A 125,000-nucleotide genomic window follows, 5' to 3' on the forward strand; every position below is an offset into this window, starting at 1 on the left:
ACAGCGAACGCTTTACAGTAAAGTTTCATTAGTAAACATTAGCTAATGCGTTAAAAACAACAGTTAGAGATATTTATACTTTAATGCTGAAGTTAATAAAAAAACTACAGAATTTTATTACGTCATTAACTAAATTTAATTAAAAGATTATGACTTTTGATTTTAATGAGTTATTAGGCATTAATTAAGAAATTAACTTCACCTAAGATTAATAAATGCTTTTGAAGTTTTCATTACATTGACTTTAGTTAAATTAACTGATGTTAACAAATGGAGCCTTACTGTACAGAGTTAATGAACAAAATGCCTATAAAAAGTCAGAATTTTTTATATTATGGGCCAGATTAATGTGAAAATATTCATATTTGAAAATAAATCACCTATTAATTCTAAAGATGATCAACAGCTAATACAGCAATATAAATATTCTTTAAAAAATAGTAAATAATTATTCACAGTAATTTTAGGTGGCCACAATATCAATATTGTGTATGTTCATTATTACTATTTTGAATTATTGAATGTTGCCATATGTCTATAGACATCCAATACTCAAAGTCACAAATACTTCATTCCCTACAGAGGGATCTTCACAGGTCAAGCTTAAACTAATGCCCGTTAGTTTTATAATAGGACAGAAATGTGCTGAGTAATATATCCTGGGAATATTACATGACTAATCCCATTTTGACACTTCAATAGGACTCAACTTACTTTCATCTAGGCGTTTTAGACATTTAGACTAGTCAGGGGAAAAGAGGAAGCTTGCAAAAATGATGAATGCAGCGGTACACGACTAGAGCCTTGCTAGCACTTTTTGGTTTGTTGTTAGGATGTTGCTAGGCAGACAGAAAAACTATTCCAGGTGGTTCTTAGGATATGCTAGGGTTTTCCAGCTGGTTGTTATGATGTTATTAGACAAATAAAGCTTTCAAAGTAGTTGCTAGGATATTCTGTCTGAATGGAAGAGCATTGCTAGGGTATTTTGGCTGGTTGTTAGGGCGTTGCTGGGCAGATGGTTAGAGGATTTCATTCCAGGTGGTTGCCTTTTCTGCCTGGATGCTAGAGCATTGCTAGTGGGGTTTGTCTGGTTGTTAGGGTGTTACTAGGCAGATGGTAAAATTTTTCTGATTGGTTGCTAGAATTTTCTGCCTGTATGCTACTGTAGTGTTTTGGCTGGTTAGAGCATAGTGTGTTGCTATTGCTAGACAAATGGCTAGAGTACTCGAGTGGTTGCTAGGTTGCGTCAAAGGGGATGAACTGCAAAAAATGCTTTTATAACTTCAAGTTTTTGATTCTAGTCCAAATATTAAACATTACTTAAATTAAGAAGCATTTGCAAGACAAGTAAAAATACTTTTTGTCTTTAGAAAAAAGTCAAAATTAAGTGAGTTTTTTTTTAAGTGCACGTATTTTACTCCTTTTTCAAGATATAAGATAAGCCTTTTGTGTCTCCAGAATGTGTCTGTAAGGTTTCAGCTCAAAATACCCATCAGATTATTTATTCTACTTTTTTAAATCTGGGAAATTTGAGCTGTTATCACATTGTGGCTGTTTTTGTCGCCTGTGCCTTTAATGCAAATGAGCTGGTTCTCCCCGCCCACCATTCTCACGTGCGTTTCAGAGCCGTAGCTTTCACATAGATAACAGCACAGTGACAGACAAGATTAAAGCAGATCTCCCTTACTACAGCAAGAACCCTTCCAAATGTAATATTTGATATATTTTGTTGTGGAGTTAATTCAAGCCTTTCTGCAAAGATGAGTCACACACAATGTTGTTATAAAGTTTGTGCACGCACACACACATGTTTTTGCATGACAAATGTGACAGGATACACGTTTATATCCACTGCTGTATAGATATCCGTTATGTTAATGTACAAAAAAAAAACAGATTTAATGTCCACAAACCGGGATTGAAGTGTCTTCTTTTATAATTGTACTGACACTATGCGGCTGTGGTGTTGAATTACGTAGAGATTGTACTGTATTTATTACGAACATGCACCGTTTTAAAAACATTTCAAACTTGTAAAACTCCTTCTTGATCACATTTAATGGTGATTGATGATCACAATGAGCTGAGCAGATCTTTTAATCCCAGTTGCTTTGCTCAAGTCCTGTCTTGTTGATATGATTATACGCGTTACTACGGAGACATGTTAATTTGTGATTGTCAATCAATTCAATAGGCAGGGAAACCGCACTCCTACGTCACATTGCAGTGGGCCTCAAAATGGGAGGGATTTGGATACTATTTATTGTCGGGAAATAAAAAAAAAAGAGACTTTTTGTATTTCTATCACTCCAATATGACTGTGGACACGCTATACCTACTGTACACACATTTCTGTCCAAACAGCTTACAAAAGATGAAAAGGTGCCCTTTAAAACAAGATAAATTATCTGCCCATGGGGTAAGTAAAATATACATATTTTAAACCAAAATCAACATTATTTTACTTACCCCACTGGCAGATTACTTTGCTTGTTTAAAGAAAAATCAGGGTTTATACCGATTTTTACTACTAAAATTGCATGACCTTTAAATTTTTATGTATTGTCTACGTATACATGGTAAATAATCTGAAAAACAACGCACATTCAAATTTAGTAAGTTAAAACTTAAAAAGTAATGATGACTCAAAACTTAGGGCTTCTGGTAGTACCTAGAATAGCAAAGTCGAGTAAAGGAGGTCGAGCCTTCTCATATATGGCTCCAAAACTCTGGAATAGCCTTCCTGATAACGTCCGAGGCTCAGACACACTCTCCCAATTCAAAACTAGATTAAAGACCTATCTGTTCAGTAAAGCATACACTTAGTGCTCCACTTAGGGGGCTCCCACACAGGTTATGCATCTTGTTGATATACACTGTGAACATCAGCTACGCTAATTATTTTCTTTATTCTCCATTTCCACCTGGGGATACTCTTCCCGAGGCCCTCAGACTATGCAGAGCCACTGATTCGATCCAAGACCAACGACGAGATGAACAAAGGTTTCCATATCCTGGACCAGGCCGAATCCCGAGCAGCTACTGTGATGGTCATGGAAGAGTGAAGAACATGAGACTGATTCCTGTGACGCTCCAGGGACAGACGAGTCTTCGCTGAGGCCAGCTTCCAGCCTCCGCCACTGAGACTGCAGCTCTGCACAAGACGTTTGGCCAGCGGAGTAATTAAAATGATCGTGCCCAACTGAGCCTGGTTTCTCTCAAGGTTTTTTTTCTTCACTTCCGCCATTAGTGAAGTTTTTTTCCCTCTCCGCTGTCGCCACTGGCTTGCATGGTTCGGGATCTGTAGAGCTGCGCATCGTTGGATTTGCCCTTCAATATTTAGACTCTCAGTAGTGATTATTAAACCACACTGAACTGAGCTCAACTGAACTGAACTTAAACACTACAAACTGAACTACACTGTTCCTATTTACTGTGACCTTTTATGTGAAGCTGCTTTGACACAATCTACATTGTATAAGCGCTATACAAATAAAGGTGAATTGAATTGAATTGACTAACCTATATTCAAGTATAAAAATATTTGTTAAACTAATTCCCATGGTGGCTCAGTGGGTCGCCTCACAGCAAGAAGGTCACTGGTTTGAGTCCCGGCTGGGTCAGTTGGCATTTCTGTGTGGAGTTTGCATGTTCTCCCAGTGTTGACGTGCATTTCCTCCGGGTGTTCCGGTTTTCTCTACAGTCCAAAGATATGCGCTATAGATGAATTGCGTAAACAAAATTGGCCCTAGTGTATGAGTGTACATGAATGCGGAAGTGTATGGTTGTTTCCCAGTACTGGGTTGCGGCTGGAAGGGCATCCGCTGTATAAAACATATACATATGTAAAACAGAATAGTTGCCGGTTCATTCCGCTGTGGCGACTCCTGATGAATAAGGGACTAAGCCGAAGGAAAATGAATGAATGAATAATTTCCATGACTTTTCCAAAAATTCCATGAGTTTTCCAGGTTTTCCATGACCGTATGAACATTGTAAAATGCTCAGTTAATTTTGACTTATTATTTTTTAAACAAAACAATATCTTTACTTGTCCAGAATTTTATTTTAATATCTGTACCAGAAACAAGGCTAAAACATTTAGTGCAGTGGGATATAAGGTTTTGAGAGTTTACTAGGCAGGTTGCTAAAGTGTTCTAATTGTCAGTACAACACTTCTGGCCAGTTAATATGTACAGAGACAAACAGCATGATTACCAACAGAAGCCAAAACTGTACAGTAACCCTTTCCTTGCTTTGTAGTGCATACAATCATTTTCCATGACACAAGATGTGAGGACAGACTTTACTGACTGATGAATTTGTAATGGTCTTGATACAGATGCACTTTGCACATGAAATGACATGTGGACGAGTGTGTTGGCAGGAGGTTGACTGATGCCCAGGCTGTCTGAGGGGAACAGAGGATCAGGTGCCAACAGGACGGGTGGCCCAGGCTCGTGCAAACCAACCGCAAATGGAGGAGGAAAATTCCCCTACTCGAAAAATAACAGCATGGGATGCAGACAGGGAGCACATGTCATCTCACAAATAGCCCCAGCTCAGCCTTTCTGCGTCAAATGGGCTATCAGCAAGTCAGTCCGAGGGAGGGCTCAGAGGTGTGAAGTCATTTCCAGGAAGGTGCTGTAACTTCAGCGTTAACACAATTTGAATAGACAGGGGATGGGTACAGGGAAGGTAGATTATGTGTCAGTGCGTAAAAGATGGTGAAATGATTTGCTGATACATGCAACCAGACAACGGTTGGCATCAAGATGGGATGTACACTATTTAAAGAAAGTTCTAGAGTTTGAATTGATGCAGAGATTGAATTGCAATATGATTTTTAATGCAAAGAAAGCTGTATAGGGAAAACAATAACAACTATAGGGATAGTGGACAGGGATAATCCAGCATATGCTGAAATTTTCAGCCAAAAATAGGAATTTGCTGTTAAACTTGGCTTGAAATCTAAATTTACCATTTTTATTTTGCTATCTTATTATTTTTTTTGTTTTTCTTAAGGTGAATAATTAATCTGTGCAAATAAATGCACTGAAAAAATTGGTTTGTTTCGGTAATCTTTAATTAATTAGTCATTCGCATTTGTGGCGGCCCTTCTGTTGACGTCAAGCTGAGGGCTTCCATGGCAACTGCATATTAATACCGATTTGTTTGCTACAAAGTCCTTTTAAGGCAAGTCATTTCACTCGGTGGCCATCTTTAAAACGCCTTTCGGGCATTGTGTTTGAGTGGGGAAACCTCAAATTCTCCATATTTTAGCCAAGCTTACGATTACATTAAATATTTGCAATCACCAGTAAAATTAAACAACAAGTCTCATGTTTTGTTTCTAAATGTTCAAATCAAACAAAATCTGCATTTTTCAATGGCTGACCGAGCTATTGCGCATGCGCACTTGAAAAGAACGAGATCACAACACCAACCTTATTTATGGCCGTTCTACACATTATCATCCTCTTAAATGCTTCATCAGAACGTGCTGCTTTTTAGAAGTAATTCACTACTTGGTCTAGATAACGAATCTCCTCCAGAAATGACAGCGACTCTTTGTTTACAAGTTTGTGGGCATTTGAGTAGTTGCTATAATGTGATGTGCATTTGACAGGATGGACTGTATACCGTGTTAGTTTCACACAGATTAAAAAAACAAAAAACTAGTGCAGTTGGTTCATTTAAAAGTAGAAATTTTAAGCTTTACAGTATGTGGACAGATTTCTTATGTCTGTGGAGCAAGTATTTGTTGAGATTCCAGTGTGTTTGTTGACCACAAAAACTGTCGTAAAAACACACGACTGGTCCAAGCCATTTAAAACTATGCGAGTGACATGTCATGTAATCCATAGTCTTTGTTTGCTGTGAGGGGAAGCCCCGCCTCCTACTCAATATTCCGTTTCAGTTGGAAGTATATCAACATACTGAAATAAGTCTCTGCAATTTCCGGTTCATGCAGATTTTACTATGTAAGGTGTAGGTGACTTTTCTTCCACCCCAAAACACTGAAGAAAGTTTTAGCTAAAACTGTGGTCCTTGGCTTGAAAAAAAGTTTGCTAGCTCATTCTTTTGTTATTCTTAAGGTGAATAATTAATCCATGCAAGTTAATCCACTGAAAAAAAATAATTTGTTTGTTCTTGTAATCTCCAATAAAAGTCTGACCATTTGCTTCTGCATCTGGTGTGGCGGTCCTTCTGTTGACGTCAACCTGAGGGCTTCCATGGCAACTGCATATTAATACCCGTTTGTTTGCTATCATAGATCTATACACTAGATATCACATAGGGATCACGAGCATGCGTCAATAGCGCCGCCACATTTGTACAGTGTTTCCAGGACAAGTGTCATTCAACCGCAGTCAAGACAGTGTGACATTGTGAAGATGCTGGACTTTAGGGCTGTGTACGGGTGTAGTAATGAGCAAACAAAGAAAACAAAGCACAAAGTCATCACATTTCATAGGTAAGATTTAGTTTATGTTTTTATATGTTATAAACTTTTATGCAAAACAAGTAGCATTATTGATGATAATAAAGTCACTGCATTCACCATACGACAAAGTAGCTCTAATTTGCACTAAATACTAAGCTTATGGTAGTTTTGTTGAATAAAATAAGCAAACAATGTAAATGTAAATGAAATATGACAACGAGATGCTGCGGTGCCAGAAACCTGTATTATTGTCGGCTCAGTGAACGAGTCGTTCATTATGGAGATTCATTCACAAACGAATCGCTCCCTCAGTCAGAATGAGAAGTGAAGGCAGGAGGGTGGATAGTACATTTCCATGCGCACAAACACTCGTTCTTTGTCAGCAATGCCAGTGCAATCACTTATCCATCAATATAGAAAAGTGATGGAAAATTATAATTTTCGTAATTTAAAAAAATATTTGCATAATGACCACCGGGAAAACTCCCGATCATAGATATATGCATATTTGTGTATTTCTCGGGCTCTGGATGGCCACAGTCCTTCACTGCAGCTTGGTCTCGCATTCATGTCAATGGAGCGCTACCCTGTACGAAAATGGCAGCTCTATTGATGCATTACTTCCAACAAACAACAACAGGGTAGGCGACATCTAATGTAAATATCTATGGTTTGCTATGAGGGAAAGCCCCGCCTCCTACTCAATATTCAGTCTCAGTTGAAAGCAATCAACATAATGAAATAAAAGTCTCAGCAACTTCCGGTTCACGCAGACTTTAAATTACTAACCCTTTGGCTATGTAGGGTGTAGGTGACTTTTCTTCTACATCAAAACACTGAAGAACATGTTTAGCTAAAACTGTGGTTCTTGGCTTGAAAAAAGTTTCAAGAAATCGAAATATTTCCAGGCATTATGGACAGAGGAAAAAGATGTGTGTTATTACCAGCTGCTGTTGTCCAGCTGTGTGTCGTTCTCTCAGGATCTCTTCAGTTCTCTGTAGCACACCATACTCTGCCTTCAGCTCAGCTATCTCCTGACGCTTTTTCTTATACGTGCTGCTCTTGCCACGCATCTTGGCCACATATCTTTTAAACTGAAACAAACAAAAAGAAAATCCAAACTTTAATTAAGACATGAAATGACAGAAAGGGGGGAGAGTGAGTGGAGACACTGGTGGCTGGTCAGTAGCCCAATCAGAAATAAATAATAACAACTGCTTTCTCTAGTGATTGGGCCAGAGAGACGCCTTCTTAAGGGAGCGAGAGACCAGTCGGGAGAGAGAGCTGAGCTACAACCAGCGCCTTTGAGCCTTGTGTTGAACCAGAAAAAAGAAATAACAATAATAAAATTGTCATTTACCTTATCGCCGACCCTGTCTTCTTCTCTCCACACAAAGAACCCTTCTACAGTGCTGTATGTAAGTTTTTGACTGTTCTAAAGCATAAAAATTTTGCTTTTAAAAATGGGATTTCCATGCCGGAACGTCTGTCTTTTTGTTTTAGTCCCTTTAACCTGCACAATGCCACTTTAGCCAAGTTTCCTGGAAAAAAGCGCATCTTATTCATTCAGTCAGAAAGACTCTCAAAGTATGAACGAAATGTGATGTTCGGTGGACAGTAGCAGCCTCAGAAATGAGATGCAGATTTAGAGTTCTGCATGAGGTAGTTATTAATTAGCAAAAAATATAAATATTAAACCTTAAATAACCGCAGGTTACATTGTAACCTCGTGCTCTAACAACATGCTACATGACAAGATTTGCAGTGATAAGCAATTTGGCTGTTTGCACCAGACGAAACACAATTGAAATTTAAATACAGCCATTCAGAAGCACAGAATAGTGCACTCACTTCACTCCAATAAAATGGTAAGGTTTATAATCTAATTAATACATACTAAACATCTTTAACATTATTAAATGTAGATGCTGAATCACTGATCTGAGTCACAGTTCAATTTAAAACTGCTTTTTATTTTCAAGATCTGAGGTGAACTACCTGCTGCTGCTTTCAGTGTTATGGCAATAAATGTCATGTAAAAAGGCACTAAAACTCACATTATCAGCATTTAACACTAAATAAAGCACATGAGGGGTACCTGAGGTCATAATTGTCATAGTTTTCTGTTGTTCAGCTGTGAAGAAATGGAAGCAGTTTCTAAAATATAAATTTCAGGTGTTGGTTAGAACAAAAACTGCTTTTAATATGGAGAACATTCCTTCTATCACATACCGTTGCTTTTTATTCAGAACACAACTTAAAGCAGCCTTTAGGCTTGATAGTCAGACACATTCCAGTTGGTCCTCAACCTGCACTTGCCTGTGTTTTGAAACAGGAGTGCAATATCTAGTTCAACCAGTAAATCTTAAGTCATGTATTGCCAATATCTCATTATAATCACATTATGAGGGTGCTGTTAAATATTTTAAAAGGACCCAAAGAAAAATAAATAAATAAACAAATAAATAATATTTTTTTATTGTCAAAAATTGAAGTAAAAATCTAAATGAATGAATACAGTATCATTCACCACTTTTCTCCATTATTTTAATCTGTTTTACTATTGTTTAATCTCTATTTTTAAATAGTCCAGTGGTGTGACCGTAGATTGATCGTAGATTCATTCTAAGTAATCAAATCTGCATAACAAGAAAACACAAAGTCTGGCTTATTACCTGCCTATTATTAAGATAATACCACGGATCTGTAATAGATCAGTGGACACTACCTGTTTATTTTACATCCCTAATCCTACCCAATACCTAAACCCAACTACTACCTTACTAACTGTTAATAAACAGCTAATTAGTAGTTTATTGAGCTCAATGTCTAAATTAATAGTCTGTTAATAGCATGAACTTTACATTAAAATAAAGTGTGACCAAAGTTCCATTTAAAATATAATTTTTCACATCACATAAACATGTCACAAAGCAGGATAGTCTCAGAAACAGGTCTACTTCATGTCAACAACTTATTAAATAATCAAAAAATACCCTTAAAAACCTTACCCAAAAATATCCTTCAAAAATTATAAAAATGAAAGACAGTAAATGATTGCATGTATACAATACAATATCAAAGTAACTCCAACATCATATAAAAGGGTGCGAAAAAAAATCTGCTGTGCAATGAGAAAATGACGGGATTCAGACGGGATAAACACAGATCCCAAACACAATGAGTCCTGGTTGAGTGACCATGTCTCACTAATGACCGCAAACAGAGCAAAGCCACCCGTCTCGCATGGGAAAACGATATTGATGTCCGCGCACCATCTCATATGATGGGTTAAAAGATGCAAAAGGACAAAGTCAGGAGAACATTGTGGCCTCGGCTCATCTTTGGTAAGGTGAGACCAAGGTGAGAATCAGTTCAGAGGAATGAATGGGGTGTGAAGAAGGGGCAAACCAGGGTGCCGCTGGGACATCTCGGTGGTTCGCAACAAAAGAAACCTGAGCCCGGAGGCATGCAGCCAGAGGGACAAAAAACATCTTCATCTGGCAGCGCGCTCAGGCTATTCTTCTGTCAGTACTGCCAATGGCTATAAATGTTGAGAGAGCAAACTCAGAAATCACACAATGTGCCGTATGTCACTTGGGGCACGCAGAGATTGTGTGTGAGAGTTTATTCTTTGTGTATTTTGGGACAGCAAGGGCAGACAAGGTTGGTGCGGGTTGGGAGGGGAGCTGCAATAATGCTGTGCTGTGTTCTCGTGTTCTAATTGCAAATGATCCAAGCACCAATACTATTAAAATGTGTTATTGCAGATTTTCAAACAAGCTAAGTTCAACCGACAACATTAGTTGCAGAATGTCAATTGCCAAAAGAATAATTTTATGTTGTCCCATGTTTTACTTATTTAAAAAAAGGATTTAAGCAAAAAAGTAATCACACTTGAATTATACTGGTTAAACTTTAAAGAGTAATTAAAATTTTTTACATACAACATGGTAATACTTTATAATAACTACACACTATGAATCATTTATTAAGCATTAGCAAATAGTGAATTCATTGTGTTAACTATTAACTCTACATTAATAAACATTAGTAAGCATTTTATAACTGCAGCTACAAATGCTCTTTTCTTGACTTATAAGCACATGTACATTATACCTAATGATTGTGTTTTCATACTTTGTTAATAATTCATTTTTCATCACTAAATTAAATATTGCATTATTTACAAATCAGAATCACTTTTTAAGAATAGTTGGTGGTTAAAGATCATTCAGAATGAGTTTGTAAATTATTGATAAATGTAATTTTTTCAAATTAACATGTATAACTCTTATTATTCAGGCATATACTAATAGTTAATTTGCATGTTAATAAATGCTTTATTAACTCAACTTCATCCAGTTTTGTGACCTAATCTAGTGAGGACTATCCATGCTTTATAAATCCCTTATAGATGACAATTAAAGGCTTAGTTATATTCTAAACAGGAAAAAAGAACATAAACGACTTTATTCATTTCATTTGAAGATACACAAATGAAACTGTATCAAATGAAAAATAAATCTTTGCAACCTTAACTAAAATAAAATTACTGTGCAGTTTAAACATCGCTAAATAACATTGAAATATTATATTGCATTATAATTATGAAGTTATAAAGTTATTATATGATGAAATCATATTATATTGTTAAATTATTATATTGTTTTTTTAATCCAATTTTTACAGTAATTAAATTTTTTAGATAGGAATGCAAAGATTATTGTTCATATGATACTAAGTCTTTAATTGTTATTTCATGAGTTCATACTTAACGGATGATTGATTATAAAGCTTGTTTGGCATGTTGTCCCGGGAGAGAGCCCTGAGCTCAAAAGATCCTCGAGCACGGGGCTCCCTCCCGTTGAAAGGCAAGAGGGGAGTTTGAGCTCAGGTAGAACTCGAGAACTTCCTGCTGTAGTAGCTAATGAACAAATAGCGATTGCTCTTAAGAGATAACTACTTACTAAGTGCATGTCTATGGTGCTGATTTGGACTTGTCAATTAACTTAGGCCCCGTTGAAACTAATACGTTCTAGTTTTAAAACGCATAAGTTTTGATACAGTTACGCCATCTGTCCACACTACGCCGGAGTTTTCGAGCATCGAAAACGAAGCACTTTGAAAACGCTGGAGAGGCCATTTTCATTCTAAAACTCTGCTGCTCAGTCTCACTGTGGATGGGGGAAGATGGAGACATCTGAAAACAGAGTTGGGGCTGCAGACATTCGCCTGATTGGGGCTTTTCCCTCAATATTAAGTAGCCTACACACAGTTCAGTCCTGCATCCTCTCCTTGTAAGTTTAGACTTCGCAAGTTTGATATGGTAAACAAACTCCGTAGGACACGTTGGGTAAATCTTCAAAAGGAACAGTGTACTTTATAACCTTATTCACATCACCCTGGCTACGTTGTTTCACTTTCTTAACAATAAAATTGAAACATGATTTAAGAAACTGCTATTTTCATTTTGATATTAGAAACTTAACAGACAACAGAAACCCACGCGAGCACGGGGAGAATGTGCAAACTCCGCACAGAAACTTCGGCTGGTTTAGTAATGACCAGAACCAAAGACGCTCTTGCTGTGAGGCAACAGTGTTAACCACTGGGCCACCGTGCTACCCATCTAGGAAAGGAGGAGAAGTAAGGGTGGAAGGGGGATTCTTCAAAACGAAGATGAATGTGATATGAAACCTAGGGCATTTATAGTGGCTTAGGAGTGGTCTGATTGGTGAATGATAAATTGGATAATGCGGGGCCAGCCGCAAGCAATCATAAGCACGTGATCCTCTCAAAATGAGTTCATGAGTAAACTTAACTAATAAGAAATTTACGAAGCATAAATTATCCGCACTTTAGATTAGCTCACAAAACTGCATGAAGTTGTGTTAATAAAGCATTTGTTAACATACATATTAACCATTAATATATGCCTGAATAATAAGACATCCAAGCGTTGGTTTCAATAGTTTATTAAACATTTACTTACGCATTTTGAATGATCTTAAAAACCATTGACTATTCTTAAATACAAATGATTTGTAAATAATGCGATACTTAATTTAGTAATGAAAAATTAATCACTCAGAAATTTTGAAAGTACAATTATTAAGCACATTATAAATGTGCTTATAAGTCAAGACTAGAGCATTTGTACCTGTAGTTGTAAACCGCTTACTAGCCTACAAAAAATTATCTTAAATAAAGGGTAGTGGGTTAAATCAAGTTACCAGACATAAATGAACAATATTAAAGGTGCACTTTGTAAGTTTGACACCCAGTGGTTGAACTAGGTATTGCTTTCCTGGACCAAAACAAATGCAAATCGCAGGTTGCCAGATTGACGACACCAATTTGTGTTCTAAATAAAAGCAATGGCACACGATATAAGGAATATTTTTCGCATTAAAAGGAGTTTTTATTCTTACCAACACCTTCAACTGATATATTAGAAATGGCATATTCTGTGCTTCTGAATGGCTGTATTTAAATTTTTGTCGAGTTTCGTCTGGTGCAAACAGCCAAATTGCTTATCACTGCAAACATCCTCATGTCGCCTGTTGTTAGGACACACGGTTATGATGTAACCTGCTTACCTAATGATTACGTTCATAATATTTTTTGCTAATTAATAACCTCAGGTGAAACTCTATCTGCGTTTCACTTCGGAGTCTGCTACTGTCCACTGGAGGTTGTATTTCGGTCACGGATGCATGCTTTGAGAGTTTTCCTGAGTGAATGAATGAAATATGCGGTTTTCCAACGAGGCAACACGGAGTGCTGAATTTATAATTGGCTGAACTGGCATAGAGCAGGTTAAAAAAAAACATAAACAAGACGGCGTTCTGGCACAGAAAACACATTTTCTAAGCAGAATATCTGACTTCAGCATTGTTTTTCAGATAAACAACACTGTAAAAAAATGGCCGTGATTTCAATGGTAAAAAAACTGTAAAAATGCTACTGTAAAAATCCATAACCTGGTTAAAGGTATGTTTCCTTCATATATACAGCGAATAACCGTAAATTGACTTTCCCAGAATTCCCTACATGGCACATCACTTTTTATGCTTTTTGTTGACATTACTATGGATCTTTTTAGTTGTTTCCCCATCAGTTATGTACATTAGAGATTTATGTTACATCTAATGTTTATAAACAATGTTTATTTCATGACTTAATTTTATGCGTGTTACCATACTGGTATTTAGTAGCTGCGTGAATGACACTGAGTACCTTATACTGATGCACTTTTCTGCTTGTGGGAAAAGTTGCTTGTGATGAGCATTGGTTCATTATGTAACTTACTCATCATCACCAGCATATGGCTGTGCTAACGTGTCTGTGTAACAAAAGATGTATAGATGTTGGCAATTCAAAATACAGACATATTACCTTTATAAATTAATAAATTACGGTAGTTTACCGTAAAAATGAGAAATTACTTTTACGGTTTGTACCGTATTTTTAACGGTAAAGTACTGGCAACCACAGCTGCTGGTTTCTTACCATAAATTTTACGGATTTATTATTTACAGTGAAATATATTCACTTAGCATGTTTCTTAAATATCTGCAAACATATTATGGTATTTTTATGCTTTAGAAGAGTCAAAAACTTACATACAGCACCTTTAAGATTTACCTTCTCACTAATTTAATTCATTTTGAATAACTCCAAATATCAAAATCAAAAGGCCTCATCCTATATAAAACGGTCATTTAGATGAGTTTTCCTAATTCTTACAAAAAGTTTTAGGTAAACTCAAGAATGCAAAATCCTTTTTCCTTTCCGTATCCTTGAACATGTTGACCATACATGGATTTTGTCTATTTCAGTGGCTCAGACTTTGACATCCTCATCACATCTACTTAGTTTCAGCTATCCATCACTCTGCTTCTACTGTTCACAGTTGGATGAGCCACAGACAGACGAAAGCATTATCATGGGGAAGCTGATAAAACTGAAGAAAGTCCAGGATTGGAGGAGGGATGGTGGCTATTTTAGCAAGGGTGCCGCTCTATCTGCTCGGCTGGCCAATATCTCTGCTGCAGAGCAGGCAGAGGATGGGAAAAAAATGCAGACGGACAGCAAAAAGCGAGGACAGGATAGTTCACAGGTCTCAGAAACAGACACCGGCCTGTTCATCACTGACAGGGACTGTGGGAAACATCCTGGAAAAAACCATCACAGCTTTGACTGTGACAAAGTTTTTTGAGCCAGTTGATGTAACAGTCACCTGCCCTATGCTCTTTACCTCTATTACTCTATATGAACATGTCTGTGCAGAACAAAAAGGAAAAGTTAGGAAAAGTGTTTGAAATTGGTGCTACATGACCAGTCAAAATTCAGCTATTTTATTATTATTAATAAGCTAATCACATGGGATCAAAGAATTTAGGCATGTATTTGTCTACAGGGCATGGTTTTTGGTACCAGATAAGATGGTCTGAGTATTTCAGAAAACGGTAGAATGACGGTAGAGTCAGAATTTATCATACACTCTAAAAATTGCTGGGTTCCACACAATTCCTTCTTGTTGTCCCAACACAAATCAATTAAGTAACTTAATCGTTTTTACAAATTGAAGTGGATTCAACATAAATTAATTAGGTTGCCCCAAAAACAACTTAAGAATTGTGTTGTTTCAACTCATTTTAAATAAGTAGGTTTAAAGGTGCAGTAGGTGAACTGCCAAAATGCTAACTGGTTAGCATATTATCTTTGGACGGCAGGGGAGGAACTGTGTTTCAAAGCCTTGCCTCCTGAAATCACGAACACGCGCACTGCGACATGACAGCAGACAACCACTAGTTCATGTCATTCGCCAGTCAGAAATGTAGTTAGTGGTTGGCTGGCGGCGTGCAGAAATTACCAAGCCACACTTACATGCTATTTCAGAGCGAATATTCTGAGTAGCATGGTAAACAGTAAAGGGGGGCTGTCATTGTTAAAAAATGAACCAATGTGAATAAATGCAACTTCAGCTGCAGTAAAGCAGGTTAGGCGGAAACGCGCTATTTAGTAGTAGTAGTAGTAGTAGTAAAACTTTATTGTCCTTGACAGGAAATATGTTATGGGCATCGCCATATTGCTGCAGACATTCACTAAAAACAAGCAATAAAAACAATACAAAATACAACAGTTACAAAATTTATAATGGTAATTAAGATAGACTCTTATTAAATAAACCCACTGATACAGGTACAAAGGATTTCTTAGTTTCTTAGTTTCTTAGTCGGTTTAACCTACACTTTGGGACTCTATATTTCTACCAGAGGGAAGCAGTTCGTAATGTGGAAACAAAAAATGAGTTGGATCCTTTCCACCTTTCCACCTGATTGAGGACACAATTCTCATATAAAACTTTTTTTATTTTTTAACTTTTTTTTTTTTTATTTACTTGAGTTTTGTTGTTAAACTAAATAAAAATCTACAATATCAATGTTGTAAAAGGTCCCTTATGAAACTGAAAATAGTCAGTTTCTTTATAATCTTTATAAAATAAAGATTTCAGTAGTTGAACAATACTTCTGTGCATATAACCCATTCATAACACAACACAATCTACATCAGCTTTGGGGGACTAAAATAATTTTAAAACAGAACATTACCTGTCTAAAAGAAATACTTCAGCCATGGTGTCGTCCTTCCTGCAGTGTGCAAGAGTAACTCCAATACTGATTCAGGATTTTAAAAAGTTTCAATTCAGCATTTGATTTTACCGTGACTGTTATTGTCTCGTGTGCACGTGAACGAGCGGTGCGTATGCAGGCATGCACACGCTAATGACACTAATGGTTGGACAAATCTGCATTTGCTGACAGACAGTTTGGGCTACTTAACAGAATTATGGGAATTGTCGGCCCGACAATATTTAATTGGATGAACATTTTTTAGTTTTTTGCCTTACCCATAATATAAAAATACATAAAAACACATTGAGATAATTTACTTTAATCATTACTATTGGAATGTGAAGAGACCAGCACAACAAAAAACGTTTCTGAAGACAATCACCTACTGCAGTGTTTCCCAACCCTGTTCCTGGAGGCACACCAACAGTACATATTTTGGATGTCTACATTATCTGACCCATTCATTTCAGGTTTTGGAGTCTCTTCTGATGTTATGATAAGATGATTCAGGTGTGTTTGATTAGGGAGAGGTTGAAAATGTGGACTGTTGGTGTGCCTTCAGGAACAGGGTTGGGAAACACTGACCTACTGCACCTCTAACAAAATTTTTTGTGTGTTTATAAACAGGAGCGTTATGGATCACTCCTGATTTGTATCATGGATTCAGGCTATTGGTGGTGGAATGTTTTCTTAGCACACTTTTGGCCTCTTAGTGCAAGTTAAGCATAGTTTAAACACCACAGCCTGCTTGAGAATTCTTGTTCATACCTTAGTAACCACAGCGCAATTGTTTTCTGACGGCTACTTCAAGTGTGGTCACACAAATCATCTTAAACTGGTTTTCTGAACATGACAGGGAGTTCTAAATGTGCTTCAGAGTCACCAGATGTAAATCTTTTAGTATGTGCTGGAACAACAAATCTGCAGTAACTGGGCGAATCGCTCATGGCAATATGGGCCAAGAAATGTTTCCAGCACCTTGTTGAATTTAGCCTTGAAGAGTTAAAGAGGGCCTATAATGCAAATATCACTATAATAAGAGGTATAAACAGGTGTGTGGGAACAGTAGGTTAATATAACCAGCTTCTAATAGTAGAAATGTACTAATTTTGCTTTTTTAAAATAACACTTCATAAGAACAGTCTGCAGAAACAGTTTGATTGACATTCTCCTGTTGTACATGTCATCAGAGGGGGAAAGCCCCGCCCATTGGTGATGAGCTCTCCCTCATTAGCATAGGACGTTAGCCTTGTTTTTGAATCTGCCACTATGCTGACGCATTTGTAGCTCAGCCCTCTTTTGAAAAGAGCACAACCTCATTTGAATTTAAAGCGGCAGTCACCAAAACAGCACAATTTGTCTCAAAGCCTAAAAGGAGCAGTTATAAAACATTATTTGTAGGGTATTTTGAGCTGAAACTTCACATACACAGCTTAGGGACATCAGAGACTTATTTCACCTCTAGTAAAAAGGGTATAAATAGGTCACCTTCAAGACAGTTCTATAAACAATATGGGGTCCAACGCAGTACTAGTTAGGTGTACCCAATAAATTGGCTGGCAAGTGTAAACAAGTCTGTCTGGAATGCAGTTTACTTGAAGAAAGAGTACACACTTCTGACACTGTAACAAAAAAAGATTGAAAACCAGGAAATATATTAAATCTGTGTGCATACTGTGCATTGTGTTTATCTCTTACAAACCTGTTTAGTTTTTTATTGTCAAATTCTTTTTATTTTATTGCAACTTTGCATTTAGTGCAGGAGTTTGTTAGTAAGTGCTGAAGCACATGCAGCAGTGTTTCTGCGTTACAGATGGGGACTGTGTGTTTATTACCTCATCTCCACGGATCAGCTCTCCTCCTCGCTCTTGTGCTTGACTGCTCTTCATGTTCAACTCTCTTTCTACTGCCGCCAGCTCCTCACGGGCCTCCTGCAACTCCTCCACCTTTGTTTCCTTCTTACGGACTATAATAGCGGCCTAAAGGAACAAATTCATTGCATTTTAAATGTATTCTTTTTCACAACTTTTTTGTTAGTTGTATATTTCATTCCATAACAAATTATGAATTTTAGTTTATGCTTTTTATATATATTACAACTATACAAATATATATTTGCACTGCTTTTACATTGCTTTTCTACATAAAATAAACATCCAACCTGCTATTCTAAAAATGTGATGCTCAAGTTAAAAGATGTTCAACCTTTAAAAAGCCCATCTCTATCTAATAAAGCTGTCAAAGTCTCAATCAAAATCAGTCATAATTGCTACCCAATAAATATCAAACTAGCTAAATTTAATAACACAATTTCCCACAAATGCTCATTTTGTACTCAATATGAAGAAACACTAAATTATTTATTTTGGGAATTTACTTACTGTAAAGTGTTTTGGTGGACTTTTCCAATTTTATTAATAAATTCTTATTTCCAAACTTTTGTTTATCCCAAAAATTGTATTCTTCAATTACTCTCTGAACCTAGACCTCTCTAACTGTAAATTTGTTATTACTTTATTGCTTTTTCTGGTTAAAATTTACATCCATAATTGTAAATTTTCAAGGAAACACGCTTACTTTATATTTTCAGAATAGATTTAGACTTATATGTGAACTCCATAACAGATTCTAATGATTATATTGCATATAAAACTTTTTCTTGGTGTTTAAACTTGTATACTACCTCACAAAATTCTTGTTGTTGATCCCAGTTGTAAGAGCAACAAATAACTTGACTTCTAGTTGATCATATGGAAAAGTGGCAGAACTTTTTTCAATGAATCATCTGTTGAACTGCATCCCAATCTTCACAAATACTGCAAAAGACCTATTGTAACCCACATGGACCCAAGATTCTCACAGAAATCAGTCAAGTTTGGTGAAGGAAAAATCATGGTTTGGGGTTACATTCAGTATGAGGGCGTTCTTTCTCATACTTCAGCCTCCACATCAAAGTTCCTAAAAGCAAAGAAGGTCAAGGTGCTCCAGGATTGGCCAGCCCAGTCACCAGATATGAACATTATTGAGCTTGTCTGGGGTAAAATGAAGGAGGCATTGAAGATGAATCCAAAGAATCTTGATGAACTCTGGGAGTCCTGCAAGAACGCTTTCTTTGCCATTCCAGATGACTTTATTAATAAGATCATTTTAAGATTATTTGAGTCATTGCAGAGATGTATGGATGCAGTTCTCCAAGCTCATGGGAGTCATACACAATATTAATACTTTTTCCACTGCACTATGACTTTATATACTATACTGTACATTATTTCGGCTAAGTGACAAGACTTTTGTCTAAGCAAAGTCAGACCTTACTGTCCTATTAAAATAATTAAAAATCAACGCATGATCATATTTTATTTTGGTAAAATAAGCGTAATCTAGAGGCCTTTGCCTTTCATATAAACCACTTCTGATACCAAATGATGAACTAGAAGTCAAGTTATTATTTGTTGTTCTTAAAACATGGAAAGGCAACAAGACTTTTGTCAGATAGCGTAAACATTGCTGGGATTTATTTATGTAACCCTTTTTCTCTTAGTTCTTGTTGTGTCTTTGTCTTGAGTAAAAAAAAAATCTAGAAAAAAACCTATATCACTCTCTATATCACCACCTAAATACAAAAGAATGTTCTGTGCAAATTGCTGCATAGACCTTTGGAAACAGCTATGTAGGAAGATCAGTTGCCTCGGACAAAGGTCAATTATACAGCCTAAATGTTACACAAAAGCATCTGCCATCAGAAGGACAAATCCGATTTTGAGAGAGTATTGTAATACGATATGATAATAGACATCTGGCACACTGTTATATTAGCAAATCAGAGAACATCAAACATTCTTTTTAGTTCAAAGACACGCAGGACAAGTGCATCATCTCTCCATACGGGTATGAAGGCCAGAAGTCACGTGGTCATCTATACTCTGTGTTCTCATTCTGAAAATGCTAAGGGACAAAAACTAAATCACACATCACTCAACCCTGCATAAAGATAGATAGACAGGGTGATCTCCTTGCCCAAAATAAATATGACTCATTAGGTAAATTGTGAAGAACAACACCTGTTCAAGCTTTCAAAGTCAAGTAGGTGATAAAAGCGAAAAAGAGAGATGACGCCTCACCTGCTGCCTGAATAGAGAGAGTTTATCATCCATCGGGTCATTCCGCATCATCCTCTTCTCGATCAAATGGTTGATCTCAGTGTTGGTTTCTCTGATCTAATGAACAAAAGACATATTTCAGTGCTGTATTTATTAATGTTCAAACACTTATCAAAAGTGACTAAGGCATTTGTAATGTGATAAAAGATTTCCATTTCAATCAAACACTGATCTTTTGATCTTGCTGTTTATAAAAAAAAAATCATGTTATTGTCAAAAAAAAAAACCCTGAGCATTTTAGAATGATGTGTGAAGAACCATGTGACACTGGAGACCAAAAAAAAATTATGGTAATTTTTAGTTTGCATGACAAGAATAAATTAAATTTGTAATCTATAAAAGGGGCAGCACAGTGGGTAGCACAATCGCCTCACAGCAAGAAGGTCGCTGGTTCAAGCCCCGGCTTGGTCAGTAGGCATTTTTGTGTGGAGTTTGCATGTTCTCCCTGTGTTCGCGTGGGTTTCCTCCGGGTGCTCTGGTTTCCCCCACAAGTCCAAAAACATGTGGTATAGGTGAATTGAGTAAGTTAGAAAGGCAACAAGGTATGAAAGGTGGAAAGGTATGTTTGTGAATGAGCATGTATGGATGTTTCCCAGTATTAGGTTGCAGCTGGAAGGGCATCCCCAACGTAAAACATATGCTGGATAAGTTGGCGGTTTATTCTGCTGTGGAGACCCCAGATTAATAAAGAGACTAAGCCAAAATGAAAATGATTGAATGAATGAAGTTTTTTTCACAATATTACTGATTTTACAGACCTTTCATGGTAAAAAATCTTACCAATCTCAAACTTTGACTGGAAGAGTATTCAAGTTCAAACTTCCGTCTTAAAGGGACAGTTCACCCAAAACTGAATATTCTGTCATAATTTACTTACCCATATTGTTCCAAACCTTTTTGAGATTATTTCTTCTGTTAAACACTAAAGAAGAAATTCTGAAGAAAGCTGGAATCCTGTAAGCACTGACTTCAATAGTATTTCCTACTATTTAAATTTTTTGGGTCAACAATCCCTTTAATAGAATATGTCTTCTTGACTAAAACCAGTCTGTTGATGCTTACTTTGTTACATTTAGTTGATTATACAATATGTAAGTGGGTGTATAAACAGAACCAGTTGGAACAGTTTGAGTATCTCCTGTAAAATAGAAACTATCCCTTTAAAGGCTCACCTTGTCCTCCAGCTCCCTCAATTCTGCCTGGCCCATAGCAGGCTCAGATGCCACCTTCTGTAGGTACTGCACCACCTTTCTCATATTCTCCAACTCTCTGGGGAGCTTCTCAGACACCATGTAGGAGTTAAACTTAATGTCCTCCTCAAGTCTCTTCATAAGGCCTGCAGTTTAAAAACACATGCATGTTACCTTTCAAAAAAGTAAAATACTAAAGAAATATTCCTTTATAAACCAATGAGTCAAGAGTCATTCTGGAAACGGTTTCCTTGAGTGAATTAACTTACTCTCTGGCTTTTCGTCTGCTGCTGCCTGCTGTAAGTCTTTGAGCTGGATCTGACATCTCTGCAGTCTCTGCTCTGCCTGGAAAAGCTATAGGAGAGACGAAGCACAGTCTATGTTATCAGTAAGTCTAGCAGACAGTAACTTCCTGGAAATAGAACTCACATATTTTCTGTAAATATAAACATACAAACTCTAGTATTGGTGCAAGTATTGATGGTCTCTACCTGGTTTTTCTGCTCCTGTTTCTGATGAGCGAGTGATTCCTCTCTTTCTTTTTCCACTCTTAACTGTCTGGCCAGGTCCAGCATGCGCTGGTGGTTTGACACTGCCTCCACCTAGTGGAACAGAACAGCATTACAAATTCCAGCAAATCAGAATCTGCAGACTTATGTTATTATTTTGTAGGATATGGCTTATTACACAATATACACATTTATTACTAGCTGAAAGAATGATCACATTAGCCAAAGCATGAATAAATGTTTATGAAAACAGATTCATCTTGCTTATTGTAGACGTCTTGCTAACAGGCATTATATTGGGCTTTCTGTCCCGTTAAGCTGTCTTTTCACCAATTCCACAAACAAATTAATTTCTACAAAACAATATTGTTGTGTATTTTTTTATTTATTAAAACAATAATACAAAAAATATATTTTATTTGAAGTTTTTCTTTGTGTTGTATATGTTTCTTTTTGTTGTGGTTCTTTTTGTTTTATTAGGTTTTGTTATGTTTTGTGGTTAGTAGGGAGGTAAGTGAATGTTATTTAATTTGTTTTATTTTGCATGTAATTTGCAGGTTTTAAAACTTAAGTTAGATGTTGAGTTTTTTGTTTGCTATTTTGGCTTTCCCTCCGCAAGATTTTTATATCTTATTAAATTTGACTTTACGTTATTTCTTTGGTCAATCGTCTTTGTTGTTGTTTTTCCTTTTGAACAGGAGAGGAGACTCCAGGCTCCTCATTAATTTGAAGGTGTCCTATTTATTTTTATATAATTTATTGTTATGGGTCTGGCTTGCTTTGAGGAGCCATGCAGAGTTTGATAACGTAACAAATATAAAACAATTTAGATCAAAATGACTAGTGAACAAAACAGTATAATTTTTTTCAATAAAATTCTATTCTATAAGGATTATTTTTGCAAAATGGGCAGTTATAAATGACTAATTCCTAATTAATCATTTTCTAATTTTATAAAATAAATGCATTGGTTGTAGGGCTGCATGATATTGGAAAAATTTACATGGCAATATTTACATTTTTCTGCAGTTCAAGAGTATAATTTCACCAGATAAAATAAATAGCTCTGTTTGGAAAGACTTCATCAGTTTAGATTGATTGGGACTACTTTATAGGGGAGTGTCTCTGCATGAAATATAACAAACCACTCACAAGCATTAAAAAATACAGCGGAATTTATAGCAGTGTTCACTAAAAATCAAATGTAAAATAAACAAAACCCTGTATAGTCTTCATTTTTATATATACAACAATACAATTAATCTTTCTTAAAGTTACAAATATTATAATTTTCTGTGCCTGAATGCTTTAAACTAGCTTGAAATGCTTACACAGTCACAGGCCTTAAAAACACATGCAAATTATAAACCTTTTGGTAACTTCATGGTTAAACTTTGCAATTTACTGTAGCTCCTGGTCAAATACAAACTCGACTCGATGTCTCAGATCTTGCGATCTGAGTATTGAGGACGTGTACATTGCGATAACAATGCTAAAACAATATATTGTGCAGCCCTAATTGGTTGTCAATTACTATTAATCATCACGGTTGATAAAGCGAAAAAAGCAGCTGTTTTACTTCAAGGTTTCTGCCATTAGAGGGCATAAAATATGGAAGCCCGTTCCCACCACTGAATAAATAAAAAATAAATAAATAAATAAAATTAAAATAATAAAGTCAGAATTCTAAGTTATATATAACTCAGAGAGTGATAATTCTTACACTTTATATCTCAGAATTCTGACTTTATATTTCTGAATTCTGACTTTATAACTCGGAATTACGACTTTATAACTCAGAATTGAGACTTTATAACTCAGAATTGAGACTTTATAACTCAGAATTGAGACTTTATATCTCAGAATTTTGACTTTAAATTTTTTTTTATTTTATTTATTTTTAATTAGTGGCGGGAATGGGCTTTCATAATAATAAGACAGTTGTACACAAATAATTGTGGAAAGGTGGCTTAACTTTTGTTTTTAAGCATTTTAAAGAGTAAACATTTTGCAGATATATTTCCATAACACATTTTTTACATACACCATTTAAGCTCCATACCCTCTTTCTAAGACGTTCCACTCTTTTGATGAGCTGATCCTTCTCCTCCTCCATTGCAACAATGTCCTGCAGCAACAAATTATTGTGTAAATAACACAGAAGACTATACAAACAGTCGGCACTTTGGCAACACTGACTTTCTTACCCGTCGAATCTCAGCAGTGGAGAAACCAGAGCTCTTCAACTGTTCACACTCTTTGTGGATGTTCTTGAAGCCCTCCACCAGCTCCTCATACTATGAAAACAATAGAATGAAAATGTCTCTTAATCACAAATCGTGCAAAAATATATACAGAATCTATAGAAGGTACACAAACAAAATATTTGATAATTTTTGCAATCTTATGACAACATTTTAGGATACTTATATCCTATACTTATATTATTTAATTATGGCCTGCAGTTAAATTTTAAATGTTATTAATATGAATTGATATTAAACTATTTTTAAGAAATTAAAGAAGCAATTATACAATATATCTTTATTAAGACTCAAATTGAGCGACAGTGGCTCAGTGGTTAGCACTGTCGCCTCACAGCAAGAAGCTCGCTGGTTTGAGTCCCAGTTGGGTCAGTTGGCATTTCTGTGTGGAGTTTGCATGTTCTGCCCGTGTTCCTGCCCATGACTAGTAAAAATCTGCCCTATTAGCACAGATAAATAAGAACTGCTACTAATGTTATTCAGTCAAGTGCAGTGAGTGGTTTTCTTTAGTCGTTCTATTCATAGTAACAGCACAGATGTACAGCAATATACATTGTCTAGTATACTGTTTTCGTTTTAATAAAGAGATCTAACATAAACACAATCAAACCCACATCACTAAAACAAGTAACATCTGGACAAATAACAGCACAAATCAACAACATTGCTGAAATTACTTTCAAAGCAATTCATTCATAAAATATTTAGAAATAAATGAACTACATAATGATCTGAAAATCAGTTATTGCTATAGAATACACACTATTATAAGACTGAAGAAAATTTAAGAGACAAGGCAACAACAAAAGAAATCTTGCTGAGCAAAAATTAATCGCAATTAATCACATAAAAAATATATATATATATTTGAGAACATGTTTATTTACATTTGGATTTAAAATATATATGATACAAATTATATATAAATTTAACTATGTAACAACATTATTTAGTATAGTTTTGTTTCTATGTATGTGTGTGTATCATATATGGATAACAAATACATTTTGATTATGATTAATCGCTTGACTGCACTAATTATATTATATTATATTATATTATATTATATTATATTATATTATATTATATTATATGCAATTTCACCAGTTGATGCATCACATATACATAATAAATAAATTTTGGATGTGATTGATCATGATTAATCGTTTGACTGCACTAATTCTATAATATAATATAATATAATATAATATAATATAATATAATATAATATAATATAATATAATATAATATAATATAATATTTTAGCAGTGGATGAATGAAAAAAACATTTTGACATTTCAATAACTCTAAAGAGCTCAAGGAAGTAGACGACTAAAGTGCAATGTGCATTTACAACAAGAGTGTTATTGCGCATTGGTGTGGATTATATATTTCTATATGGCATCAAACTGTGAGAGAACAGAATCTAAAAACAAATATTTTAAAACCATGTCATAACTTCAGCAGGCATACCTGGTGGTAGGTCTCAGCAATGACATCATCTTGCAGAAACTCAGCAGGAACCTCTAGTTTGACGAGGAATCTGGCCAGATAGGCTCTCTTCTTCAGCTCTGGAATCCTCTGTAACAGCCAGTGCAAGATGGGGTGCACCACAGGCTTACTGCCCGACACCAAACCCTGACGAAAACTGCTTCTGTTGAATCGACATTTCAAAGCTGATTAGATTGCATTTATTTTGTTTTTGCCGGATAGTAGAAAACAACAGTTTTTCTGTATTTTTGTCTTACACTTCAGACATTCCTCCAGAAGGTTTGTATTTCAGCATCCCCAAAAGGGTGAACATTCTCTTGGTTGTCTGCTCAGGCAATTCCTCGCGTATATCAATGGCTTGCTGAATTCAGAATTAAAAAAGGGTCAAAAACAATCAGTGTGATCACATTACATAAATAAAGATCTTTACAGCACTCTCTAAATATAAAATGTGGTTTCAAGGGAAACTGTCAAATAATATTAAAAGGATAATTCACCAAAAATGAAAATTTACTCACTATTTACTCGCATTTGAGTGGTTTTAAGCCTTTAGTAAATTCTTTTTTTGTTAAACATTAAAGAAGATATTTGGCAGAAAGCTAAAAAACTATAATTATTGACTTCTAAAGTTTGAATAAACAAATACTATGCAAGTCAGTGGTTCAACAGAAGAAAGTTCAACAGAAAAAGGTCAAACTGGTTTGGAACAAATAAAATAAAAGATGACAGTTTTCAGTTTGGTGTGAACTATCCTTTGCATCATGGCTGCACAATATATAGTTTCAGCATCGATATCGCAATGTATGTATTCGCAATAGTCGCATCACAGGATATTCAATGTTGAGTCTAAATTATAGTTAACCAGAAGTTAAAGAATTGTATTTAAACACTGTATTTATATGGAATGTATATGATTTACTCAAAAAAAAAAAAAAAAAAAAAAAATTCTTACTTAGAATTTTTGTCTTGTTTCTAGTCCAAATATCTACATTTCAAAATGAAAACAAGATTATTTCACTTAAAAGAAAAAAAATTCTACATTTATAAAAGCAAAAAAACTAAATTTTTTACTTATTTCTCCTGACGATGAAAACTAAACAGCATTTTTACTTGGTCTAAGAAATTATTTTGATTTGTACAAGAAACGAGACAAAAAGTAAGAAAGGCATTTTTTTGCATTGTGATTATTAAATTTCTGTACCCGAATACTGTTTGTATTGAAACAGTCTTCTGAAACTGTATTCATATCGCAATATTTATTGAAGAAAAATAAAATATTGCGCAGCCCTACTTTTCATGGTAAAACAAAACGCCTTTTATATACCGCTATGGTACTATGTACTATTATAGATATGTATTGCTACAGGTTGTGTTTTTATTTTTCATCAGTATTAATACATTTGATCTTCAGCTCACCTTTGGATCAATTTCAGCCAGAACATCACTTAAAGTCTGCAGTAGCTGCACTGGCTCCAGAGAGTCGAATGTAATGAGATTGAAGTTTTTCTTGAAAGGCTCCTTGTTCAGCTGCTCGACGATAAATTTGAGCTGTTCGCTCATCTTGAAGCGTTTGTGGGTTTTTACCGCTAACAAAAATATTCTCAGTACGTTAACGTTAACTTACGTTAGCTTGTGATGTGTTCAAAATAACTTTTTTTAATTAACGTTAGCAGCTAAGCCGAGTTTTTTTTTTACCGTAACGTTACTATAGTTTTTGTAGCGCTAACACAGAACGTCGTTTATTATTTGGTTTAGCTAAATGAAAACTATAATAAATATGTGTATTATAGTGTCGTATAACGTTCCCTCTAACGTCAACAAATCCTGCCTAGGAACCGTTGTCACACAAGGCCCGGTTGCTAGCAGGAAGTTGGGCATCTAAAGAGATTTCCTACTTTTTAAAGTAAAAGTCCCGGTAAAAGACTTTTAACTCTTTCTGAAACTAAACAATATTTAGGACGTGTTTAGAAAATGAATGCTTTATTATAACATAGTGCAAAATCTATATACTATATAATAAATGAGATAAAAATGTTATTCTACTTAGTCACCATTGTACCTACGGAGGACAAAACCTGCAAAAACAATAAATAAATACGCAAATATAGAAATAAATGATTAAATAAATCCGTAAAGTCTTGCACAGATAAAATAATAAATAAAGATGCAAATAAATAAATAAATAAATATAAAAATCCACAAATTCCTGTATAAATAAATATATAAATAATTAATAGTGCGGGCAGGTAAATGATTAAATAAATTACATGAGGGGGATAAGAATATGCTAAACTGAAAGTTTATTTTAATAAACGTTTAGCATTTTCTTATTCTCCCAACATTCCTGTAATTTATTTACTTATTTATCAGCCCACACTATTAATTATTTAAATATTTATTTATGCAGGAACTTGTGGATTTTTTCTATAAATTTATTTATTTGCATTTTTATGTCTTTAATGTTTTATTTATGCAAGAATTTGTGAATTTATTTACTCATTTATTTATATTTGTGTATTTATTTATTTATTTATTTATTTATTTATTTATTATTTTTGCAGGTTTTGTCCTCCATATGTAACCACTGATTCAACTACTACTACTTTTATTAATGATAATAATAACAAGAACAATGATGTATTACTTATTAACCAGATGTGCACAAAAGAACATTCTGCAAAGATAATGTATATAAATATCTTATTTTAATAAGTTTTTTTTAAATAAAACCATTTTTAGTTTAAATATGTCATATTCTAAACTTGTTAAATCATATTTAGTTTAAACTTGTTGAACAAAAATCTAAACTATAACTAGGTAGGCTATCTAAAAAAGATGCTATATTTTTCGTTTTAAACCAGGATTTATGACATGATGTGCATAAAAGTATGCCTTCTACAAAGACATATGGGCCAAAATACACTACATTTAATTAGAAAATATTCTTTTTATATATCCTATTGAATGTCAGTCAGTGATTTAATGATGAGGTTTTGTTTACATTGATTACATTTAAAAAATATTGATACATTTATTGATTACATTTTTGATTCAATTCAGTACAATTAATTAAAATTTTCAATATATTTATAAAGACTTATCTATGTGGAATGAAGTACATGAAGGTTTAGTATTTTCATACTACATTTACTGGATAAAGTAAAGAATTTTTTGTTTATGCTTTGTGCATTTGATTTTTTTTCTAGTGCATTTATTATATAGGCCTTGTATATAATATAATATAATATAATATAATATAATATAATATAATATAATATAATATAATATAATATAATATAATATAATATAATATAATATAATATAATATAATATAATATAATATAGCAAATGTATACACTGTATATATGCAGTAACTAGATTCTTTTTTTTTACTTGAATGTGAAAAATAAAGACGTTTAAAAACATTCCTTCCCTGCTAATTTACCTTTTATTTTTGTCGTCTGAATCCGGCAAGAAGACTCATCTTCGCAGTTTATCTGTGAGTAACTGGTGTTGTGAGGTGGATTTGGCGCTGCGTGCTGCTCTGCGCGTGGCCGTCTAGTTCTGAGGCGCGTGAATGCACGAGTACACAGGCATTATCTACATTTCCAGTTTCATCGTCAATTTACAGAATGCGGAGGTGAAAACGGACGGTCTCGCCGATCGAGGGACACATCCTTGACGGTATACACTGGTATTATACCAGTTAGTATTGCTTTTTTATCATCTGAAAGCTGTTCCTGGGCGAGAATCACGCATGCATTCAAACAGAGGATTATCGCGGAGGAGCTGCCTCGAAACCATGAGCTGCAGTTGGGGGACGGAGCTGTGGGTGAGTACATGGAGGCGAATGCATCTGCACGATATTAACCGATTTAGTGCACAAAACGAGTAGAATCTCCATTATTAACATGCACATTTCCGTTAGTGATGGATAAATATCCCACCCCACCGCCCATTTTACAGTGTTTCAGACCGCAAATTCTAGCCAGTTACAAAAATCTTTCATTTCACGATTTTAGCGCTCAATCTAATATTCATGCACGTACAGATATTTTAATATAAGCAAGTGCACTCTCTCTAAAGCTCGTTTAAGGCAGTTATTAGCAATCAGGGCTGACTAAATACCCTGGATAGCAATAATCCTGGGCTAATACTTGTCCCTAACCACATGCAAGTGAATGGAGCAGGTGCACAGGTTATTTCTCATGAACGTCTTTTCTTCAATGTGCTTGTTATTACAAAGTAACATTGTTATAAGACCATAATAGAAGATGTAACATGTAGTATAACAAAAATATATATATTTCATATTTCCTAAAAATGTCTGTGTCCTTGTTGGCATTAAGATCATGCATCCTTTACCTAGTAACAACACCATAATCTAGGATAAAATATACAGAGTTGTGTAGCCTAGCCGTTAAACATCTGGGCTAGTAACCAAAAAGTTCAGAATCTGGGATTCAGTCCAGGACCCATTTAATCTCAAGTTGTTCTACACGGAGAAAAAAAAAGAGAGTTTTCACTCAGAATGTGCTAAGCAAATTTCACAAAGAACACTCAAAAAAATGACTTTTCCTGCTTGTTCAAACTACTTATTTAACATGAATTAAATCAACACATTTCTTATTTTTTTTAAGGGGGGACAACTTAATTGTTTTATGTTCAATCCACTCAAATTTCTAAAAACCATTAAGCTAACTTCATAGATTTGTGTTGGGACAACATGAGGGAATTGTGTGGAACCCAGCATTTTTTTTTTACAGTGAAAACAATTGGGACGACACAGTGGATCAGTGGTTAGCACTCACAGCGAGAAGGTCGCTGGTTCAAGTCCCAGCTGGGTCAGTTGGCATTTCTGTATGGAGTTTGCATGTTCTCCCCGTTTGCGTGGGCTTCCTCCGGGTGCTCTGTTTTCCCTCACAAGTCCAAAGACATACGCTATAGGTGAATTGAATAGACTAAATTAGCCGTAGTTTATGAGTGTGCATGTGAGAGTGTATGGGTGTTTCCCAGTACTGGGTTGCAGCTGGAAGGGCATCCACAGTGTAAAACATATGCTGGATAAGTTGGCGGGTCATTCCGTTGTGACGACCCCTAATAAATAAAGGGACTAAGCCGAAAGTAAATGAATGAATGAATACTGTTGAATTAAACATTGACATTTTCAAATATATAATTTTCTTACTACTTGAATAGTATCTTAGTTTTGAGGTGTAATATGTTTAGGAAAGATGTGGTGACACTGAAAAAAATGGACAAGTTATGGAATAAAATCTTCCCCCTCAAGTCCAAAGACATGCGGTACAGGTGAATTGATAAAGCTAAATTGTCCGTAGTGTATGAGTGTGAGTGAGAGTGTATGGATGTTTCCCAGTGATGGGTTGCAGCTGGAAGGGTATCCTCTGCGTAAAAACATATGCTGGATAAGTTTGCGGTTCATTCCGCTGTGGTGACCCCAGATTAATAAAGGGACTAAGCCGAAAAGAAAATGAATGAATGAATGGAGTGAAATCATTGTACATGGCCACCACCCTCCTCAAAAGACCTAAACCTTTATAGAGCATTACAGGGGTAATATTTTAAAAGGATTTATAGGGCTGAAAGCAAGTTTATAATGTAATTTATGACCATGCTAATGGATGTTAAATGACAGTAGTATCATCTGAATCAGCAAGCTCGCATTTAATTTAATTAAAAGCATTCCATCATCACGTTTAAATTAAAATACGTATCAGATCTGGTAGTGGATGGTATAAAAGTATTTTCTTAAATGAATGCATTAATCCATTAGTAGGCTATGACAACAGTGCTTCTTTATTGACAATTAAAGTTTAGAGACAAGTTATTGATTTCAAAACGGCTTTATTTTGTAGCAGATCAGTATGGAAATAGTGTGTAAGACTAATTACGCATAAAACAGACATTGATGCTGTACATAAAAACATCAGTTTAATGAGTTATATTCAAATATATATATGGACAAACTCTGATCAATATATTTTTGTAACCGTAACCTTGTGGTTCATTTGTTTCAAAACAAGTTAAATGCTGTGTGATGGATGAAGTTTGTACTGTGTATATAGTGATAAGCGTTAGGCATGTTACGGCTGGCGAGCCTAGCAACACTGCTGAATAATGGATCTGACACATTGCCAATGTCAGGGAATACTGCAAACTCATGAAATTATATGGGATGACTTTCATTGGGAGGGTATTCTGATATCTCTTCTCTGGGCCCTCTCTCTCTCTCTCTCTCCCTCTCTCACCGTTATATCAAATCCATCAAAGCAAAATCTATACTTTTTATCTCCTAAAGTGTTTTGTTGGCAGTGTACCTGCAATTTCATATTGTGTCCATTCTACATTAGACAATATGAACGTGACACATTCGAATCAATAATCAAGTCTGATGTTTTTCTGGTTTTCGCAGGATCAGTTTGATAATCTGGAGAAACACACTCAATGGGGCATTGAGTTTTTGGAGCGATACACCAAGTTTGTGAAGGAACGGTCTGAGATCGAACTGAGCTATGCTAAACAGATCCGGTAAGATAAAGCGGGTCGTATTTGTAGATCTTGTAATATTTTTTAGTGCTTTATACTGTACAGATGACTTCAATCATAGATTACAGAGAGAAAAAACTTTTCTCTGTACAAAAGTGAAGCCAAAATATCACAAAATGTTATGTGTTGGATTTAAAGCCTCATTTAATTAATTTACCATTAATTATATTTTGAGCATAATAACTCCAAATGACAAAAAGCAAATTGGCGAAGTGTTATTTTTATTTTTTGGTTTGACGCACATTCTATTTATTTACATGGAGAGGGCGGGGTTTATAACCTATACTGCAGCCAGCCACCAGGGGGTGCTCAAAATGTTTGGCTTCACTTTTCAAGATGTGTAAAGGCTGATTTATACTTTTGCGTCGAGTGATCGGCGTGACCCACGGCGCCTGCCTTGTGCGTAGTTGTGCATTTATACTTCTACGTGCTGTTTGTGTTGCTCTGCAATAACACTTCCTAAACACTAGCTGGCAGTAGGATTTTATGTTTCTCTGTGTCGAATTTCTTTACGAGTGTTTTGTTTTTTCTGAACGCTACTCTTATGTACAAGTAGCTAAAACTCGCTCATTCAGAGGCGGGAACTGGCGGACGTGCAACAACTTTAAGCATAAGGTAAATAGAAAACAACAGTTTCCATCCAGAGCTACTTCATGCGACTCGACACTTGTAAACACTCGCTACAACAGGTTTGCGTGAAACTCGCTCCTGCCCACACTGGTCACAGCTACCAAGCTGGCCAGTCACGTAGCTTGCGCTATGTGTCATTGAGATGTGTAGTTTTACTTTTTGAGACGTGCGTGTCAGCCACGGTGAGGGCTATGCGAGCGCGCAGAGGCAGCGCTGTAGCACACGTGTGCACTCGATGTAGAAGTATAAATCAACCTTACGGCACATGTTTTTAATCAAAATTTGCTTTTATAAACAAGAAAATGGTGCTGTTAATGCTTCACAATTGCAATAAAATAGTTATTAAACTGAAATGAATCAGCACTGAATCTGAATTGAGCTGAATAATGACTCCAATTAGATCATTCAATGCTGATTCAGTTCAGTATAATAATTGTGTCATTGTTACAAAGTGACAATTATCCAGCTCAATTCAGGTCATGTTTTTGAGTGTGTGTGTGTGTGTGTGTGTGCGTGTGTGCGTGCGTGCGTGCGTGTGTGTGTCATAATATAATGTATGCCAATTTCTGAGTGTGAGTCTGAAAAACATTTTCTTTATTGGTGAGCAGTGTACATACAATGCTGTATCATTATATATATAGTATATATTATAAGAATCTTAGTTGGCAGTTCAATTAAAACAAATATTTTAAACCACGGAGCAATCCCCAATTTGGAGAAAGCAGTGAATACTATATTTGTATATCTTCATATAGATCAGTCTGATAGATAGAAATAGAAATAGATAGATGGATGGATGGATGGACAGATGGATGGATGAATGGAGGATAGATAGGTGGATAGATGAATAGATAGGTGGATGGTTGGATGGATGGATAGATCGGTGGATAGATAGATGGATGGATGGATGGATGGATGGATGCATGGATGGATGAATGGATGGATGGATGGATAGATGAATAGATAGGTGGATAGATGGATGGATGGATACATTCATACATACATACATACATACATACATACATACATACATACATACATACATACATACAGTCTGAATACACTACATATCTGAATCATACTGAACAACAATTTAAAGACAGTGTTTTATGAGGACAAGGTATTATGTCAGTGGGAACCAACATTAAACAGGTCACATGTCCGACATGTATTACCATGGATACTAGGTTTCCACAGCTCTGACCCACATTTTTATCATCCACTGCTGAAGCTGTAATATTTCTTTGCCGGCTGTATTTCGGAAGTTTATTAAGCACTGGAGAGACACTGACCCTGAGGAACCATATGACTTCCCAGCATCATCTGTGCTCCTGCTCAAAGACATACGCAGAGAAACCTCAGCGTTTAATAAAGCCCACAGCTGGAGCTCACAGACGTGCAACAAACAGCCCCTTTCTGCTCGCATGTTAAGAGAAAATCCTCTTTCTGCAGCAAGCCGGGCATTGTTGTTCGTTTTAAGAACTGTGCCAGACTCTATTTTGTTTTCAAGAAAGAGTCTTTAAAGCACAACATCTCCCAGAGGCTTTTTTCTGTTCAGTTCACAAAGATTTATTAAGCGCTAAGCACATGTTAGCCAATAAAGGGCATTGACATGGATCTGTCTGGCTGAAGAATAATAGTCCTGGGTTGGGTTATTCTAATGAGGGTTTATTTATGGCTTTGTCAACCTTTTTCCCATTTGCCCGCACGTATTGACGCATAGGGCGGACCATTTAGGCCAATCGTAGGGGAAACTAGCAGACAATAAAGCAACTGCATTGGTGTGGTCTTGTCAAGAAACTGCAAGATGGTGATCTGCCTAGCAACACGTCAGACTCCTGGGAGGAACCGTTTGGTGTGTGCGGAGAGAGAGCGAGAGACGGAGTGAAGGAAAGCTGCAGGAAAACGCATCGAGGGGGCGGCACCGTCAGCATGCGCGCTCACCATCCTAATTGATTTTAAGCCATTTATAGGCCCTCTTGAGTTTAATCATGTAATATCCATGCATGAAGCAAAGATTTTCTCTCTCCTCTTTTACACTGTGTCATTTGACGTCGTTCTCTACTCATTTCTCTAGTCTGATTGACAGAGGTCAGCCTTATGAATTGGCCGCCTTGTTCGTGATTATTCTGACGGTGACAGTATTAGCTTTTGTTTGTGCCGGCAGCCTCGCATTGCACCATGAGCACCATTAGATCTGATTTGTCATTGACGTGCACGGTTTCATTCATTCAAATGACTGAGACACAAAGACACCTTTGAAACACAGTAAAATGTCCTAGTTTCCTTCTAATCAAATACTCTTTTTGGTAATATGTTTGATAAATTTTGCGGTTTTCTTAAAATAAATATTTAAAAGGGTGGTCCAGGGTGTATTATTAAGGCTTAGTTGTGTTTCTAAAATGTAAAGCAATGTGTGTTCATGCTTCACTTGTAGAAAATCACGTTCATTCATTCATTCGTTAAGCAGGTCTAAAACCAGCGCAGAGCGTGTTAATTGTGCGCCTCGCTTACACATTGCTTAAAACACATAGGATGTACAGCAATACACAAATATCTTTGCAAATAAAAAAAGAATTAAAGGATTAAAATATTACAAAAATGATTACTTTCTACATAAATATAAAAACCACTACCTCCATGCCTTCTTCATCTAAGGGGGCTTTTTTAGTTTATTCATGACAACTTGCTTTTGTATAATGTTATTATAATTAGTATTATTATAATTATTAGTATTAGTATTATTATTATTATTATTATTAGTAGTAGTAGTAGTATTTATTATGTGCATATTTATATTTGATTTATTAAAAACAAGCTTAGATTTGTCCACCTGTCAGGTTTTGGACCATATGGGGCACAGCATGTGTGTTTGGATATAACTTGGATATAATTTTTAACCGTTCATTTATTCGTTTGCTGGAAATTAGAACTGAATTTAGAAATAATTTTGAAACAAATTTTTGTGCTTAACAAACTAAATTAATTATGTAGGGTAATAAATGTCACACCGTTTCCTTATCCACGAAAGAAAAAGTGACAGTGAAGGCTGAACGGAGGAGGCTCATTCTTTATCCTATTGTGCAGATGGTCTGTTTAACTAATTTCTCGCTAGTGAAGCGTTCAGTTTTTCCACTGCAAAGTCCGTCATGTAAATAGCAAATGTGCCATGGCGCGACACACCTGACTCTTAAAGGGAATGGGAGATGAGAATCTGATTGGTTTACTCTCAAAACACACCCATAACTCATTAAGAGAATAAGCACAACCCTTTTAGAACATGCGCTGCAGCACAGAGCGTATTTTTCCGTCCGTAAAATAGCAAAAGTGGATTCGGACACGCCCTTAATGCTTTTGCGCCCTGCTCTTAACACTTTGCGCCTAGATCATTAAAATAGAGGCCACTGTCTCCCGTTGCATTGAACTTTGACCGTATTACATTCAGAGATGTTTATGTTCACACATCTACATTACACATGATCTACAGTTTAAAATATATCATTGTGGCAGTGCTTCCCACAGGTCTGAAATATACTTGCGGTGGTAGCTGGATTGAAACACACCTTTTACCCACCGCACATAAATGGTTAACTACATGCGACAAAAAAAAAAAAATTTTGATTTTTAATATATTTTGATTTATTATGACACTGTTATATACTTTTTCTTTTTAATGGGTTAAAGTTATAAAAAAAGGCTGTTGAAATTAAAGAAATTCACAATTTCTCTTACTTTTATGCTATTTAGGAGCCAGTTGCACCCACTGTCAGATAAAGGCTGCTCTCTCTCTCTCTCTCTCACTCTCTCTCTCTCTAAAGTTGCTTATTGACATGACATTTACAATATTGCCGAAGCATTTTAGATATGTATAAAGTATGTAATATATTAACATCATTAAATAAATAAAATATACAGCAAATGAGAAATAAATAACAGAAAAATTAAATATAAAAATAGACATTATTGCTCAAAATGATAATAATTACTAGACTAAAAAGTGTAGATTATTTAAATGAGGCAAATTAGTTGATTAGCCATTTCTAATGGTGTACAAATATTTAGCAGCCAGTATATTTTGTTCTCTCCGAGTGTATAGTAAAATTAATCATAGTCGTTTATTAAATGATTAATAATTTAATGTTTTTCTCGCAGCTGTGCACGTCACAGTCAGCTGCGAAAAGGTAATGCAAAACCCCATACAAATAACAGCAACTTTAGAAAGCTAAAGCAAAACTCAAATCCCAGATATTTTAGGAGATTCAGAAACTACGATCTGACACATTTTGGCGGAAAAGGGCGTGTCTCTGTGGGTCTGAGCACGTGAGATTCTCGTGGTTCTCACACACAGAGAACCAGCAGTAGAAAACATGCAGAGCAAGAGAAGATTTTCCACTGGATAATCGATTGTGAATGTTTGGCTTTCTTGGATGGATACAAAAAAAGTATAAAAGGATTAAATAATTATTTAAATAATTAAATAATAGTATTATTAATAGAATTATTCATGTGTCACCACCAAATATACCTGGGCGGCCGTTAATAAACCTGGGCGGCCCGCCCAAGTAAAGTCTATGTGTGGGAAGCACTGGTAGTGGACCACCCATTTAAGTGGGTCAATTTTGAACCTTTAGCTTCACTAAATATATTTGTCGATACTTCAATCGTTGGTTGGCCACATAGATACAGTAGTCCTATACTAAAATAGATGTTAATAATTCACATATTAGGAGTAAAAGATCCATTCATTTTCTCCACTGGACAATCGATATTTTACTAGAGAACAATACATCGTTTGAGGATGGATATCGATATATACAATGTGTGTATCTGCAAGAGTCACATCCCAGGATTAGATTGTTTAGTAAAGATTAAAAGTTGAAGAAATTATTAAATAAATACAGCGGTTCCTATAACCTCATGATTCTCATTTACTCTGACATGCATTGTGAGCTGTAAAGTCTTAAATAGACAGGCATGTGGCTTTCCTAATCAAGTCCAATCAGTATAATCAAACACAGCTGGACTCAAATGAAGATGTAGAACCATCTCAAGGATGATCAGAAGAAATGGACAACATGAGTTAAATATATGAGTGTCACAGCAGAGGGTCTGAATACTTAAGACCATGTGATATTTAAGTTCTTTTACAATAAATCTGCAAAAATGTCAACGATTCTGTGTTTTTCTGTCAATTATGGGTGCTGTGTGTACATGGATGAGGGAAAAAATGACTTAAATGATTTAAACAAATGGCTGCAATATAACAAAGAGTGAAAAATGGGGGGTCTGAATACTTTCCGACTCTATATACCCACTCTCTCTATATTTTTAAAATTATTTATACAATGATTACCATGATATTTTTATTTTACGTTTGATTGTTCTATATCTGTACTTAGATACTGTTAGACTAACCAGAAAGCCATAAAGCACTGTTTATTTCACATTTACTTTTTGTTCTGTACTCTTGTAATTTATTATCATTTATGCAGATGCACTTCATTGAAAAATACTTGATCGCCCCAGTCGATATGAATAAATAATATCGTCCCCAACAGAGCTATTCAAATCATCTGGTGATATTATATTTATACCGAAATATATTGCAGCAAAACAAAATATTGCAATGTCGGATTTTTCCAAATATCCTGTAGCCCTATACTTAACCATAACTAATTAAATATATATATATATATATATATATATATATATATATATATATATATATATATATATATATTTAAAGAAAGTATAACTTTGTTTCTATAGATACAACTTCACTACATGAGTAGTTTTGTATTGCATCAGTATTAAATTGATTCTAACATTGCACAGCTGGGCTTTAGTGCATTGAATTTCTTTCCCTCAGTAAAGGGTTAGTTAATCAAAAATGAAAATTTTGGTATTAATTATTCACCATCATGTGGTTTCAATCCCTCGAGTCCTTCGTTCATTTTCAGAACACAAATAAAGGTGTTTTAGATGAAATCCGAGAGAATCCTGGCAAAACTGTGTCTTCTGTGGTTCAACTGTAAACAAACAAAACTCCAAGAACAAATTTGTGCACCAAAAAACCTTTGTCTTCTTTCTGTGAAAGGTCAGGGTGCACGTTTACTATGGCCAGTACAACGTAGGGCTGTACGATTCTGGCCAAAATAAGAATCACATTCTTATTTTTTTTTGCTTAAAATAATAACACACAATTCTGTAGATGTAAAATAAAGGTTAATATGAGTAGCTTATTATTATTATTAATTCTCAAACATATGATTTAAAAACAATAATAATATAGGTCTTAGTGTAGGTTGTATGCTGTGTTATATGTAACTTGGAATGATGGAAAAGTGATTACATCAGAATATAACTATTGATAATTCTGAAGTTGAATTCTTATGTTTGAGACACGTGCTTGCCTTTTTTGACTAGTAAAATTAACGGATTCCTTCTTGCATTATACAATGTTGTTCAATGCTTGTCATAATCATTACTCTAAAAAGTGATGTGATCATTGAAATGATGTGCACGGTTTTGGTTTCACTTTCACAGCCGAGTGCGCTCATGTCATGGCTGCTGTCACTTTAAGAAAAAAGTACATGCAAATCATACTTCCCACACGGCTCTCAAATGATCACTCAAACTGAACGTTATTTACAACTTCATTACCAGTTATTCACAGCCTATGCAGATTCTGTTCACTACAGTAGACATCATTCGTAGCCGCGCGCGTGTCCTCTCAGCAGTAAACAGTAGCCGCTTTTCCACTATCGTGCCAAACCGTTCTAAGTACACTTCGGTACGGTTACGGTTGTTTCTCCACTGAGCCTGGAACGGCGCGGCACAATTACAAACCGTTCCCGGACTGGAATTCTCGGCACGGTTCGTGCTGAACTGTGCCGACAGATTCTGTGTGTTGACTTCGCGGCTCTGTTGCCAAGCTACCACAGCTGACTCAGCGGAAGCGCGCTAGTCATCAGACATCCACAAGTAAAGAACACTACATTTAATATAAAAACTGATCCAGGTCTAAACGATACAGTTTGAAAAGGGTTTTAAAACCATAGAGCAGTCTCTGGCAGAGAAGTGAATAACTCATCACATGCTTATGAAGATTAATACAGTTATTATTTAATTGACTTGAATACAATTAACCATGTATAATATAATTACTAACCTGTCATCTAAAATCTTAGAAATAATATAATAGCCTATTGTTTTATTCGTGGCTAGAGTTTGATTATTTGATGGACATCCTAGGCAATGAGACCTTTAATTCGCCTGACTGCGCGTGAGTTTATTGCATGCAGTGCTGTATTTGATAGCACAAAACTCGCTCTGATCCGGGAGAGAACTTTACCAACAACTACATGCACTGCTGAAAGACTTTTTTCCTGCTGCTCATCAAATAAAGCGAATAAAGACATGCTTAACATCATTAATGTCCAAATTCCACAACAACATCACTATATCCATGGAACACGAACTTGCAGACTTTTAACGACGAGGAAATAATTGCACTTTTTAATTCAAAGCACAGACGGCTTGTTAATTTAATACCGGCGAGACCACCATAAGGACGGTTACGGCGTGTTGTAATGTCGGCCGTCCAAAAGTCCACGGTAGAAAGTCAATTCTTTCAATAATTTTTTTTGGACTTTGCTTGAAAGGTTTACGGAGTGGCACTGCTGTCCAAGGTACTGTTGTATGATTTATATTATAGTCTATATATGCACTAATAAATAGTCAAATGAATTAATGAATTAAGTAAACTAAATGTCGGTATTGCTTTTACTCCAAAAATATCACTAGGTTTTGACAAATGTTTTATAAAATAAAATGGGCAATTTTTCTCATTTCAGCTATATGCCATTATATGATTTAATTATTATTAATTATTAATTATTAAAGTATGACATTTATGGGGGCATGTAACATGTTTCTGTGTTCTCTGTGATCTTTAATATATAATGGGTAGCTACGCAAATATTTTCTAAAATGTCAAGCAAGAGTTTGCCTACAGCTTGTTTGTTATTTATGAAGACAAAAATAATTAAAATTACAAAAATAAAATGATAAAAATACAAAAATAAAAGAGCAGCATTTTGCTAAATATAACAGTCCTTTATATCCTGCTATATATGTGTTGTTTCATATTCGTTTATTATTTCACATGCTGCATTCGTTATTTAATGTTTGAATACTAAAACAAATATCAGCCATCGCTTAAAGGGTTATATTTTACCATCAAAATGTAGTATATTTTATATCATTATCAACTTTTGATATAAAACCGCTGTGTAATTTAATTGATTGTTAAAAATGAAATAATTTAAGTGCTATATTTTTTATAGTGAAAGTGCCTGCTCACTTTTGACAAGGCCTGTCCAAAAATAGATTTCTACCCCTATAATACAAATGCACTATTATTGTTGCATTATCATTGTTTAATTTTCTGTTATGTTCAGAGATTTGAAATATATTATTTATTCCCCCTCCAATCATTTTCAATTATCACGTTAAATTTTGGTCATTTTCCCTCCAAATAAAATTTAGCCAGAGCCACGCAACATATGACCATTAAATAAATAAGGTGCTGTGACATGTACCCATATTTAGCCAGCCCTATTTGATAGAGCGGCATAGCAGTGTTTAGTCACGCGGTTGCTTTCGTTTTTATGAACATGAAAAAAATAGTTTCGGCTATTATTTAAGTTTTAAGATGCGTTTTGTGTAATGTTTGTGTAATGTAAAGAGCTTTGTTGCAGCACGACAGTGGAAAATAAAAACCGTATCCGTGCTGTCTGGCCCGGTTTGGCATGGAATGGTTCTGCTTAAAGAACGATTCAACACAATAGTGGAAAAGCGGCTAAAGTGTCAGCTCACGTGTCATTTTGCAGTAGGGCTGCAACAAAGAATCGATTAAATCGATAAAAATCGATTACTAAAAGTGTTGGCAACGAATTTTATAATCGATTCGTTGTGTTGCGCGACATGGGTACATTTGATTATTAAAAAACACTTAAGTTCTGCGCAGAGCGGAGTGAACACGGTCTCTCGCGCACTTATACAGAGTTCAGTGCCTGGGACAGGGATGAGGAGGAAGAGAGTTCAGCAGCAGGGTAAATAACTAAAGAATCCTACTTTTGTTCCGTTTTGAAGTGAGGACCGCAAAAGCCCTGGTGCTGATGTTTTATTCGTTATCCAGCTTGACAATCATGACAAGTTAGCATTAGCTCGTTAACCCATTGAGCGGCAACTGAAAAATTCAAACTGAGCTTTGGCACATTGTCTGGCGCTGTGCCAGAGAAAGACGTGTCATATCATCACAATTATGCAGCGTTTTAACGGCCTAATGCTTAATTTATTAAAATTAAAATTAAATTTTAATTAAATTTGACTTGGTGACACCTGCAGAAACCCTGTAGTAATAAATGTGCACTATAATCCGATGCGGAATACCTAGTCGAAGTCATTTTTACAGTATTTTGGTGCACTAAAGTGTTCTTGGAGTTTGGTATGATTACAGTTGATCCACTGAAGTCACATGGAATATTTTGACGATGTTTTTTTGGCTCCTTTTTTGGACTTTGAACGTCTCAGGAGAGTTGGTAGAGGGCCAGAGAGCTCTCGGATTTCATCTAAAATATCTTAAATTGTGTTCCAAAGATGAACGAAGGTCTCAGAGGACTAGAACGACATGAGAGTGGTTAATTATTAACATAATATTCAAATTATAAACCTTTAAAGTCATAAGTATCTTTATCTTTTTGGTGATTTTCATATACTTTGTCTGCTTCAAGTAAATGTTGGTTGAGTTTAAATTGGCTTATTGGTTTGCTTCTTGGCTTAATAACAAACATAATGCTATAACAAAGAGGTTTTTCTTAAATCCATGGGAAAATGAATGGGAAAAATATTTCAGGAAATAGCTTTTGAAAAATGTGCATGCACTTTTACACTCTATTGGTTGAGCAAGTGTTGGGTTTTTTCAAATGAGCATGATTCATTAATGGCTTACTTACATTAGTTTTATTACAGAAGGAAAATAACAAATACACCCATCATAAAGTGTATCTGTCTTATTTCAGGAATCTGTCTAAGAAGTATCAGCTCAAGAAGAACTCCAAAGAAGAGGAGGAATACAAGTGAGTGAGAACAATTTGGCACACAAAAATTATGCTCATGTGCGTCAATATCGTAATTGTAAGCCTTTACTAATGATGGCTCAACTTCACTCGCATAAAACAAGTCATTCATTATGTACTTCCATTCACTAGTTTTTAGTCTGTATTATTATTTTTAAAAGTTCTATTTTAATGTTTTTTTTTTATTTTAATAGGTTTTAAAATGTCATTTATGTGTATAATGAATTGTCTGCATAATTGTTCTTGTCTTTAGTGTCACCTGATCCATCATAAATCATTGTAATATGCTAATTTGGTGCTCAAAAAGCACACATTATTGCTATCATCAATGTTGTTAAAACTTACTGAATCCTTAAGGTAATAATTTCTTTTCAAGACCAAATCTCACTTCAACGTTCATAGCATATATGCATAAATTGGTTTTATTTAGATATCAAAGTTGCTTCATTTGATCCCTAGATTTGATCCCTAGAAGGAGTTCGTTAAAATAGAACGCCTGGAAATGCCAAAAACTGCACTTTTTCGGCACAGGAAGTAAAATATATCAGACTTCCTGTTTTGTTTGAGATTTCGCTACTTTGTAGGTTTTGGGGGCCAGTCCGTCAACTGTGCATAGGTGGTGCTGTCGAGTCATTTTGCCACACCCACTTCTGAAACCTATAACAAACGTAAATTTTTGCCACTTCTGGGACGTGTGCAAAGTTTCGTAAGTTTTCTGGCATGTTTAGACCCTCAAAATCACGATTCATTTCGTTGCTCGGCCCCTAAATATCAATCCTTTAGGAAATATTCATTCATTCATTCATTTTCTTTTCGGCTTAGTCCCTTTATTAATATGGGGTCGCCAAAGCGGAATAAACCGCCAATTTATCCAGCTTGTTTTTACGCAGCGGATGCCCTTTCAGCTGCAACCCATCACTGGGAAACATCCATACACACTCATTCACACACATACACTACGGACAATTTAGTTTACCCAATTCACCTGTACAGCATGTCTTTGGACTGTGGGGGAAACCGGAGCACCTGGAGAAAACCCACACGAATGCGGGGAGAACATGCAAACTCCACACAGAATGCCAACTGACCCAGCCAAGGCTCGAACCAGTGACCTTTTTGCTGTGAGGCGACATCACTGCCTACAATGCCACCGCGTCGCCCCCTTTAGGAAATATTATTTTAAAAAATCTAAAACTTTTAAAGTTAAAATATGTCTTATAAACATGACATCAAATCACAAATATTAACATGTATTGAGACCATTATGTATTTTGCTTTTGTATTCATGAGTCTCAATCATGAATGGACCGGTCCTAAAAAGCAAGCGATACTATGTGTTTCACATTTTAATTTAGCTATTTTGTGATGCATTTGAAAATGTTTCCCATTTCCAATCAGGTACACAACATGTCGAGCGTTTCTGATGACCTTAAATGAGTTGAACGACTACGCAGGCCAACATGAAGTTATTGCAGAAAACCTGTCCTCCCAGATCATCGCCGAACTGAGCCGCTACACCCAAGAACTAAAGGCTGAACGCAAATCGGTATGTCTCTTTTCCAAAAAAAAAAATGCTTTCTTTTTTTTGTATGTGTTTTGGTTTGATCTATTTATTCAATTTACAGCTGGAAAAACAAGTATTGAACACGTCACCATTTTTCTCAGAAAACATATTTCTAAATGTGCTGATGGAATGAAATTTTTCCCCTGATGTTGGTAACAACCAAAGATATCCATATATGCAAAGAAAACAAATCTAATTAGTTTACAAATGAAGTTATGCGTAATAAAATGAAACAACACAGGGAAAAAGTATTGAACACATGTAGAAAGGAGATGTAGAAAGGCAGTGAAAGCCCAGACAGCAGCTGAAATCTCTCAGTAGTTCAACCCTCTGCCCTTCGTCATTGTAAATTAATATTAACTGCTTCAGTTCAATATCTACATTATCAGGATGATGAAGATGAAACCAGGATGGACATTTCAGCAAGACAGTGATCCAAAACAGCCAAGGAATTTGTCAAATGCTTTCAGAGAAAGAAAATCAAGCTGTAGAATGGCCTAGCCAATCACCTGACTTGAATCCAATAGAAAATCCAAAATAAACATCAGATTTGATAGACGAGACCCACAGAACCATCAAGATTTTTACACTCTGTTGAAGTCTGTAAAAAAGTACACCTGTGCAATGCATGTGACTTCCTTCTCCATATGAGAGGTGTCTTTAAGCTGCCATCACCAAAAAAAGCCTTTTATATAAAATATTAAATACGTTTCAGTAGTTCAGCACTTTCTTCTTGTGTCATTTTATTGTTATTACCAAGCTGCACCCTACCGCACTCCCTCATGAAGCAAATACGGAAGTAACTGAAACTGCAATTCATCGAAATTCCGCTAGTCCTGGCTCCAGAATAAGCAAATTTCTATTGAGCCCACTGTTAAAATGGCCAATTTTACAGCAGAAAAAATGTGTTTATAGCCTGGAACAAAGAAGGATTTTGGTTCATATAGCTGATATTACCCTTCATGACAACTGTGAGGGGGGTGAATTTCTTTATAACTCATCCATTTCATTTTATATTAAGTTATATTAAGTCTGCATAATTAAAGGTGTGGCCACTTAAGTGACAGCTAGGTCTCACTGGTCGCCGTCACTTCACCTCAGCTGATTAGCCGCTGAACTCGGCATACACATCGTATTTTTGTTTTGTTTTATGTGGCTTTACACAGTCAATTACTTTTTGAAATTATTTCTTACAATTATCAGATGATATGGCATGCTGTGCACTTAATTAGGCTCACAAACCATTTACGTGGTCTCCATTTCCCAGGTGAGTGAAATTATATACAGATATATCATCTCAATAAATGTATTTGTTTTATTTAAGATCATTTATATTTTTCTTTAGACCTGTAATGCACTCCAGAATCTGAAAGATTGATTAGCTATAGGCTGTAGAACAGTCATCTGAAACGTTGTCATACAGACTTATGCCTGGATTCCATAAGTAGCCTTGCGTTTACTAACACAGACTACATTTGAAGTATTTGGAAGTAATTTGCGTTTTCCTACTGTAGAAAAACATCATTTGAACAATGTTTAGTGGCTTAATGTATTACAACAGTGTTTTAAAGGACTAAACACTTTATTGCTATAGTATACAACCAAACACATGTGGTCAGAACACAAACATCGCAAGTAGGCATGTGCCGGTATCACATTTTCATGCTGCGATTAATTGATTGAGCTTTTATCACGGTATACGGTATTATCACGATATTGTAATTTTACTAGAGAAACAGGTAAATAAACACAAAAAACTTCAGTTTCGTCAACTTAGTAACTTTAATTTTTTAATTAACTAAAAGTACTTTAAACATTTAAATACAAATAAATATAAATAAAACAATACACAATATAAAAGTAAACTTGAGCAATTATATCAAAGTGAATGTGCAAAGAGAAACCGTCTTCGATCAGCAATCCCTGTGCATTTTTTTGGAACCCAAAATATTTCCAAACCTCTGACTTTTTTTTTTGAAGGGGGATAAATTGTCGGCAGCGTTCCTCTTTCCGCCATGCTTCTTCTTCGTGTGAGGATTATAGTGCGGTGGCAGCGGCGGCGCGCACACAGTGCTTCTACATGCGGGGATTGTTTACATCAGAGTGCGCATCAGTTCTGCGCAGCATATACACAGTGTTTCTTCAAGCGGTTGATGGAAAATAAGCTGAAGGGGGATAAATTGTCGGCAGCGTTCCTCCTTCCGCCATGCTTCTTTTTCGTGTGAGGATTATAGTGCGGTGGCAGTGGCGGCGCGCGCACAGTGCTTCTACATGTGGGGATTGTTTACATCAGAGTGCGCATCAGTTCTGCGCAGCATATACGCAGTGTTTCTTCAAGCGGTTGATGGAAAATAAGCTAAGGCGCGTTCTTAGAATATAAATTCGGATCTATTATTTTTCACGGTATTTTGAAGTGCCCGCGATAACAATATCGTGCATATTCATTACCGTGATTTATCGCATTACCGAATACCGGCACAAGCCTAATCGCAAGTAATGAAGTATTAAGCATTTCTCCCAAAAGAAAAGTCTGTCAAAGCAAAATGCTAGCAGGTGTCTGTAGCTCTGCTTACGCTCCGCCTCTTTGCCCTTGTTTGGCATCCCCCGGCTGATTCAATGACACGCGAACGAAATGGCAACAGTTGGCCACGCCTACTTTTAGCTTCTTTTGCTTTCTTCAGAAATCTGTGGGTGACATCACGGATACTACATCCATATCTTTTACAGTCTATGGTTATTTCGCATAACAAATTTGTTCGTTTTTTTTTATCTAGTTTATGTGTATGTTTGTATCGTTTGGGTTTTTACCAAAATCTGGTCCAATTCCATGTCAGCAGCTCCTTTAGAAATATTATTCCCAGGAAAAAACATGACGTGTTCAATACTTATTTTCTATGACGTTATTTATTAATTTATTGTATTTATTTATTTTCTATTGTTCTGCTTTTGTGTTAATGCTCAGTATTTGATATTCATCTGCATTATTTGCATAAGAAAATCAATAAAAGGTTCAAATCATAAAAAACCCTGCTTTCTAGAGATCCGCTTCCAGAAAAAAAAAGATTCAAATCCCTCAATAATATAAAAATCGCCCTTTCAAGGCACGCACCAAAGCATCAAAGTAATTCCTCCTCTGCGTTCTAGCACAGCGCTCACCTCGCACAAATCCAGGGTTAATCGTGTAGGAATATGGTATTATTTTTGTTTATGATTTTCCCCAGCTCTCTGGGCCAATGTGGGTCATGTAATCAGGTCAGTGGAGTTTGAGAAGGTCGCCCTCCCCCTCCTCTATTGGTCTCTCTTGTCTAAAGGTTCTTGAGCGGGTTCAGGAGGCCTCTGTCTGAAGCTGGTGGCTGGAAGTAATACGACAGCAGAGCAAAACAGCTTCACTCGCCACTACTGTTCCCCCAACCTCCGCTGATACATTTCGTCAGTCTTTTGTGTTCAAAATGTCACGGCGAGAGAAAGTGGTCTTTATGTATTTTTCATCGTGGTATGCCTGCGAGTGGGCTGACACAAGCGATCGCCTGTGCCGGGCTGTCAGTGAAGTTTTTTTGCTAATGAGGGCCCCCTAAATAAATGATTTGTGTTCCAGCGGAGGAATTCTGCAGTTAATTATCATTTATTGTACAGGAGCATGTCTTCGCCACCGTAATTGAATTCTTTTATGGAATGACGAGGGATTTGGAATCAGCGGCAGCTCTGGAATATAATCTTCCGGCAGCTGCTGTCTGGCTTGATTGTCTCATATTTCATTTAATCAGCTTAGTTTCCAATTAAATGTCTTTTCAGCATAATGTATTTTTTTTAAAAGGACATGTCTGCAACTTCATAATGAGTCAGATTGGGAGAATTGTGATGACTGGAAAAAGTGACATGGATTTCTTTAAGGGTCCTATGTAGTGCTTTGAAATGTGCATTTTTTATTCGATGTTTGACGTAATCTTAACCGAAACATGAAGAGAGGATGGGACTCCTCCCCTTTAAAAAAACAGCCAATAGCGTTTTGTTTAGTCACAGCTCTGCCAGTGAGAGTGGTTGAGCTCAAGCGTATCAAATGAAAAGCAAATGAGAAGCGTCTTGAAGGGGGCGGAGCATGTCCAATGTTAGAGAACATTTGATTGGTCAGGATTTGATGAGAAAGGGAAGTATGAGCTAACGTAAAAAAATTGCTTTCGGCGGAATTGACAAACTGCAAGGTTTGTCATGTTTATATCAGTTTTATATCTTCTAAATACGAATTTTGTCACTGTTTTGGAGCACACTAGCTTATAGATATACTAAAAAAGTAACAATACTAATGCTAATGTCTAAAAAACTTTATTTTAAATTCATGGGACATTACACAGCATATCTAACAGAGACTCATTGTGAAAGTGTACCCCCGTATACATTTCTGGACAGCACAAATTATGTAGCCAGAGCTACGTGTGGCTGCATTTTGTCTTTAAAACCAACACTATGGGGTGGTATGACGCTGCCGATGGCTTGTTTTTTTTTTACACTGTTACCAGTTTGCCCAGTAGCTCGCCATGTACGTTGGCAAACTTAAGATGCGGAGAAGAATTGACCGCAACAAAGGGGTTCGAGTCCGGCAAAGAACGATTCCAGAAAGCAGATTAAAAAAAAACTAAAATAAAAAAATAAAATAAACAAGTAAATAACAGGGTGGTAAGATCTGAAAACGTGGTAAAAAAATCAGGCTTTTCTTTTTCTGGACTGCTTTTGAAAACACTGGTGGCTGGGTTAAGGGAAGGCGGTGATAAGGTCAATTGGTGCTTTTGAAAATACTATTGGTTGGGTTTAGGGAAGGGGGTGGGTGGGGCGATCAGTCGGTCAGTCAGTCAGTCTACAGGAGCGAATGGCACTTGCAAACTGCACTTGCAACTCGAAAAAATCCTGCAAACTGCATCCGCTGTTTAAATTAAATGCCAGAATAGTTGGCGGTTTATTCCACTGTCGCAACCCCTGATAAAAAAGGGACTAAGCCGAAGGAAAATGAATAAATGAATGAGGCGACAATGCTAACCACTGAGCCACCGTGATGCCCGATACAGAAACAAATATTTATAAATAATATAGATATGCACTGCAAATATTCATAATGCAATGACTAAATACAGTAACATATTAAAACTCTTACTAAAAACATTATAAAAAAAGACCCCAATACAGACCCCAATCTTTGTGTTTAAAAAATTTGAACAATATTTCTTGTCTCTTCTTTCTTCAAGCATTTCCATGATGGCCGCCGAGCACAGCAGCACATTGAGAATTCCTGGAAGCAGCTGGAATCGGTGAGTCAGTTTAACTCAACAGAACATAATGTGGATATTCAAATTGTTCCTGATATTGGCCTCTCTTTCATTACCTGGCAGAGATATGAGCTAGGACTGGGCAGCCTTATACAATAAATGCTTGTGTGACCAGAGCTACAGGTGACTGTTAAAGACAATCAACAGTAACCTACTGCTACTAGTTTTAGAGGAGTCATCAACTGCCTATTTTATGTGTATTTTACACTGTCCTATGATGTCCACTTATAATGCTGTCAAGATTTTGTACATGTAAAAAACACAATTCAAAAGTATTTGCCCAGTATTTTCTGTCCAGTTTTGATGCCCCTGATCTGAACATGTTGTGTGAATAGGAATGTAGACTCATAAGTAGAGCCACATGGAATCTGGGATTTCCACAGATTTTTAGCCCACCATTGAGTCTATTTATTTATTTACTTGTGTAAATGTGTGTAAATTTATATTAATTCAGTTTTTAAATTAATTACAGTAATATTATTGACTAGTATGTAAATGTTCATATGATTTATTCACAATACAGTTTGTCAAGTAATATTTTCTGTCTTTTAAATATATTATATGAGAGACTTGCTTTGTTTACCAAATAAGTGGATCTAATTGAATTTGTATTGTAAACATTAGATAAAAGTTTAAAAGGTATTATTTTATTTCATATATTAGGTATTTTAGTCCACAGATTTTTTACAAAATTCTCAGCAGAAATAGCAAAAAATGTCTGCAGATTCTGTTTGACCCTTCTTATAAATAAACGCTCCTGGTGAGATTGGCTGACAGTTTCACACACAGATAAAGTCAGAATTATTAGCCCCCCTTTGATTTTGTTTTCTCTTTTTTAAATATTTCCCAAATGATGTTTAACAGAGCAAGGACATTTTCACAGTATTTGCTGTAATATTTTTTCTTCTGGAGAAAGTCTTATTTGTTTTATTTTGGCTTGAATAAAAGCAGTTTTTAATTTTTTAACCCCATTTTAAGGTAAAAATTATTAGCCCCTTTAAGCTATATATTTTTTTCGATAGTCTACAGAACAAACCATCGTTATACAATAACTAGCCTAATTACCCTAACCTGCCTAGTTAACAGAATTAACTTAGTTGAGCCTTTAAATGTCACTTTAAGCTGTATAGAAGTGTCTTGAAAAATATCTAGTTAAATATTATGTACTGTCATCATGGCAAAGATAAAAGAAATCAGTTATTAGAAATGAGTTATTGAAACTATTATGTTTAGAAATGTGCTGAAAAACTCTTCTCTCCGTTAAACAGAAATTTTGGAAAAAAATAAACAGGGGGCTAATAATTCAGGGGGGCTAATAATGCTGACTTCAACTGTATATAGACATTTTTTAAAATTCAAAAACACAGCTGATGGGAGCTCCTGCATGTGTGTTTGACAGTCTGCATCCTTCATAGATGGCTAAAAACACATGCTGTAAATACTGAGTAATAGCGTTGTCAAAAGTATCGACTTTGATATCAGTCGGTACTGAAATTTTGAAAACGTTTATTTCCTGCTATCATTTGAGCACTGCTGTGTCATCTCATAAGCTGTTTCCATCCAAAGATGCGAATTAAATTTATAACTGGAATATCGCATAAAAGACGTGCGAGTAAAGCAGCATTTCCATCCAAGTAGTCAAAGACAACAAATTACCACTTCCTGATTAACTGGCGCCAAATAGTAAAAATGGAATTTGCTGCTGTAGGAGAAGCTGCGTGAATCATTTCTTTATTTAATAAATGACTTGCGCCTCAGAAGACAATGCAGACACGCAATGAGTGCGTGGTGGCGTCTGAAGGTGTGAGAGGCGGGAAAAGTGTTTCCGTCGTAATTTATGCACATCTTTTCTTATTGAATAACAAGTTTATCCTACTCAGTTATGTGTATATGTTTTTATCTACATTTAAAAAATGTATGCGCATCTTGGCGTTTCCATCAACTGTTTTTATGCGCATCTCCAAAATGTGCATAAAAATAGGTTAATGGAAACGTAGCTATTGACAGACCAGCTAATTGACATGGCTTTGAAATGCTCCAGTGTCCTTGTATCTGTATTTCCACTCAGTGAACAATAGGGTTGGGAATTGTTTGGGGTTATTTCGATACCGGTGCTAAATCGATATTTTTAAAACGGTGCCTGAACCGATACTTTTTAGCCACAAAATTGACACAAAAAAAATTAATCATTATGAATGAACAATATAAATATATATTTATAATAAGTTTAAAGTAAACATCAATTTATATTGTATATATTAAAATTGCATTAATAAATTTCTTTTGATCATTTTTTTGTTAGCATGAATGCAAGATTTGCATTATGCTATTAACATTACATTAGCTTACTACTAACCCGTGGAAAGGCTGTCATCAAAGTCAGGGAACGCCTTTTTTCTGGATTTGGGGCTTGTGACTACTTTTACATGGACATCAGTGATCTAATGATTTGCCTTAATCTGAATAAGACAATGATATGATTCAGGTGTTTACATGAGTTGCTTTTTGAATGTTACATTCATGATTCCCTGTTACATGTTATAACACATAGATAAACATCATTGCGTCACCAGCCTATAAATGTTTCCTTCGGCAGTTTGTGTCTGTGGTCCTTTAAGATAATCAAAAATCACTGTTTACGTGGTAGACTCTTGATCAGAATATTGTCTTAATCATATATAAATCAGAGTATTGGTGTCCATGTAAACGTACTCACTAAAAGTGCCAGATTATGTCACAAGCTGTCAAAGACAGTCCATTCCTCACCTTTAAGTTGATTCCATGAGCCCTCAAATGTCATAAGTTTGACGTGTTTCCCCCCTAAAGTTTAAAGCAAATTAGATGAATGTGATCATGCGCGTTGATGAAGAGAGTCGCTCACCGCATGCACAGCACTGCGCGCTTTGCTTTCTATAAGCAACAAGAACAAACACCTGACATCATTGTGTCCGTATCCCTTAAAGCTGTTTAGAATTAAATATTTAGCAATGGTGTGACACAACGCGTACTAATGTGTGCCTTTGAAGAACCCCTTGATGCTTCTTAAGGGCATCGCACAACGGATGCACTGCTCAGAGCCACGACACGGCGCGCACATGACAGTTGAAAGTATCACACACCAGATGCGCATATTCGTATGTTATTTAAGACACTCAACAGCGCTCAAATGATAGCGAGAAATGAATGTTTTTAAAATTTCAGTAGAAATTGGTAATTGGTACAATACTTTTGACAACACTACTAAATAGTACATATCAAAGAATCTGTTATAACAGACAAAGCATTAATGACCACGTAATGAAACAGATGTCAATACAAAACCTGAAATATGCTTAGCCATGCCAGCTAGTGAAAGATGAGAGGAGCACAAAAATAAAGCAAAGTTGTCAACTTCTTTTTTGTTTCAGTGTACAGTAAGCATATCATTTGCAATGAGCAGTATAAAGATGACATTTACATTGACAATTTTGTATATATGTTTGTTTGTTTTATTCAGAGTAAGAGAAGATTTGAGAGAGACTGTAAGGAAGCAGATCGCGCCCAGCATTACTTTGACAAGATGGACGCTGACATTAACGTTACTAAAGCAGATGTGGAAAAGGTATGGATCCCCTGTGTGCATGCATGTGAAGAGACTGATCCTTTCACAAACCCTCATTCTCCATGACTGCTTTCATCCTTTTCTGTGAGTCTGTGTGGAAGATCCCTCTTTGAAACGAGGCAGTGGTGACGGATGGTGATATAACCCATGGCAAGCTCGACTTTATGAAAGTTAGAGTGAACATGTCCTCCTCATACCTTTTACCTCACTTGCTCCTACCCTACTACACCAGCTTTCTTTGTACTGGAAAGAAAATAATCTGTTTGTTTACAGGGAGGTCAGGCAATAAATAAGACTTTTATTCTTGCTAATATTTCATAGGTCTTTATTATTTGTCATTTAGATGTTTTATTAGACTGATTAGATAAACGGATAATTTTAACACAGGCTCATTGTGAAAATGTACCGCTGTCTACATTTCTGGAGACTTTTATTATGTAGCCAAAGCTATATTTGGCTGCATTTCGTCTTTAAAACGAATGATATGGGGTGGTATGTCACCTACCTCTGTGTGGACGGCTTTTCCACTGCTGCCAGTTTGCCCAGTAGCTAGCCATGTATGTCGGCAGACTTGAGACGCAGAGAAGAGTTGGCCACGTAGACGGAGTTCGAGTCCAGCGAAGAATGGTTCCAGAAAGCAGGTAAAACAAAAATAAATGCAAAAAATTAAATAAACAAGTAAATAACAGGGTGAGAATGAGTTAAGATCTGAAAACGTAGTAAAAATCAACCGAGGGCTTTTCTCTTTTTGGACTGCTTTTGTAAAAACACTATTGGTTGAGTTTAGAGAAGGGGGTGATCGGGTCAATCCGTGCTTTTGAAAACACTATTGGTTGGGTTTAGAGAAGGGGGGGATTGGGTCAATCCGTGCTTTTGAAAACACTATTGGTTGGGTTTAGAGAAGGGGGGGATTGGGTCAATCCGTGCTTTTGAAAACACTATTGGTTGGGTTTAGAGAAGGGGGGGATTGGGTCAATCCGTGCTTTTGAAAACACTATTGGTTGGGTTTAGAGAAGGTGGTGATCGGGTCAATCCGTGCTTTTGAAAACACTATTGGTTGGGTTTAGGGAAGGGGGTAATCAGGGTCAATCATTGCTTTTTAAAACTATTGGTTGGGTTTAGAGAAGGGGGTGATCGGGTCAATCCATGCTTTTGAAAACACTTGTGGTTGGGTTTAGAGAAGCGGGTGATCGGGTCAATCATTTCTTTTGAAAACACTATTGGTTGGGTTTAGAGAAAATGGTGATCGGGTCAATCTGTGCTTTTTAAAACTATTGGTTGGGTTTAGAGAAGGGGGTGATCGGGTCAGTCTGTGCTTTTGAAAACACTATTGGTTGGGTTTAGAGAAGGGGGTAATCAGGGTCAATCATTGCTTTTTAAAACACTTGGTTGGGTTTAGAGAAGGGGGTGATCGGGTCAAACATTGCTTTTTAAAACACTATTGGTTGGGTTTAGAGAAGGGGGTGATCGGGTCAATCTGTGCTTTTGAAAACACTATTGGTTGGGTTTAGAGAAGAGGGTGATCGGGTCAATCTGTGCTTTTGAAAACACTATTGGTTGGGTTTAGGGAAGGGGGTGATCGGGTCAATCTGTGCTTTTGAAAACACTATTGGTTGGGTTTAGGAAAGGGGGTTGGTGGGGCAAATCGGTCAGTCAGTCGACAGTGGCGTGACAGTGGCATGAATGACACTCGTGAGAGAAATTTGAGATTTGAAAAATTGTACAGAGCGGCCCATGGTGTATTGGCAAAAACAAAACCTGCAAAAAGTACCTCCTGGGACGTATTTCAAACACTCCAGAAATGTATATAGGGGTACATATGAATAATGAACCTGGGTTGGATAATATCTTTATATCATATTTTCGTTCAATAATAATTTCCAATCCAATGGCAGGTTTTAGAAACCATGCAAATATGCACCTTAGTATATTTATTATTAATACATCCTTTTGATGTTAGGTCAATTGTGCATTTATTTAAATGCATTATATCTGTTTTTCCAATTCAGAGAAACTAAATTAATTCCAGTGTGGGTTTCTTAAACTATATATCTTTCTAAAAAATGTAAATAAGCAGCAATTTGAATTATGAGATTAAAAGAATGTTTGTACTTTATGTATTTTAGAGGCATTGCAATGTCTGTTTTGCGAATAATCACAAGAAGGTTCAGACAGATGTTTTGCACGAAATTATTAGTTTGATTAGTTTCTAAAAATCAGTTCAAACTGCTTATTTCAATCATTCGATTTAAAGAGTTCCTTCTGTAAAAATGTAGGAAAAAAGTTATTCTTTCACAGTAAAAACATACTGAACTGTGTCAAAGTGCTGAAAAACAGATTTTAAAAATGAAATAAATAAACTAATTAATTAAAAAAAGAAATAAAAATAGATAAAGTTTTCACTCATAAAAAATGAACAGATTACAGCAAATTATAAAATTCTAAGCATTTTCTCAAATTAAAAATGCACCTGCAAATGCAACTTAATGCAAATGAATCAACAACACGAGGAAAATGTATATTATTTAAATGCTTTATAACTGAAAACAAGCTTAGCCCTTAAAAGTAGTTTTAATAAGAAACAAAAGACAGTTTTTATGGCAGCAGCCTGTCATGACTGTAAGGCCAAAGAAACAGCTTTGGTTTTGCCCATGTGTAGATGTTTTCTTAAGCAACTTCTGTTATTAGTGCGTCTGTGACACTAATTGACTCTGTCTTTGTTTTTTAACATGTCTTAAAGCGGTGTTCTCTCAAGGTAGGTTTGAACCAAGAGTCGTCTTTGTCGGTGGGGAGTTTGTTAAGTTGTTCGGTGTATTACCCATATCAGCAAAGAGTGTTTGTCGTAATTTTCGTTGTTTTCTTTTTTGGTTTTGTTTTGTTTTTTCGTTTTTTAGCTTCTGTTACGTTCACGTCTATGCTTGCAGCGAACCTTTTCCTGTATTCACCTTGTACAAATGTACAGAATAAGACTTGTCATGGAAGACTGATGTTAAAATGCATTTCGATTGCGAAAATGGGCTACGTTGTAAGGGTTACAGCGGAGACTGAATTCACAAAATCAATACCTATTACTGCACAATTTACTGTCGACCACAAAAACGTCCTGAGTCTGAGAGTCTGTGCACACTGTCTGGTTCATGTACATGCTGTTGTTAATGTGCAGCGGCCCCAAAAAGCATTTAGATGCTTATTAATAAATACATGGATTTCATTGCATTGTATGCAGTATTAAATCAAGTGGCTCAAGCTGATAAAATATTTCAATCCGTTTCATTTAAATGATGCAACTATAGATGTGCATTTCAAAACCTGATGACAGCTAAAGAAAAGACAATTATACTATAATTAGCTAAAATGCTTGAGTAAAATATGTATTTTTTTGCATATGGGTTGTTGATGTGACGCTGCATTTTCACTGTCACACCTGAAAAAATGAATATAATTAGTATTAGTGTTGTATTTAAAATTTCTTGTCCTCCGTGGTTCTCTTGTTATAAAAACTGCTGTGTTATTACGTTTTTAAGTCTTAAAGCCATCCTGTGGTACTACTGTCTCAAGCAGGGATGCCCAAACTTATCTTTATGAAGGGACATAAACTTGATTAAAGGCTCTGGGCCGAAGGTAAATATACCAAACTGTAATACATTGAAGTTGCCATGGGTAATTTTCAAATTTATTTCCCTTTTTCATCCACTCTGGGGCGATTTTGAGTCTTAATTGGGTCACAAATATCTCTGTGTTCTTTCTCTGTGTTCCACTTTCTCTGTGTTTGGGTGACAAATCTTATTTTGACACACATTAGGGCTGCACGATTAATCGAAAAAAGATATACACAATCTTAATTCAGCTTTTGTACGATTCAGCCAATTATATTTTCAAGGTCAGGAGAGAAGCGTAAAGGCGGACACACAAGTCTTCACATTGTTTTATATACAGTACGTTGCTCAGCAACACCGACACCTCCAAATGGTGTTAAAAGCGACACATACTGTATTTATGAGGTAAAATTGATCCAAAAATGTCATTTCTGTCTTAATGTAATGATGTATTCACACATGAGCTGACGCGTTGTTTGTTTACTACCAAGAAGATGCACGCGTGTCCTGAATGATGTCAACTTTAGTGAACAGGACCTGCATAGGCTGTGAATAACAGCTAATAAAGTTGTAAATAATGTTCAGTTTGTTGCACAGAGTGATCATTTACTCCTAAACGCATACATGATTTGCATGTGTGTTTTGTTTCTCAAAGTGACAACATGAGCCGCACTCGGCAGTGAAAGTGAAACCGAAAGCGCGCACATCATTTACATGATCATATCGCATTTTAGAGTTGTGATTATGACAAGCATTTCATATGTTTTTTCTTTCATAGCAAACACAAAGTGTTGTGCATGAAAATAAATGTTTACAGGGTCAGTATAACTACTCTAGCCTATATGATGAATATATTGCAAGAGGGAATCTGATAATAACAAATGTTTCATTTTACCAGTGAAAAAAAAGGTCTAATAATGTTGTCAATGACAAGCATATGTCTCAAACACAATAATTCAACTTTAGAATTATGAATAATTGTATTCTGATGTCATCACTTTACTGTGAATTAACAAACAGGACATATTGAAAGTCTGTTCAAGTCCACCATTGCAAGTCTATACAAACTTTAGCATTTTAGCCAACTGTAGACCTACACATAGGCCTAATATTATTAGTGTTGTTTACCATGTTTGAGAAATAACAGTAATAATAGCCTACTCATCTACAGAATCGTGAGAAAATCCTGATCCTGACTTTAAGCAAAAAAAAAAAAAAAAAATGTGATTCTCATTTTAGCCAGAATCTTGTGGCCCTAACTCATATTTTGGGAAAATGCTTTGACAACTTTCAAAAAGTCAACAATACACTCTGGGCAAATTTACGACCCTTTCACTATGCTTGTGGCTGTTTTGTCAAATGAATTTCATTACAACAATATTTTTTGATTGCAAACCATGACACCATATAATCATGCAGTCTTGATTGTTGCTGGTTTTCCCACCATTACAATTACAAATTCTCCAACAGGGAAAACCACCAACACTTGATTGGGTCGCTGATGTCTTGTGGATTGTCCTCTATCCATTAATTTTTAAAAATCTCATTTATTTTCAACATTTAATTGAAACATTTCATTTAAATGAGCTTTTTTTTGGGGCTCAGCAAAAAATAGAGAAAGAAAAGGTCAGGTTAAATCTGAAACGACGATCTCTGTCTAAGGCATTCACCTCAACCACCTCCCCATCATTCTCCTCATCTTCTCAGATGGGATGGTGGGCCAAATCAAAGGTTACCATGGGCCAATGTTTTGTTCGGGAATCTCTAGACTCAAGCATGGTTCAATAAATTACACCTCATATAATCATTAATAAATGTGAGTATTTTAGTAAATTGATATCATTTTTGATTAACAGTAAATTGAATTGATTTTTTTATCCATATAATTCTAAAAACATGCTATGTCACCCTATAACACGTTTATGGTACAGTTCAATATAAAGTATAATACAAACACGGAAAGAATTGATAAAGTTAGTAACCCTTATATTTTCTCAAACATCAAACTTTAAACTGCATAAAAATAAAACTTTTTCTTTTAAAATATTTAGTTCTACTAATAAAAACTCTTTACTGCCTATTTGTCAACGACCCATATGCAAAGTTGGATGTATATTGAGTGTTTAATGCAATGATGTTCACAAATTTATGTGCGACTTAAGTTTGCAAATGCTTTTTTGGTCTTCTGTAGGTGTTTAGTTAGTATGCATGATGAACGGATGTCTGGTGCCATTCATTTGGACCCATTTTGATGTTTTGTTTTGAAACAGTTTCAACATTCATTGTCATTTGTGTGTGTGTGTGTGTGTGTGTGTGTGTGTGCGTGTATTTACAAACATTGTCTGTACGCCATCACATTCACTGTCTTTTTCACTGTGCATAATATCATCCAACTCACTATTTCTGGAGTACATTGTTTTTGTGATCCTGTATTAAGTAAAGTGTGAAGTATTCAACCTGTGAAATTTCCCACAGTGCACGGAAATCAACTTGACCTTCCATTTCTAATTTTGAAAGAACAGGAAGTGATATTAATGGCATTATGAAGATATTTGATGCATAAAGTGACAAAAAGACAGTTTTAGTATTGATTTTTTAAGCAATACTAAATGTTTTAACTTTCAAATAATTAAAAGTTGAAATGATTTAAAATGTATTTATTTATTTTACAATCTTAACACATCTTTATACTGTTTAAGAAGATTTCCCAAGTGCTGTTTAATCTAGAGACGACACATTTTAATGTAATAATTAATTTTTACGTAATATTTCTAATAACTAATTTATTTTGTCTTTGCTATGATTATAGCACACAATATTTTATTAGTTATTTTGGAAGATATTAGTATTCAGTGCAATTTAAAGGCTTAATTAAGTTAATTAGACTAGTCATTGGACAGCAGTGGTTTGTTCTATCGCCAATAAAAAAAATCTTAAGGGGGATAATAATATTGACATAAAATATTAGAAAACTGCTCTTATTCCAGCCAAAATAAAAGAAACAAATTTTCAGAAGGCAAATATAATAGGGAAAACTCTGAAAATATTTTATTGCTATGTGGAAATACACTCACCGGCACTTTATTAGGTACACCTTACTAGTAACGGGTTGGACTTCTTTTTGCCTTCAGAACTGCCTTAATCCTTCATGGCATAGATTCAACAAGGCACTGGTAAAATTCCTCAGAGATTTTGGTCCATATTGACTTGATAGCATCACGCAGTTGCTGCAGATTTGTCGGCTGCACATCCATGATGCAAATCTACCGTTCCACCACATCCCAAAGGAGCTCTATTTGATTGAGATCTTGTGACTGTGGAGGCCATTTGAGTACAGTGAACTCATTGTCATGTTTAATAAACCAATCTGAGATGATTCACGCTTTATGACAGGCTGTGTTATCCTGCTAGAAGTAGCCATCAGAAGATGGGTACACTGTGGTCATCAAGGGATGGACATGGTCAGCAACAATACTCAGGCTGTGGCATTGACAATTGGTACTAATCGGCTCAAAGTGTGCCAAAAAAGTATCCCCCACATCATTACACCACCACCAGCCTGAACCATTGATATAAGGCAGGATGGATCCATGCTCTCATGTTGTTGATGCCAAATTCTGACCCTACCGTCTGAATGTTGCAGCAGAAATCGTGACTCATCAGACCAGGCAACATTTTTCCAATCTTCTATTTTCCAATTTTGTTGAGCCTGTGCCAGTTGTAGTCTCAGTTTCCTGTTTTAACCTAACAGGAGTGGCACCCGGCGTGGTCTTTTGCTGCTGTAGCCCATCTGCCTCAAGGTTGGACATGTTGTGTGTTCAGAGATGCTCTTCTGTATACCTCAGTTGTAACGAGTGGTTATTTGAGTTACTGTTGCCTTTATATCAGCTGGAACCAGTCTGACCATTCTCCTCTGACCTCTGGCATCAACAAGGCATTTGTGCCCACAGAACTGCCGCTCGCTGGATATTTTATATTTTTCTGACCATACTCTGTAAACCCTAGAGATGGTTGTGCGTGAAAATCCCAGTAGATCAGCAGTTTCTGAAATGCTCAGACCAGCCTGTCTTGCAGCAACAACCATGCCACGTTCAAAGTCACTTCAATCACCTTTCTTTCCCATAATGATGCTCGGTTTGAAGTGCAACAGATCGTCTTGACCATGTCTACATGCCTAAATACATTGAGTTGCTGCCATGTGATTGGCTGAAAAGAAAGTTGCGTTAACAAGCAGCTGGACAGGTGTACCTAAAAAAGTGGCCAGTGATTACATTTGAAAAAATACTATTTCACAGAAGGGCTAATAATTTTGCCTTCAACTGTATATGAAAATATCTAATTGCTTTACAGATAATCTTAGAAAATATAAATGTACTAAAATAGTCATGTGCCATTTGAGTGGGAAACCAGTGGACAGCCTGATCAGAGAAAGCACATTTTCATTTAGTTTCCTCAGTAAACGTTGTATAAAGTAAATAATTCCATTGAGATATAAGTGTAGGATGTGTTAATAGTGTACTGAAAGTCATTTACATATCAGTTAAGATACATTAAAGAGACCACATATCTGCTGAATGAATGACAAAGCAGCTCTTTAGCCATGATATATAATTTCTGAGTACATCATTTGATTATATGTATTCGATCTGTGATGTTTGCGTTGTTTGTCCTCTCTCTCTTTTACTCTCTAAGTGTGTAAATTACTGACCGTATCGATCTAAACTTGACACCCGACTACATGTTTCTATCTTTCTGTAATCTGCTAATTGACTCTCAGTGTTTGCCTTCTCGTGTCGTGTCATAAAGGTGATGGTTTTATTTGTCAGTCCTTGCCCTTTATGTTCTGATGTCTTCCTTACAGATGGGATGTTAATGTCTTTCTGGCTCTGTGTCTCTTGTGATGTGTCTATGTAGGCGAAACAGCAAGCTCAGATGAGGCATCAGATAGCAGAGGACAGTAAAAACGAGTACCTGACCTACCTGCAGAAATTCAACAAGGACCAACATGAACACTACTACACACTCATACCACACATCTTTCAGGTAGGAGACTCTCTTTACATTTACACTTTTATATTTAGTCAATTTGCAGATGCTGTTGTTTGAAGAAACTTACAATTGAGGAGGCATTCAACAAAAAGAGGCAATAAACACAAGAAGGGCTAATTATACAAAGGAACTGTTCGTGCTCGGAGAATTAAGTTCTAGGGTAAAGAGGGGGAGTGTTTTATTTGTGAGAGAAGAGGGTTTCTACAGGTGCTTTGTCAAGCCCACTCACCTGTGTGAAGCACACTTCATAAATGCTTAATGTTTCATTTAGAGATATGGAGTGATTGTAAGAAAGTGTCTGGAGCAAATGTGCAAAACTAGTGCAAGTGTTGATTAAATTGTCAGAGAGATGAAAGAGTGTTTTCTACAGGTGGTTTGTCAAGCCCACTCACCTGTGTGAGGCACACTCAGAATGTTTTGAGGTTGTCATATCTTAATCATATTACAATAATGTAATGTTTAATCGTTTTTTTTTTTTCATTTTGACATACTGTAAATCTTAAAGTGCCTCTTTAACGCTATTTAAAGGGACAGTTCACCCGAATATGAAAATTCGCTGTTAATTTTAGGGTCAGGGTTTCCGCGGGGTCTTAAAAAGTCTTAAAAAGTCTCAAATTTTAAAATCTAAATTTTTAGCATTAAAAAGTCTTAAATTCACTGTTCTAGGTCTTAAATATTTTTGCACAGGTCTTATTTTTCTGACGTCCATGTAACGCTACATCTAATGCTCATTTAAATTCCTTTTTGTTGTTGTTACCTGGTTTTCGTGGTGTTGTAGTTCTTTATTTCACTAATCTAATTGTAATTTGCGGCATTACAACTACAAATGAGATGAACATGCAATTGCCAATCAGCTTTCGGTTATTGATCTCGCGGGGTGAATGATTTCAGCTGGGGGAGCTCACGAAATGTTTGGAGACACGAGCGAACAGTTCGCGTGCGCCACATTTGAATTGAGTTGAATATGAAACACTTTGAAGAGATTTTGTCTGAAACAAGTATGACTGTACTGTATAGACATCTTTATGATCAGTCCATGCTTGATCATAGAGAGAACCAGATGACCAATAATTCTTGGCTAGAAATTGCAACAGCCATGGAAAAGGATTAAAGTTTTTGTAAAAGTTTGGAAAAAGCTGAGGAATAAGTTTGTTGAAACAAAAAAAGAGGCCATGCAAAAGTGGAGACCCAGGTGGTTTTATTATTACAGAATGTTTTTCCACCTGTCATAGGTTTTACACTGATGTATATATTACAATTGTGAATTTAAAACAATTTAATAGTTACAAAACTACAATTAAGTATCAAATTATGTCTTTGATAACTGGAAAGGAAAATATGAACCTATCAGTTTAAAATATATTGATGCCCAATTTCTAGGCTTTATTGGTGATAATGGTCAGGAATGTTGGACCTTTATTGCCTTTTTAGCTTATAAGTAGAGGACAGAAACTAGCCAGACAGTAATGTGTAAATTGTTGAGTAGGCAAAATAAAACACAACGTCAGTATTTTCAGTAAGTCTATTTGTTTTTTTGCTTTTATTCTTGCCATAATAAAACATATAATTGTAGAGCAATCCATGTTCTGTTGCCATTAATATTTAACTTTAATAGGTAAAACTGTCTGAGATATGAACAAAAGCAAGTGATGCATCAAAGTTTGATTTAAAAAATCTTGAATGGTTATACAAATCTTTATAATCATTATAGTAAATTATAAAAATACTAAAAAATAATTAGTTTAAAAATCTTCAATGATATTAATGATATGATGTAGTTCCGGAAACTTTCTACTTCTCTGATTTTACTGTCTGTTTCTTTTGACCGCCCCCTGTCAGTTCAATGGTGAGCATGTCAAGTATAAAAGCCTCATCCTTTTTGTGAGGTGTGCGATTTGGCGCCAGGGGAAAGTATAATCAGCCTTAAGAAGTTTGTTTGTTTGTTTGTTTTTTCTGTAGTTCAATGGTGCATCTAACCTGTCTTTAATACTGTTCAATTTGAATACATTTATTTTACCACAAATTTTTTGATTTAGCATTTTTGTGTGTTTTTGATATTGTGATATAGGTCTTAAATTTGATACTTATTAGTCTTAAAAATGTCTTAAAAAGTCTTAAATTTGACATTAGGTGCCCATGGCTGTAACGATGCAGGCGTGGCAACAGAGATGGAGTTTCACATGCAGCTTTATTTAGTGAATGGTCAGGCAGACAGGGGTCAAAACATAAATAGCAATGGCAATCAAAAAGAGTAATCCAAGAAACAGGCAAAGGTCTGGGGCAGGCAGAAAACTATCAAAATCCAAAACAGTCCAAGAATCAAAAACCAGACATGGCAACACATGGAAGCAAGGAACATGGAACTATACTCAATCAGTGGGAATGATCTGCAGCTGTGTGTGTGAAATCAAGAGGTGATCTAGAACTGGTGTGTGAGTGCTGGGCATTATGGGATTTTTAGTTCGGGAAAGTGGTTGAAGTCCTAAATCGTTGCCAATCATAACAATGGATCATAGGATTTCTGGAATATCATGGAATTTCAAAAGGTGTATTTCAGACATTGTAAGTCAGGGGATTTTTATACTTTTTTGTCCAAGTGTATCAGAGAATATCAGGCATTTTTGTTTCTCACTTTTTAAATTTAAAGTTTCAGTTTATCAAGATGTAATTTTTCTATACCATATTATTTTAGATCACAATGTTTCACACCTATTGTAATGGTTAGGCTATTTTTCAGCTCCATTTTATTTCACACCCATCAGATTAACTGGCAATAACTGGCAGTCACCAAACTGTACCCTTGTGAACTAAGGCTATATACATTATATATTATGTACACTTCTAGAGCTTTGGCTTTAAACTGACAACTTTAAAACTGGGGGCAAATGCGGCGCAATTAATTTTTGCTAGTTTTACCCCAGTGCATGGTATCATTTTCATGTTTTGCGCCACATTAAGTAGCAAATGCATTTGTGCCCAGTTATGCACCCATAGATGTGCTGGTCTGAAAAGGAGGTGTGTTAAGGCATATTGTTGGCATGTTGATATTTTGAAATAGACTGGACCATTGACCACCTAAAGCTGGTCTAAAGTTGGTGGTGTGTGGGTTTTATTTGTTACTTAGTTTTATGTGCCTTCAAAATGTGCATCCTTATTGCTTAATACACACATAGGGACGACAGCAGTGCACAAATATCTTTAAATATAATCCGGCTCTGTTGTAGCCAGTTAATTAATGACAATATACATTTGTTTCATGTTTTGGATATAACATTTTTGTTAATGTTTATTTATTCTTATGCTGGAAATTAGGACTGAATTTAGAAATAGTTGTGAAACAAATCTTTGTGCTTAACAAACAAAATGACAAAATTAAATATGTAATGGATATCTTGGCGACGCAGTGGCGCAGTAGGTAGTGCTGTCGCCTCACAGCAAGAAGGTCGCTGGTTCGAGCCTCGGTTGGGTCAGTTGGCTTTTCTGTGTGGAGTTTGCATGTTCTCCCTGCGTTCACGTGGGTTTCCTCCGGGTGCTTCGGTTACCCCCACAGTCCTAAGACGTGCGTTACAAGTGAATTGGGAAGGCTAAATTGTCCGTAGTGTATGAGTGTGAGTGAGTGTGTATGGATGTTTCCCAGAGATGAGTTGCAGCTGGAAGGGCATTCGCTGCGTAAAACATGTGCTGGATAAGTTGGCGGTTCATTTCTCTGTAGCGACCCCGGATTAATAACTAAGCCGAAAAGAAACTGAATGAATGAATGAATGGATATCTTAAGTGGAGTGTGTCCACCACCGTTCCCCGAATCCACAGTCAAAAGGATGAGGTCAAATGGAAGAGGCTCGTTCTGTAGATGGTCTTTAACCACTTTCTTGCTAGTGAAGCGTTCAAGTTTTTCCACTTACAAAGGCCATCGTGTAAATATCAAATGCGTCATGGCATGATCCAACTGAATCTTAAAAGGAATAAGAGATGAGTCTCTGATTGGTGTAATGCACATTCGGCTCAAAACGCACCCATAACTCATTAAGAGAATAAGAGCCCTGTTTTTTTCTGTCCTTAAAATCATAATGTGGGCACTTATATCTGATGGATCTTGAACTTCACAATGTGATATGTGAGGTTTAATGTATGTATTTTGTGTTTTCAGAGGATACAGGAGATGGAGGAGCGGCGGGTGGGCCGGGTGAGAGAGAGCATGCGTGTTTACACCGAGGTGGAGCGGAAAGTTCTACCCATCGTCAGCAAGTGTCTGGACGGCATGACCAAGGCAGCCGAATCAGTCGAGCCTAAAATGGTAAGTTAAGAGTGGTGACTGGAAAATCAAATTTATAGAAAACCTTTTATTTAAGCCATAAAATACCTATTTAGCAGTGCAGTTAGGAGTTGAAAGCTGGCTCTCGTTCAGGCCTGAGTTCATTTATAAAAGGCCAGTCTGTGTCATCTGATTTGTGACTCTTTTAATGAGCCATAGTAGATTTCTGCTTAAGTCTGAAGTGTAATTCCTATATAATATCTGCTTTATTCAATAAAACAGCAGTTTCGTAAAAAGTAAATAAGAATTTTTATTCATCTTAAAATAATAAAACTGTTCAGTTTTATCCTTTTTTAAATCCATTTATCTAATCGAAGTCTGGTAGGAGCACGTTTAGCATAGCTTAGCATAAATCAATGAATCGGATTAGATAATTTACATTTTGTTCATAAAAAATTTAAAAAGAGTTCATTTGAAATTTAAATTTAAAGCTTTTTAATTCTTTAGCTGACTACTAACTATACTTTATTCTGCGTAATAAAATAAATTTTGGTTCCGTGCCACAACTGTAGTAGTTTTGCAGCACTTTTCCTTTTTTCCTTGGTCTTAGTACATGATGTAACTACAGAAGACTCCAGCTTTAAATAGGAATGATTTTTGGAGGGAGATGCTAATAGTCTACTCTCATTCAATGATCTATTCTGAGCTAAAAGATCTATATTAAGCTAAAACATTCAATTTAAAAGATCTATGCTAAGCTAAAAATACAAAATTAAAACATGTATGCTAAGCTAAAAGTGCTAAGCTAAAAGATCTATGCTAAGCTGCAAGTGCTAAGCTAAAATATCCATGTCAAGCTAAAAGTACTAAATTAAAAGATCTATGCTAAGCTAAAATGTTAAACTAAAAGATTTATGTAAAGCTAAAAGTGCTAAGCTAAGATCTACGATAACCTAAAAGTGTCAAACTAAAAGATCCATGCTAAGATAAAAATGTTAAACTAAAAGATCTATGCTAAGCTAAAAGAGCTAAACTAAAACATCTATGTTAAGCAAAAAGTGCTAAGCTAAAAGATTTATGATAACCTAATAGTACTAAACTAAAAAGATCTATCCAAGTGCTAAGCTAAAAGGTCTATGCTAAGCTAAAATCCTGCTCCAACACACTTACCTGTTTCAAATAAGCCTGAAGGACTTAATTAGTTTGATCATGTGTGTTTAATTAGGGTTGAAACTAAACTGTGCAGAGCTGCGGAGTTTGACACATGTCCCTGCTGAAAACATACTCATGCTACCAGCTGGTCGACCAGCTAAACTAGCCAACAAGCCTAGGCTGGTTTAAGCTGTTTTTTTCAGCAGTGGTGAGTTAAGAGATGTATGCTAAGGTAAAAGTGTTAAACTAAAAGATCAATGCTAAGCTAAAAGTGCTCCTGCCAGACTCCAGATTAGTTGAATGGATTCAGAAATGGTAAAACTCAACAGTTTAAGTTAAGTACTGATTGTTCTTCGTCTCATGTACTGTCACCATTGAATAATTAAAATAAATAAATTAATCTGATAATAATAATATACTTATTCATTATTAAATGTTTAATAATACTATTTTTTGTTAGTGTTTTCAACTTCAAAAAATAAAATACAGATTAATAAATACAGTCAGATAGGAAAATAGCAAAGTCATATTTGCGATTCTGTACAATGGCCTACTACTGCAGCACAACTACGATTTCTAGAAGCAGCACATATAAATTTTTGTCCAGCCGCAGGCTAAATTACCGTGTCCAGATTAAGCCAGCGGATGAATAATACAGCAGTAAAAAATGCTGACTGGATTTCTGTGATCACCACTGGCCCACTTACAAACCACTGAACGGCAATCGCCATGAAGCATCGTTATCCTGGTTTATCATCAATAATTTACAGCTGCGGGGGGAAACATGTGCCTCGGTCGCCCGTCATCATGTGTCCCTTCTGCTAAATCCTGCTCCAGCGCTCTCATGTTTGTCCAAAAATGGCAGATGGGAAGTGTAATTTCCAGCGCAATGCTAATTGACTGATACGAACTGGGTTTTGCAGCAGATTTGAAGTGGCTTAGCAACAAAGACTTAAGCCTCTCTGTGGCTTTTGGACTGTGTGTTTGTTTTCATGTATGTGTGTGTGCGCGTGTGTGTGTTTGGTCATATGAAGCAGCACTGCATGAAAACAAGCTGCCATAGAAAGTCATTTGTTCGTGTTCATGTGATGTGGTTATGATATGCTAAAAATAGTGTGTTGTTCTGACCTGAAGTGCAGTCAAGGGATTAGATTGAGGGGATTTGGAGTCTTATTTCTATGGTGGATGTGCATCTCGTTGTCTGTACTACATAATTGCTGTGATTATGGTGTCAGGCTGAAGGTTTGCTTTTTGGTTAACCTGTAGCTTACAGTGGTGTGGGCTGCGTTTCAAAAGTCAAGCTTACCTAAATATATACATTAATACATATTGTATTTTTACAATGAACTTAAGTATTTATGATTTAATAATAATAATAGTAATATTACAAACATTTCTAAATTCTAAAATTGAATAAATAAATAAAAGAATAACAACAAAAAATACAATATTGCTAATTAATAAATAAATATGTATATATTTTTAGAAATACAATTATATTTTTAAATAAAAATATTTATAAAAATAAATGATAATAATACATAAATAATAATAAAATTTAAATTAAATATATTCAAATAATTATGATAATAAATCATAATATATATAAATCATAATATATATAAATCATAATATATATATATATATATATATATATATATATATAAATAATTTTATATATAATGTTATATATTTATTTAGATTTTATTAAATATAACTTTATTATAATAATAATAATAATAATAATTATTATTATTATTATTATTATTATTATTATTATTATTATTATTATTATTTGTAGTAGCAGTAGTAGTAGTAGTGTCAACATCATCATCGCTGCTACTTACATTTTTTTTTTAAATATAATATAAAGTTTTTATGATTTAATAAATGTTTTATGATTTAATAAACATATAACCCAGATAGTTACTAATCAAATGTATATGCAATATTTTATTTTACATATTATAATATGTATAATAGTAAATGATAGTTAATTATATTATGACTAGAATTTTATGTTAAAAACATATCAATAAATAAAACGGTTCATACGTTTTTTTATATTAAAAGTAAGAAAATTGTCATACTGTCAAATTATAAATGTATTAAAACTGTGATATTTTGGTTTTATGTTTTGTTTAATATGATAACATTAGCATCATTACTTTAAATATTACTCTTCAGTATACACTAGTATTATAATTATTCACGCTGTAATGCATCATAGTTAGTTATCAATATAACTGTTAACACAACCACAATAGGATAGTTTATTGTTTATTATCTCAAAATTATTAGAAAAATAGTCAAATGTAAGATATAAAGTCAAACATAGCAGATATTATAGTCAAATGTAAGATATAAAGTCAAACATAGCAGATATTATAGTCAAATGTAAGATATAAAGTCAAACAGTAGATATTATAGTCAAATGTAAGATATAAAGTCATATAAAGAGCCTGTAAACATAGTGAAATTAACTAATAACGCTTATAATTGTGTCGTTTTACTCAGAATTGTGCAGATCTTGTACCTTAAGTTTATGTTATGGAATTCCATCAAATTTTGAGTTGAAAGTTGCAGTTACTTCACAGTTTTGGTTCTGCGTGAAATTTTTTTTTAGAAAAAATGCAGTAAAATAATGCTTCCAATTCCAATCATGTGCAATATTCAGATTCGAATGTTTATCTTGTAAATATGTTACAGTGAAAATAATGTATTATAATTCATAACAGAAGGAGGTTTTATCCTAATCTCTCTGGTTTTGTTATAGCACAAAGCCTTACTGACACTTTTCAATTCTGTTTTCAATCTCAGGACAGTAAACAAGTCGTAGAATCATACAAGTCTGGCTTCGAGCCGCCGGGTGACGTGGAGTTCGAGGACTACAGCGTGTCGATGAAGAGAGCGGTGTCTGAATCCAGCTTTCTGAATGCCCGCGGAGAGAGCAGACGCCGGAGCAGGAGCAAACTGTGGCCTTTACTCAAGAGAAATAAGGTAAGGAGTGTAAGTCCTTGATCACACAAAGAAAACGAGTCAACTCTGAGTGAAAAAAAATGTGCTACGTAGGCCCCGACTTTTCATTCTCCAATCAAATAAATGCAGAAGTGGGGTTTTCGTTGAGGTGACAGCAGTGTTTGTGTTGTCAAGATGACTACGGATACTTTTAAAGATGGAGGAGAGACTTGTGGTCACACGAATGACTTCAGAAGATTTGAGATATAGTAGGCCTACATGACAACTTTCTAGTGTCTACCTTCATAATATCAGGCCACCTTCATAGCTTTTGTTGGTTTATAAATTCCACAGAATGTAGCACACGCACAAGATTTGGATCAGTCCCAGCTGGCCGATACCAAAGAGCATAGAATCACCAAGAGGCGACACTAGTGCGATTTGGGAAACAACCACTAGATGGCGCGGCGGCCATTTTGGAATGAAAATTCCAATAGAACAACAGCATATTATAAGTCTGTAAAATAAACTATTAAAAGTGCTAATGATTGTGAAAGTAAGTGTTGTATTGTCGTCTTTCAGGTTGTATCTCAGGTTTAATGCGCTTTTTAAATAAATAAATAAAAAACAAAGCAGCTGCTTGCCATCGCGACTGCAATCAATTCCAATGGACAGCCGATCTCTTTCACTAATAGCGGAATCCGTAGCTGTTACTGGGCGCTGCTGTTGCAATGGAACGTACTATAGAGTGTCGCCTCTTGGTCATTCTAAGTTCTTTGCCGATTCCCAATCCAGCATAAATATGCGGTATCAAAGCTGATATCTGACTCAAGTATCGTATTGGTGGATGCCTAGTTGTTGTCACTTTGCACCTTTATTGCACGTGCTTGAAGTTTTTAAACTAGTTTTTTAGTTGAGAGATGCTGTACGAATGCAATTTAAACGCGCAGTCTCTCACTATTGCAAATTTTTGTCTCCCCTTGTGGCTATTAAAGGAATTGCAGCAATCGCAGTCATCTAAAACAACCGCGGTTAGATTAGATAACCACAACTAGATTCGATTTGGCTATTTAATAATTAATAATACCTCTGTGGAAGAATTACAGCACCACACACTGTTCTGACATGTAATCTACATTGTTTATAGTCAGTTTCAGTGATTTGATATGTACTTTTCATAGAAAAGGATGGAAAAAAAAAAGATAGCGAAAGCTCTGGCTGCAATCAGGTGTAGCCTTCATTTAATTCATTGCTATTAAACATGGTTTACGATAACTATTTTATGCAGGTTGTTTAAATGATAATTCGACCAAAAAATGTCACGACTAACAAGTGTTCCTGAATTTGAAAGTATAGTTTGCAATGTGTGAAACTCAAAAATGTCTAAACATTGTCTTTGCCCTGGAATGTTTCTTTCCTCACCGTCTCTTTTCCCGTTTTCCTCCATTCCACTTCTCAATGTGCTCCATCACACCCTCATCTGTAGCTTATGTCTTTGTTAGCATCGCCCCGTCAACCTCCTCCCCCTCCCCCTACCTCCCCGTCCCCGGACGGCCTCCAGAACGGCCCCCAGTCTCCGCAGCAGCCCAAGGAGCCCCTGAGCCAGCGCCTCAATGACTTCATGGGCACCAAACACAAAATGCACTGCCTGCGGAGCCTCAAACGCGGGGTAAGTTCACTTCACTTCACTTCTGTATCTCTGTTTACACCTGCTATTTTAAGATGCCTTCTGGTTGATCAGATCACAAGGGAGACGGAGTGCTATTCTTAAAGTACACATGAAATCAAAAGTAACCATATTGATTTAGTTAGCTCACATTGCTAGATTTGTGGTGAACAATTCATCGGTGAATGTCATTAACTTCCTGTTTGTTTTCAATTAAATTCTCAGATTATGTCTGAGGTTTACATCCAACTGTTAGTTTTGACAGCGCTATGACAACAAACCCTCCAAGTGTCTGTGAATCTACAATTAATCAATTAGGTTTGTTCAAGCCTAAGGTCCACAGTCACGCAAAAAATTTTAGTTATTTTTGACACTGAGTTAAAGTTTGACAAGCAAATAAATTCAGTCGTCAAAAGTGGTTTCTATCAATTAAGGAACATTTCCAAATTGAAGCCTTTTTTGTCTTCTAAAGAGTTGGAAACCATCATCAATGTTTTTATTATGTCCAGATTGGACTACTGCAACTCTTTGTATTTAGGAGTTTCGCAGGCTTCAATTGCAGCTGCTAGGCTTTTAACTGGGACAAAAACAATTTCTAGTTTCTCACCAGTTATCATCTCTTCACTGGCTCCCAGTCCAATTTTGGATTCAATATAAATTATTGCTACTTGTTTTTAAAAGTTTAAAAGCTCAGGCACCTATTTACATCGGTGAGCTTCTTCACTGGCATACTTCATTGAAGCCAATCAGGTCGGAAAACAAGTTTCAGCTAGTTGTCCCCGATACACGGTTGAAATCAAGAGGTGACAGGGCTTTTTCTGCCACAGCCCCACTTCTGTGGAATGGTCTGCCTTTACATATTAGGTCGTGTTCTTCCCTGGGTGCTTTTAAGTCTCATCTAAAAAATCATCTCCTGTCTCTTGCTTTTTGATTGTAAATAATTAATTTTAATCTGTTTTTATATATTTTGCTTATTTTTATATATAAGTATAGATTTTGTATGCTGGTCTTTTTGTAAGGCACTTTGGTCAACATCTGTTGTTTTTAAATGTGCTCTATAAATAAAGCAAACAAACAAACAAACAAACAGAAATGTCTAGGAGTGTCTGTTAGGTTGTAATTAGGGCTGAGTGATATGGGCAAAAAAAATCTATCACGATTTTCTTGAAAAACATTTCCATTTCAATTTTAATCACGATTTTGACACACAGACATTTTACAGTGTGAATGCGCACACATATTAGGAGTGTTGCGATCACGTATTCCAGGCGAACACAGTTGAAAACATCAAAGGTTGATGGTCGCCTACCTATGACAAAGGAGCGCGAGTGCAAAGCACGTTGAAAAGGCTAAAGGAAGCGATGTGCCTCGCACATTACACACGCTTTTAGAGAATGCGATATGTGACTGACAGGTCTTACAAATTATCTGGTTCTGCGATACATCAGCCTTCCTGTATGCAAAGTAATCCCACACCACAGATGTTTTGGGCACAAAGTCCTCCTGTCATCCCTGTTTATGCAGGCTATTTGTCATTAAGCTCAGTTTCCTGTTCTCGCACTCTGTTTAGGAGCACTGCGTTATGATTGGTTCAAACAACATACTGCGGGAGAAGTATCAGCTGGGACTGAAGCACAAAAAAAAAAAAAAAAAAAAAAAAAAAAATCGCTGTTAGGCGATTTAGAAACCGTACATGTTCAAATCACGAATTTGATACAATTTCAATTAATCGCAAAGCCTTAGTTGTAATAACTGTCCCAAAACCCTTTACTGAATGAAACGGCTACTTTACAACATACAATCAGCTTGCAGTGGAAAAATTCTCATTTAATATTCCATTTCTCTAGAAACTGCGTCACAGTAGGAAAAAACACTGTCGCAGCTTCCGGTTCATGCAGACTTTTAGAAGAAATTTGTTTTTAAATGCAATTTTCTTCTACATTTCAAACTTGGAGGAAAAAAGTTATATATATATATATATATATATATATATATATATATATATATATATATAATTATTATATATAAAAGAATATTTTGTATCTACTTTTTTTTTTTGATATACTTTTGACTTCTGTAGTATTTTTTGTTCCTTCTGTGGATGTCAATGGCTGCTTTTTCCCAATATGCATCAAAATATCTTGTTTCATGTTTAACAGAAGAAAGAAATTCATATTCATAAAGGTTTATTCATAAAGGTTTAGATAAATAATGAGGAAAAATTTGTGTGAACTATTCCTTTAAGTTAAATTCAAATTCTTGAAATAAATATTTTTAACATCATCTTGTAAATCAACTAGTTGTCTATCCTCAAAGGGATCCTTCAATTATTAGGCATTACAAAATGATAAAACTTAAAGGTCACACTTTATTTTAATGGTCTGTTTGTTGAGTTTAAGTTACATTGCATCTACATGTCAACTAATTCTCATTAGATTATAAGTAGATTGTTAGGTTAGGGTTAGGGTTAGAGTAAGTAGACATGTACTTACAAAGTTTCCTGTAGTCAGTTAAATGTCTGTTGAAGGAGCAGTATTAACAGATATAAAGCAGACCGTCTACTAATACTCAACTGGACCATCAAAATAATGTTACCAACTTATAATATAAAACTGTATAACTACTAAAATATTTTACTTCCTAAACTACACTGTAAGAAAATAATTGCTGCCTTATTTTTTGTTGAATCAAACTGTATATAACTTCAAACAAATTGTTGAAATTTTTATAACTTATTTAAAAAGAATTAACTAACAAACAAAAACATTTGTTGTCATGACTTTTTATATCATTTTACAGCGTTGCATAGGAGCTGTAAAGTGTAGCATCATACAAAACCTATACTTTTCTTCTGTTTTAACATGTATATATATATATATATATTAAAAATTCATTAAAAATTAGTTTAATAGATATTTTAGAACATTATAAGTAATTGCATTGAGTGTCTTGACAAAAACATTATGCAAGGGATCAGGAACTCTTGATTCAACAGCAACAAAACTCTGAATTTGTGATATAATTGGGACTGGCAAGAGTAAATTCTGCTTACTTTTTGCTTCCAGTACAATACAACTCACGATGATGAATGACAAAGTTTATTCAGGGTGTCTGTGGGGTCTTAAAAAGTCTTAAAATTTATTATTTTTAAAAACTACATTTTAGACCTTAAAAATGTCGTAAAAGATCTTAATACTACCATTTCCATGTAAGGCTACCTAGCCGGACCAACACGCATCCAATCACCAGCAATAAATCCTAATAAAACTTTTCACAAAACTCTATTTATAACTCTGTTTACCAATATGTTTAAATTGTCATCCTTATAATAACATTTGTTTCAAAGTTCTCAATTTTTTTTTAAAGACCAACTGAGCCATTGGAAAAAAAATCTAAAGCATTTAGCGCTGTATAAGTCTGAAATTTCATTCATAATGGTCTTAAAAAGGTCTTAAAACTTGCAGAAACCCTGTTAATGCGGTCAAAATGCAGATGTTTGAGTACATTTGACCACATGCACATCTAAACTACAACACCCATCTGATCATATGTGTTTTTGACCAGCACTAGAAGTCATGTATGGTGGACAAGCTTGAAGTGTTTCAGCCCTTATTTACACCTGTGCTTAGCGTTAACCACTTATGACTGAAACAACAAAAATGCATCTTAATACCTGGTGTAAGCAGAGCTTGTGTGTCTTTCCTGTGGATCTGGACGACTCTGAAGACTAAAGCACCATCAGTTTGGTTTGGTTATTTAGTGATGTGAGAATGCATAAAATGTCTTGTTGCCATGCTTTTTGTCAATGCCATCCTAAACATACTGTATCTGTCTTAACAAGCAACATAAACGTTTCTCAGTGTGTGTTTTAACCGATTCTCCTAACACATCTTTCTTCTTTTTAACATTCACAGCTTTCTCTAAAGCTGGTAAGTCTGACTTGATCTTAAAATGTGCAAATTCTAAAGAATGGTGTTAATGCAGGATAATTAGGCCATCTCTGAAATTCACCTTGTTTTATATATTAAGAGTTTATTAAGAGCTTGTGTCAGCACGGAATTAAAAACTAGTCAGGATTTACTAGGATTTACTTCATTTCTCTGTAGTTTTGTATTCTGAAGTTGACTTGTAGCTAATTTAGTCTACCAACTGCCCACTGTGGCCCTTCACTGAAAAGTTAATAGTTAATAGTTTTCTTGATAATAATACAAGGTTTACCATTTTTATTTGCAATATGCATTAGGTAGTCACTGGATGTGTCTTTTAGGGCTATGACTAGGCTATACTTTCTTTGTTTCATGTTTTAATGCACTGACTTACTTATAACTTTTTATCACTCCACAGGGAACAGGCCAGGAAGACTACAGTCATCTGCCGCCTGAGCAGAGGAGGAAGAAACTGCAAGCCAAACTCAATGATGTTAACAAGGACATCCAGAAAGAGATGGATCAGAGGTACAGTAAATCATCAGCTGCCATGCTGCTAGTAGTATCAGCCTTTATGCCAAATAGCACATCATCATCATCAAGCAAACTGTTTATAAGCTACACTATGTATATATATATAAAATAAAATTTATACAATGATGACCATGTTATTTTACATTTGACTGTTCAATTTCATTACTTGAATACTGTTAGACTCTGCAGAAAAGCATAAAGCACTGTTTATGTATTTATTTTTGCTTGTAATTTATACAAATTTAGGCAGATACACTGCAAAGCAAAATACTTGATCATCCCAGTCGATCTAAACAGATGAAATCTTTCCAAATAGAGCTATTCAAATCATCTGATAAAAATTATATTCATATCACAATATATATTGCAGCAAAACAAATGATCGCAATGTCCGATTTTTCCACTATCGTGCAGCCTATCAGTGAGCTTCAGACACTATTGTTTTGGTGAATCCTGTGAGATTAAAAACCTGGTAAAAAAAACAGGCCAATTGCAATAAAACATTGTTAGGGGCCGTTCACACAGAATGCGTTTTTCCTCTCCAGTGCGCTACTTTTCTATTGTTTTCCAATGTAAAGTCATGCTTAAAGGACATGTGTGACTGTTACGCTTGCGTCTCGCACCTTTTGAAGCATTTGATAAATTTTTTAGATGCCATTCATTCATTTTGCTTTGGCTTAGTCTCTATTTCATGTTACCACACCGGAATGAACAGCCAACTATTCCAGCTTTTACTGTATTGGAAAACAGTATTGGAAATCACCAGTATTGGAATCTAGTATTGGAAAACACCCATACACTTTCATTCACACACACTTATACACTACGGGCAATTTAGTTCATCCAATTCATATATAGCGCATGTCTCTAGACTGTGGGGGACACCAGAGCACCCGGAGGAAACCCACGAGAAGAACATGCAAACTCCACACAGAAACGGCAACTGGTCCAGCCGGGACTTGAACCAGCGACCTTCTTGCTGTGAGGTGACAGTGCTAACCACTGAGCCACTGTGCCGGCCCCCTTTAGACATCATGTGAAGTTAAAAGAGCTTCAACTTTCCCACGCAGCACAGCTCATTACTGTCACAGTGTTTTTAGTGAGATTACAACAATGATAATTTCCTTTTAAGTTTATCTGAGCTAATATGAAACTTACTATATATATATATGTGGGACTCTTATTTTGAAAGAGGCAGGGAGACTGTAATTCTTTACATTACATTGGGAGGCAATAATTCTTTACATTGTTTTCTATACATTGCTAAGCAGTGCAAACATGCTGAATGGCGGCACCGGTACATGTACACTTATAGACAACAATGTTAAGAATATTAAACGTTGTGGCACAACACAACACTTCGCATCCAGTGAGCATTTCTCAGCCAGCCATCTGTTCACAGCCTGTCAGAACGCACGCAAAATGCTGGATATACGGATTATACATTTATTTTTAGAGGACTTTGAGGAGGAATAAGGTGTTTAAATGTATATTTTATTAGCTTAATGTGTATATTGTGAAGTGTATTGTTATGTATGTTTGTAATGAGGCAACAAATACATGTGGGCTGCTGAGTGTTTAATGTACATTCATGTATTGTGTCATATCACTCAGTTCTTACTGTCATTTCTTCTGAGTGAAAGGACAACAATACATTTAATAAAACTCTTATGATAGTAGTAAATGAGTTTATATGCACATGCTTGTTGTTTCAACTTCTATTTGTTTGCAGGGACGCTCTGACTAAAATGAAAGATGTCTACATTAAGAATCCTCACTTGGGCGATCCAGACAGTATAGATCCTCGGTTAGAAGAAATCACTCAAAGCTTGGAGAAGTTGCAGTTTGAGGCACATAAATACGAGGTGTGACATTCACAAATTCGAAGACCTCTAACATATGCTTATAACAATATGCTAATCTGTAATCAAGACCTTTTACATGACCTGTCGTTTTGCTTTTTCTCAGGGCTGGTTGACGGAGGTGGAGAGGAAGTTACTTGAAAAGGGATCAGAGTCTCAGAGAAGACAGAGCAGCCATTTTGACTCGCAGGGCAATACACCTCTTACAAACAACTACGGTCAAAACCGAGAGAGGTACTTCAGTCACTAGACAGCAGGGCTAAACATGATATAATGTATCAGAATTAATGTCTTCCAGTCACTTAATGATATTATAGTCGCCAGTAGCACATATGCAAGAGTGCTGTTTTCCTAAATAGATGTGATAATAATTATAAACAGTTCAGCAAATGAGAAGTTAATACTAAGTTACATGTTAGACATAATATTTTTTCCTGAACCAATGAAAATAGTTCTAAACCTGAGATTCTCAATCTACGGCCAAAGTCGGCCCATGGTATCCTTTGATTTGGCCCACCATCCCATCTGAGAAGATGGGAACACAAAAATAAATAAAGAAAGGAAACAAAGAAATGCAAAATAAAAACATTTAAGTAAATAAAAAATAATAAAGAATTTAAATAAATAATTCATTAATAAATTATATTTTTATTATCTGATAAGGATGTGGTTGATGGAAATGCTTTTAACAGAGATTGTCATTTCTTATTTAACAAAAGCTTTGTTTGTTTTATTGTTAAGTATAAAAAAAGTGTTGAAATTAAATGTTAATGTTAAACGTTAATGTTAATTAAATGTTAAAATTAAATGTTGTAAATGTATACGATTTTTTAAGATGTAAATACTGTCCCCCGACGATGACTTCGGCCAGAAAATCAAGACAAAAGGCAGGTGCAGCTTGACTAGTGTATTCAGCATTACTAGAGCAACTCTATTGTGCTAGAAATGGAGATTGTTTATGTTTTTACTGTAATAAGTTCATTATAAAATCTTTACTGATTTAGGTAATACCATTAAAGTAATGTTTTCTATTTAAGTATTAGGAAATACATTAGTAAATTACCCCAGCAACTTTAATGCGATACAGTTTGGTGTATTTACCTTTGGCCCACAGACCTCTATCAAGTTTAGTTTTTGGCTTTTCATAATAAAAAGTTTGGCCACCCCTGTTCTAAACAAAGCCTAAGCAGATTATTATCGAAAATAAAAGTGAAAGCATGTAGAAATATTAGCGAGTGCTGTTTATCCATTAGGAAAATTGACTGAAATTACTATCTAATCATTTGATCATATTTATTCTAATAATATTTGGTATTAGGCCTATTGTTTTGTTTATTTACCCACTGACACCTCAAAAGAAAGATCAACATTGATCTGCTTCATGATCTGAGGCAGTCTCGGTTCATCTGTTATTTCTCTCTATAATTTAAGCCCATAATGCATAATTCTAGCCAACATTTTTTTTATATTGATTGATTCAATAGATAGATTTTTTTAAAACTTGACAACTGAATTGAGGCTGTGTATGATAAAGTTTTACCTCTCTGATTTCTATTTGGTGACGATGTCTGTGGTTGTCAAATTTAAAGTGCACCTTTTCGCTTATAATGTCTTATTGCTTATCATCATAAACGACGTGACGGCGGAGAGAAATCCGTGGCATCTGTTGATCCCGAGATCAACCTGAAACTCTGACCAATGTCTGATTCAATTTTGGTCCATTTAGAAACGTTGCCGTGTGAAAGTGAACCACGCCAAGAACAAAAATAAACATTGTAACAATTTTAATCCCTGCTTTGGAACACAACAATCAATCTACAAGTGTGAGAGCACCCTCAGAGTAACAGTGCAGTGTTTCAATACTGAACGGATCTCTTTTTGAACAAATTATTTGAGTCAATGATTTAATTATCTAACAAAAAAGTGATTCAAAATGAATCAGCCGTTTTGAACAAATCATTTGAATGAACTATTCATTGCCACTTTAAGATATTGCCGCCATCTACTGGTGGTCGTATTGTTATTTATTTATAAAAATGACACAAAATCATTGTTAATGAGAAAAAATAAATAAAATATGTAAACTACAAGCAGTATAAGACATAGTAACATTAACTGTGTCTGTGACGTCAAAGTTCATTTTAGACAAAATAATAAAACTTTTTGTGTTTCACGAGTAAAATTTCAAACAAAATAGAGCAGAACATTTGTGAACAACCTCTCAGAACAACACTGCAGTGTTTTGTTCTATCTGAATCACTTTAGAACAAATCATCTGAGTCAGTGAATCAATGATTCAGTGACTTTTTCTTAAAGAGAGTCACTTGCTTTGTTCTAAATGAATCATTTAGAGCCATTTTGAGCAAATCATTTGAATGAATGATTCAGTGAGTTTCCCATTAAACAGGGACTTGACATCATCAGCTGGAGGATTTAGGGTCATATTTATATATTCATGACAGACAAAAATTGGCAAACCCCTACTTCACACGAGGCTTTGTAACCTGCATATTCTGCGTAATCTGAATATAACGCCAAAGTTAATTGAGTCTGTTTTACGTATTGCATGTCTTCTGCACATAGTCCGGATGGCAGCTACACGGAAGATCCCAGCACAGAGAACACGATGCAGTTCAAATCCCGCAGTACTGAGTTTGATGACGAGTTTGATGAAGAGGAGCCTTTACCCACCATTGGAACATGCAAAGCACTTTATCCATTTGAAGGTAATAGAGAAACACTGACTACATCATCTTCTGGGAGCACAATTTGTTAAGTTGTGCTGGGAATTCATGATTACTTATGGTGAAAATGTGCCGTTTGTGCAGTTTCTGGGTTATTGGATGATGCTGAAATAATAAAACAAAAATTTTTAAAATACACCAGTGCGTGTCAACATGCACATATTGGAATCGTACATTTATTCCATGTAGGCCTGTCACAATAATCAATATATGGACTTATCGTACCACACATAACCTTAGTAATTTTGATGATGAATTAATTATATATCGCTTATACATGAGAACCAATTCTAGCAACATTTTCACAATGACAATGTGATAAAAGATTTTTTGAAATTATTGCAAATTTATTAAAAATAAAAAACCTGTAAAATCACATGTGCATAAGTATTTGCAGCCTTTGCCGTGAAGCTCTAAATTGAGCTCAGGTACATTCTGTTTCCACTGATCATTCTTGAGATGTTTCAGTAGCTTAATTGGAGTTCATCTGTGGTAAATTCAGTTGATAGGACATGATTTGAAAAGGCATACACCTGTCTATATAAGGTCCCAGGGTTGACAGTGCATGTCAAAGCACAAACCAAGCATGAAAACAAAGGAATTGTCTGTAGATCTCTGAGACAGCATTGTCCCGAGGCACAAGACTGGGGAAGGTTACAGAAAAACTTCTGCTGCTCTGAAAGTTCCATTGAGCACAGTGGCCTCCATCATCCGTAAGTGGAAGATGTTTGGAACCACCAGGACTCTTCCTAGAGCTGGCCGGCCACCTAAGCTGAGTGATTGAGGAGAAAGGCCTTAGTCAGGGAGGTGATCAATAACCCAATGGTCTCTCTGTCTGAGCTCCAGCGTTCTTCTGTGGAGAGAGGAGAACCTTACAGAAAGACAACCGTCTGTGCAGCAATCCACCAATCAGGCCTGTATGGTAAAGGGGCTAGACGGAAGCCACTCCCCGCCTGAAATTTGCCAAAAGGCATCTGAAGGAGTCTCAGACCATAAGAAACAAAATTCTCTGGTCTGATGAGACTAAAATTGAACTCTTTGGAGTGAATGCCATGTGTTATGTTTGGAGAAAATCAGGCACCACTCATCACCAGACTGATACCATCCCTACAGTGAAGCATGGTGGTGGCAGCATCATGCTGTGGGGATGTTTTTCTGCAGCAGGAACTGGAAGACTAGTCAGGATAGAGGGAAAGATGAATGCAGCAATGTACTGAGACATCCTGAATGAAAACCTGCTTCAGAGTGCTCTTAACCTCAGACTGAACCGTCATCTTCCAGCATGACAATGACCCAAAGCACACCGCCAAAATATAAATGGAGGGGCTTCACAACAACTCGGTGAATGTCCTTGAGTGGCCCAGCCAGAGCCCAGATCTAAATCCTATTAAACATCTCTGAAGAGATCTGAAAATGGCTGTACACCTTCGCTTCCCATTCAACCTGATAGAGCTTGAAGAGGTACTGCAAAGAGGAATGGGCAAAAATTCCCAAAAACAGACGTGCCAAGTTCGTGGCATCATATTTAAAAAGACTTGAGGTTTAATTGCTGCTAAAGGTGCAAGTATTGAGCAAAGGCTGTGAATACTTATGTACATGTGATTTTTCAGGTTTTTTATTTTTAATAAATTTGCAACAATTTAAAAAAAATCTTTTTTCACATTGTCATTATGGGGTATTGTGTGTAGAATTTTGAGGAAATAAATTAATTTAATACATTGTGAAATAAGGCTGTAACATAAAAAAATGTAGAAGAAGTGAAGCGCTAGGAATACTTTCTGGATGCACTGTGTACTGTATATATAGTGCACATATATTGTCATTCTGGCATTATATATTAAGTGGCATAAAAATTGTCTTAAAATGTGTTTATCGCAATATATTTTGGTGCAATATATCGTACAACAAAAATTAGATATCATGACAGGCCTAATTGCATGTTTTTGTGTGTGTAGGTCAGAATGAAGGTACTATATCCATGGCCGAGGGCGAGATGCTGTATGTAATCGAGGAGGATAAAGGGGACGGATGGACCCGCGTGCGCAAAAATGAGGACGAGGAGGGTTACGTGCCCACATCCTACATCAAACTCTTTTTGGACACCAATGCCAAAGGTGCTATGACATACATATAATCCCACGTCATTAGTGAACGCCGTTTAACTGTACATACAGCAGAAGAACAGCCGATACAGCACTTCCTGTTTTTACTCGTTTAAATTGCCATGTTTCAGTTTTGCCCTTTTTTACATTCTCAATTATTTGTCTCTCAGAATTTATGGGTAAATTAGGCAATAAAGACACAGCTGCTGTGTCATTTTGATATATCAGATTAAAAAACGCTGCTTTATTGACATATCATGTTCATATTAGCATTACAGCTTGGCGGTTTAGTGGTTTTCTGCTATAACGCTGACATATTTAGATATTCATGTTCATATTTTTTTAATGATCTACAAGTGATCAGATACTATAGATTATGAGCGGGAAATAAAAAAGTATTCTGAAACTTTCTGGCAATAAAACGATTCATATTTTGACCTTAAAACGACAGAAAAAAGTAGCAATCCTGCATTTTAACTAGTTAAAATGTGTTTTTAATTGTAATAATTTTTTAAAACGTCACACTAGCTGACTTGAGAGAATCTTTTGCATGAGAGATGGAATAGAATATTTTCTCAGGTACGTTTACTTTAATGTACATCCTTGTACCTCAAATCCTGAACCTTCAGGATTTTTTTTGGTTTGCTTTTCACATTCATATTGAAGCTCGTTTCTGCCTCTGAAAAACACACAAAAAAAGGTAATTGCGACTTTTCCGTTTCATTTCTCGCAAGTTTATATCTCACAATTCTGACTTTTTTCCATGTGATTAAACTTTTGTATAACACAATTTGATGTACTAAATAAGAAAAAAGTCGCTGGGAAAACTATTTCAGAATTGCAAGATTTGTGGGGGAAAATTAACAGAATTCTGCATTCATATCTTGCAATTTTTATTTATATCTCGCAAATCAGATTTTAATTTTTTTCAGAAATGCAAATCTCTCAAATTTGAGTGTATAAGTCATTTCCAGTTCAATTTTTTAATCTCTTCTGATAATATTTTCTGTATAGTTTAAAGTTATAAACCTGTAATATTGTCACACAATTAAGATTTTATATCGCTCACATTTCTGATTTCATTTCTCAGAATGTAAGTTCATATCTCAAACTATAACAAGGGGTGTGACGAGATCTCGTGCTAATATATGACTGTAATCTGGAGTCTCAGTTCATCTGTTATTCGGCTCTATAATGCAAGCCTATAATGCATAATTCTAGCCAATGTTTTTTTTAAGCTCATAATTAATAATGAAAAAAAAGTTATTAAATGTCTTATTCTTATTTAACAACTCATTAAATGTTACAAAAAAAATGACGGCCAATAGATTGATTTGTACATCTTCACATCTTCATGATTCGTTTTTGTTTTCTGGTGATTTTATTTTTTGTTATCCGAAATAAAAAATGAAAATCAAATTTCGTTTTTAACTATGAAAAAGAAAAACGCCTTGTATTTCAATATTTGTTTTTGAATTTTAAAACGAAAATCACAAACAGCTCGTTTTTCTTTTTCAATATCCTTTTCTAAAATGAAAATCCAATGACCAAAAGATACACAGACCCCCACCCCTCCGCTCTTCACTTTCGTTCGCGACACCTCTTCCTCCTCGGGTAACATGCCGGATCCGTTACCCCGATCTGTTCCGGGAACTCACAATTTACAAGTCACGTACTGCCCGCACGTGACTTATTTGAACTATTTTGGCCGTTTAGAAACTTTGCCGTGTGAAAGTAAACAGCACCAATAACAAAAATGAACATTGTAACTATTATAATCCTTGTTTCGGAACAAACCAGCTGTAAAAACACCCTTTTCGAAAAACTTTTTTTTTACCATAATAATGAGTTTCATACAATTGCAAGAGCATAGCGCGTTTATCATTTAAAATCGCAAGATAGAGTAAACTCAAAAATATTTACAAAACAATTGTGCGACACAAAAGTCATAATTACCTTTTTTTAACTTTTTTAATTTCACGGCAGACGACCTTCAGTACATGCAATGTAAATGCATATCGCTTAATGTGGAGAGCTCAAATAATCAATGCATGCATCTATGAGACTTTAGCTATCGTAGCTTCGCAATTTACTGCTGTCCAAAAAAAAAAAACCATAGTTAACATGATGCCTTTCAGTGTAGTGAGCGTTGAAGCAATAATTCAAAAGATGCATGATATCTATACGCTGGAAAAGCCAACAGAACGTGAGTTTTCCAGAAGGTCACAAAAAACAGCAGGTAAAAGCGCTCTGTGTGCATGCTATAGGCTATTTATTGCTGCGTCATTTGTCCATAGCTTTATCAGCAGCTGTTAAATACGCTTAATAATGTCGCAAGCTAAATATACAAACTATTTTGTATGGTTTTTTATACTGTCCCCGTCTTCATAACCAGATCAGTGGTTTACTGAACATTTTTAACCCATGATTCAACGATTGTATTCAATGCTAACTGTATATGCAACATCTCTAACATGTCTTGTGTGATGTTTTTTTGTTTTTGTTTCATTTGTTTCTTTTTTTTTTTGCTTTTTCTTTCTGTTCCTTTCTTTTGCAGATCCCTAAAAGTGTTTGGCTGGCACAGGAGTGGCAGGGCAAGCGTCCTTGCGTGAAACGTCCTAACTGTAGTCAGAGAGACGGGACTAACTGAAAGGATAATCCATTTTTAACACAACGCCCTCTCGTCTGCCATAGGAAACGCGAAAAAAGCGCTCTTTTTCATGCCTAGCGTGGTGATTATTTGCAAAAAGCTTGCTTGTCGTATGGACCTAGCATATTTAGCCGTGTGCCCGTAGCTGCTTGCCGTCAGAGCCGAGCCTTTAGGTTTGAGGCACAGAGTAAGTGCCGTCTACATGTCTTGTTATTGCCTGGCTTGCTTCAGAGCCAAGAGGAGTTTTGATTTGGTTTGTTGATTTGTTTTTTTCTCATCAAGACATTAGAACTAATGAATATTTGTCAGTGCAGGCTGTTCAGTTATGTGAAAAATGTGGGGGATAAATGGGAGTTGTTTTATACATTATAGGCTAATACTGTTGTTGTTTTCAGTTGTTACAGTGTTTGCAAGGCGGCGCTGTATTGAAGTCCTGCTTTTTTCTTTTTTGGCGCAGTTTAATTTGAGTAAGGTCTCTTAATTGAGATTGTTCATTTATTTACCCTAGGAAAAGTAGATTTTAATGACTTTTTTCTTCAGTAGACTATTAAAGTGGATTTTTGTGCTGTACTTTTTTGAGAGTAAAAAAATACAGGCAAATCAAAATGAATAATTGACTTCCATGCTAGGAAAAACAAATAGTATAGAAGTCAATGGTTACCGGTTTTCAACATTTTTCTAACTAACTTATTTTGAGCTCAACAGAAACTCAAAGAAGCTCACTAAAAAGCTGAATTTTCAATTGTGGGTGAACTATCCCTTTAAATTGACGTTTAGTGAGAGAAACTTACAATTATTTATAACATAAGACCTTAATGAATGGTCAGAAGGGAAACATGAGGGATTCATTGTGTTTTTCTTGTATTTATTTATTTAAACATACAGGCGAATCAAAATTAATAACTGTGTCTAATGCGGTTAAAGGGATAGTTCACCCAAAAATGAAAATTTACTCACTATTTACTCTCCCTCAAGTTTTCCCAAACCATGAGTTTCTTTTTGTGTTGAACACAAAAGAAGATATTTTGAAAAATGTTAGAAAGCTGTAACCACTGACTTCCAATGTAGGTAAAACAAATAGTAAAGAAGTCAATGGTTACTGGGTTTCAACATTTTTCAAACTAACGTCTTTTGAATTCAACAGAAACAAGAAACTCACTAAAAAGCTGAATTTTCAATTGTGGGTGAACTATCCCTTAAAGTTGTCATTTTGTGAGAGAAACTATTATTTATAACATAAGACCTTAATGAATGGTCAGAAGGGAAACAAGATGGACTCATTTAGTTGTGTTTGTATTTATTTATATAAACATACAGGCAAATCAAAATTAATATCCGTGTCTAATGCGGTTATTTGGATAGTTCACCCAAAACTGAAAATTTACTCACTATTTACTCTCCCTCCAGTGGTTCCAAAAAATAATTTTTTCTGTTGAACACAAAAGAAGATATTTTAAAAAATGTTAGAAAGCTGTAACCATAGATATTTAATGTAGGAAAAACAAATACTACAGAAGTCAATGGTTACCGGGTTTCAACATTTTTCAAACTAACATCTTTTGAATTCAACAGAAACTCAAATAAACTCACTAAAATGCGGAATTTTCAATTGGGTGAACTATCCCTTTAAAGTGTCATTTTGGGGGGGGGATCGTACATTTATTTATACCATAAGATTTTAATGAATGGTCAGAAGGGAATCAGGAGGGATTAATTTAGTTGTTCTTGTACACAAAAAAGATATTTTGAAAAATGTAACCATTGACTTCCAATGTAGGAAAAACAAATAAAATAGAAGTCAATGGTTTCCAGTTTTCAACATTTTTCAAACTAACTTCTTTTGAGTTCAACAGAAAAAAAATAAATAAAATTTGAGTGAACTATCCCTTTAAATTGTCATTTTGTGAGAGAAATGAAAACTTATTTATAGCATAAGACCTTAATGGGTCAGAAGGGGAAGCAAGAGGGATTAATGTCATTTTTCCTGTATTTATTTAATGTATTTTTACTCTCAAAGTGCCAAGAAGTACCACATCTTTAGCCAACATTTTTCTTTACATTCTACTGAAGAAAAAACAAATCATCCAAATGCTGTAAAGGCCTAAGGGGTGAGTAAATTAGTGAGTAAATGACCATTATACTATACCTTTAACCCAGTTTTAAATGTAAGAAATACAAGATGAAGCTTAAAGACCTCTTAACATATCTTGTCTGTGTGAACTGCCTTGGCTGTGCTGCTTCAAAATTTCACACTTATCTAAATGTTACTTGACTTTCCTTTGTAATTTCACAAGCAGTTCATGAGTGAAAATGGTTTTACACCCATTTTGTTTGTTTGTTTGTGCGTGTACAAAATTACCCAAACAAAGGCTAAATATCTCATTGCACTGATTTTGTGAAAACTGATTGTAAAATTAAGTAAAATAATGAAATTTCACAAGTAATTCCAAAGTAAAAGCATGTGTTACTTTGCCAGATTTTTAGTTAAATAGTTAGCTGAATGAAGTTAGTAATAGTTGATGCTGATCCCAGAGCATGAAAATGACTCTGCAAATGCAGTATTGTTTCCTGTGATGATGTATTTTGGACATATCAAAAGCTTTGGGGTCAATAAAAGTTTTTTTTTGGAAAGAAATTATTACAACTATTCTTTAATTGATCGAAAGTGAATCAATTAATGCAGCTTTAAGCATTTAAAAAAATCATACTGAACCTAAACTTACATGTCTACTATAGAATGTTTTGTTTTTATTAAATTAACCTCATCATATCTGGAAAGTCATTGTAATATTAGCATACTGAATTGCTTCTTTTCTACCTACATCATATATATTTCAAATTACTATCAATCTCTGTGTGTGTGTGTTTTAAAGCTCGATCCTAATCAAGCCATCTTACCCTCTTTTGCTGCCTTGCAAGCACTGATATTTCCATCAGGAAATGCAAATCTAATTCTTACAACATTCAATATTTTGATGAATGCATAATCATCCCCTACATTTTGTGTGAGGTGCTGTTGTAGATGAGTAGTTGTGTACGGCAGGTGAAGCGGTAAGCATCTCTTCTGGTTCTCTTACTCTTTCCTCTTTCCCAGAGAAGAAAGAAGTGTCACCACCACCACACTCACTCACTCACTCACTCACTCACTCACTCACTCACTCATTCACACTTTTCTTCGTGCGATGTGTGCACACAAGCCACAGCTGCTCCTTCTGTCTCTCCTTCTTCTCACCTTCTCTTCTGTTGCTCTGTCGCAAACCTTTGCTTCTTCTCCTCCTCCTCTTTGTCTTTTTTCTTGGCCTGTTTCCCTACATCTGAGCTCTGCTGAAGCAAACTCCTGCAAAACAATGGTAGAAAATTTTGTTGGGGTTTTTTGGCCGTAGCTTGCGATGTAAAAACAATAATTTTATAATTTGTTCGCAAAAGATTGGAGGAGTATGTTTACAATGCAATAGTATACAAAGGCTTTCTACTTCAAAAACTCTACTTCTTTTTTTGTCACAATTTTTCTAACTAATTAACTGTATAGGTAATTATTGTTTGCTAAGATTTTAGCTAAATTATTTATATTATACATTTTTGTTGTTATTTTTTGGCTATCTTTCTAAATTACTGTAAATTCAAGTTAGTAATAGTTGTGTCCTGAAGGCCACTTACAAACCATTGAAATTTGGAAATGTGAAAAGTTTCACTCAGAATGATGTAGTAAATGTCTTAAATTACAAAAAAGCAAGTAATAAACATAATAAATTGCTAGTAAATTTGGCAATTAACAAGTAACACATGTCAGAAAAGTACCACATTAAAAGTAAATGTGACTTGACAATGGAACAAGGAGAAATATAATTTAAAATCTGCATTTACAACTTTCAAAAAAATATTAACAGTGTAGTCTGGTCTGAAATGTTGCACGCACAGTCAGAAATGCAAAAACAAAATGTCTTTCAACCAATCAGATTAGAGGCCTGGAACCAAATTTACCACAGTTATAAAATGAAAGGTTGCTTGACCAATCAGATTACAACCTGCTGGACTCGACTGTTCTATAGTGGAATTTCGGAAACGTAAAAAGTGTGACCATTTATTGAAATGACTATCAGATAAGAGGACTGGAACCAACTATTCCATAGTAATCAAATGGAATGGTGCTTGACCAATCAGATTAGAGGCCTGCAGGACGCAACTGTTCCATAGTCAAATATTGGAAATGTAAAAAGTGTGAGCATTTATTGAAATGCCTCTCAGCCAATCAGATAAGAGGAATGGAACCAACTATTTTATAGTAATTAAATGGAATGGTGCTTGACCAATCAGATTAGAGGCCTGCAGGACACAACTGTTTCATAGTCAAATATTGGAAATGTAAAAAATGTGAGCATTTATTGGAATGTCCCTCAGCCAATCAAATAAAAGGTGTGGAACCAACTGTTCCATGATAATAAAATGGAATGTTGCTCGACCAATCAGATTACAGGCCTGATGAACTTAGCTGTTCCACAGCCACATATTGGAACACAGACAAAAATAAAAAAGTCACCGTTTATTGGAATGCCTCTCAGCCAATCAGATAAGTGGTGTGGAGCCAACCATTCAACTGAAATAAAATGGAATGTTGCTCGGCCAATCAGATTACAGGCCTGCTGGACTCTGTTCCACAGCCACATATTGGAACACAGACAAAAATGAAAACTAGTCAGTTTTTTTCGAAATGCCTCTCAGCCAATCAGATAAAAGCCAATCAAGACCAACTGTTCTACAGTCATAAACTGGAATACTGCCCAACCAATGAGATTAAGGGCCATATTTATTTACTGGATCAGACAAAAATGTAAACAAAAGCATGCCTGGTAATTGTAATGTCTCTCAGCCAATCAGATAAGAGGCCTGGAACCAACTGTTCCACAGTCGTAAAATGGAATGCTGCTCAACCAATCAGATTAAACGCCTACAGGACCCAACTGTTCCATAGTCATTTATGAGGATTTCTCTCAGCCACGCAGATTAGAGAAAGAAACAACACTATCTGAAAGGAATTCCTAACTTTTACTTTTTTTTTTTACTTTTTAGTGGGTAATTTGTATGATCTCATTTGCACAATTTAGGAACTCTATGAATTTATACTAATTAGTCACCTAACTGACAAGGCATAAAATAGTTACGGTTCCTCATGAGTTCAGGCTTGAAAGAAACCAAGAGCTGCACAGTCAAAAATGGAGATCTCCTCAACCAATCAGATTAGAATCCTTGAACTGACTGCTGCATAATCATGCAACTGGATTCCATATGAATCAGTTCATCAAATCCCAGACGCACTCTATTAATAATTGTATTTTAATAGGCACTGAGACAAGTAACCTGAATAGTGCTTCAGCTTTTTTCTTTCTTTTTTTTCTCTCTCTCTCTTTCTTTCTTTCTTTCTTTTCTTTCTTTCTTTCTTTCTTTCTCTCGTTTCAATTCAAAAGTGCTTTAGCTGTCCTTTCTTTCTATTTTACTAATATTGTTTCTCTTTCAATATCGTTTTAATACTCGCATTAATATTTTTTATTTCTTTTTTGTGTATGTATTTATCAGAATTCTAATTGTGTGTTTTGTTTCCTTTTCTGTATGTATATATGTATTATATAATCATATAAAGATTAGATTCTTCAATTATGTAATCTGCAACACTTTGGCAATACTTGACAAGTCATGCCAGAGCATTGCACTAACAGAGCATTGCAAAACAAAAGTGTTATGTGATTATATAATATATAAAGTCGAGCCCGAAATTATTCATACCCCTGAGAAATTCTGACTTAAAGTTACTTTTATTCAACCAGCATTTTATTTTGGACCAGAAATATGTCTCAGTTTTTATTTACATTTGAACAAAAACTTCAAGTCAGTATTTTTCCAGGGGTATGCATAATTTTGGCATTGATTGTATATACACACTGAAAAAAATTATTCATAGATGATTCCTTGGATTTACTCATTTTTTTTACGTTAAGTGGTTGTAAACAATTCATTTGGGTTGAATTTAAACAAACAAATTAAGTTGAAGATTATTAAATTTAATTTGTTTCTTTAAATTCAACACAAATAAATTGTTTGCAACAGTTTTGCATGCAACACTTTTTTCAGTGCAGTTAAAGTCAGAATTATCAGCCCTCCTGATTTTTTTTGTTCTGTTTAACGGAAAGATCTGTTTTTTCAACAAATTTCTAGACATAATAGCTTAAATAACTGATTTCTTTCATCTTTACCATGATGACAGTACATTATATTTTACCAGATATTTGTCAAGATACTAGTATTCAGCTTAAAGTCTATCTAAAGGCTTAACTAGAGTAATTAGGGCAAATTAGGGTAATTAGGTAAGTCATTGTATAATGATGGTTTGTTCTGTAGAAAACCAAAAAAAAAGTGCTTAAGGGAGCTAAGAATATTGACCTTAAAATGGTTTTAGAAAATTAAAACTGCTTTTATTCTAACCGAAATAAAACAAATAAGACTTTCTTCAGAAGAAAAAATATTGTGAAATATACACAAACATACTGTGAAAATTTCCTTGATCTGTTAAACATCTTTTGTGAAATATTTGAAAAATAAAAAGAATTGACAGGAGGCCTAATGATTTTGACTTTAACTGTACATACAGAAAAAAACACAATTAGAAATTTGATAAATATACACACTAATAAGAAAGACAAAAGACTAATGTGAGCATTCAAAGGTAATGAAAGAGAAACAATCATATTCAAATATAATCAAATCAAAAACAACACACATCTGTCTCACTCTCTCAATTCAATTCAAAATTGCTTCATTGGCATGGCTAAGTGATACAATATTGCCAAAGCTTGAAATAGCAGGACAAATATAAAATATCAAAATAAAAGAATAAAAACAAGATATCATAGTTTAAACTCAAAGAAACAATGTAAGACATAAAAACGTGAACTTTTCAAACTACAGTGTTTGACATATTAACACACACACAGACAAATGGTTACTGTGGTAGACTGTAGGGAAGCATACAGTAATACACACATACTCTCTCTCTCTCTCTCTCTCTCTCTAACTATCTCTCTCTCTCTCTCTCTCTCTCTCTCTCTCTCTCTCTCTTTCTCTGTGGCTGTGTCTGGTGTAGCTGTAGTGGTGCAGTCCAGTAGATGTTGATGGTGGTCCTCAGCTGGTGCTGTGTTTCGACGCATGCATGCTTGCCCTGTCTCTGTGTGTGTGCCAGTCTTAGGGGGTCCGATTCTCTATAAAGTTCAAGCCTTCCACTTCTGATGGTTGAACTTAAGCTTTTTATTTTTACAATTGTGTTTGTGCCTGTTTTGTTTTGTTTCTTTATCCTTCTCTACTTTATCTTCTTAAGTGTTTAATTTCTTTTGGGAAAATGATATGCATGGTCTCGTGTCTACACATCACCCCCTAAGTTCTTTTTTTCGATTGTTTACACTGTTTTAGATTATTTTTGGAGTCTGAATGATTGATATCAAGGGTCCAAGATTAACATGCAAGTAAATTAAACATTACTTGCCTTGTAATGAATTGCTGATTTAATGTGATTCATGTTAAATATAACACAATTAATAACTTTAATTCATATTTAAGACACCAAAACTATTTTATTTCATGTTTTTTTTTTCTTTAAAATTTTTCTGGGTATATAAAATCAGTAACGACAACTTAATAATTGCATTGTCATATAAACAATGAGTAAATCATTGCAAAATGCTTAGTTATGACTGGTCAATTCTGTAGAGTTAATGTTGGACCCCATCAATATCATTCCGATGTTTCATTTTTGATGTTAAATACAAGTATTTACCTCATTCGGGATAGATTTGGGCTGCTCTTCAATAATAGGTTCTGAGCGTGACGAATATAGTCATATCCATTCATGAAGAAACACTACTGCAGAGCTGAAATGTCTGTGTTTTTTCTGTATATTGTGCTTTTGAACTTGCTGGATTCCCTTTCCTTTCGAAGACCTCATGAACATGAAACTGCCAAATCGAGTGTGAAAGGCTTGTGACTCTTTTTTGCAAATGCTAACCAGTATAAGTAGACATCGAGTTCAGTTTTATCTCCGATATCAGATCATTCATATTGTACAAGTCAAAACTGTATGTCTGTCCAACTGGGCAGTTTTTATGTAGAAGTTTAACAAATTAAAGGTCATTTGAAAATGTTTATTTGTTTGTCCTGTTTGTCGTCTAATTGAACACACAATTGTGTGTGTGATGTTGTGCGTTTCATTCACACTCTGATTTTCACGTTTAGACATCATCAGTCATACAATCTTTTTGTTTTACCGAATGTCCCCAAAATAAGCACTGAAAATAATGAGCTATATGCAGTTACTGTTTTTCAAACTGTTTTTTAAACTTCCGATGAATGCTTAATATGACTGAAGATCATGAAGATTTTCACAGACACAGACCTTTCACAGCATTAATATTGTAATGTCATTAATATTTTTATATTAAATTTTTTTATGTTACAGCCTTATTCCAAAATGGATTAAATTCATTTGTTTCCCTCAAAATACAATACACCATAATGACAATGTGAAAAAAGATTGAAATTGTTGCAAATTTATTAAAAATAAAAAAGCTGAAAAATCACATGTACAGAAGTATTCACAGCCTTTGCTAAATACTTTGTTGATGCACCTTTGGCAGCAATTAAAGCCTCAAGTCTTTTTGAATATGATGCCACAAGCTTGGCACGTCTGTCTTTGGGAATTTTTGCCCATTCTTCTTTGCAGTACCTCTCAAGCTCTATCAGATTGGATGGGAAGTGACGGTGTACAGTAATTTTCAGATCTCTCCAGAGATGTTCAATAGGATTTAGATCTGGGCTCTGACTGGGCCACTCAAGGACATTCACCGAGTTGTTGTGAAGCCACTCCATTGATATTTTGGCGGTGTGCTTTGGGTCATTGTCCTGCTGGAAGATGAACCGTCGTCCCAGTCTGAGGTTAAGAGCACTCTGAAGCAGGTTTTCATTCAGGATGTTTCTGTACATTGCTGCATTCATCTTTCCCTCTATCCTGACTAGTCTTCCAGTTCCTGCTGCTGAAAAATATCCCCACAGCATGATGCTGCCACCACCATGCTTCACTGTAGGGATGGTATTAGCCTGGTGATGAGCGGTGCCTGATTTTTTCCAAACATAACGCCTGGCATTCACTCCAAAGAGTTCAATTTTAGTCTCATCAGACCAGAAAGTTTTGTGTCTTATGGTCTGAGAGTTCTTCAGATGCCTTTTGGCAAATTCCAGGCGGGGAGTGGCTTTCGTCTGGCCCCTTTACCATACAGGCCTGATTGGTGGATTGCTGCACAGATGGTTGTTCTTCTGTAAGGTTCTCCTCTCTCCACAGAAGTACGCTGGAGCTCAGACAGAGTGACCATTGGGTTATTGATCACCTCCCTGACTAAGGCCCTTCTCCACCGATCACTCAGCTTATATGGCTGGCCAGCTCTAGGAAGAGTCCTGGTGATTCCAAACATCTTCCACTTACGGATGATGAAGACCACTGTGCTCATTGGAACTTTCAGAGGAGCTAAAATGTTTCTGTAACCTTCCCCAGCCATGTGCCCAATCCTGTCTCTGAGGTCTACAGACAATTTGTTTGTGCTTTGACATGCACTATCAACCCTGGGACCTTATATAGACAGGTGTATGGATTTTCAATCATATCAAATCAACTGAATGGACCACAGGTGAACTCCAGTTAAGCTGCTGAAAAGAATGATCAGTGGAAACTGAATGTACCTGAGCTCAATTTAGAGCATCACGGCAAAGGCTGTGAATACTGATGTACATGTGATTTTTCAGGTTTTTTATTTTTAATAAATTTGCATCAATTAAAAAAAAAATCTTTTTTCACATTGTCATTATGGTGTATTGTGTGTAGAATTTTGAGGAAATAAATTAATTTAATCCATTTTGGAATAAGGCTGTAACATAAAAAAATGTGGAAAAAGTGAAGCGCTTGGAATACTTTTCGGATGCACTGTACATACAGTTAAATAGAGTTAAGCATTCATTTAGCTGTAAAGTGTAAAACGAGATGAAAGACCGTGTAAGCACTAGCGCCGTCAGTAGCCTACCAGCAGGCGGGCGCCGAAACATTGAAAAGACTGGGGTAAAATAAATTGTCATATTTTAAAGTCATGGCGGGGGAAAATGTAATTTAATGCAGTGCTTCTTGTCTGGTCTGAGACCATCTTTATATCGTATATCTATTTTGCAGTGAAGATCACTGATTTTTAAAGAAATCAGACCTTAAATGTGGCCATTTTATAATGGAAAGACAGTTCAGTGGAAGCCCTTCGGCTAACCTGCGGAAAATTAAAAGTCCATGTGCAGATAGCCCATTGTTAAAAAGAAAAAAACATGTTAATATCATATTAAATAGTAAAATGAATATAAAAAAATGTTAATATATATCAGGTTATAACATTTAACATGTTTTTGGTAAATGTAAAAAGTTTAAAGGACACCTATTTTACCCCTTTTACAAGATGTAAGCCTCCAGAATTTGCCCATTTTGGTGTCTGAGTACAGTGTAGTTGTTTTTGTAACCTGTGGATTTAAATGCAAATGAGCTGCTTCTCCCCACCCACCCCCACGTGCGTGTCTAAACAGCAGTCAGTGATAGAGACACTCGGATGAAGCTGAAATACAGCTCATTAGTCATAAATACCAAGTAAGTTTATTTGATGTATTTGTGGAGTTTATTTAAGTCTTTCTGAAATGATGAGTCTCACACAAATGCCGTTTGCAGTAAACACACACACAATCACACACACACATATATTAGCATTTACTGACACCATGCTACCGTGATTATAGCGGTTAAGAATTACATAGCGATTTTACTGTCTTTATTACAAACATGCTCTATTTTTAAAATGTTTTAAACATATAAAACCACAAAGAGTAGTAGCAAATATTTTAATCCCAGTTTATTTGCAAAATAAATGTTCTGTGGACATGTGTATACATGTTATTAGAAACATCGCATCTGTCAAATAGTTTGGATGGCGGGAAAACACTCCTACGTCACAATGCAGTGGGCCTCAAAATCACTGGGATTTGGCTCCTATTTTAAAAATAAACTTGTGTTTCTATCACTCCAATTTGACAGTGGACACACTATACCTACACACAGTTCTATCAACAGCTTACTAAAGTTGATTTTCATTATAGGTGCCCTTTAAGTAAAATGTAAGTTTTAAATAATAATAATACATTTTAAATAAACTATACATTTTAGATGGAATAATGTATGCTTAGACATCTAAAGATAACTGAAATTACTAGAACTAAAATAAAAATAAATGGGAAAATGTCAGGCAAAAATTACTTTACTTTGTTCCAGTTATTTGATCAGAGTTCATCACATTACCTAACAATAAACTAATCATTGTTTCTTATTAACGGGAATTCTACTAAAACATTGAAATATCTGTTCAAGTATTAAGAGCGGTGTACAGTGATCAGTGTTATTTTTATTAACTAACGAATATAACACGTTTAAATATTAATAAAGAAACATAAAGGTGTAGGTGTAAGTTTACTAATGAAAGTAGTGAAGCTAACTAAAGTGCTACCAAGGATACTAAAAGAAAAGAAAACATGTAACTAAGGCCATTTTGAGGTATTGTTTAACCAGAAATGAAAATTTACTCACCATCAAGTGGTTTCTTCAGTTGAACACAAAGGGAAATAGTTTGAAGAAAGCTGAAAACTGCTAACCATTGACATCTATAGTAGAAAAAAACAAATACGATAGAAGATTACTGATTTCCAGCTGTCTTCAAACGATATTCATACAAGTTTGGAAGAAGCAGCCTATAAGATAAGTTTTGAGTGAGCTATATCTTTAAATATTACTTAACACTGCGTAATACATATCAAGAAGGAAGCAAATAGCACGTATTATAGCCTGCTGTCTGCAATTATTTCAAAACAGCGGTCACCCATTTGATGACAACTGCTAAATGTGACCACAAGAGGGCATCAGATCCCAAAATAAGTCTGTGAAATATGGGTCAATATCACAGATGTTTTTATAATAATCATAAATGCAAATGTTAACCTTGCCATGAAAAAAATTAAGTTTTCACCAAAATATAAAAAACGATTCTGCGTTTTTTTGTGAAAGCTAGTATTTTACAGTGCTTTAGAAATACTTAAAAATGTCTCAATGTTTTCAAACAATTACATTTGATTTACCAAAGTCACACAAGTGGCAATTTCACATTGGTCACATCCATAAGGACACTTTTTCCTCATAAATGCAAAAATGTAAAATAAAAGAAAGTCAATAATTTTTCTTCTATAAAGAGACATATTTTATCTTTTTGATTAGCATTATTTCTTTTGGGTTGTACAAAGTATGTTGTATACTGCAAACTCGCATACTTTTTTGATCACATCCATAACGCATGTTTCTTTTCCCTATTTAAAGTACAAAACATGTTTACAGATGGATATTTTTCTGCTCCTATAACTGTGTGGTTAGTTGTTCTGGAAAATATAAACAGATGTTTCAGAATAATGTTAACATATCCTTTGTATGTGAATTTATGTTTTGAGTTTTTACTGCAAATGTCACATCCATAACGCTGGAATTGCTCAAATGTTTCTTATTTAATCCGACTGTGATGCTAGCTAGATGACGATCTCTTGGAAATATTTTAGAAAAAAAGTAGAACAGATAGAAAGAATGGTAGGCTATCCATATCTAATCTTGTGACTTGAGCTAAACATAGTAGGCTAATGGGCGTTTTAAAGGATACTCCTTAATTAGTTTTAAAAGTGTTTTAAAAGTGAAATGCTTATGTTGATCAGCCTTAAAGCCCTCTTGTCAATCAGCGCGACGTGTCAGATTTTAACAGCAAGAGTGTGAGGTAAGATCTTAAACAAATAAATTTTCTTGTTTGATAGACATCTGTATGACGAATAACCACTAACTATGGCCTGTCAGTGAAAATATAATGAGACGTCTAACAAAATAATTGAAAAATTGACTACATGTACATACACGTGAATATACATTATATTTATATACAGTAGCCTACATGTGGAGTCTATTTCATTAATAGTCTATTTTCTGACTATTGTCTATTAGATTTTCATAGACAGCCAACATTTGCCCTGCTAACCAGCTTTTGCTAGTTCTTAATGAGCCCACTTAGAGTTAGCATGGGCAAGTTCATACAGAGTGTGCTCACTGGCAAAACGTTGGCCCTTTAGTGCTGGCAAAGCATGGGCAGCCTTCACCTGTAGCCCCTAGGAGCCCTCAACAGTCCCACACTGATACTGCTTTTTTAACAGCAGGTGTTTATTATCAATTCTCAATAACACTTAGTTAACCACTTCATTCATTTATTTTCCTTCGGCTTAGTCCCATTATTCATCAGGGGTTGCCACAGCGGAATAAACCGCCAACTAATCCAGCATATGTTTTACACAGCGGATGCCCTTCAGGCTGCAACTCAGTGCTGGGAAACACCCATACACTCACATTTACAAACATACACTACGGGCAATTTAGTTTGCCACCTTATCACTTAATTATCTCATTTAATTATCGCAACTTCATCAATGCGTCTGTGTTTTTGAATTGAAAAAACAATTACAACGCTGCCGTTTCAACCTTTTGACTTTTGACTCGATGTTAATTCAGTGAAGGTCTGCTATCCGAGGTGCAGCCTCATCAGCAGGTAATAAAGTTCAAAATGGGTCAGATTTTAGTTGTGAAAGGTTTGTGTTAAAGGAATGACACAAATATAACTGTAGTAGGTAAGGTGTATTCACAAACAACCCCTTACCTTAAAGGGCACCAATTTTACTCCTTTATCAAGATGTAAGATAAGTCTTTTGTGTCTCCAGAATGTGTCTGTAAAGTTTCAGCTCAAAACACCCATCAGATTATTTATTATACCTTTTTTATACCTGAAGCGTTTTCTTTCATAATTGTACTGACTTGCTGCTGTGGCGATAAAGACGGTAAAAATCGTTGTAATTTATTACAAACACTTTTAAAAACATCTTAAACTTGTAAAACTCATTCTTGATCACATTTTATGATGATTGATGATCACAGCAAGCTGAACAGATCTTTTCCGCCTGTTTCACGCCGCAAGCGAAAGCATTGCATGAGCAGAGTGTGCGCAGCGCGTATGGAGAGCAGAAGCAGCACACAGGCATTTGCCTTTCACACCAGCTGCGTCTATCTAGTTACATCTCTCTCTCTATATACAAATACACTTTTAAAAAAAACTTTTCATCTGCAGCAAGGCTCGCGTCACCTCCACCTATGCTGTATCTCTAACCTGCAAGTCTTTATTTTACAAATGATATAGATCATACAGTACTGTGTGCTTCTCAAGCTCTATGAGGAGTGTCATTCATGTCTGGTGCACTCAGAAGACAATCGTCTGTGATATCATCTCATTTGGTTTTTGATTGTCAGGTTGTCGTAGGCCTAGTAATAATAATGTTTGTACAATATAGTTATAATTATATTTATACAAGATCAAACTAGTGTGACTTTCTCCGCTTCAGTAATGTCCAGTGGCAGAGTAACAGCTTGTGCAAAGGATGAGACGGACAAAAGTAATCAATGCATGCCCTTCTTTAACTTATTTTCATGTTGTCAGGTTAACAGAGCAAACAGCATGCGGCAAAAATAGACCCAGCGTAGAAACTATCGTAACACTGCTGCTTCAGCGACGCTCACGCCTCGCACTGACGCGCTGCTGCTGCATGCGCTATGAAAGCTCTAATCTGTTTACATGGATGCCGAAAAAACACACGCTGCTCACGCGCTGCTGACGTTTGCGGTGTGAAACAGGCTATAAGTTGCTTTGCTCAAGTCCTGTCTTGTTGATTTGATTATACGCATTACTATGGCGACATGTTATTAAGCAGCTGTCAATCAATCCGGTAGGCGGGGAAACCGCACTCCTATATCAAGTTGCTGTTGGCCTTAAAATGGAAGGGATTTGGATCCTAGTTTAACGTCAGGAAATTTAAAAAAGAGACAAAGGCCCCGTTTACACTGCCAGTTAAATGTGACCCAATTCAGATTTTTTTGCTCATACTATGTGGCACAGATTGGATCTGTTCTATGACCGTGTAAACACGAAAATAGCGCATGCATTCGGATATTCAGAGATTGGTTTCAGGCCTCCTTCATATGTGGAAATAAATCAGATATAAATCGGATATGTGACAATGCGACTATCAGGCAGATCAGATTTATTGAGGCATTTTGTTTTGTACATCATTAAGATGGTACTTCCCCGCGAGGTAGACGGAAGAGCGTGTGTGGTCATCCTAAAATTTCAGACCCACTGCTCCTCATAAAAGCCCACCACAATATGCTTCCACCAGACTTGAGATCTCTCTCGTACCCACAAATTCCTCTGAATGGTGGAGGACACCATATATAAACCATAGGAGCAAGCTACGATGACGGCCCTTTCCCTCGTCCTCAGCCTCAAAATCATTTTAAAGTTGGGCGAACTTCGCATATTTCGCAGAGCTAAAAACAAGACAATTTCTTCCATCATGGCTAGTGTGGTGCAGATGCTAGAACCCGCCTTTACACATGCGTGACGTTGTAAATTGTATGGCAAGTGTAAACAGATGAATCGGATATGGGTAACAATTAAAAGAATGTGTAAACGGACAGGCAAAACAATCAGATATAGGCAAGAAAATGGAATTGGGCATCAAGACTTGACAGTGTTAACAGGGCCTTATTGACTTTCTATCACTCCAATATGACTGTGGACACACTATACCTACACACAGTTCTGTCCAAACAGAAGATGATTTTCATCATAGGTATGTTTTAAAAACCAGTCCAAAAATCAAGGCGTACTGTAAAAGCTCACTGTAGTCCAAAAGGGTATATACAATTTAAAGCCGTGATAATATACAAGCTTGCAAGAATATTCTGGAAGTGTAAGTACAAAGGAAAATTCACCAATCCAGAAAAGTTGGGCAGCTGTCAATAGACTTTTGTGTGTTCCAAACAGGATATGTAAGTGCACTTCGGAGTAAAAACAAAAATAACCGCCAAACAGAAGTGTCGTTCCAAACCAAAGTGCTCAAAACTGGCCTCTTCGAAGGGCCCTTCAGAAAGAAGGATTTTAAAATGTACAACCGACGGACCCATTAGGCACCCATGATCCTATGCACAGAGACGTTTTTTATTGCAATGTATATAACAATGAACATACTGCACATAGGTAATAACAGAAAAAGAGTACGGTGTTCATCATTCCGTGTCAGCTCACTAATGCACAAAAAGTTTGAAAAAGATACCATCTCATTTAATGACTCAGAAGTTCATTCCAAAGACCTCTACACCCTTCATCCCTTTGAAGCTGTCACTCCTGAGGGTAAAACAGTTGAAGGGATTTAGGCATAGAGATGAGCCCTTCTGAATGGAATGCAGTGCTCGTGTTGACCATGCTGCTCTCTGTATACTGTTTCCTGCTTCCTGTCAGATGACTGGTCTTCCGCTATACTGTTCTCAGAAATACACACACTAAAATGTTAAGAGGAATAAAATGGACTGATAGTGTGGAAAAACATGTCTCTCATATGACAGTCTCACTCATACAAGTCTTTCATGTACACAAATCAGGCAAGAATCCATTTCAAATATTCAGTTTTCAAGGTGAGGACAATATTGTATCTGGGCTCCTGGGGGTTAGGTGAGGGCTGCTCGTGCAGGGCCAACATTAATGTGCAAAAGTTTTGCCATTAATCAAACTTTCAAAGACCCTGCACTCACAGACTGACCTGGGCAAAAACAGGCTTGCCCACACCAGGTCTTTATGGGTTTAATGATATCCTTCCTGATATTACAGATGCTTGAAATGATATTTCGTGGTGGTGTCAGGTGACAATAACACTTTACTAAATGAAAAGTTTACATTCTTTAGTTTATTGTAGTATTTAAAATAAACTGTTGTAAAGAAAGTGTAATACACTTCACTTTATGGTTCGAAAACACTACAGTATTTAACATAAATGACAATATTATCTTTTTTCTTCTGGTAAACTTATACAAATTAACTTGTATTAGTATATTAATTTGCACAGATTACAAATTAATTTATTATAAATTATTTAAGTCAGTTTTGTGGTTTGCATTTGGCATTTGTTGTGCTGCTTTGTTTACAGTTACAGTGCTCAGCATATATAATTACACCCCTCACAAATCTATCTTTTAAATTCATATTTTGAATAGGAAGCTATACAATATTATATTTATGCATATACATTAGATTAGCCAAGACTGAAGTCAAATCTGGAGCTTATCTAACAAAATAACTTACGGTAACAGTCCAAAAATGAATACACCTAAATTTATGTTACAGAAAAATATTAAATACAAATTTTAAAAAGACGAAAAATCAAGAAAAGCAAAAAAAAAAAAAAAAAGTTTAGTTGAAATTTTGTAATTTGTAATTTTTTTTTGCAATATTTTGCTTGAATTTATTTGTATTATCATTCTATTTGTTCGGTGACTAAAATATTTAGTTTAAATGCACCAAAACACATGGCCTTTAATTAACATTAACTAATGAACCATTATTCTAAACTGGACTGATTATTTAGGCTACAGTTTAATGGAAGTTACTCCTATAATTCACACTAAGCATCATGAGATTTGTCACAAAACAGCATTACATCAAATCTGAGGAGGCGCCTCTTCTCAGAAAGCTTCACAAGCACAACCTGTAACGGGTCATTTCCTCAGTCATCCAATGCAGGAACATGGGGCATGAGTCGTGTTTTGCCCGTTTGCTCTAACAGGAACCCCGAGCTTCAGATGAATGGCTTCCTCCTGCTCCTAAAAACGAAACGGGTGGCCTGAAGCTCAGGGTTGAAGAAGGGAAAGAAGGCCTGTGATCGGTTCAACAGGTGAGGACTGGGAATGCCAGATAAAGAACACAACTTCTTGCATCACTTCCTCCGTTTGTTCTTTCTCTCTATTTCCACGCCATCGGAATGCTTTGCCATTCTGGAGACTCGGAATTCAAAACAAGTTCATTAAGTTTGAATAGAGTCTTCTTTTTAAAGCCGCGTTTGACCACCACACCCTAATATCACAAAGGCCTTTCCACAATACACATCCTCCAGCCTCCAAGAACTGATTTCCTGCCCCGAAAGCCTTTTTGTTTATACAGATTTCCAGTCGGGCTGTTTTTTTGAGGAGGTTTTTTGGCAGACGGTGCAAACTCATGTTCGCTCTTGCCTCCGTGTCTGTTTTGGGTTCACAATTACTGTAAATGGGTGCAGTGGGGAAGTGGCACTGCCAAATGTCCTGGCAGGGACACAGTCTTGCTAATAGGTACTGTAAATCAATATACATATACTAAGCGCCCCCTGCTGTTATGGAGGAAAATACTATTTTGCAATGAAACACTAATATAATGCACAGCCTTTTTATGGGAAAAAAAAAATCATATTTGTTTATGTTACTCATTGTATGGATATTTTTGTTAAACCTAAAACCCAGTGCAAAATACAACCAAAACTTAAAAAAATAAAAGAGTTTTAATTAAATATAACTTTTACATATGTACACCAGTCCAGCACTACAATTTAGTCCCACGTTCATTTCAAAGGAACGCTACCCTGTACCAAGATGGCAGCTCTATTGACGCATTCCTTCCAATACACAACAATAGCGTAGGCGTAAATATCTATGGACACAAACAAACAGACTCAGACTTGCATTGGTTTTGCCTCATTGTCATGTCAACGGTTTGTGAGCAGGTCAGATTAAGTCAGTGTTTGTTGCATAATCCTTTCACACTGCTCAGACGTTCTAAGATCCAACAAACGGTGATTAAACAATTTCAACCTGGTGAAAACAAACTATGCAAACAGCAATAGACGCCAACAGGGGTTTCACACTAAACCAACAACCTCCAATAGACTTGTTTGTTGGCGTTTGTCTGTGCAGTGTGAATTGGCGAACTGGAATATGTACAAGGGTGACGCAGTAGGTAGTGCTGTCACCTCACAGCAAGAAGGTTGCTGGTTTGAGCCTCGGCTTGGTCAGTTGGCGTTTCTGTGTGGAGTTTGCATGTTTTCCTCGCGTACGTGTGGGTTTCCTCCGGGTGCTCCGGTTTCCCCCACAGTCCAAATACATGCGCTACAGGTGAATTGGGTAGGCTAAATTATCCATTTAGGATTGGGGCGGGGGCTTCGAGGTGATCGCAGTTTAAAGCGAGGGGAGTGGGGGGGTATTTGGTCTCACCTAGCTGCGCCGCTGGCCACAGGTATTGATTCAGAAGCTCTAAATGCTGTCTTCGGAATAGGGCAGCACAATACATCATTTCAGTATCAATATCACAATGTGATCATTCACAATAGTCACATATACATATATATATATATATATATATACATATATATATATATATATATATATATATATATATATATATATATATATATATATATATATATATATATATATATATATATATATATATATATATATATTAGGGCTGCATGGTATTGGAAAAAAACTGACATTGCGATATTTTATTTGTCTGCGATATCTAATGCGATATACTGCATCTACAATTTCAATTATTGAAAAGCACTATTTAGAAAGAATTTATAGTCAAGCTTTATTTTAACATTCACTTCTCCTATTAGCAAACCAACTAACTATGACTTTTACTAATTTGTCCTTATTAATAGATATTAAAGTAGTTTAGATATTGGGTTAGGAATGAAGAACAAAACAAGAATATTTAGTTTATAAGTACTAATAAGCAGCCAATATCTCAATAACATTAGCAAATATTCAATAATGAGCATTGGTCCCTAAAGTGTTAACAAATGTAATAATGTATTAAATGTAATATATATATATATATATATATATATATATATATATATATATATATATATATATATATATATATATATATATATATATATATATATATATATATATATATATACACACATACATATGACGTTTAGCATATTTTAATGTATGTATGCATGTATGTAACAATGTATATCTATATGTATTTAAATTATTTGGTTGCATAAAGGGATAGTTCACCCAAAAATGAAAATTCCTTCATCATTTATTCCCCCTTTACTTTTTTTCTTCTCTCTGTTAAATATAAAAGAAGATGTATTGAAAAATGTTGCAAACCAGCAACCATTGACTTCTATAGTATATGTTTTTTTCCTACTATGGAAGTCAAAGAGTATCAGCTTCAGTAATCAGTCTTCTATTGTGTTCAACTAAACAAAAACAATGGTTTGGAACAACTGATGATGACAAAATATTTATTTTTGGGTGAAATATTAAGAAGGAATTCTCTTATATAATTAAAAAAAAAATTTAATTCTCTTATTTAAAATACAAAATGTTAATGAAGTGGCATTTCCAAACGAAGGCAGAAAAGGCTCTAAATGATCTTGTGGAGCTTGTTAGAAAAAAAAAACCTGAGTTTGTTTGTGTCAGTTGTTCAGCACTTTGATACACTTATCTAAAGCACTGACATCTATTTTAAGCCTAAGTGTCACATATTCTGGGCACCAAAAGAGTGTTCAAAGTATTAAGGAAAGGGTTTGTGTTTGTGAAATAAAGTTTGACCATGCCCACGGAAGTCTTTGATAGCTCTAATCCCAGAGCGATGCGGAATTGACTTTCGATGAAACATAAGGAACGGGGCATTGAGCTGCAGATCTTTAAGCGAAACACTGATTTTTCTCCCAACACTTTTGGCGCATTTGGCACCATTTAGTCTTTCTAAAATCTGTCACTCAGTGCTGACGCAGATCCTTTTCCTGAGCGGGTGAGATTTTTATTGTTCGGGTGAAGCAGAGCCTGATATCTTCGTCCACCAGCAGCTTCCTGTTTCCTCCAGTGCTGGAAATGCTGCATTTTTTCTCCCCCTCCTCATGCTAACCTTCAGGCATCAATTAAACCCCGCTGGCCTCTTGTTTTTACTCTATTTTCAGTGCTTCTCTTTTTGTTAATATTGGGTGATAGTTTGCAGATAACTAGATAGCTATGATAGCTATCTGCTTAGTTAACCTGATAGCCAGTTATCATCTAGAATACCCTAAAAAAAGGATAAATTTTGATGTTAGCTTGACAAAACTCCTCCTGATAGTTTAAAAATAGTTTGAAAGTTTACCTAGACATTTAAAGTATGCTTTTAAGTTGTTGTTTTTTTAAGTTTTAAGATTTTAGGCATAATGTTTGAAGTTTAAATGGGACAAACCAAAAGTTTTAAGTTTCTTAGATTCTAAGTTTTTAATTGCTTGGACGTTCTGTGTGGCCTGGGTAGGTTAATGGCATGTGTTTACGGTTTTTTGTGGGTGGTTGTTGGATTTTTTGTGGTTGCAAGGTTTCCACAGCAAAATTACCCCAATGGCCAGTCAAATATATTACAATGATATTAAAACTCAAAATATGCAACAAACTATTTGTAAAGTACAAATTTTACTTCACCGTATGGTTTATAAACTCACCGGCCACTTTATTAGGTACACCTTACTAGTAACTGGTTGGACCCACTTTTGCCTTCAGAACTGCTTTAATCCTTAATGGCATAGATTTAACAAGGTACTGGAAATATTGCAGATTATCCCATTCCACCACATCACAAAGGTGCTCTACTGGACTGAGTTCTGGTGACTGTGGAGGTCATTTGAGTACAGTGAACTCTTTGTCATGTTTAAGAAACCAGTCTGAGATGATTCGTGCTTTATGACACGGCACGTTATCCTGCTGGAAGTAGCCATCAGAAGATGGGTACACTGTGGTCATAAAGGGATGAATATGATCAGCAACAATACTCAGGTAGGCTGTGGCGTTGACACGATACTCAATTGGTACTAATGGGCCAAAAGTGTGCCAAGAAAATATCCCCCACACCATTACACCACCACCAGAAGCCTGAACCGTTGATAAAAGGCAGGATGGATCCATGCTTTCATGATGTTGATGCCAAATTCTGAACCTAACTTCTGAATGTTGCAGCAGAAATCGAGACTCATCAGACCAGGCAATGCTTTCCAATCTTCTATTGTCTAATTTTGGTGAGCCTGTGCCTATTGTAGCTTCAGGTTGAGGTCTTCTGCTGCTGTAGCCCATCCACCTCAAGGTTGGATGTGTTGTGCGTTCAGAGATGCTCTTCTGCATACCTCAGTTGTAACTAGTGTGGCGAGTTAGAGGGAAAACACTCACACAGAGGGTTGTTGTACAGACTTTTCCCCGGAGGGTGATTTATTTACAGGTAGATTGTGAAGTGAATATGAGTGTGAAGGTGCTCTTTTGGCCAGGAAGCGTGCAGGTGCTCTGGGAATAGAGAGTGGGGCCGTGATGGGTTGGGCGGTGGTTCAACAAGTTAGCTGCTTGAGTACGCTGGTAGAAAGAGAGAGACACAGAGGTTAGCGCTGGAGTCATTTGGAGAAATGAAGATCACCCTTGGTTGTTCCGACGCTGCTCATATCTGTGTCCCTTGATGACTCCCAGCTGTGGTTGATCTGCTGTGATGAGAAGGCAGCTGGGATGAATTTGGGACCATGGCGACATAGCATCAGTATACTTGCCACACTAATGATTATTTGAGTTACTGTTGCCTTTCTATCCGCTGGAACCAGTCTGGCCATTCTCCTCTGACCTCTGGCTTCAACAAGGCATTTGTGCTCACTGAATTGTCGCTCGCGGGATATTTTCTCTTTTTTTTTTTCTCTTGTAAACCCTAGAGATGGTTGTGCATGAAAATCCCAGTAGATCAGCAGTTTGTGAAATACTCAGACCTGACACCAACAACCATGCCACGTTCAAAGTCACTTAAATCACCCTTTTTCCCCATTCTGATGCTCGGTTTGAACTGCAGCAGATCGTCTTGAGTTCCTGCCATGTGATTGGCTGATTAGAAATTTGTGTTAACCAGCAGTTGGACAAGTGTACCTAATAAAGTGACCAGCGAGTGTATATGGTTTCTTCCTTAAAAAAAATTAAATCTATTTTAGTGATTATAAAAAATTATTAACCTTTAAAAAATGACTTGAATTGATGGTTCACCACTAAATGAAAGTGCTTACCTAAATTAAATTCTTAAGTTCGTTATTTACTCACTCTTTGCTTGTTTAAAGCTTTATGAGATTCTTAAGAAGATATTTTGAAAAAAAGCTTAAAACCTGTAACCACTGACTTTCATAGTATTTATTTTTCCTACTATGGAAGTCAATGGTTGCAGGTTTTCAGCTTTCTTCAAAATATCTTCTTTTGCGTTCCACAGAAGAAAGAAACTCAAAGTTTGCAACCACTTCAGGGAGAGTAAACGATCTCTACATGGTGTTTTACATTCAATATATTAAAATAAGTTGTAAATCAACTAAATTTATAACAAATATTTTGCAGTTATTTAGCAAGGGAGAGTCCGGCCAATCTGTCACCATAGAAACAAAAACGTGTCTCTGTATTTATCATCATAGCAGGATTTAAGTTTTTTATGATATTAGAATGAAAAATATATCAATGCAACCATATAAACATAACTGATGTAATATATCAAACTTTAAACCAGTGGGGGAAAAATTGTGTTCTGTGTGGTTGCTAGGGTGTTGCAGACGGTTACTAATGAATATCTGAAATATTGTTACGGCTTTTATTCTTTTTTTCTTTTGTGTAAAGCTATTTGACACAATCTACATAGTAAAAGTGCTATACTGTAGAAATAAGGATACATTTAATTCTTTGTGGTTGCTAGGGTGTTACTAGCGTGTTCAGTGGGGTTTCTAGGGTGTTGCAAGATGGTTCACTAAAGCAGAGTCGCAGTTTGGTGTCCACCAAACGCAATAACAAATAAATTTTTTTTTAAAATAATAAAAAAGATCACAGTAAACAAAAATAACTACATTACTGTGTCAAAGAACATTTGTTAAAATAAAAAATATTGGTGAATTAATGCCCCAACGCATAATCAGCATAATATAATAGACACACTGCAATCTGACTTGTGTTTTAGCTGAAAATCTGTTCATAAGTTTGTTGAAGTCACACTCCTGCAGTTGTTCTAAAGCATCAGTGCAGATGATGCATTATCTAACATAGTTGTGTACACACACACACACACATATATATATATATATATATATATATAGAGAGAGAGAGAGAGAGAGAGAGAGAGAGAGAGAGAGAGAGAGAGAGAGAGAGAGAGAGAGAATATATTAATTATATTAATTAAGAATATATTACTCTATTAATATATAGAATATAGATAATGTCATTACTATATTTCATACCTATAAATAAACCAAGTACTGCAAAACAGAAAAAGGGAAAGCAGAGACTTGCATGCTTTTCTTATTTCTTGCAGCTTATGAAAATGTGAAGTTCTGAAAACTCAATAAAAGTGTGCTGAATTTCTCCCTTCAAAAGAATGAAACCGAATGTCAAAGGAATGTGCACTGACACTCCACAGCCCTTCTAGAAGGATGGAGATTGTTCTTTACTGCAGTTTTATCAGTTCCAAACACACACAGGAATTCCGGTCTGGGGAAAGACCATCCTGATTCCTCACTTCCACAGGAAGCTCCAATAAAACACAACCTCTTACGTGACAAAAGGCATTTCACTTCTCACATGTGTGTGTGGACAGTTGTGAAGCTGCAATGAGCTTCTGCAGCTCAATCCCTCATCAGTGGACCTCCTCAAATATCATCTTCGAGAAGCAGCACAAATATGGAAACACATCTGTAATTTTCAGGTAAAATTGATTTTTATTTACTTATTTTATTTAATTTTTCGATTTTAGGTCAGACTTTAAGTTACAGGTTTCATTTGACTCTAATGAACTTTATATTTTTGGTGCAGCTTTAATTAAACAAGCTATTATAACCAATGACAGCAATATTTCATATAAATATATAGACGCCGCAATATAAATGATCGCAGTATTTTTTTCAGTTCAAAGTTTATTAAAGTATTATCTTGAAATATATGTATTTTATTACATAATGTGGTTTTAGTTTAGCTTTATTAGCATTACCACTAAATAATTAATTACATAATATTTACATTTAAAACATTATTATGTACGTGGGTGTCACGGTGGCGCAGTGGGTAGAACAATTGCCTCACATCAAGAAGGTCGCTGGTTCGAGCCCCAGCTTGGTCAGTTAACATTTCTGTGTGGAGTTTGCATGTTCTCCCCGTGTTGGCGTGGGTTTCCCCCGGGTGCTTCCGTTTCCCCCCAAAGTCCAAAGACATGCAGTATAGTTGAATTGAATAAGCTAAACTGGCCGTAGTGTATGTGTGTGAATGCAGGAGTGTATGGGTGTTTCCCAGTGTTGGATTGCGGCTGAAAGGGCATCAGCTGCGTAAAAACCCATGCTGGATAAGTTGGCGGTTCATTCCGCTGTGGTGACCCCTGATTAATAAAAGGACTAAGCAAAAAAAAAAAAAAGAATGAATATTATGTACGTTAGGGCTGATTACACTATATGGCGCCCTCTGTTGGCGAATTGCCATATTGATCAGGGCGTGATGATTTATTTATTTTTATCATTTATTTTTGATCATAAAATGGTTTGAGTACTAGTACTACATTTCTAATACTACTTTTGTGGCTTTTTTAGACTTGAAACTTCATCTTCAGCATTATTCTGAGCCGAATACCACTAGTAGAGAAAAAAAAATCTTGCTGCATTCAATTTTTTTGTTGAACTTTTCCAGTCATGTCAACTTGCATCAATCAAACTGACTAAAATATTAAGTTAAACTTTGCATAACTTAAAATTTTTTGTTGAAACCTGATTAAATTATTAAAATAAGTTAAAGCAACATAATATTTGTTGTCTTGACTTTTTGTAATTAAATGTATTACAGTGCACCAATACTGCATTGCTAATTAAAATATTGTTTACTGTAATTGTATATTGAATTTATTCTGCAGTTATGGATGGATTAGCATCTGAGATGGGCCACCGATGAGGACTACTATAGTAATAGCTGAATATTTTACTCCTGAAGTCTGCGAAAGGTACATTTTTGCAACTCTCAAAATATACGTTGATGTTGGAAATCATATAACCGGTTAAACTGTCCAAATGCCATGCCTTGAGGAAAAGAAAGGAGCCATTTTAACTGCTTCACTGTCCATTATTACTTTTGGTACGCGCTAGGCCAGACTCAAACTCGTACCGTGAGTAATAATGCACTGTGGCAGTGAGTTTATCTGCGAGGACAAACTCAAGACATGTTTGGATGTAGATCAACGTTACCACTTGGATCGATGGATAAAGTAACACATTTTTAGGCACTTTGTTTTGTCATATGAGACTGCATTTGACAAATGGACCAGCTGTCATCTCATTTGTTTTATTTTAGGGGTGAAATGAAGTAAATTTGGTACAAAGAAAGATGACAACTGGATGTACAGAAGGGGTATATAACTGTATATTAAATATCACCTCCAGCTGAAATCAAGAGTTTCACCTGCAGGGTTATTATTTAATACTGTATGTAAATGCACTATTAAATGAAATGTGAGAAATGTGTTGATGGCTGAACTTTGTTACAGGTTTGAGAGATCATTGGATGTCTAACAGTCTTTTGCCTACTTTGTGTTATCATTTATCTGCTTTTGTAATAAAAAAAGATCTTGTGTGAAAAAAACAGTTGCAAGTAAACAGGAAAATGGTCATGTAAATCAGGTTTACTTTTATATTTTTTGTACACTAAATAAAAATGATTGATTATCAATGCCTTGGAGTATTTTCTTATTAAAATGTTTTAAACCCTGTAAATGTCACTACTTTATTTGAATAAGGTTTGTCTTTAATGAAATGTCACTTTTCTTTCCACAATGTATATGAAAAAGAATTTCACTCATTAGCAGTGGTGGAAAGAGTACTGAATCATACTTAGGTAAACGTACTATTACTTGCCCAAAATGTAGTGCAAATAGAGTGTCTGTAAAAGAGTAAAAGTGTCTGTTGTAAATTTTACTCAAAGTAGGAATAAAAAGTAGCCCTTTCAAAAGTACTCCAGAGTAGTGAGTATTTTGCTGTGAAAAGCTGATGCACTTACATCTAATTTGTGAATGTGTGTAAACGTAACCTTCTGTAGTGCATTTAGTTATTGCCCAGCAGGCACACAACGTCATAATATGTTAATATTAGGTTAGATTTAGGTTGTGGTGACACTGACTTTTCGTCACCTGACTAGTCAGCATCTAAGGACAATCATATTTTGATGTCCAATAACAACGTCAAATAACATTGACATTTTGTCGATTTTAAATTGTGTTGGAAAGTGGCCAAAATCCAACATTGAGGCAACATCTTAAACCAATGTCATATTGACATCAAATACTGACATTTATTCATCAGGTATGGCAACCAAAATCCAGCATCTGATAGACGTCATAATAATAACGTCCACACAACGTCAAGCTATAACATCTTAAGATGTTGATATTTGGTTGATTTTAGGTTGGACATTGACGTCAACCCGATTTTCATTTCCAAACAAAATGCATCGTCCCCACAGTCTTAGGGTAAAACGTCAATCTGACGTTCATGTTGACATCCTCTACCTGCTGAGTGTTTTAGGCCATTTTAGTCATCATATAGTAAACATCCGTCATCTTGTCATCAGTGACATGCATCTAAACAGTTTCTGGGTCAATGCTTGTAAAGATTTTGGACATGTTTTTGGACACTTTTATTGCTTCCAAACTGTTTGCTGCAATTATAAATCACCTATGTTTTGAAGTACTTCATTATGATGCAATTTACCTTCTATGTGTGATTTGATTGGACAGGAATCACAGGACTGATTTTTTTCTAATCGACAATATATATATTGTTAGTGTATATATATTATAGTGACTGCAGGTTGAAGGAAAGTGGTGGAGTAAAAGTACTGAAACTGGACTGAAAATGTACTCAAGTGAAAGTAAAAATACACATTTTAAAAACTATTTAGTAAATTACAATTCCTGAGGAAAAACTACTCAATTACAGTAATTTGAGTATAATTTGTTACTTTACACCACTGCTCATTAGAAATGGGAAATTTACTCATATAGCTTTAAGACCCCTTGAAAATTCATTTTTTCTGGCTTTACGATTTTCAGTTATATGTCTTTTGAGTGAAACTGAATTTTTGTTTTATTCTGCACACTACATTTTGTTCATATTGAATGTAAAAGTATCATTTTCAGAGCTTTTTTCAGCATTAAATTAAATTGGGGCATGTTCTTACTAATTTATATTATGATTAAGACGAATACTAATGTTTTAACTACACAAGAGCAAAGAATATTTGATGAAATTAACACAAAATGTAATCTTCAAATCACAACAAATGAAAACATTTGTTAATCTGAACGATTCTTATTTTCTCTAAAAATGCTCTAAATTACAATATTTTAATTTGATATTTGTAAGACACATACCTAATAATACCACAGTACATCCAAATATCTCTTACTTTTTTCTCAATAGAGTGTATATATTTCTTTTTTGAAGTTAACCACAACAACACCTTTGAGAAAAGACAAAACGTAGCGGGGTCGCATTACGTCACCTGGTTACAGTGTTTATAGCAACCACACGCATAATGTCTCAACATTCATTCAACACAAACACAAACGAAATAATGGACGACCATTCAGCGAAAGAAGAGACAACAGAGCCTGAAGAGTCTAATACACCTGAAATAAAGACAAGCGATGTGTACAAAGTGGATAAAAACTTACCGTCTCGCTTTAATAACCCGGACTGTTTCAGATACAGGTAAGAAGTGCCAGTCAGCCCCAGTGCGTCCATAATGTGGGAAATGAAGTCAATTATTTGCTCATTCATTCATATATTTTACGTTTTTAGCTCTTTAGTTGAATATTCTTCATGAGTAAACTTTCAAAACCTGCTTGGACGTGCCTGAAATCGTTTATTAGTTGTTTGAGGTGTTTAACAACGCAATAATTGGTCATAGTTTGTTAAACAGGTCGCATCGCTTCCGGTTCAGGTCCTTTAACTTATGTGTGTTTCTCGATTAAAGCGGTAAATAGTTTTCATAATTTTTACTCAATTACATATGGATTAAATTTTAATTAAAACGGGCAATAATACAACAAACTATGAATAAAATCAAGGTACCATTTGAAAAATTTAAATTTCTCAGGATGTTCTGTATTTTCAAAGTAACGTTAACTTAAGAGTTTCAGTAAAGTATTACTTAATATATTCTTTTTTAGTCTATAAACATCTGAAAACACATTTTTGGACGAAAGTACACTTCAGACATGTATTCATTTGTTGCGACTGAAAATCAGGATTATTCCACCAAATGTAGTTTTCTTCTGAAGGTAACTTATAACATTGTTTTTTAAAATGTAACACTTTACAATAAGATTCCATTTGCTTATGTTAATCAACATATTTACAAACAAGAATAAAAAAATAACAAATGGGGCAGTATTTATTCGCTTCTGTTAGCAAAAGAAAAAGTAGTTCATTGTTGGTTCTTTGCACAACTCAGGAGTTTAATAATGGTTTAGTAAATTTTAAACTGTGATTATTGAATGCTGTACAAGTACACTACCTGACAAAAGTCTTGCCGCCTATCCAAGTTTTAGGAACAACAAATAATAACTTGACTTCTAGTCGATCATTTGGCATCAGAAGTGGCTTATATGAAAGGCAAAGGCCTCTAGATTACGCTTATTTTTCCAAAATAAAATATGATCATGCCTTGATTTTTTATTATTTCATTAGGACAGTAAGGTCTGACTTTGCTTAGACAAAAGTCTTGTCACTTAACAGAAATAATGTACAGTATAGAATATAAAGTGATGGTGCAGTGGAAAAGGAATTAATATTGTGTATGATTTCCATGAGCTTGGAGGACTGCATCCATACATCTCCTCAATAACTTATTAATAAAGTCATCTGAAATGGCAAAGAAAGTGTTCTTGCAGGACTCCCAGAGTTCATCAAGATTCTTTGGATTCATCTTCAATGCCTCCTCCATCATTTTACCCCAGACATGCTCAATAAAGTTCATAACTGGTTACTGGGCTGGCCAATCCTGGAGCACTATGACCTTCTTGGCCTTCAGGAACTTTGATGTGGAGGCTGAGGTATGATGAGGAGCGCTATCCTGCTGAAGAATTTGCCCTCTCCTGTGGTTTGTAATGTAATGGGCAGAACAAATGTCTTGATACCTCAAACTGTCGATGTTGCCATCCACTGTGCAGATCTCTCGCATACTGAATATAACCCCAAATCATGATTTTTCCATCTCCAAACTTGTCTGATTTCTATGAGAATCTTGGGTCTATGCGAAATCCAACCTGTCTTCTGCTGTATTAGTGATGATTGGGATACAGTTCAACAGATGATTCATCCGAAAAATTTACCTTCTGCCACTTTTCCAAATGATCAACTACTGTAGAAGTCAAGTTATTATTTGTTGTTACAATTGCGATCGACGACAAGACTTTTTGTCAGGTAATGTATTGTTCATTCTAGCAGTTCATGTTAGTAAATGTAAAGTTTGGCTATATCGAGTTATGTAAACTCAGCATAAACATAGCATTTTACTATTATTTTAACTAATTGTCAGTTTAAACTCTGAGTTTGAGTTACATTAGTAGTTTCCAAAACAAAACAAGCATTTTACTGAACTATAAATTGTAAATCCAGAGAAATTGAGAATTTCTAAATGTTCTTAATTACTATAAATTAGAATATATTTGTATTCTTGTATTTGTATTGTATTCTTAATTGTATATTTCAGCCACAAAACTATCAATCCTCTGTACCAAACAACAAATCAAACATATGGAAGGAAAAAACCAACAGTTCACGAAATGCCGGTGAGTAAGCAGCACACACTAATAAATTAATAGGATAATTCACACAAGAGTACTTACATATACGCTTGATTTTTCCAGACATCTTTTAATGGAAGTCGACACAGGTTTTCGGAGCATCTACTGAAAAGTGGCATGTACAGGGACAATGGCTTCAACACCATGCTGGACAAGAGTCGACTCTCCAGACCCAACGAAACGTCTGTGTTTTACGATAGAATCAATTTCCATTCCTTATATCACATGGCTGGGAAATCTTAGTAAAACAAGCCATACTATTTTAATGATTGTATGGTTTGGATTGGCATAATTGATTTTGAACAGCCATCTAAGTGCTTTTTTTATTCTTTTTATAAAAATAAAGGGATAGTTCACCCAAAATTTTTTTAAATTCTGTCATAATTTACTCTGTCATTCTTCTGTTGAACACAAGACTTTTTTTGAAAAACACTGAAAATCATTGATTTCCATAGTATTTTTTCCTACTATGGGTGTCAATAGTTAATGTTTTTAGAATTCTTCAAAATATCTTCTTTTGCGATCAACAGAAGAACTAAACTCCACTTGAGGGTGAGTAAATATAATTTTTTTGATGTACTATCCCTTTAAATCAACGAACAGATGTTTAGTTCCCAGGGATTTGGAATGGCACGAAAATGAGTGAACGCTATTAGTCAATTTAGAAAAACATGCATTTAGTCTATAGCCCATTAAACGACGGATTTCACGTTGGATGAATAAAAACACAACTACGTCAAGAATGTCAATATAGTTTGTTTATTTATTTGGTGTAGTAGAGTGAAATTCCACAGTAGACCTGAACGCAAACGTCCAGGGAATATTTTCTCGCCGCGTGACCCTCACACACAGTGGAAGCCATCAAAATATAATCCACGAGTTTCAGAAGCACTTTTGAACCGATACGTGGAGGTAAAGCGGACCGATGTACAATCGAGCGTGTTAAAAACATAATGCGGTGGGGCTGAAATAAGACAAACCGTGACAACAGCAATTCCAATCACTCCAAGCAACCAGCATCCGCCTGATTCACAAAGCGTCCCCTTTATCACCGCTGTGGCGTTGCTGAGGATACGGCCGGATGGTGTTAAGGGTTTTTGGTGACGACTTTTCCCTGTTTTTCCTTGGAGCTGTAAGCAGCAAAATTAGTGTCCAGAGGGCTGGATTGTCAAGTCCTCCAACCTCCTGACGTTATTCGTAAAGTAAAAGGCACTTCAAAAACGTTGTAACAAAATCCAGTGTTATTGTCTTACGTCATATACACACACAGAAATGAGGGAATGCAAAGATAGTACAAACCTTAAAGAGAGTGACGTTTTAAAACCGTTTCGCTTATAAAAAGAAAGTAACAAAAAGCTGGTCTGTAGCACACGACGGGTGTTCATGGAGCAAAGACAGACGGAGGGAGAAGAGAGACTCGTGGCGAGACGTTTCTGTTGCTTTGCAGAAACTGAAAAAATTGCATAGGCAAGAATCACAGGTATGGAAACAAAACTAACGCAAATATATATATGTATGTATATATAAAAAACAATAAGACTCCATCCATACGGACAGAAGTTGAACTTCTCTGAAGTGAAAAAGACGTGTGAGGAACTTAAAAAGCAAACTGGACCTCCAAGTCAGCAGCAGTGGTTTTGGTGCAGGGTGGAATGGTGAAGCTGTGCGGGAGCTGAAGCAGAAGTTCTACAGCTCAGTGTCCTGATACTTCTGTGAGGAGCTGGAGGTGTAGTATCCGCGTTTACTCTGCTCAGTTAGGTGGTGTCTGAACTCCTCCACGGGCTCCTCGCTCAGGCCGAGCGCGCGGCTCTCTGTGTAGGGCAGCTTACTAGGAGGCGTCTGGGGCTCTGGACGGGCACTGGAGCTGAACCAAGAAAAAAAAAGAACAAAAGAAATAGAAATGGAATAGCTCATCCAGAATAAATAATTGGCTGTTAATCCGAGATGTACAGTAGATGACTTTTCTCTTCAGTAGAACATTGCAGAAGTGAACTCATAAAAACAATTCTTAATATGCAAGTCAACGACTAAATGCCAATTCACACCGCACAAACAAACGGCAACAAAAACAAGTTGGCCGATGTATTTAAAATTTTATGAATAATTAATCCCGTTCACACTGCGCCAACCATAGATATACAGTGCATCCGGAAAGTATTCATAGCGCTTCACTTTTTCCACATTTTTTAGTTACAGTCAATATTCTACATACAATACCTCATAATGACAATGTGAAAAAGGATTTTCTGAAGTTGTTGCAAATTTATTAAAAATAAAAAAACCTGAAAAATCACATGTACATAAGTATTCACAGCCTTTGTTCAATAATTTGTTGATGCACCTTTGGCAGCAATTACAGCCTTAAGTCTTTTTGAATATGATGCCACAAGCTTGGCACAAGGGTACCTCTCAAGCTCTATCAGGTTGGATGGGAAGCGACAGTGTGTAGCCATTTCGGATCTCTCCAGAGATGTTCAATAGGATTTAGGTATGGGCTCTGGCTGGGCCAATCAAGGACATTCACCGAGTTGTGAAACCGCTGCCCCAGTCTGAGGTCAAGAGCACTCTGAAGCAGGTTTTCATTCAGGATGTCCCTGTACATTGCTGCATTTATCTTTTCCTCTATCCTGACTAGTCTTCCAGTTCCTGCTGCTAAAAACATCCTCACAGCATGATGCTGCTGCTGCCACCACTATGCTTCACTGTATGGATGGTATTAGCCTGGTGATGAGCGGTGCCTGGTTTTCTCCAAACGTAACACCTGGCATTCACTCTAAATAGTTACATTTTATTCTCATCAGACCAGAGAATTTGGTTTCTTATGGTCGGAGAGTCCTTCAGATGAGTCCTTCAGTCTGGCCATTCTACCATACAGGCCTGATTGGTGGATTGCTGCACAGATGGTTGTCCTTCTGTAAGGTTCTCCTCTCTCCACAGAAGAACTCTGGAGCTCAGACAGAGAGACCATCGGGTTATTGACTAAGGCCCTTCTTCTCTGATCACTCAGCTTAGGTGGCTGGCCAGCTCTAGGAAGAGTCCTGGTGGTTCCAAACATCTTCCACTTACGGATGATGTAGGCCACAGTGCTCATTGGAAATTTTAGAGCAGCATAATTTTCTGTAACCTTCCCCAGCCTTGTGCCTCAAGACAATCCTGTCTGGGAGGTCTACAGACAATTCCTTTGTCTTCATGCTTGGTTTGTGCTTTGACATGCACTATCAACCCTGGGACCTTATATAGACAGGTGTATGCCTTTTCAAATCATGTCCAATCAACTGTATTTACCACAGGTGAACTCCAATTAACTTACGTTGAACGTTGAAGTAACTTGTTGCCTGATAACATAACACTGCCTGCACCTTAATGTGCATACTGTCCACCTTAAATTATTGAATCATTGCCTCATTATTTGCTTCATTGTCATGTCAACGGTTTGTGACCAGGTCAGATTAAGCCAGAGTTTGTTGCAAAATCCTTTCACACTGCTCAGACGTTCCTCGATCCAACAAATGCAGATTAAACATGTTAATTAGAGTAAAAAACAAATTCTGACAAATGGCAACAGACACCGACAGGGGTATCACACTGATCCTGGAGACTTGTTTTTTTGGCATTTGTCAGTTCAGTGTGAATTGGCCTACGAATTGGTGAATTGGAATATGTTTGAAACAATGTACGTATTAATCATTTCATAAGTATTATAAGGAGACACATGTATTGATTTTGGCTCCATTCAGAAGCTCTAAATGCTGCCTTCAGCGTAGAGCAGCACAATATATATCGTTTCAGCATCAATATCACAATATAATTATTCACAATAGCCACATCGCAGGATACGCAATGTTGAGTCTGGATTATAATTGATTGTTTGTATGGGTTTTTGAGGCCTGTGACTGATTAGCATTCAGGGCTAATTGTGCTGTTTGTAACTACTAATTATTTTATCGCATTATTTATGAAACAAGGCCATGCAGTATTGTTTTACAATTGATTATTCAGTTACAGTTGTACTGAATACTGTTGGACTCCTCAGAAAACAATAAACGACTTCCTTTATTGCAATTATCTTTGCTTGTAGATTGTTGATTATATTTTATGCAGATGAACTCTTTTAGGCCCTTACCCGATAGGTTGTGGCCTACTGTGGTCCAGTTTCTGAGACTTCATGGGAACAGCATATATGTCTGGATGTTTCTGAGCAATCTCCAACTGAAAGAAGACCATAACACCATTGATTTGTGATCAGACTGGCCAATTTAGAATTACTTACATAAAAATTCTGAAACAGAAAGAGTCGATTACAACTATGACTTACTACATGTACACTACCTGACAAAAGTCTTGTCGCCAATGCAAGTTTTAAGAACAACAAATAATAACTTGACCTCTAGTTGATCATTTGGTATCAGAAGTGGTTTATATTAAAGGCAAACGCCTCTAGATTACACTAAATGATTTTGAATTATTTAATTAGGACAGTAAGGTCCGACCTTGCTTCGAAAAAAAGTCTTGTCACTTAACAGAAATAATGTACAGTATAGAATATAAAGTCATGGTGCAGTGCAAAAAGAATTATTATTGTGTATGACTCCCATTAGCTTGGAGGACTGCATCCATACATCTCCTCAATGACTCCAATAATTTATTAATAAAGTCAGCTAGAATGACTCCCAGAGTTCATCAAGATTCTTTGGATTCATCTTCAATGCCTCCCCTTAATCTTAGTCCAGACATGGTCAATAATGTTCATGTCTGGTGACTGGGCTGGCCAATCCTGAAGCACCTTGACCTTCTTTGCTTTCAGGAACTTTGATGTGGAGGCTGAAGTATAAGGAGTGCTGCTATACTGTTGAAAAATTTGCCCTCTCCAGTGGTTTGTAATGTAATGGGCAGCACAAATGTCTTGATACCTCAGGCTGTTGATGATGTGAAAAACCATGATTTTTCCTTCACCAAACATGACTGATTTCTGTAAGAATCTCGGGTCCATGTGGGTTCCGATTGGTCTTCTGCAGTATTTGTGATGTGACTGGGATGCAGTTCAACAGATGATATCTATAAGCAAGTGTGCATCAAAACAGTGACAAACTTCATGTTTAAAAGATATAAAATGGATATAAACATCCAAAGCTTGGAGTTTGTCACTTCCGCCATAATGGATCAACGATTTTTTTTGACGTCACCTATGAACTTCAGTTTCTTATCAAATCTTGACCGATCAAATGCTCTCTAGTGTCTGACATGCCCCGCCCCCTTCAAGACCCCTTCATAGCTGTGATAAAACCAAATGCTATTGGCTGTTTTTTTAAAGGGAGGAGCTACTATTTGCCCCACCCTCTTTTTGTGTTTCAGATGAGATTATGAATTAAAAAAAATACACATTTCAAAGTACTTCATGGGACCTTTAAACAACAGCTAAAAACCATATTTAGTGCTGGATTAAGATGATTAATCGGAAAAAAATCTACCTTCTGCCACTTATCAGAAGTTATTATTTGTTGCTTTTACAACTGGGACTGACGACAAGCCTTTTGTCAGGTAGTGTAGTTGGTACAGTATTTATAGTTTTGAATGAATCAGAATGCCTTTATCTATTCTTTTTAAATAAACACAACTATTTTTTGTTCTGAAGCAGGATCACAGACAATGTAAACCTACAAATGAAAAAAAATGCTCATTTTCAAATGAAACAAGCTATAAAATCGTATTATTTAATTATTTAGCAGCATTCATTTGTGATCAGACTGCTTTTGAGTGTAAATAAAGCTATTTTGGCGTTCTGATATTCATGAAAGGCTGAAAACTGACCCTGGCGTTCTGGGCCTCTTGTATCTCCAGAACCCTCTGTGAACGGGTGAAGTGATCCATCTGCTCGAAGGCCTTGACTTTGCCCAGGAAAGACCTCTGTGAGGGGTCTTCAGGACTGTCGGCCGGGGGCTCACTGTTGATGAGGCTTCTGGAGCTGCGGGACACGAGGGCAGGCTTCAGGGGTGTTGGTGGAGGTGCTGGTTTGGCTTTTGCTGGAGAGTCCAGGCTGCGCTGATGTTCGCTGCTCGCGGGACTGCTTGAACGAGAGTCGAAGTTTCGAGAGGGGTCGTAATGGCCGCGAGGCACCTCCACTTGAGACAGCATTTTTACCTGGAACAAAACGAAGTGTTAGAAAACAGCACTGGATGAATGAAAACCAATACTGCATTGAATCATGGGAAGGCCAGACAAAGAAATTTTTTGGCCATTTCTGTTTAGATTTTTGTAAAAAATGTATGCGGAATGATTTTGAGAGTATAGTAACTAAAAACTTACCACATGAACTAACAAAAGAACTTTTTAACTTGTATTTAAATAAGGTTTATAATGCAAATCCAATTAGATGGTAAATAAAGCGAGTCGCTCTTATATAGACTGAAAATATTACTTTACAGACTGTATTGTAAATAAATTATATAAACATTTGCATATTTTACAATAATATGACTGAAATTAATGTTAAAACTGAATAAATATATATTTACGCACATTTACATAAGTGAATAAATAGACTTCCGCATGGGCATAATCATTAATGATAACTATTCTTAAAGGTCCCGTGAAATTAAAATAAAGTTTTTTTTAGATGTTATTAAAAGTATTATTAGTCTTAAGGATATCCATAACAAGTGTGCTTCAAAACAGTGACAAACGTCCTGTTTAGAAGATATAAATCGGATGTAAAAATCCAAAGCTCTGAGTTTGTCACTTCCACCTAAACGAATCAACGATTTTTTTAACGTCACATATGAACTTCAGTTTCTCATCAAATCTTGACCAATAAAATGCTCTCTAGTGTCTGACATGCCCCGCCCCCTCAAGACGCTTCTCAATTGCTTTCGATTTGATGCGTTTAAACTTAACCACTCTTACTGGCATAGCTGTGATAAAAACCAAACGCTATTGGCTGTTTTTTTAAGGGGAGGAGCTACCATATTCCCCGCCCTCTATTCATGTTTCAGTTGAGATTTACCAATAAAAAAATGCACATTTCAAAGCACTTCACGTGACCTTTAAACAACAGCTAAAAGCCAGATTTAGAACTGGATTAAGATAACAAGATTAAACGCATGTACTCTGTTAAGCTTTTAGATACTAAACATTAATCCAACTAAAGAAACACTATCTAGAAGTAGCATCTCAAACACAAAACAAACTAAGGCGACACAACAAGTAAAATCTCAACCACTAACTAATTGTAAACTTTTATTAATAAACTCTGCCAAAATGTTAAATACGGGTAACTCTTAATGGTCAGGTTCAACTTAACATGAGTTAGTGCATTAAGTGTCTTGAAGCTGTTATTAGCCATGTTTCCAATCAAAAATGTGAATTAGACGTGTGTGGGAAATAATATTGCTTAAAATGTTTGCGAATAAAGCAACGTTTCTGTACAGTCAAAGAATAAAACGGTCACTTCCTAATAAACTGACGTTAAATATAAAACAAAAAAAATGTAAGTTGCTTTGGTAGGAGTTGCCATTGTGGGACTTTTTTTTATTTAATACATTTTTGTAATCACATGATGTTTTTTTGATGCACATGCTGGAATTTATTCAGTAAATGCGTTTTCATCGTAGTTTATAAAATTTTTTTCGTATCGGATAGAAAGTTCATCCTACTCAGATGTGCATATATGTGTTTTTATACACATTTTCCAAATTTATGCACATACTAACATTCGATTAAGCTTTTTTGTGATATTCCAACATGCCTATAATATAGGTGGATCTGGATGAATAGCTACTCTTACCTAAAACTATTAAATGATATAAGATTTTAAACATAAAGCATAAAAAAATTACTAAAACTAAAATTGTAATAAATTATAAACATCATAATATATATATATATATAAACGTATATAAACATCATAATATAATATATATACACACAACAGTTCTGTCTGGTTCTCGATTCTAATTGGCTGATAGCTGTGAGATATTAAAGTAATATCAGCACTCATACAGCCTCTTCACCCTGGTGTATTACTCCGCCCACACGAGTGGCAAGCAGTGG

General features: G+C 35.7%; 4 protein-coding genes and 1 long non-coding RNA gene across 9 annotated transcripts in view; 3 read left to right on the forward strand and 2 right to left on the reverse strand.

Annotated features, from left to right (window-relative positions):
- The window catches only part of ift81 (intraflagellar transport 81 homolog), a 38,798-nt gene extending 11,250 nt beyond the window's left edge, over window positions 1-27,548 (reverse strand). Inside the window, exons 1-11 of the mRNA XM_056463997.1 lie at window positions 27,123-27,548; window positions 25,964-26,067; window positions 25,689-25,869; window positions 24,159-24,248; window positions 24,014-24,079; window positions 21,934-22,044; window positions 21,712-21,796; window positions 21,425-21,588; window positions 20,214-20,309; window positions 17,928-18,071; window positions 7,393-7,542 (exon numbers count right to left, since the gene is read on the reverse strand). Of these exons, the coding sequence (XP_056319972.1) occupies window positions 7,393-7,542; window positions 17,928-18,071; window positions 20,214-20,309; window positions 21,425-21,588; window positions 21,712-21,796; window positions 21,934-22,044; window positions 24,014-24,079; window positions 24,159-24,248; window positions 25,689-25,869; window positions 25,964-26,067; window positions 27,123-27,266 (1,335 nt within the window). The 5' untranslated portion in view covers window positions 27,267-27,548. The remainder of the gene's footprint in view (window positions 1-7,392; window positions 7,543-17,927; window positions 18,072-20,213; window positions 20,310-21,424; window positions 21,589-21,711; window positions 21,797-21,933; window positions 22,045-24,013; window positions 24,080-24,158; window positions 24,249-25,688; window positions 25,870-25,963; window positions 26,068-27,122) is intronic.
- A 1,684-nt stretch (window positions 27,549-29,232) lies between these two features.
- Window positions 29,233-86,896, forward strand: fnbp1a (formin binding protein 1a). 2 transcript variants are annotated; one of them, XM_056463999.1, is made up of 17 exons: window positions 29,233-29,538; window positions 32,140-32,255; window positions 42,989-43,045; window positions 44,444-44,591; window positions 49,844-49,906; window positions 53,421-53,525; window positions 62,036-62,164; window positions 66,318-66,464; window positions 70,395-70,574; window positions 72,019-72,201; window positions 76,113-76,127; window positions 76,543-76,652; window positions 78,391-78,523; window positions 78,627-78,754; window positions 81,104-81,246; window positions 83,220-83,378; window positions 85,924-86,896. In XM_056463999.1, exons 1-17 carry the CDS (start codon window positions 29,464-29,466, stop codon window positions 85,929-85,931), a joined length of 1,899 nt encoding a protein of 632 aa, XP_056319974.1. In that variant the 5' UTR covers window positions 29,233-29,463; the 3' UTR covers window positions 85,932-86,896. The 2 variants fall into 2 exon arrangements, with proteins under 2 accessions (XP_056319974.1, XP_056319973.1); XM_056463998.1 differs by lacking the exon at window positions 85,924-86,896 and having other exon boundaries at window positions 83,220-83,498.
- A 23,800-nt stretch (window positions 86,897-110,696) lies between these two features.
- LOC130234148 (uncharacterized) lies at window positions 110,697-112,816 on the forward strand. Its single transcript, XR_008838262.1, has 2 exons — window positions 110,697-110,819; window positions 112,008-112,816. It is a non-coding gene; the product is annotated as an uncharacterized LOC130234148 (long non-coding RNA).
- Window positions 112,817-114,673: 1,857 nt separating this feature from the next.
- Window positions 114,674-117,591, forward strand: pierce1 (piercer of microtubule wall 1). The gene is made up of 3 exons (XM_056464510.1): window positions 114,674-114,855; window positions 116,861-116,939; window positions 117,018-117,591. The coding sequence occupies exons 1-3, from the start codon at window positions 114,680-114,682 to the stop codon at window positions 117,195-117,197; spliced, it is 435 nt and encodes a 144-aa protein (XP_056320485.1). The 5' UTR covers window positions 114,674-114,679; the 3' UTR covers window positions 117,198-117,591.
- Window positions 117,592-117,697: 106 nt separating this feature from the next.
- The window catches only part of LOC130233791 (tight junction protein ZO-2-like), a 191,258-nt gene continuing 183,955 nt past the window's right edge, over window positions 117,698-125,000 (reverse strand). For all 4 annotated transcript variants that reach the window (XM_056464001.1, XM_056464002.1, XM_056464003.1 and 1 more), the window contains exons 21-23: window positions 122,763-123,092; window positions 121,078-121,163; window positions 117,698-118,818 (exon numbers count right to left, since the gene is read on the reverse strand). In XM_056464001.1, the coding sequence (XP_056319976.1) occupies window positions 118,641-118,818; window positions 121,078-121,163; window positions 122,763-123,092 (594 nt within the window). In that variant the 3' untranslated portion in view covers window positions 117,698-118,640. The remainder of the gene's footprint in view (window positions 118,819-121,077; window positions 121,164-122,762; window positions 123,093-125,000) is intronic.

Source organism: Danio aesculapii, chromosome 8, assembly GCF_903798145.1.
Source record: "Danio aesculapii chromosome 8, fDanAes4.1, whole genome shotgun sequence".
Classification (NCBI taxonomy): Eukaryota; Metazoa; Chordata; class Actinopteri; order Cypriniformes; family Danionidae; genus Danio; species Danio aesculapii.

Coding starts and splice junctions, on each gene's coding strand:
- pierce1 (XM_056464510.1), top strand. CDS start 114,680: ATGTCTCAACATTCATTCAACACAAACACAAACGAAATAATGGACGAC. Junction 114,856..116,860: donor CCGGACTGTTTCAGATACAG/GTAAGAAGTGCC, acceptor TGTATATTTCAG/CCACAAAACTATCAATCCTC. Junction 116,940..117,017: donor CAACAGTTCACGAAATGCCG/GTGAGTAAGCAG, acceptor TGATTTTTCCAG/ACATCTTTTAATGGAAGTCG.
- fnbp1a (XM_056463998.1), top strand. CDS start 29,464: ATGCATTCAAACAGAGGATTATCGCGGAGGAGCTGCCTCGAAACCATG. Junction 66,465..70,394: donor AATCAGTCGAGCCTAAAATG/GTAAGTTAAGAG, acceptor TTTCAATCTCAG/GACAGTAAACAAGTCGTAGA. Junction 76,653..78,390: donor CAGAAAGAGATGGATCAGAG/GTACAGTAAATC, acceptor ATTTGTTTGCAG/GGACGCTCTGACTAAAATGA.